At 43.4% G+C, this 144,179-nt stretch overlaps 1 protein-coding gene and 1 long non-coding RNA gene across 2 annotated transcripts; one reads left to right on the top strand and one right to left on the bottom strand.

The window, feature by feature from the left end:
- Window positions 1-77,648: 77,648 nt before the first annotated feature.
- Window positions 77,649-100,888, bottom strand: LOC119808313. The gene is made up of 4 exons (XR_005284418.1): window positions 100,829-100,888; window positions 97,401-97,596; window positions 83,547-83,624; window positions 77,649-81,445 (listed from the first exon to the last, which is right to left on the bottom strand). It is a non-coding gene; the product is annotated as an uncharacterized LOC119808313 (long non-coding RNA).
- LOC119808312 (coiled-coil domain-containing protein 12-like) lies at window positions 94,947-95,471 on the top strand. The gene has a single exon (XM_038320750.1). The coding sequence runs from the start codon at window positions 94,974-94,976 to the stop codon at window positions 95,469-95,471; it is 498 nt and encodes a 165-aa protein (XP_038176678.1). The 5' UTR covers window positions 94,947-94,973.
- Window positions 100,889-144,179: the final 43,291 nt, after the last annotated feature.

The following is a 144,179-nucleotide window of genomic DNA, read 5'->3' as shown; positions in this document are numbered from 1 at the left end:
AGGATATCTTCTAGATTACACTGTGAAAGGGTTGTCCGGTGCCGGGGGTCATGACCCGCAGGTTGAGAACCGCTACTCTAGACTGTTGCTATGATAAAGCTATATTTTGTCACTATAACATTCTTTGGAATAGAAAAGTCAAGTCTCCAGGTTACTTTTTATCTGAGAGATGGATGGGGTGTGTGGAAGAATTGTGAAGTTAGAAAGAAAAAGGACTTGTGTCCACTCCCTTGTGGGGTAACCCCAGGTTTGGCATGGGACTGTCTGAAAGCATCTTGCTGACTTTTGCTAAGGGTTCTTTGTGATTGTGTTGTGATTTGGGGGCCTCTTTCTCTCCTAGCCCTACCAGGTAAGCGCAGAGCTCTGGGGTAAACAGCTGTTGGCTTGTTCGTAGCGATGCTGTGTTCTCAACAAGCATCCTTTTGCACAGAGATGTGAGCACTGACTTTACACATGCCTAGCCCGTCTAAGTTCTTGTTGGTGAATGCAGCCATTGGCATATTCTTCATATTTTGTAGACTTCAGCGTGAAGATGAGAATGGAGGCCAGAGTAGGCATGAGAGTAGAAGCTGATCTTGGAAACCGAGTTGTGGGAATTTTCAGATATTTGTGATCTTGATCCATGTCACACAGGAGGAACGTTTCTCAGAACACCTGTCTACTGAATTATGTAACCCAGAGCACAGGTCAGAGCTAGGAGCCAGGTTTCCCAGGTAAGCCTGAGAGCCCTCCCTTGCTGTTTCTGTCATTAAGAGGTAACAGGGGTGGGGGGAGGTAGCAAGAGAAAGGGGGAAATTGAGCGAGGGAGCAAAGAGATCCTGTAAGAACTGTGTGGCTGGGGAGCGGGTGGGCGTGGCTCCCCTCTTTTGCTGGGGAGTAAGAAGCAAGACTGTGCATCTATTTCTCCCACTCCTGAAACATTTTTTGTTGGGGTCAGAATAGGGCCCTGATGCTGCACAGTTAAATGGTTGGTTATCAGCTACTGCTGGATCTACCCTCCCAGAGCCCAAGACACAGGGGCTCAGGACTCTTTTCTTTGACCTCATTTCTGCACTGGATTGGTTCTCTGAGTTTTTTTCTCCTTCCTGTCATTCCTGAAGAGCTGTGGCTTTTGACTTCCTAGGGCTGGGATCCTTCAACACAGTTCCTCACATTGTGGTGACCCTCCAACTAGAAAACAATTTTCATTGTTACTTCCTGACTGTAATTTTGCTACTGTTATGAATGTAATGCAAATGTCTGACATGCAGGATGTATTTTTATTGTTACAAATTGACCCAAAGGGGTTGTGGTCCACAGGTTGAGAACCAGTACTGTATGGTTTTTCCTCATCTCTCTGAACATTAGATGATGAGACCTTAGGCTCAGTCCTTGGACCCTTCCTTGTTTCTGCCAGCACTCCTTCCCTAGGTAGTCTCAGTGAGTAATAAAAAATAGTCATGTGTACACAGGCATTTCCCAGTTTTTCTCCCACCTAATGGTGTCTTTGTCATCCCCACCTTGTGGGTCACCTCAAAATGACAGTGAGCAAAGCCGGATGCTTAGTTTTCTGCTACTGTCATTGCTTTCTCCATCTCAGAAGACAACAGTGCCATCCTCTGCAATTGCCAGGTTAATCAACTGGTAGTGAACCCCCTCTACCCCACGTGTAGGGCTCCTCCTCCTTGTATATCCTGTGCCCAGTCTTGCTGTCCTTATTCCCATCATACCGAAGATCCTGAGCCCTGGCCAAATTGCTTTTCTATTTTATCTAACTGATAGTTTCACACCTGTCCTTGTGTTTTTTTTATCCATCCTTAACCATGTTGCCATGGTGATCAATAAGTTACATCATATGAATACCCTGTCTAGCCCTGGTGAGAGTTTTCTTCAGTGTTGCCCATCCCAGAACCCTTTTGGAGCCCTAGGTGCTACCTGCCTCCCACCTTTCTGTCCCTTCTCCCATCCCCTCTGCCTGGCTCCTCTGTCTCCCTTGACTTTTCTTGCTACTCCTTCGATATCCTGAGCAGCCACTGTCATTTCCAGAAGCCTTTCCTCCCACACTTGGATGAGTGCTACCCAAAGGTAGCCTTTCTTGGATCTTTCCCCTGACCTATGTGTCCCAAGGTGCTTCCCACTGCCAAGGCAAGTAGCTGGTGGAGCTAGAATATCTAGTGTCTCTCTGTCTACCCGTCTGTCTCTCCTCAGAAAAGAAGAAAGCAACACTGAAGAAAACTCTCACCAGGGCTAGACAGGGTATTCATATGATGTAACTTATTACTATGAATCCCTAACTATTATCAAGACTGGATACTTTCAGGATGGTTTGGTAATAGACTGGATTCCTAAACATAATAGGATGCCTGAAGAGGAGGTGTTGGTCCCCTTCATATACCTTTTCTGAGTGCTTGAGGCTTTGAGATGTGGAACTTCCATTTTCACAGGGGTGTCTTAGCTGGTGTCCCAGGCTGTAGATTCTGGGGCAATCAAGGGCTAACTGGGTCAATGCCTAGCTTTGGAGTTTTCTTTTGATTCCCAGGAGACACTTAACTTCCAAGGCAGGTCTCCAAGTCCTTGGAATCGTGACCTCATGTTACCTTTCTAGGTCAAACTGGTTTTGTTTGGAAGAAACTTCTGGCTGTTCTTTTTCTGTTCAACCATATCAATTGTGCAGTGAAGTCACATTAGCCCCAGATGTCCATGGGTATTTGGTATTTTATCCTGGCAACAAAGCTGGGTAAAGTGCTAAGGGTTCTCTCTCTCTCTCTCTCTCTCTCTCTCTCTCTCTCTCTCTCTCTCTCTCTGAATGTGATTGTGAGAGTGTCCAAGTGTGCAAGGGGTACGAGCGAGTGTGTTGGAATCTCTAAATGCAGTTCCTGCAGCATCTCAGAGGTGCTGTATCTCGGCTTGCGCTGGGGAAGGTCATCCAACAGAGGCTGTCATTCTGGAGATCTATGCAGCAATAGAACAAGCACACATTCTCTTCAGTGTATTGCAAACAGAGTCCAAATCATGGCTCCAGATGTTTCCTTGCCTTGGAACATTCCTACAAAGAAAAGAGTATTGAAATCTTGTGTAGGGAAACTGGTTTTCTATGGGAGATTGCTTCTCTCATGGGATGAAGGTATCTAGGAAGTCAATGACTTGGAGGAGGGTTAGTGGCTTTTAAGTAGCCTCTGGTTGGGAGGCCCCATCTGAAAAACTTAGTATGTATTAATTATGCACTGACTTTTCTACACAAGCATATAGTCCTCTTTAATCACATTTGCCTCCGCTGTTTTTTCTTGCCTCTCTCCCTCTTCCTTCATCTTCTTAATTCACTCCCCCACCTTTATGCCTTTATACGAGCCAGCGATCTTGATTAGGGCTGATGACAGGATCATGGATGAGGAGTTCCTTGCAGAAGCATGTGACTCTTACCTGTGGCTACACCACTGAAGAAAATGTTTCTCTCCCTCTCTCTCCCCCAGCAATCATGAGCTGCCTGTAGGTCCTCAGGAAGTGGGCAGGACTTTACGATGCCCTCCCAAAGATCTCTAAAAAAATTAGAAGAAACAAAATCAAGCCCCAAGCTTTTTTTTCAGGAACATCTGAAACTTTGATTTGTGAGGCAGAAAGGACTCTTAGATATCCCACCAAGCCCAGGGACCATATTTGAGACATCTATTATCATATAATTGGCACTATAAATTATTTTAAGGTACAAACTGTCTGGGAGAGCAAATGCAGGCCTGGGTTCCAGGGCCGGGCACAGATGACTGTAGACAGGTGTAACATGTGTATTAGCATGTCCAACACGATTTAAGATGAGTGCGCTCTTTTAGCCCATGGTGCAAAGCACATGGGCTCTGAGGAGACCCTAGGGCAGAGGAGCAACCCCCGCCCAAAAAATGTCAGTCTCCTTCATGAACTAAGGTTACAAGGAAGGTGCCCTCATAAAACCTCTGCATACTTTGCAGGAGGTGGGAGTGATCATTTTAATCTTTCTTTCTGTAGAGGATGTATGGCTTCTTTAGGGAACACAACCTGAGAGTATCTGAACTCTATAGATGAGTTTTCTGATGAGCTGTATTTGGCTCATGCAGTGTGCATTCTGTGTCTGTATGTGATGGATGGCCAAACCCAGGGATAGGTCAGGTCCTTGGAGCAGTTCAGAACGGATTATAGCAGTTCAGATCGGTTCAAACCAGTTCAGAGCAGTTGAAACCGGATAAGACTGGTTCATACCAGTTCAGACCGGATTAGACTGGTTCAGACCGGTTCAAACTGGTTCAGACCCGTTCAGACAGGATTAGACCGGTTCAGACAGGATTAGACCGGTCCAGACCGGTTCAAACCGGTTCAAACCAGTGCAGAACAGTTCAAACCGGATCAGACCAGTTCAGACCGGGTTAAACCAGTTCAAACCAGATTAGACCGGTTCAGACCAGTTCAAACCGATTCAGAATGGTTCAAACTAGCTCAAACCGGCTCAGACTGGTTCAGACTGGTTCAAACCGGATTAGACGGTTCAGACCGGTTGAAACCGGTTCAGACCGGGTTAGACCGGTTCATACCGGCTCAACCGGTTCAGACTGGTTCAGACCGGTTCAAACCAGTTCAGAATGGTTCAGACCAGTTCAGACCGGATTAGACCGTTTCATACCGGTTCAAACCGGCTCAGACCAGTTCAGACCGGATTAGACCGGTTCAGACCGGTTCACACCGGTTCAGACCGGCCCAAAACGGTTCAGATCGGTTCAAACCGGATCAAACCGGTTGAGACCGGCTCACACCGGTTCAGACCAGTTCAGACCGGTTCAAACCGGCTCAGACCGGTTCAGACCGGCTCAAACCGGTTCAGACCGGTTTAAACCTGATCAAACCGGTTGAGACCGGTTCAAACCGGTTCAGACCGGATTAGTCCGGTTCATATCGGTTCAGACTGGTTCAAACCAGTTCAGACCGGATCAGACCAGTTCAGACCGGTTCAGACCGGTTCAGAAGGGTTCAGACCGGCTCAGACCGGCTCACACCGGTTTAGACCGGTCCAGACCGGATTAGACCAGTTCAGACCAGTTCAGACCGGATTAGACTAGTTCATACCGGTTCAGACCGACTCAAACCAGATCAAACCGGTTGAGACCAGTTCAAACCGTTTCAAACCGGTTCAAACTGGTTGAGACCAGCTCAAACCAGTTCAGACCGGTTCAAACCGGTTCAAACCGGTTCAAACCGGCTCAGACCGGATTAGACCGGTTCAGACCGGTCCAAACCGGTTCAGACCGGTTCCGACCGGTCCAGACCGGATCAGACCGGTCCAAACCAGATCAGACCGGTTCATACCGGTTCAGACCGGTCAAAACCGGTTCAGACCAGTCAAAACCGGTTCAGACCGGTTCAAACCGGTTCAGACCGGTTCAAACCGGTTCAGACCGGTTCAGACCGGTTCAGACCGGTCCAAACCAGTTCAGACCGGTTCAGACCGGATTAGACCAGTTCAAACAGGTTCAAACCGGTTCAAACTGGTTGAGACCAGCTCAAACCAGTTCAGAACGGTTCAAACCGGTTCAGACTGGTTCAAACCGGTTCAGTCCAGTTCAGACCAGTTAAAACCGGTTCAAACCGGTTCAAACCGGTTCAGATCGGTTCGAACCGGTTCAGACCGGATTAGACCGGTTCAAACCGGTTCACACCGGATCAGACCGGTTCAGAACGGTTCAGACCGGTTCAGACCGGTTCAAACCAGTTCAGGCCGGTTCAGACCGTTTCAAACTGGTTCAGACCGGCTCAAACCAGTTCAAACCGGATGAGACCAGTTCAAACCGGTTCAAACTGGCTGAGACCAGCTCAAACCAGTTCAGACCGGTTAAAACCAGTTCAGACCGGTTCAAACCGGTTCAGACCGGTTCAAACCGGTTCAGACCGGTTCAAACCGGTTCAGACCGGTTAAAACCGGTTCAGACCGGTTGAGACCGGTTCAGACCGGTCCAAACCGGTTCAGACCTGTTGATACAGGTTCAAACCAGCTCAGACCAGTTCAAACCAGTTCAGACCAGTCCAGACCGGTTCAGACCGGTCCAAACCGGATCAGACCGGTTCAGACCGGTTCAAACCGGTTCAGACCGGTTGAGACCGGTCCAAACCGGATCAGACCGGTTCAGACCAGCTCAAACCGGTTCAGACCGGCTCAGACCGGCTCAAACCGGTTCAGACCTGCTCAAACCGGTTCAGACCGGATCAGACCAAATTAGACCAGTTCAAAGTGGTTCAAACCGGTTCAAACTGGTTGAGACCAGCTCAAACCAGTTCAGTCCGGTTAAAACCGGAACAGACCGGTTCAAACCGGTTCAAACTGGTTGAGACCGGTTCAAACCGGTTCAGACGGGTTCAGACTGGTTCAAACCGGTTCAGACGGGCTCAGACCGGTTCAAACCGGTTCAGACCGGACTAGACTGGTTCAAACTGGTTCACACCGGTTGAGACCGGTTCACACTGGTACAGACCGGTTCAGACCAGTTCAGACCGGCTCAAACCAGTTCAGACAGGCTCAAACCGTTTCAGACCGGTTCCGACCGGTCCAGACCGATTCCGACCGGTCCAAACCGGTTCAAACCGGCTCAGACCGGATTAGACCGGTTCAGACCGGTCCAAACCGGATCAGAACGGTTGAGACCAGTTCAAACCGGTTCAAACTGGTTGAGACCAGCTCAAACCAGTTCAGACCGGTTAAAACCGGTTCAGACCGGTTCAAACTGGTTCAAACTGGTTGAGACCGGTTCAAACCAGTTCAGACCGGTTCAGACAGGTTGAGACCGGTTCACACCAGTTCAAACCGGTTCAGACCGGTCCAAACCAGATCAGACCGGCTCAGACCGGTTCAAACCGGTTCCGACCAATTCAGAGCGGTCCAAACCGGATCAGACCTGCCCAAACCGGATCAGACCGGTTCAGACCGGTTCAAACCAGTTCAGGCCCGTTCAGACTGGTTCAAACCGGTTCAGACCGGATTAGACCGGTTCAGACCGGTTCAAACCGGTTCAGACCGGTTGAGACCGGTTCAGACCGGTCCAAACCGGTTCAGACCGGTTGATACCGGTTCAAACCAGCTCTGACCAATTCAAACCAGTTCAAACCAGTCCAGACCGGTTCAGACCGGCACAAACCAGATCAGACCGGTTCAGACCGGTTCAAACCAGTTCAGGGCGGTTCAGACCGGTTCAATCCGGTTCAGACCGGATTAGACCGGTTCAGATCGGTTCAAACCGGTTCAGACCGGCTCAAACCGGTTCAAACTGGCTGAGAACAGCTCAAACCAGTTCAGACCGGTTAAAACCAGTTCAAACCGGTTCAGACCGGTTCAGACCGGTTCAGACGGGTTCAGACCGGTTCAAACCGGTTCAAACCGGCTCAAACCGGTTCAGACCAGTTCAGACGGGTTCAGACTGGTTCAAACCGGTTCAGACCGGCTCAGACCGGTTCAGACCGCCTCAGACCGGCTCAGACCGGTTCAAACCGGTTCAGACCGGTCGAAACCGGTTCAGACGGGTTCATACCGGTTCAAACTGGTTCAAACCGGTTCAGACCGGTCAAAACCGGTTCAAACCGGTTCAGACCGGTTCAGACGGGTTCAGACTGGTTCAAACCGGTTCAGACCGGCTCAGACCGGTTCAATCCGGTTCAGACCAGCTCAAACCGGTTCAAACCGGATGAGACCAGTTCAAACCGGCTCAAACCGGTTCAGACCGGCTCAAACAGGTTCAAAGCGGATGAGACCAGTTCAAACCGGTTCAAACTGGCTGAGACCAGCTCAAACCAGTTCAGACCGGTTAAAACCGGTTCAAACCGGTTCAGACCGGTTCAGAAGGGTTCAGACCGGTTCAAACCGGTTCAAACCGGCTCAAACCGGTTCAGACCGGCTCAAACCGGTTCAAACCGGATGAGACCAGTTCAAACCGGTTCAAACTGGCTGAGACCAGCTCAAACCAGTTCAGACCGGTTAAAAACGGTTCAAACCGGTTCAGACCGGTTCAGACGGGTTCAGACCGGTTCAAACCAGCTCAGACCAGCTCAGACCGGTTCAGACCGGCTCAGACCGGCTCAGACCGGTTCAAACCGGTTCAGACCGGTAGAAACCGGTTCAGACGGGTTCATACCGGTTCAAACCGGTTCAGACCGGTCAAAACCAGTTCAAACCGGTTCAGACCGGTCAAAACCGGTTCAAACCGGTTCAGACCGGTTCAGACGGGTTCAGACTGGTTCAAACCGGTTCAGACCGGCTCAGACCGGTTCAATCCGGTTGAGACCGGCTCAAACCGGTTCAAACCGAATGAGACCAGTTCAAACCGGTTCAAACTGGCTGAGACCAGCTCAAACCAGTTCAGACCAGTTAAAACCGGTTCAAACCGGTTCAGACCGGTTCAGACCGGTTCAGACCGGCTCAGACCGGTTCAAACCGGTTCAGACCGGTCAAAACCGGTTCAGACGGGTTCATACCGGTTCAAACCGGTTCAGACCGGTCAAAACCGGTTCAAACCGGTTCAGACCGGTCAAAACCGGTTCAAACCGGTTCAGACCGGTCAAAACCGGTTCAAACCGGTTCAGACCGGTTCAGACGGGTTCAGACCGGTTCAAACCGGTTCAGACCGGCTCAAACCGGTTCAAACCGGATGAGACCAGTTCAAACCGGTTCAAACTGGCTGAGACCAGCTCAAACCAGTTCAGACCGGTTAAAACCGGCTCAAACCGATTCAGACCGGTTCAGACCGGTTCAGACGGGTTCAGACCGGTTCAAACCGGTTCAAACCGGCTCAAACCGGTTCAGACCGGTTCAGACGGGTTCAGACTGGTTCAAACCGGTTCAGACCGGCTCAGACCGGTTCAAACCGGTTCAAACCGGCTCAAACCGGTTCAGACCGGTTCAGACGGGTTCAGACTGGTTCAAACCGGTTCAGACCGGCTCAGACCGGTTCAATCCGGTTCAGACCGGCTCAAACCGGTTCAAACCGGATGAGACCAGTTCAAACCGGCTCAAACCGGTTCAGACCGGCTCAAACCGGTTCAAACCGGATGAGACCAGTTCAAACCGGTTCAAACTGGCTGAGACCAGCTCAAACCAGTTCAGACTGGTTAAAACCGGTTCAAACCGGTTCAGACCGGTTCAGACCGGTTCAGACGGGTTCAGACCGGTTCAAACCGGTTCAAACCGGCTCAAACCGGTTCAGACCAGCTCAAACCGGTTCAAACCTGATAAGACCAGTTCAAACCGGTTCAAACTGGCTGAGACCAGCTCAAACCAGTTCAGACCGGTTAAAACCGGTTAAAACCGGTTCAAACCGGTTCAGACCGGTTCAGACCGGTTCAGACTGGCTCAGACCGGCTCAGACCGGTTCAAACCGGTTCAGACCGGTCAAAACCGGTTCAAACCGGTTCAGACCGGTTCAGACGGGTTCAGACTGGTTCAAACCGGTTCAGACCGGCTCAAACCGGTTCAAACCGTATGAGACCAGTTCAAACCAGTTCAAACTGGCTGAAACCGGCTCAAACCAGTTCAGACCGGTTCAAACCGGTTCAAACCGGTTCAGACCGGTTCAGACCGGTTCAGACGGGTTCAGACCGGTTCAAACCGGTTCAAACCGGCTCAAACCGGTTCAACCGGCTCAAACCGGTTCAAACCGGATGAGACCAGTTCAAACCGGTTCAAACTGGCTGAGACCAGCTCAAACCAGTTCAGACCGGTTAAAACCGGTTCAAACCGGTTCAGACCGGTTCAGACCGGTTCAGACCGGCTCAGACCGGTTCAGACCGGCTCAGACCGGTTCAGACCGGCTCAGACCGGTCAAAAACGGTTCAAACCGGTTCAGACCGGTCAAAACCGGTTCAAACCGGTTCAGACCGGTTCAGACGGGTTCAGACTGGTTCAAACCGGTTCAGACGGGCTCAGACCGGTTCAATCCGGTTCAGACCGGCTCAAACCGGTTCAAACCGGATGAGACCAGTTCAAACCGGTTCAAACTGGCTGAGACCAGCTCAAACCAGTTCAGACCAGTTAAAACCGGTTCAAACCGGTTCAGACCGGTTCAGACGGGTTCAGACCGGTTCAAACCGGTTCAAACCGGCTCAAACCGGTTCAGACCGGTTCAGACGGGTCCAGACTGGTTCAAACCGGTTCAGACCGGCTCAGACCGGTTCAATCTGGTTCAGACCGGCTCAAACCGGTTCAAACCGGATGAGACCAGTTCAAATCGGCTCAAACCGGTTCAGACCGGCTCAAAACGGTTCAAACCGGATGAGACCAGTTCAAACCGGTTCAAACTGGCTGAGACCAGCTTAAACCAGTTCAGACCGGTTAAAACCGGTTCAAACCGGTTCAGACCGGTTCAGACCGGTTCAGACGGGTTCAGACCGGCTCAAACCGGTTCAGACCGGATGAGACCAGTTCAAACTGGTTCAAACTGGCTGAGACCAGCTCAAACCAGTTCAGACCGGTTAAAACCGGTTCAAACCGGTTCAGACCGGTTCAGACCGGTTCAGACCGGCTCAGACCGGCTCAGACCGGTTCAAACCGGTTCAGACCGGCTCAGACCGGTTCAAACCGGTTCAGACCGGTCAAAACCGGTTCAGACGGGTTCATACCGGTTCAAACCGGTTCAGACCGGTCAAAACCGGTTCAAACCCGTTCAGACCGGTCAAAACCGGTTCAAACCGGTTCAGACCGGTTCAGACGGGTTCAGACCGGTTCAAACCGGTTCAGACCGGCTCAAACCGGTTCAAACCGGATGAGACCAGTTCAAACCGGTTCAAACTGGCTGAGACCAGCTCAAACCAGTTCAGACCGGTTAAAACCGGCTCAAACCGATTCAGACCGGTTCAGACCGGTTCAGACGGATTCAGACCGGTTCAAACCGGTTCAAACCGGCTCAAACCGGTTCAGACCGGTTCAGACGGGTTCAGACTGGTTCAAACCGGTTCAGACCGGCTCAGACCGGTTCAATCCGGTTCAGACCGGCTCAAACCGGTTCAAACCGGATGAGACCAGTTCAAACCGGCTCAAACCGGTTCAGACCGGCTCAAACCGGTTCAAACCGGATGAGACCAGTTCAAACCGGTTCAAAGTGGCTGAGACCAGCTCAAACCAGTTCAGACTGGTTAAAACCGGTTCAAACCGGTTCAGACCGGTTCAGACCGGTTCAGACGGGTTCAGACCGGTTCAAACCGGTTCAAACCGGCTCAAACCGGTTCAACCGGCTCAAACCGGTTCAAACCGGATGAGACCAGTTCAAACCGGTTCAAACTGGCTGAGACCAGCTCAAACCAGTTCAGACCGGTTAAAACCGGTTCAAACCGGTTCAGACCGGTTCAGACCGGTTCAGACCGGCTCAGACCGGTTCAGACCGGCTCAGACCGGTTCAGACCGGCTCAGACCGGTCAAAAACGGTTCAAACCGGTTCAGACCGGTCAAAACCGGTTCAAACCGGTTCAGACCGGTTCAGACGGGTTCAGACTGGTTCAAACCGGTTCAGACGGGCTCAGACCGGTTCAATCCGGTTCAGACCGGCTCAAACCGGTTCAAACCGGATGAGACCAGTTCAAACCGGCTCAAACCGGTTCAGACCGGCTCAAACCGGTTCAAACCGGATGAGACCAGTTCAAACCGGTTCAAACTGGCTGAGACCAGCTCAAACCAGTTCAGACCAGTTAAAACCGGTTCAAACCGGTTCAGACCGGTTCAGACGGGTTCAGACCGGTTCAAACCGGTTCAAACCGGCTCAAACCGGTTCAGACCGGTTCAGACGGGTTCAGACTGGTTCAAACCGGTTCAGACCGGCTCAGACCGGTTCAATCTGGTTCAGACCGGCTCAAACCGGTTCAAACCGGATGAGACCAGTTCAAATCGGCTCAAACCGGTTCAGACCGGCTCAAACCGGTTCAAACCGGATGAGACCAGTTCAAACCGGTTCAAACTGGCTGAGACCAGCTTAAACCAGTTCAGACCGGTTAAAACCGGTTCAAACCGGTTCAGACCGGTTCAGACCGGTTCAGACGGGTTCAGACCGGCTCAAACCGGTTCAGACCGGATGAGACCAGTTCAAACTGGTTCAAACTGGCTGAGACCAGCTCAAACCAGTTCAGACCGGTTAAAACCGGTTCAAACCGGTTCAGACCGGTTCAGACCGGTTCAGACCGGCTCAGACCGGCTCAGACCGGTTCAAACCGGTTCAGACCGGCTCAGACCGGTTCAAACCGGTTCAGACCGGTCAAAACCGGTTCAGACGGGTTCATACCGGTTCAAACCGGTTCAGACCGGTCAAAACCGGTTCAAACCCATTCAGACCGGTCAAAACCGGTTCAAACCGGTTCAGACCGGTTCAGACGGGTTCAGACCGGTTCAAACCGGTTCAGACCGGCTCAAACCGGTTCAAACCGGATGAGACCAGTTCAAACCGGTTCAAACTGGCTGAGACCAGCTCAAACCAGTTCAGACCGGTTAAAACCGGCTCAAACCGATTCAGACCGGTTCAGACCGGTTCAGACGGATTCAGACCGGTTCAAACCGGTTCAAACCGGCTCAAACCGGTTCAGACCGGTTCAGACGGGTTCAGAATGGTTCAAACCGGTTCAGACCGGCTCAGACCGGTTCAATCCGGTTCAGACCGGCTCAAACCGGTTCAAACCGGATGAGACCAGTTCAAACCGGCTCAAACCGGTTCAGACCGGCTCAAACCGGTTCAAACCGGATGAGACCAGTTCAAACCGGTTCAAAGTGGCTGAGACCAGCTCAAACCAGTTCAGACTGGTTAAAACCGGTTCAAACCGGTTCAGACCGGTTCAGACCGGTTCAGACGGGTTCAGACCGGTTCAAACCGGTTCAAACCGGCTCAAACCGGTTCAGACCAGCTCAAACCGGTTCAAACCTGATGAGACCAGTTCAAACCAGTTCAAATTGGCTGAGACCAGCTCAAACCAGTTCAGACCGGTTAAAACCGGTTAAAACCGGTTCAAACCGGTTCAGACCGGTTCAGACCGGTTCAGACTGGCTCAGACCGGCTCAGACCGGTTCAAACCGGTTCAGACCGGTCAAAACCGGTTCAAACCGGTTCAGACCGGTTCAGACGGGTTCAGACTGGTTCAAACCGGTTCAGACCGGCTCAAACCGGTTCAAACCGTATGAGACCAGTTCAAACCAGTTCAAACTGGCTGAAACCGGCTCAAACCAGTTCAGACCGGTTCAAACCGGTTCAAACCGGTTCAGACCGGTTCAGACCGGTTCAGACGGGTTCAGACCGGTTCAAACCGGTTCAAACCGGCTCAAACCGGTTCAACCGGCTCAAACCGGTTCAAACCGGATGAGACCAGTTCAAACCGGTTCAAACTGGCTGAGACCAGCTCAAACCAGTTCAGACCGGTTAAAACCGGTTCAAACCGGTTCAGACCGGTTCAGACCGGTTCAGACGGGTTCAGACCGGTTCAAACCGGTTCAAACCGGCTCAAACCGGTTCAGACCGGCTCAAACCGGTTCAAACCAGATGAGACCGGTTCAAACCGGTTCAAACTGGCTGAGACCAGCTCAAACCAGTTCAGACCCGTTAAAACCGGTTCAAACCGGTTCAGACGGGTTCAGACCGGTTCAAACCAGTTCAGACCGGCTCAGACCGGTTCAGACCGGCTCAGACCGGCTCAGACCGGTTTAAACCGGTTCAGACCGGTCGAAACCGGTTCAGACGGGTTCATACCGGTTCAAACCGGTTCATACCGGTCAAAACCGGTTCAAACCGGTTCTGACCGGTCAAAACCGGTTCAAACCGGTTCAGACCGGTTCAGACGGGTTCAGACTGGTTCAAACCGGTTCAGACCGGCTCAGACCGGTTCAATCCGGTTCAGACCGGCTCAAACCGGTTCAAACCGGATGAGACCAGTTCAAACCGGTTCAAACTGGCTGAGACCAGCTCAAACCAGTTCAGACCGGTTCAGACCGGTTCAAACCGGTTCAGACCGGTTCAGACCGGTTCAGACGGGTTCAGACCGGTTCAAACCGGTTCAGACCGGCTCAGACCGGTTCAGACCGGCTCAGACCGGTTCAGACCGGCTCAAACCGGTTCAAACCGGATGAGACCAGTTTAAACCGGTTCAAACTGGCTGAGACCAGCTCAAAAAAGTTCAGACCAGTTAAAACCGGTTCAGAGCGGTTCAAACTGGTTCAGACAGGTTGAGACCGGTTCAGACCGGTCCAAACTGATTCAGACCGGTTGATACAGGTTCAAACCAGCTCAAACCAGTTCAAACAAGTTCAGACCAGTCCAGACCGGTTCAGACCAGTCCAGACCGGAACAGACCGGATCAGACCGGTTCAGACTGGTTTAAACCGGTTCAGACCGGCTCAGACCGGTTCAAACCGGTTCAGACTGGATTAGACCGGTTCCAACTGGTTCACACCGATTGAGACCGGTTCACACCGGTTCAGACCGGTTGAGACCAATTCAGACCGGCTCAAACCGGTTCAGACCGGCTCAAACCGGTTCAGACCGTATTAGACCGGCTTAAACAGGTTCAGACCGGTTGAGACCGGTTCAGACCGGTCCAAACCTGTTCAGACCGGTTGATAGCAGTTCAAACCAGCTCAGACCAGTTCAAACCAGTTCAGACCAGTCCAGACCAGTTCAGACCGGTCCAAACCGGCTCAGACCAGTCGAAACCAGTTCAGACGGGTTCATACCGGTTCAAACCGGTTCAGACCGGTCGAAACCAGTTCATACGGGTTCATACCGGTTCCGACCGGTTCAGACCGGTCAAAACCGGTTCAGACGGGTTCAGACTGGTTCAATCCGGTTCAGACCGGCTCAAACCGGTTCAAACCGGATGAGACCAGTTCAAACCGGCTCAAACCGGTTCAGATCGGCTCAAACCGGTTCAAACCGGATGAGACCAGTTCAAACCGGTTCAAACTGGTTGAGACCAGCTCAAACCAGTTCAGACCGGTTAAAACCGGTTCAAACCAGTTCAGACCGAATTAGACCGGTTCAGACCGGTTCAGACCGGTTCAGACCGATTCAGACCGGTCAAAACCGTTTCAGACCGGTTCAAACCGGTTCAAACTGGTTGAGACCGGTTCAAACCGGCTCAGACCGGATTAGACCGGTTTATACCGGTTCAATCCGGTTCAGACCGGTTGAGACCTGTTCTGACCGGTTCAGACTGGATTAGACCGTTTCAGACCGGTTCAAACCAGTTCAGACCGGTTCAGACCGGTTTAAACCTGATCAAACCGGTTGAGACCGGTTCAAACCAGATCATATTGGTTCAGACCGGTTCTGACCAGTTCAGACCTGCTCAAACCGGTTTAGACCGGTCCAAACTGGATCAGACCGGTTAAGACCTGATTAGACCGGTTCAGACCGGTTCACACCGGTTCAGACCCGGTTCAAACTGGATCAGACCGGTTCAGATCAGTTCAGACCAGTTAATACCGGATTAGCCTGGTTCAGACCGGATTAGATCGGTTCAGTTAGACTGGATTAGACCGGTTTAGACCAGTTCATACCGGTTCAGACTGGTTCATATCGGTTCAGACCGGCTCAAACCGGTTCAGACCGGCTTAAACCGGTTCAGACCGGTTGAGACCGGTTCAGACCGGTCCAAACCTATTCAGACCGGTTGATAGCAGTTCAAACCAGCTCAGACCAGTTCAAACCAGTTCAGACCAGTCCAGATCAGTTCAGACCGGTCCAAACCGGCTCAGACCGGCTCAGACCGGTTCAAACCGGTTCAGACCGGTCGAAACCAGTTCAGACGGGTTCATACCGGTTCAAACCGGTTCAGACCGGTCGAAACCAGTTCAGACGGGTTCATACCGGTTCCGACCGGTTCAGACCGGTCAAAACCGGTTCAGACGGGTTCAGACTGGTTCAATCCGGTTCAGACCGGCTCAAACCGGTTCAAACCGGATGAGACCAGTTCAAACCGGCTCAAACCGGTTCAGATCGGCTCAAACCGGTTCAAACCGGATGAGACCAGTTCAAACCGGTTCAAACTGGTTGAGACCAGCTCAAACCAGTTCAGACCGGTTAAAACCGGTTCAAACCAGTTCAGACCGAATTAGACCAGTTCAGACCGGTTCAGACCGGTTCAGACCGATTCAGACCGGTCAAAACCGTTTCAGACCGGTTCAAACCGGTTCAAACTGGTTGAGACCGGTTCAAACCGGCTCAGACCGGATTAGACCGGTTTATACCGGTTCAATCCGGTTCAGACCGGTTGAGACCTGTTCTGACCGGTTCAGACTGGATTAGACCGTTTCAGACCGGTTCAAACCAGTTCAGACCGGTTCAGACCGGTTTAAACCTGATCAAACCGGTTGAGACCGGTTCAAACCAGATCATATTGGTTCAGACCGGTTCTGACCAGTTCAGACCTGCTCAAACCGGTTTAGACCGGTCCAAACTGGATCAGACCGGTTAAGACCTGATTAGACCGGTTCAGACCGGTTCACACCGGTTCAGACCCGGTTCAAACTGGATCAGACCGGTTCAGATCAGTTCAGACCAGTTAATACCGGATTAGCCTGGTTCAGACCGGATTAGATCGGTTCAGTTAGACTGGATTAGACCGGTTTAGACCAGTTCATACCGGTTCAGACTGGTTCATATCGGTTCAGATCGGTTCAAACCGGTTCAGACCGGTTCAGACCGGTTCAGACCGGTTAATACCGATTCAGACCTTTTCAAACCGTTTCAGACTGGATTAGACCGGTTCAGACCAGTTCAAACTGGTTCAGACTGGTTCAAACTAGTTCAAACCGGATTAGACCGGTTCAGACCTGTTCAAACCAGTTCAGACTGGTTCATACCGGTTCATACCGGTTCAGACCAGATTAGACCGGTTCAGACCGGTTAAGACCGCATTAGAATGGTTAATACCGGATTAGACCGGTTAATACCGGATTAGGCCGGGTCAAACCGGATTAGACCAGTTCAAACTGGTTCAAACCGGATTAAACTGGTTCAGAGTGGTTCAAACCGGTTCAGACTGGTTCAGACCGGTTCAGAACGGATTAGACCGGTCCAGACCGGTTCAGACTGGTTCAAACCAGTTTAGACCTGTTCAGACCGGATTAGACCGGTTCAGACCGGTTCAAACCGGCTTAAACCAGTTCAAACCAGATTAGAACGGTTCAGACCAGTTCAAACCGGTTCAAATCGGATTAGACCGGTTCAGACCATTTCAAACCAGTTCAGACTGGTTCAAACCGGTTCGAACCAGTCCGGTTCAGACTGGTTCAGACCGGATTAGCGAGTTCAGACTGGTTCAGACTGGTTCATTCTGATTCAGACCGGTTCAAACCGGATTAGACTGGTTCAGACCGGTCCAAACCAGTTCAGATGGGTTCAAACCAGTTCAGACCAGTGCAAACCGAATTAGACCGGTTCAGACTTGTTCTAACCAGATTAAACTCGTTCAGACCAGCTCAAACCGGTTTAGATTGGTTCAAACCTGGCTTGCAATTTTTGCCTATATATGTCAAGCCCAATTGAGGAACAGCAGCTCTCCCTACTGTGCTGGGTCACATTGGGGGCTGATCCTAGCTAACTGGACTGTATGTACACAAAAATAAACCTTGCTTTTGCATTCTGGACTTGACTGGATTCTTATGGTCTCTCTGGGGATCTAAACTTGGGCACAAAAATGTCAACTTGACACAAGCTAAAGACATTTGGGAAGAGAGAAATTGGATATTTTCTTCATTAATGACTGATGTCGAAACCCATTCCATTGTGGGGCATGCCACTGCTGTTGGGGGATAGTCTTGAGTTTTATAGTAAAACAGGCTGAAATAACCACGAGGAGCAAACCAGAAAGGACCATTCCTCCAAGGCTTCTTCCATTTCTGTTTCCAGGTTCTTCCTTGCTTACATTCCTTCCATTACTTCCCTCAACAATGAACTGTAGGAAGGAAGTGTAAGGTGGAATGAACACTTTCCTCTCCAAGTTGCTGTGGAGATGTTGTTTTATCACAGTAATAGAAAAACACCAAAGATACCTAGGAATATCTCTTCACATCTCACCTATAACTTACTCTTTTCAAGTATAACCACTAACATTTCTAAAGAGAAACATGAATAAACCAGAAACATAAAATTAGTACTTTTCAGATAATTAGTGTTCTAATTTGAAGTCATTTTATAAAACTGCTGTTAATGGCATTACTATACTAATGTAGTTATCAAGTGATATAAACTATCTTCGTCATCTTGAGGATTTCAGAAAAGAATCCTTAATAGTGTTGTTGATTATTTCACATCAAAGTTTATTTAACTCTCTGAAGACTGTAAAGCTCCCTTAGAATGTAGGTGACTATTCACTATTTTAAATCATTTTGAAATGACACACAGGCTCATAATTTCACACAGGGTTTCTTGTGTGTCCTTCTTCTCATCTAGGAAACTGTTTTGAGCACTAAGTTTAGGTATGAAAGTGTTTGGCTAAAACATTTCTTGTGATTTCTATTTTATGCTCTCTGTACTTTTATCTCCTCTTTCCCACACTTAAATGTTTTCTTGATCTTGACATTAATCTCAATCCACACAAATACCTCTCCTTTTAGGAAACCATATTACTCTTGACAGCTTTCTATACTAAGAATCAAAGCACAAAAATCTTCAAGTTCATTTGTTCTCTTAATTTTTGCTAAAATATATTTAAAAAACTAACAGTTTTATGTGATATACATACTGACTAAAAACAAATGCAGTCATCACGTGTAGATGTACAATCTTCTAAATGATTGAAAACAAACATAGTCTAAAGTAAATTAAGAATATAACATATATATGGGTCAAAAGAAACTTTAACATAAATAAAACTATGATATAAAGGGATGACATTCTTCTAACCCTCAGGAAATATTTGAGACAATGTGGATTTCTGGTTTTTTTTCAGTCTTTCAAAATGGTTATAAATCTTTTAAAGGAAAAGTAAGGTACACAGAGACTTTCAGACCTTTTCAGACCAGGAATCTTTTCTTAAAAATTAGACAAGATCTCCTTAGTAATTTGGCAACATGAGTCAGAGGGAAAAGGGAAGAAGGAGGATAACATGTGGGATTAAGAAGGCTGAGTTGGATAAAGAACAGAGAGGGAGAGCAAGGAAGAGAAACTTTGAAAGAGGGACATTGTATGGTTAATAAGAAACCAGACATTAGGAAAACTCCCAGGAAACCAAAAGAATGAATCCTGCTAAGAATCTAAGCAGTAGTAGAGAGGATACCTAAACTTTGCTTTCCCTCTAATCAGATTGATGACTACCCTGATTGTTAACACAGAACCTTAAACCAGTAACTGATGGAAGCAGATCTAGAGATCCAATACTAAGCACTCGCCAAACTCCTGAAGTCCAGTCATAGAGAGGGAGGAGCAATATTTTGAGCAAAGGGATGGTGGAGACACCCACAAAAACAGCTTACTCAAGCTAGTGGGAGCTCACTGACATGGGGCTAACAGCTGGGGAAACACAATAAGCCCAAACTAGGCCCTCTGAATGATAGTGACAGTTGTGTGTCATGAGCAGTTGGTGGAATCACTAACAGTGGAACCAGTATTTATCCTTTGTGCAGAAACTGGCTCTTTGGAACCCATTCCCGAAGGAGGGTTGCCTTGCTCAGCTTAGATGCAGCTGCGAGGTGTCAAGTGATATGACAGACTTTATTGAGGTCTCATCCTCTCTGAGGACTGGATAGGGGGCAGGTCAGGAGAAGGTGCAAGAAATAGGAGAATGGAAGGGAGAGGGAACTGAGATTGATAAGAATAATCAAATCGTTTTAAAAATAAAAAATGAATAAAAATGAAAATAAGAAAGAAAAGAAATAATAATCTGGAACCATTTATTTGAAATGTGATTTAATAAAAATGCCATTTATGTGACATGTACGATTTTTGTTGTTTTTGTTGTTGTTTCTTTTTTTAAGAGAATAGCTGCTTGGGGTTAGGTGATTCATTGTTCCAATGTAGAAAATGGCTCTACTTATAAGACTAAGTTTAAGTTTCTTTTGAATAAAGCTATTTGAAACAATGGTCATCTCAATAACTAAGTCTGCTGTGGAAATATTAAAATAACAATGACTATCATTAAAATACCTTACTTTGAGTTTAATTATTAATCATAAAATCATATGGGCTTATCTAAAATGGAAGTACCCTTCCATATTCACTCTTTAATGGACAACTTGCAATGCACATCACATTCTAGATAAATATTCATTTAATAATGATATTGTTCCACATATCATATACTGTGTGTAGGAATTTTCCACTTTCTTGCATGTCAGATATTTCATTTTAGATTGTACTTTACCTTTAGTTTTTAGGGGCATTTAATTTGTTTTAGTCAGCTTTCATTTACACTGACAATTTCTCAACTTAAAAGTCTTACAAGAATATTTATTAGGCTTTATGCTTGAAAGCTTTTAAACTATGGTAATGAGGCTTCATTGTTTCACAGAGTGTAAAGAGACAGAGAAGCATGACAGGCTTGGAAGTTACACTTGCTCACCTATTGGAACCAAGTAGAAGGTAATTGAGACAAAATATTCTTTACCAGGGCTTAACAGTACCTCCTTCCTCCCTCAGGATCCCATTTTCTAAAGTCTAATACCTATTGTCAGTAGCATTGGTAATATCAGAGTCCTCATGATCAACATTTTTGGAAAGTCCATTTTCCAAGAGACCTATATCTGAATACTCTAGCATTGGGAGAACCAATCTTTCCATACTTGATCCTTTGGGACAGAATCCAGATCCAATCCATAATAATTTAGTACAGATTTTTTTTTGCAACTTTTGAGACATGATCGCTCTTATGAATATAGCTTAGGATATATGTAATAGAAAAAACATACCTGTTTTCAAACTAATTGTGTGCTTCTTTATATATGCTTAGGCTTACCTCATATAACTTTTGTAAATTAAGAGATATCATAGGCTCAAGGTATTAAAATCCTTAAGATTATTTTCTTATACTAAATTCATAGTGGTTTGTTACTTAGGGTAGAGTAGGGATTTCAGAAGTAGTATGTCTTCTAAATGAAGAGGGGATGTTTAACTCTCTCACTGTGGACAATATATAAGACGACCAGAAACATCACTAAAAGTCTGCTTTTGCACTTTTTACCAGTAACGAACACAGCTCAGTTGTGAATGCAGTATTAAGGATATTGAATTTTGTTGATAGGTTGCTGTTCCAGTCTTCTTATAGAGGGGTTTTTGATAGAAAGCCCAAGTGATCTAAAGTGACTCTCTAGTCATTTTAACATATAATAAATGATACAATATTGATGAATATTTTTTCTTTACTTTTAGTTTTTAGTTTATTTTTGAGTAAGAAGACATCAAGAAAAGATTTAAGATTATCAGATAAATGAGAAGGATTCTAATACAAAAAACAAAAGAAACATACCAAGCTAAGCAGTGTAATATTAGGAACTTGAACATGATATTACCCATGCAGGAAAAATACTTTGTTTAACTTGGAATAGAATGCAATAAGATGATCTGAAACTTGAGAAGAATCATTAAAGCTTTTATGAAAATGTATATTCATCAAATAAAAACATAGTATCTAACCAGTTGCATATATGTTCCTGCAACTGTGGTTTTACCGAACTCATAATTGAAAATGTTCTTAAATTTGTATTTTTCAATAATTTTCCTAATATGGCAGAAATCACACATTATTTAATAGTATTTATTTAACAAATCCAGATGAACTGAACTGACAATTTTTCACTGAAAAGGAATGACACATTTGGAGTGTCAAATACACCTAACTTATTCAAAACTCTATGTAATGTGTACCTAAACAAAATATTCTATGTTTATAAGTATAAAAGAAGTTTCATTAATAATAAAATTTAAAATAAAATTGCATCTGTGCTAATTCTTTATGTATTTTTTATTATTCCTGGAGTCACAGAATATAACAACTATGAATATAGTCATTTATCACATTAGATATTATAAATGTTTTAGATATATTTATATAGAAGGATGTCTAACAGTTGTGTGCAAATGCTACAAATTTTACACAAGGGCCTTGAATATTTTTCTTTATATTCATGGATCCAATCATTCAAAGATACATTTCTGTTATTCTACAGCGGAATCAGTCCCTAAGAACACAATCCATAAAATTTGGGTTCTCTGAATTGCAAAGTGTTGTTTGTAGTATTGAATTATTTTAGTAAATTTTCCATCTAATGTTAGCTTACAATATGTATTAAATAACATTAAACTCATGGACATTATTGGTAAGTAAGATTAGTGATTCTACATAAACCCTTTTTGATAAAGTATAAAAATAATGGAAAAGTCTCTCTCTGAATCTTGTCATTTAATTCCATTTATTTTCAAATTTATACTTCATTAATACACTTTTATAAAATTTAATTTTTCATTTGAATATTGTGTAGTCTACCATTTTTCTCAGTGTTCTTTTTTTAAGTTTTTTTTTTTTTTTTTTGGTCTTTCGAGACAGGGCTCCCTCAGTGTTCTTGTAGTTTTTAAATCATGTAAGAATTTTTCTCCTACGCACTTCTAGAAATGTTTTTTTGTGTACATTTGTATGTGAAATCTGCTTTAATATTTTCTTTTAACAAATGTTTGCTTCTGCCTATGACCTGTTTTTTTCTTATTTGTTTTTGGTTTTGTTTTATTGTTTTTGTTTTGTTCATCTTCATTTGAATTCTTTGTTGTTTTTTTTTTTAAATTTGGTTAGTTGAGTTCCTTGTTTTCACCCTATTATTGCTGAGTTTGGAGTCTTCATGCATTGAGGGTATTAACCCCTCATTGAGTATATAATGTATTTTGCAAATAAAACTATTTATTAGAGAAGTATTAAATAAGTTGTTTCCCTCCTCTGTGGATTGCCTCATTGTCTTTTTTCATTTTAATTCCATTTGTTATTTTTTTATTTCTTGTGGATTTTCTTTCTAAAAATTGTCTATCCAGTATTCTAAAGCACTTCCATGCTTACTTTTGGGTATTTCATAGCTAAAATTTTTGTGTGTAACTCTTTATCATTAATGTAGTGTGTGGGAGTTGAGATCTGCCTACTACTGTTGAAAAAAATGTTCCCACAGCATGTTCTTAGCAGTTTCATTGAACATCATTTTCTTGTAGATGTGTTTACACATAGGCTCACTCTCATTCATCATTGATCCCTGTCTGTACTTACACTAATCTCCTGTTGTTCAATTCCTTGTAGTTTAAGAGTAAATATTGAAATCAGAGAGTATAGCATGCCCTATTTCACATGTAGTCAATATTGCATTAGCTACTCAGTTTTTTGTTCCACACAAATTTTGGGATTTTTTTTAGTTATTTGATATTTTCATAGAAATTGTTTTTATCTCTAGATTACTTTAGGAATCTTGAACATCCTCAATAGTTATTCTTATAATGAGTTAAAACAGATATCATCTCATAATTTTGTTTCCTCTTTATTTCATCACTGTTTTATATTTTTATTTTAGAAACAGGCATCACTTTTGGTTATAGAATTTTCAACTGTTAAACATTGCATTCCCTTTTTCATTTTTATTTCAGATGCTACCATTACTATTTATCTGTGCTAATAACTTATATGTTAATTTTGTATTTTGCATCTTAGATGAGCTAATTTAGTAATTATCAAAGTTTTACTTCTATTTGTTCTAAAGTTTAGACAAGCAAAGACATAGAAAATTAAAAACAGAAACTAATATACTGATTTATTAATTTATTTAACCTTCATATTTATCCTTGAATACATAGCTCAAGCATCTTTAATTCCGTTCCTCTCTATTTTGTTGGTTATTCTTTGTGTTTGACAGGTGGGCAATGACCACATCACAAAGTAAGTGGATGATAAAAACTGATCAGTAGTGTCCTTTATATATTCGACATCTGTGCCTGCCTCTGGCTCTCTTCTTAATGGGAAGGTAGCAGGGGTGAGGATGGGAGGATGTGGAGTAGGGGGGGCAAGGGTTGGGACTGGAGGATGCCACCTGACTCCCTCAGATTTCCTCAATATTTTAACATTTTGAGGACTGTCACCTTCCCACTTGCTTGTGTGGCATCTCCAAGACTAAGCTCTGGGAAAGGAGCCAATATCTTATGTGCATCTTTTCATGAACCAAAGTCAAAGAGAAATATGTGCTTACACTTTTACATTCAAATATGTTCCTTTTTTCCTTTTCACTGTTGAAAGGGGGAAGTAAGAAAAAAAACAAAGTAAAAACAAAAAACAGATCTTGTTTGTTAGATATGTTTGCACAGGTCTGTATCTGTTCTACTTGAAATAATGAGGTAGGAATATCAAACAAAGAAATATGATTGTAGTACAATTACAATGAAAAATAAACTTTAAAACAAGAATGAATAAAATAATTTCCAGGCTTTGAGTGATTTGACAAATATTATTAAACATAAAATTGTATTCTATATTTCCTATACCTTATAAATTCAAAACTGGTCCTCTTTAATGTACATATTAAACTCTCTTTTCAGTGGCATTTTCCCCCTAGAGATATTTTTCAATTTCTCTTTTGTTTAGTTTCAATTATAGCAAAGTCACTCCTTCAATGAGACTGTAAATATTCTGTGTAGAATAATTCATGGTGCCTCATCTAATTTAGATATAAAATAGAATTATGAACTCCAAAATAGAAAGTGTTTGTTTTAAGTTTTCCACATGTTGTCTTTATCTCTCCGGTTTTCTCTGTATTTGTTAACTAGCATTTGAAGTTTATTGGCCAGCATAAATAAAGTTAAATAGAATGTATTCTCTAATAACCTGACACAATTTGGGGAACCAAGTTGAAATCAAAATTATATCAACCAGTCATTTCTGCCTTCAAGTTTCCCAATAAAGGTACTTCTACCTAGACACATAAATAAGTATAGGTTTCCCACATGATAGTTAGGAATACAAGACCTGTTAAAACACTGAATAAAATGGATTTTCTATCTAACTCTCTGTAAGAAGTGCTATACATTTAAGAATATAAACACATGAATATATGTTTTGTATATATCTGAAATTAGAATATATATGAAATGAATTGAAATACTCTCAGACAATTATAGTTTTTCCTGCCTAAGTCACATATTAACACATAACCAAACCTACTGTGATTCGAGTCAATGAAAAACACTGCAATGATAAATAATTAATATCTTGTGTCATATCTCCTGAGAAAATATTCTATAATCATAAAGAACTTTGGCTCCATCTTCAACAGCGTATACATAGCCTTTCTTTTTTATCTCAGCCTACTGTTTCACTATAGCTGGTACCTCACCTGGCATTGGCATTTCTAAAACCGTTAAGGTCCATCCTTGCAACTGCATATTCTTTGGTACACTAGTCCATCCATACATTTGTAAGCCTCAGCTGTTTTCTATAATCCCTTTATGTATTTATAACCAATGTCACGTAGGTGACTCTTAACAAAGTTGAGCTGACAGAGAAAGCTACATTTTTTTGAGTGTAAAAACATTGAGGTGCACCTTTTCAATAAAAAATATCAAAATAGTTTTAACATTATCTACATCAAAAAGACATCCAATTTTTCTCGAACTACCTTGCCTTAATCTGTGCTTGAAACATTTCTTTCTGGGACAGCCTATTAGGATTAAATTTAGAGTCCTGATATCTAGATCTAAGTTCCGACTTCTTTGCATCAACATTATCATCCCATATGTTTTAATTCTGCCATCTTTACAAGTACTCTCTTAATGCCAAAAGCAAAATCATCATTAAAGGCATGTAAGCGGAGGGAGCAGTTCTAAGCAAACATTGCAGCGTGACTACACAGTTCAGCATTGCTTCTCTAATTTTGCCATATCTATTTTTACCTCTTCAAGCTGGTTACATACTTTTCTATAAACAGAGAACAGTATCCATCCTCTTCAGTCCAGGCCCTGTAACTCATTCCCTTTCTCAACAGGCACAGTCTTTAATACCTCATTCACCTGAGGAGGCTGAGCGTTTCAAAATTTGCCATCCCAGTTTTCACTCAAACCAGACTGTATGCCCATTCTCACCTGAGAGAAGAAAACTTGGAATTTTCCCATCCAGGATTATCACAAGTCATACCAACAATTTTAGTTTTCTTTTTAAAGAAAGGCATTGTTTTGTTCTCTCATGGAACTTGCCAATTATGCCAACTGTAGTGATGTGGGAGGGTCTTCTGTTTGAGTTGATTTCATTGGTTAATGAAGAAACTGCCTGGCCTATTCCATTGGCCAGCCCTTAGGTGGGCAGAGTAGACAGAACAGAATGCTGGGAAGGCAAGTTAATAAATCACCATGCCTCTGCTCTCTGAGCCAGACTGCCATGCCTCTCCTCAGGGAGAGAGATGTGATGAAGCCAGCCACCAGGTCAGACGTGCTGAATCTTTCCCGGTAAGACACCACTCGTGGTGTTACATACATTATTAAATATGGGTTAATCAAGATGTGAGTAAGAGGCTGAAACTAATGGGCCAGACAGTGTTTAAAAGAATACAATTTGTGTGTTGTTATTTTGGGGCATAAGCTAGCCAGGCAGCTGAGAGCTGGGCGGGACAAAAAGCAGGCCTGCCTGCAGCCCCAATCACTACACTGTAAGGGTAAATAATTTTAGTCACTTTGCTGTGCACAGACTTCTATTTTTGATTTGATCCATAAGGTAAAAAAAGCTTCCATGAGTCATAAAATTAGTTAATAAAAAGAGGGACTTATTCTACAAAGAAGCTTAATTGAAACAAAGGAATAGAGTGGGAAGCTCCCAAGAGAGGGGGCTTCAACCAGGAATTTACCACCTGCCATTCTGTATACAGTGCTGGAAAAACATGGGAATACGCACCCCAGTAAACATCACAGGAACAACACGGGAACAATGTATCACCCAACATCATGGGCACAGGCTTACATTCGTCTGATTTCATGTCTGTCCCAGGTTGAAACAGCAGCAACTAGAAGCGGTCCAAGGCTAGTTTTTAAGCCTCAGGAACAAGGTGTGGGGGGGGGGCTCATTGCCCAGTCATCAGCAATCATACAAACCCCTGGCCCAGTATGCACGTACACTCCCAGACATTGACAAGATGTCAAGGATATGAAGCACATCAACAGGTATCTATCTTAATTAAAACAAAAACATTCTCCGTTCTTCATCCTGAGAACTGGTCACATTCTCAAAACAGAGAAGAGGGGTCATCTACAGTTCATGCCTTAGACTGTGTAAGAGAAAGCCTCTGTAATAATGACCGAAAAGGTTACTGATCTTTGAATATAGTAGTTTATCATTAGGAAGCATTTTACTGATTTTTTTTTCTTAGAAGAATCATGTGTTGCTTTACCATAGGGCTACATGATCTCTTGTTCTTGGCTACTCAAGCAGTGTCTAGCATTCAGGCATGGTTTTCCTCTTCTGGAGTAGGCCTTGTGTAAAATAAGACAATGATCGACTAATCCCAAAAGCTCTGTGCCACCATTGTCCTAGAATACTTTCAGGCAGGACATGTTGTAGATTAAAGGTTTTGTAACTGGGTTGGTGTTCATAATTCTCTTTTAATAGCCTTCAAAGAGATTTCCTTCACCTAAGAGACTAGAACATAGTAGTGACAGAACCATGTAAGCCTCAGTTCAACTTCTCCCTAGTCAATAGTTTGGTGGGTGTTGTCTTCGCTCTGCTGTAGGTTTGCAGAGAGTAACCTTCTGTTTTAGCAACAGCAAGGGTTGTTATAGAATTTTCATGGAACCTTCTTGGCAGGCAACTCAACTGAACCTCAATCCCGTCCCACCACTGGAAGCTTCACCTAGCAAGAAGAGATGTCCAGTTGAGACTGTATTCCCCATTACTAAGAGTCCTCATTAGTACTGTCTTTGTGAATCTTAGAAGTTTCTACCTCACTTGGTTTATACACTATCCCTCAAATGCCCCCCCCAATTCCAACTGTTTCTCCCTATACTCTCTTCCTCCACTACATCTTCCTCTATGTTGATACCCCAGCTCCAGTTCCCACCTTCCCATTGTTGCCCATAAAATCTATTCTATTTCCCACTTTCAGGGAGATCCATTCGTGATGCATATGAGTGGTAGGACCCAATACCCAAAACCTTTGGGAGTTCATCTTTTACCTTTTTACCAGTTCTTTGCCACATCACCCATTTTTCTGAAATAAATCTACTTTATACATAGAAAATTTGTATCAGGATATCTCTTTCATTGCTCTTCCAACTCAACCATCCTGTTTCCTCATGTTTTCATTCCCCATCTGTTTTGCTCTACTGTCCCCCACTCATGGCCCCTAGTTCAGAAACGGTAAGGCCTTCCATGGGAAGTCAACAAAACCTACCACATTAAGTTGAGGCAGGGCCAAGTCCCTACCTCCCTGCATACTGAACAAATTATCCACCATTGGGAATGGGCTCCAAAATGCCAGCTCATGTACTAGGGATAGATCCTGATGCCATTCCCATGGGGCTCCTCAAACAGACCAAACTTCACAACTCTCCTACATGCAGAGGATCTAATTTGGTCCATGCTGCCTCTCCAGCTGTTCTCTAGAGTTTGTGATCTCCCACCAGCTCAGGTCAGCTGTCTCTATGGATCTCCCCATAATATAATTTTGTTCATATAATCCCTCCTCCCTCTCTTTGATTGCACTCCTGGAGCTCATTCTAGTGCTTGACTGTGGATCTCTTTATCTCCTTCCATCTGTTATTGGATGAAGGTTCTATGATGACAATTAGGATACTCACCAGTCTGATTACAGGGGAAGGCCAGTTCAGGCACCCTCTCCACTATTGCTAGGAGTCATACCTGGGTCATTCTTGTGATTTCTGGGAATTTTCCTAGCACTAGGTTTCTCCCTAATCCCAGGTAGGTTGTGTGGAAAAGAGCAGGATAGTAGAGTGAGGGAAAATTGTGGTTGGTATATAAAATGAATAAAACATCTAAAATAAAGAGGAAAATTTGCAAATGTTATTTATGCAGCCCAAAATGTGACCTATTACATCAAACTATAACTTTGTATAAATGATTTTATGAAATCAATTTAATATGTAGACAAACAAAAGACAGAAAAGCAACTAGATTGTTTTATATTTAAGAGAAATAGCATTATTTCCAATCAGTAATCATTAGGCAAAAGTAGAAGAATTAAATATTGACATAGCCTGAGGATCATATTCAGCTCATGGGTATTGAATAAAAGAATGCATAAAGTGACTTTAATTAATGGTAAATAAAAAGCCAATAAAGTTACATGTAATTAAGGCAAAATTATATATTTTAGGTATGTCTTAATAGTTCTATATTACACAAGAAAATGTACACAAGGTAGTATAAAATGTTGCAGATAATACACTGTAATTTAGGAAATTTATAAAATGCAGTTTTGCTTCTATGGGATTAAATGTCTCATTGCTACTGAGAATAAATATTTTATTAGATAAAATATAAAATTTACAGAAGTCTAGGTACAATATGAAGCTTAATAATAGGCAAAGAAAAAATGTGAAAGCATTGCAGTTGAAATTACTTTCTGTCTCAAGAATCTTGACTTATCTAACTTACATTACCATTAATTTTCAAAATGTGATTTTTTAACTTCCTGAATCAAACTTACTTTTTCTTCTTCAAAATGAACTATTGACAGAGTACAGAAGTATAGAGCACACAACAATTATATGACAGTAGCACCTGTTTTTAATTATGACCTTGACACATTTGACCATTTGTCTATGATCTTATAGATGTCAGACAATGACTGCAGGAGAAATTCTAGATACTCATCATTACCATGTTGAGTTGAGAAAGGAAATTTAAACATGCCCTTTCACTACCATAGAACTTGACATAGCATATAGGTATAAGCAATAAACTACAAATGTCAAAGAAAGACCCCATTCAAGTGGCTCTATGCTAATTCTCCATCTTTATATGACCTGGAATAAATGTATTTCTTTTTTTTTTTGGTTTTTTTTCGAGATAGGGTTTCCCTGTAGTTTCTAGAGCCTGTCCTGGAACTAGCTCTTGTAGACCAGGCTGGCCTCGAACTCAGAGATCCGCCTGCCTCTGCCTCCCGAGTGCTGGGATTAAAGGCGTGCACCACCACCGCCCGGCGGAATAAATGTATTTCAAATTAAAATAGTTTATATAACCTTACAATTAGCAAAACAAGTTTAGTAGCACTGTTTTTTATTTGTGAAATATTTCCAGAACTTGGGAGAAAGATTAAGCAATACCTACTCAAACTGAACCATTTAATGTGTGAAAACATACTTTCTAAAAACGCTAAGTCACAAATGACATTTTCTGTCTTCGTACAACTGGGTCAAAACTCGCTGCTTAACTGTCAGTGTGTCTCTTCAGTTACAATCTGCCCTGTGTTCTTCAAGCTACATGACAATCATTTAGACTTTAATATCATGCTTAGTATTGATAATTTTAGTATTTTGGCCTATAAAAAGAAGGTAATTGAATTACTTACTGTGAATTCACAAGAAGCCTTGAGTACTGTGGAACAATGGTATGTACCCTGTCACTTGTATTTTAAATAAATGCTGATTGGCCAGAAGCCAGGCAGGAAGTATAAGCAGGGTAAGGAGAACAGGAGAATCCTGGGAACAGGAAAGAGTCAGTCTGCAGTCATCAACCACTTGCAAAGGATGCAAGATATAAATGCCTCACCAAAAAAAGTACTAAACCACAAGGCTAACACAGACAAGAATAATGGGTTAATATAAGATGTAAAAATTAATTAATAAGAAGCCTGAGCTACTAGGCCAACCAGATGATAAATGTAGACCTCTGTGTGTTTATTTGGGACTAAAGGGCTGTGGGACATGGTAGGACAGAAAACTCTGTCAATAGATTGGCACTCAGTCAACACTTGAGATTGTTTCTATCCTGTTTCAAACTGATATTATCCTTGAAAACAAATAACAATTAATAAATTAGTATTGTTCTCCTTCAGGCATATATATATATATATATATATATATGTGTGTGTGTGTGTGTGTGTGTGTGTGTGTATACACATACATACATATATATATACACATACATACATACATACATACATACATATATATATATATGTTTTTACTTTCATTTTAAAATATTTATCATTTTACATTAAGTGAATGTGCATGAGAATCTGTGTCCAGGTATTTGCATTGGTGTGCTGTGTTGACTGCGACTATCTAGTCTTCAACCCTATTGAAGACCTGAAAAGGGAGATAATATTACTTGACCAGGCAGGAAGTACAATCAAGCAGCTTCCGAAGTGAGCAATATATGACATAGACAATTAGCTACCTGAACAATTACCCAACATTGAAGCAACCAACTTTGGCTATGGCCTAGCATAATTGACAGACCATTTTCAGAGGCAGGAAAATTTTCAAAACCACCTTATCCTGTCTTGGCAAGATTTGACAGTCCTGCTTATCCATTTCCAGATACCATGTAATTTGGCAGTGGTTGAGGCATTGTCAGGTCCTTGACCAAAGGCCAATTTTGCCAAGAAGAAAACAAGCTCCAAGTGGAGTGTCTTTGGTGTTCAACATTCTCTCGGGAATAGATTGGTGCTGTCAGAAGCAGTCATGTCTCATGTCAACAGAATGCTAAGTTATATAAATGCCATATTCCACAGATCCTTGAAGTTGTTGAAGATTACCTATCTACACAGAATAAAATCTCTATGTATCTAAAGAACCTAATTGAATTGCCTGTGTATACAACAAACATGAACAACTATTGACCTATAATAATTAATACCTGTATAACTTAGAGGGTAAAACTTCATGTCAGAATACTAAATAATCTGTAAACAAATGTGCAACAAATGAGGACAATGACCTCAAAATGTAAGCAATCTATAAGTATCTTGATCAGAGGTAGGAGTAATATATAGTGCAATATGAAAATGTATTCTAAATGTTGTATCAATATACAAAATGTCCTAAACAGATATAAGGACATACTTATATACAATCTGACAGAATAACTTTGCATATGTGTAAAAATAATGTAAACAAAGCTAACAAATATAATTTGAACTTATAAAAAAGTGGTCTTAAAGTAGTGCTGTCTGCATCATGATGTTGTCTCAACTAGGTGGAGTGGTTGCTGTGGGGTCCCATCTTCTTCCTGGAAACTTCAAAGATTACTGCAGGAAATGGATCTCTAGAAAAATCTATGGTTCATCGTGGAAAACTTGAACATCATTCATATAAACATACATTCAATGAAGAATATTACATAAACAAAAAAGGCATGGAGAAAGTAAAATTTTTTCTAAAGTCTTTCTTCTGTCCCATACCAGATGGCTCCTGATATGAAACAGAAACTCTGAATGTTCTTCTAACAACACGCTTGGATTTAGAGAATTACAGAGCCATAGTCTAACTCCAAAGCCAGCTGAATATATTAATATATGTGTGTGTATGTTTGTGTAAATATAAGTGTAACCCATACCTAGATTCATAAACCACATTCTTTTTTCTAGATGCTTCTTAGTTGATAGTTATTATTTCTTCTGTCAGCATTCAATTTCTAGGGTCTTTTGAATTTTTAATGATGATATGTATTTTCCTGCAAAGATAAGAGAGGAACCCTGCCCAACCCTATATGGCTTTCCTTACCACCTTTATGGTTGTCACCATTGTGGATGAGCTGTCATTTCTATGTTTCAATAGATTCTCCTTTTCAAAGTGAATCATTATTAATTTTGATGGTATCCATAATTTTTCTTCTCCTGTGGAAACAAGAGCGAAACCTGTTCCCCAATGTAGTACATCTCCTGGTTTCCATTGTGAGGTCAACACATCCTTGAAATGTACTGGCTGATTCAATTCAGAAGTTTTTTCCCCATTATCCAATGCCTCTCTGCTGCTGTTGTTTCTTTCTCATTAGTGTTGAGAAAATTTAATGTTAATGAAGCACTATGTAATTTATTTCTGGGTTTTTTCCATCTCTTTCTGTTTGTTCAGCATACCCTTTATAGTATGATTTGACCTTTCTACAACTGGCTGACCTGTAGGATATATGGTATACCTGTAATGTGCTTTATATTATACTAAGCAAAAAAAGCTTCATTTTCTTGTATACAAATGCTGGACCATTGTCTGTCTTTATTTGTGCAGGTATACCCATGATGGCTGTAATTTCTAATAAATGTGTAATTACTGAATCAGCCTTTTCTGAACTCAAGGCAGTTGCCCATTGAAAACCTGAATATGAGTCTATGGTATGGTGTACATATTTTAATTTAACAAATTCTGTAAAGTGGAACACATCCATCTGCCAGATTTCATTCCTTTGAGTACCCAAAGGGTTACTCCCTGCAGGCAATTGTGTTTGATTATAGAAAGAGCAAGTAGAGCAACTCTATATACTCTCCTTAGGTTGTTACCATGAAAACCCTTTCTTTAAACCTTTGCTATTGATGTGATTTTTTATGAAATTCAGAGGCCTGCAACACACTTCCAATCAATAATTGATCAATTTCTGCATTACTGTGTGCTAGAGGACCTGGCACACCCGTATTGGATCAGATGTGTGTTATGTATATAGTACAAAGTCTATTCCTGATTATGTCTTGCACCTGGATAAATAATGAATTCAGTTATATATCATCTGGCATAAATTCAGCAGTTTCAATAGGCAAGACAACTCTTTCTGTATATTGTGAATCAGAAACTATATTGAGAGGTTCTTTAAAATTCCCTTAGTAACATAAGAATTATATGTACGAGAAGGGCAAAATTATAAGGGCTTTGTTTCACCTTACTTAATTCTTCTGATTTGTAACCTGCCTTTCCCTGATTTATATGCATCAGTATAAGATGTACAGGCTCCAGTTATTGGTGCATCATGTACAATTCTGGAAAGAATCTAAAAAGTTCTCTTTATAAGGTTAAGTCCATCACTTTTGTGATAATTGCTACAAATTTCGTCCATAAAATTATCACAAGCCCTTTGCCAGGGTTCATTTTCTTCTCACAAGTTTTTTTTTAATTCTTCAGCATTAAAAGGCACTATAATCTCTCCTGGGACTATATCTGCTAATTGACAAAGTCTCAATTTACTTTTTATAATTAATTCAGAGAATTTTTCCACATAAGTCATTAATTTTTTACTTGGTTTATGTGGTAAAAAGATTTATTCTAAGATAATATTATCCCTCTGCATTAAAATTCCTGTAAGAGGAATTCTCGAAGGAAATATGACTAGAATATCATTAAGATTTGGATTCACCCTATGCACATGTGCCTCCTCAACAATTGTCAATTTCTTTCCCACTTCAGCTGTTAATTCTCTGGGACTATTCAAGTCTTTATCACCATCTAAGGTTTTGTTTAAATGAATTATTAGATCAGGTGTTATCGAAACATATGGTCATAGACCAGAAATGTCTCCTAATAATCTTTGAAAGTCATTAAGAATCCACCACCAGTCTCTCCTAATTTGTGCCTTTTGTGTTCTAATTTTCTGTAAATATATTCTGTAATGTAGGTAATTAACAGAATCTCCTCTTTGAATCTATTCAGGAGCAATTTGTAATCCCATTTAGGCAAGACTTATTTTACTTCTTCAAACATCCTTTCTAAAGTATCTACATTTGAATCAGAAAGGAAAATGTCATCCATGTAATGATAGATTATATGTTCCGGGAGCTCCTTCCACTCCTTCAGCCAATAGCTGCTGAGATACCAGTCCATTGGGGCGTGGTCTCTCTGTTTAAAAATGTGGCCACTTCCCTCCACTCGCTCTCTGGCTTCCAGCTCCACTTCCAGTGACGAGGCTCCCTTCCTGATTACCCAGAAGGCTGTCTGGGATGGTGATCTGTAAGTTTTTCCCCTTCAAATAAATAACCATTATATTAGTCATAATTCCACAATGGTGTGGGATTGTTTGTGATTTATGCCTTCATCTGGTGCCCGAACATTGGTTTTAGGACCCCTCCTTCAGACCGGTTCAGACCGGTTCAGACCAGATTAAACTGGTTTGGACGGGTTCAGACTGGTACAAACTGGCTCAAACTGGATTAAACCGGTTCAGACTGGTACAGAGTGGATTAAACCGGTTCAGACAGGTTCAAACCGGTTCAGACCAGGTCAGTCAAGTTCAAACGGGTTCAAACCAGATCAAACCGGTTCAGACCGCTTCAAACCAGATAAAACCAGTTCATACCGGTTCGAACTGGCTCAGACCTGTTTAAACCAGTTCAGGCTGTATCAGACCGGTTCAAACCGGTTCAGACCGGAACAAACCGTTTCAGACCAGTTCAAACCGCATTAGACCAGTTCAGACCGGTCCAAACAGGTTCAGGCTAGCTCAGACTGTTTCAACCAGTTCAAACTGGTTCAGACCGGAATAAACCGGTTCAAACCAGTTCAGACCGCTTCAAACCGGATTAGACCGGTTCAAACTGGATTAGGCTGGTTCAGACCGGTTTAAACCAGTTCAGACCGGTTCAAACCAGTTCAGACCGGAACAAATGGTTCAAACCAGTTCAGACAGTTCAAACCGGATTAAACCGGTTCAGACCGGAATAAACCGGTTCAAAACGAATTAGACCAGTTCAGACCGTTTCAAATAGGTTCAGACTGGTTCTAACCAGATTAAACCGGTTCAGACCTGTTCAAACCAGATAAAACCGGTTCATACTCTTTAGAACTGGCTCAGACTGGTTCAAACCAGTTCAGGGTGGATCAGACTGGTTCAGACCATTTCAGACCGTTTCAGACCGGTTCAGACCAGTTCAAACCGGTTCAGACCAGTTCAAAATGTATTAGACCAGTTCAGACCGGTTCAAACAGGTTCAGGCCAGTTCAGACCGGTTCAAACCAGATAAAACTGGTTCAGACTGGTTCGAAATGGCTCAGACCAGTTCAAACCAATACAGGCTGGATCAGACCGGTTCAGACCGGTTCAAACTGGATTAAGCCGGTTCAGACGGGTTCAAACCAGTTCGGACCAGTTCAAAATGGTTCAGAGGGTTTCAGACCGGAATAAACTGGTTCAAACCAGTTCAGACCGGTTCAAACCGGATTAGACCAGTTCAAACCGGCTCAAACTGGATTAAGCCAGCTCAGACAGGTTCAAACCAGATTAGACTGGTTCGGACTGGTTCATGCCAGTTCAGACCGGTTCAAACCAGATTAAACCGGTTCAGACTGATTCACACTGGATTAAACCGTTTCAGACCAGTTCAAACTGGATTAGACTAGTTCAGACCGGTTCAAACAGGTTCAGACCGGTTCTAACCAGATTAAACAGATTCAGACCAGTTCAGACCGGCTCAAACCAGTTCAGACTGGTCCAGCCTGGTTCAAACCAGATTAAACCGGTTCAGACCAGCTCAGACTGGTTCAAACCGGTTCAAACCAGATAAAACCGGTTCATACTCGTTAGAACTGGCTCAGACCAGTTCACACCGGTTCAGGCCGGATCAGACCAGTTCAGACTGGTTCTGACCGGTTCTAACTGGTTCAGACCACTTCAAACCAGTTCAGACTGGGTCAGACTGGTTCAGACCGGAATAAACCGGTTCAAACCATTTTAGACTGGTTCAAACCGGTTCAGACCGACTAAAACCGGTTCAGACCAGCTCAAACTGGATTAAACCATTTCAGACATGTTCAAACCGGATTAGACCAGTTCGGGCCATTTCAGACCATTTCAGACCAGTTCAAACCAGATCAAACTCATTTATTTCTTTTTATCTCTAATGTAAAAAGTATAGAAATACTGTAACTTTTATAGAAAAACTCCCACAACTGCACAAAATTATAATAATTGTCTCAGTTTGTCTTTATTTAACCAGCTGGGAAGAAGGTTTGGAAGAACACAGCAATTTTCCACTTTCAGAGATAGCTAATTCATGAAACCAGCTGTCTTCCAATCAAATCTCAGGGCTTCTCTGCTTCACTGGAGAGAGTGGACTAAATAGGAGGAGGCTGTAGAGCAGCCGGGTGGGACAGCAGAATGCCACTGAAGTGCCAGCTTCCCACTGTTCCCTGAGAGTGACTAGAGACATCTTAGTCCCTTGGAGTCATCTCAACTCTAGTCTAGGAAATTTACAAACATCATAAATGCATCTCGTAGCTCTGGAGCTGAGTCCTAAGGTCAATACGACAGAGGATCTGCTGTCCAGTGAGGCCTGATCGTCAGAGACAGTGCCTTCTTTGTTCTCACAGCAGAAGGACCAAGGGCTGAAAGGTGGTCAGGCCTCAATAGAAAGGAGTCAGTTTGTTTGTGAGGGCTACACCCTGGAGATGTAATTATCTTCCAGAAGTTCTACCTTTTAATACGATTAAATGGAAGGTTAGGATGTATGTGTGCACACGTGTGTGTTTGGAAAGTGTTTTTGGTTATTGAAATCAGTAGTTAATAGTAATGGCCATTGATTCCTGCAGCACTGCTAAGGCATTTTCTTAGAAATAACAAACTATGACCAGACTGTAACTATGGGTGATTTGCTGCCATTGTCTCAGAACTAAAGTTTCTGTGGCCCAGAAAACCTCCTCAGAGCTTGAGCAGGCTCCTCTGGTCTTGTGAGAAATCTATATTCCATTAAGGATGGCATTGCTTTTTTTTTAATTTGTATATTTTATTTTATGTGTGTGAGTCTTCATCAGCATTAATGTTTGTGTACCATGTGTGTTGGTGCTCTTGGGATCTTGGGGGAGGCTGTTTCAACTTTCCTGAACCTGGAGTTAGATAGTTATGAGTCCCTACCTGGATGCTGGCCTCCTAACACTGGGTGTCTGCAAGGGTAGCAACAGCTCTTAACAATTCAGCCGGCTTTCCAGAGTTCATCTATGTATAATACACATATGTGAATATATGTAGATTTTGTGCTTTGTTTGTTTTTGAAATAGGGTCTCATTATGTACCTCTGGATGTCCTGGAGCTCCCTATGTAGATCAGGTTAGCCTTGAACTCAGAGATCTGCCTGCCTCTGCCTCTGAATGCTGAGATAAAATTCGTGTGCTAGTCATTCACTCCACTCTCTTCCAGTGTGCTGTTAAACATGGAATTAAACATGAGAACTAACAGACCGGAAAAGGATACCATAGTGGGAAACCTGGAACAGGGATAACTGAGTTTTCCAGACTTGAAAAAGTTCAACGTTAAAAAACATCCAAACAAACAAACAAACAAACAAACAAAACCAAAAAACAGGGAAAGGTGAAGACCAAATGAATAGTTTGCATTTGAAAGTTTGAAGAATCAGGGAGGCCTGATGTTGCTCAATCTGGGGTAGAGACAGAACGGAGAGCAGACAGGCTAGAGGCATCTATGAATAGAATTCAGACTTGCTGATCCTCAAGGAGTGCGACTCCCTTCCCTCCTGTGGCAGAACTCTGCAAAGTGTGAGTCAGGAGCAATTTCTCCTTCACAGCTTCTCTCAGGATTCGTCTTCTCCTTGCATAAAAATATTAATAAGTTCTTAATTCTATCAGGTAAGGGTAGTTTTAGGTTCAGGGCAAAATAAAGGGGGAAATCTAATTTCTATCAATCCCTTGTGTCTACACAGTGTTCCTCACTAACAGCAGTGTATCCCATGGTGCATTTGTTACTTTGGATGGATTTACACGAACACATTTTATCCCTGGGAGTCCATAGTTGACATTAGGCTCACTCTGCATTGAAAGAGCTTGGGGAAATGTCTCTTGGCATTAATGTTCCTTTCCTCATCTCTGTGATCAAATATCTGACCATAGGCTACTTGGGAGGTTTGTCTTGACTCATAGTCTTCAGGGGTACAGTCTACTGTTTTAGGAACAGAGTGACAAGCAGGTGTCTCCATGGAATAGGAAGTAGAAAAGGGGCAGGAAACACGGTGAGGGGATCGATCTCAAGGCATGAGACAGGGAAGAACACCTTCATCCACACACACACACATTTGTCTACTTGACAAATCCACCACTGGCCCACAGCCCCTCTGTACCTCAAGCTACCCTAAACTTCATCTTCAGGGTTTTCTTCCTGTCCGTGTTCTCTTCAGCAGCTCATCTGATGCCCTGCTGCCTCCTCTGCGGTGCAAGTCTTCAGGTCATTGTATCTTTGTCTCTCTTGCTCCTCATGTTTTCTTCTCTCATTAGCTGCCATTTCCTTCCTGTTATTTCTGATCTATCCTGTGGGTTATACCAAAAACACAAGGAAACGCTGGGGAAGTGTGTTGTGTTTCTGTGGTGCTGAGACAAGGACAACTGTAGTCACTGAGTGAAATTCTTCTCACGCCGGGTCTGTGCAGTTCCACTGGGACAAAAGGATGTAACTGACTTTGGGGAAGAGAGCAACCTGCTAAAGTTGTCATGGAAAGAGTTAGGGAATAGTATCTTGATGCAGTACCAAACACTTTTGGGTGAAGAAGCCAGCAGAGGAGGCACTGAGAGTCCATCTGTGAACAGATGTGAGTGGGCTCACTCAGGAACAAGGGAACCATTCGACCTTTGAGTGAAGGCTGCAGGAGACCCGATCCCAGCAGAGCTGGGATCAAATGTGGATGATAGGGTAGATGTCTTGAATTTATCCTACTGGTGGGGAGAGCCTGTAAGAAGAGAACAGGGCAGTGACCTTTTTTCTTTAATGATCATTCTGGTGCCAATAAACAGACTGACTAGGATGAATGAGTCTAGCGACAGATTTTGAAGCAATAACAGAAAGCGCACTGATTTGGGGCACACATTGTGAACCCTGTGGCCTCGGTGGGAGAAGGTGGCCATAGTAGGTATGATGTACAGCTATGAGCTGCACATGGTCGCTTTTGTTTATATTCTTTCCTCTAAGGCACTGAAGTACAGACTCTGCAGTATGGTACTGTACAGGCAGAGCATTAACCCTAAAGGAAGAAAGGCTTTTTCATGTCTGAGAAGCAACCCAATTGCCATAAAGATCTCTACAAGTCAGCTTCAGCTCACACCATAGCCTTTTGCCCATGCTTTGCACGTGGAAAGCTGGTCATCTATATCCCTGTAGATAAATTCTCCACTTGCCCTCACGACAGCATCCATGTCCGGAAGCGACTGTCCTCCAGAAAATGGAACCACCTGCTGACAGGCCAGCCAAGCAAGGCTGAAGTTCCACATGGCTGTAAGCACAGAATCCATGTTGGAGGAACCATTGTCGGTCATAATGGAAACTCAGGTCTAAGGTAGCTGTCTGTGCATACGGTCCTCATCTAGGACTTGTCAAAGCAGAGAAAAGCTCTGCTGTTGCTAGGGAGCAAAAGGAGCCTGAGCTGAAAACACCACCACATTTTCTTCTTGTATGTTTGGTCAAATCCATTTATTCTGACTGGTAAATTTTATAATAGCAAATTACCATACACTGAACTTCCTGCCTAAAAATGCCACTGAGAGCATTATTAGACTGTGAAATTGGCAGCGTGTGTGGATAGTTTGAGGATCCGCTCAGCGGGAACCTGGTAGCAGAAAGGTATATGCCGAGGGGCACCTTCGTGATGTGAAAATTACAGGTTGCCAAAGGAGCTGGTGTCACTTAGGAAATCGAGCTGACAGGGTTCGGAGGAACCTAGACAGGGATTCTCCTCAGACTGCTTCAGACCTCGCAGGAAGGGCAGAAATGAGGGGGCGGGATCTAATGTCTCAGTTATACACAGGGCTAGAGACACAAAGGGCGTGGACCTCAGAGATATGAAGGTGAGCATCAGAGGCCAGATGAGCTCATGCGAAGCCTGGCATCTGTGATAAAGAGCAGACGTGGCATGCCACTTCCGATTTTCATCGCATTTCCTTGGCAATCTTCTGGGTGACTGGAATTGGAACACAATTGCACTAGCTCAGTGGTCCTCCTTCCTAACGCTGCGGCTCTTTAATACATTCCTCATGCTGTGGTGACCCCCAACCATCAAAGTTTTCCATTGCTACTCCTAACTGTAATATTGCTACTGTTATGAACCATAATGTGAATATTTTTTGAGACAGAGATTTTGTCAAACTGTCATGACCCACTGGTTGAGAACCACTGCTCTGGTATGCCCTGCAAGCTGGACACTGATCTGAAAGGAAGACCATGTTCTTGCCTAGACAAACACTCAGCTCACGGCTCTCAAGCAGGAGTTCTTTCTCTGTCCCTTTTACAAGAGTTCCATATCTATCTATCATCTATCTATCTATCTATCTATCTATCTATCTATCTATCTATCATCTATCTATCATCTATCTATCTATCTATCTATCTATCTATCTATCTATCTATCTATCTATCATCTCTCTATCTCTATCTATCCCCTCCACCCCCTCTCTCTTGGTTTTTTGAGTCAGGGTTTCTCCGTAGCTTTGGAGCCTGTCCTGGAGCTTTTGTAGACCAGGCTGGCCTCGAACTCAGAGGCAGGTGGATCTCTGCGAAGGCTTTTATTTTTTTAACAGCTTTGGTCGTCATTCACTTTTCATAGAGGTCACCTATTTTAAGCACGCACATCAGTGAGTTTTAGGAAATTTATAGAGTCACGCATCATATGGAGGCTCACCTGCAATGCCAGTACTGGGGAAGTAGAGGCAGGAAGATCTTGGTCTACAGGTTAGCCTCTCTCCTCTACCACACAGTGATGTGGGGGTCAGCCTGCACTACATTTGCTTCAGCAGACATTGGTATTTTGTTCTTTTTGCTGTTGTGGTTGCTGAGGCTTCTGATGGATGACTATAATATATTTTTTCACCCACTCCTTCTGTGCTGCCCAATTGGGTTGTTTACAGTCTGGGCTGTTATGAGCAATGACAGACCATATGCTTATGTGCAGTTTCTATTGTCACAGTATATCCTCATTACTCTTGGGGATGTTTCTAGAAATAGCGCCGCTGGTTTTCATAAGCACATTAGCACTTCAAGAAGCGTGTGCAGTGCTTTCTCAAGTGGCTTCTCCATCTTACGCCCTCATGGTTCATGGGGAAGAGGTCATGGTCACTCTGCATCCCTTCTATACTTCATATCGCCTACTGCTTTTATGATGGTCATTCTAGAGGTTCTGGAACCTCTCAATTATTAATACTAAGTCCATGGTTATTGGACATTTGTATGTTTTTTCCTTGGTGAATGATGTTTTCACATCCTCTCCCCATGTTTTATTGGGTGTACCAGACATTTTATTATGGAGTCATCGAGGTGTAATAGAATCTCAGTGTATATCCCTCACCTGGCACCTGATTCATTATCATTTCCTCCCATTGTGTTGCTTCATGTTTTTTTCAAGGTTTATGTATTTTTATATGTATGAATTTTACTTGTGTGTATGTAAGTATACTGCTTGGGTGTGTACCAGTAGAAGCCAGAAGAGGGCACTGGCTTCCCTGGAACTGGAGTTATGGACTGTTGTAAGCCACCATGTAGGTGCTGGGAACTGGATCTGAGTTCTTTCTTAACCAAGGAGCCATCTCTTCAGGCTGTGCTTTTTTTTTCTTAATGTGCTTTGAAGTACAGATTTTCTTAGTGTTCTGGTGGAACCCAACTGATTTGATTCTACTTTTTAAAGTATAATTTTATTTATTTATTTGTATGTATGTGTCTGCGTGTCTGTGTGTAGCGTGCATATGTGTAGGTACCTGTGGTGGCTGGAAAAGGGTATTAGTTCCTGAGGGACTTGAGGTACAGATGATGGTGAGCTGCCTGACATGGCTACTAGGAATGTAACCAGGTCCTCTGCAAGAGCGGCGTGCAGTCTTAGCTGTTAAGCCACCCCATCTCTCCAGCTCCCCTTTTATTCTGTTGTTTTCACGTTGTGGTTTATTCATTTTGTATTGTTCCTCAACATTCTGTCTAACCTCGTGTCTCAATGATTTTTTTCCCATTTGTTCTAGAATCTTCTCATTTAAATGGCCATTTCTAACATGGGAACCATCCACAATTAGTTTTTGTAGGATAGAGGGAGAAAGACACCCATTTAAACATTGTTTTTAAGCATATTCATCTCCCTCTTTCACAGCACCATTTGTTGTTGAAAATGACACCCTGCTGAGTATCTTGGCATCTCTTTTTGGAATCCACTGATCACAGCAAGTGAAGGACAGTCTGCTGGTCACCCGTGTCTATTTCACTGAATACCACAGACACACCCATCTTCCCATACTGTCACAATATAGGATAAGAGTTAAGTTTTGCAATCGAGAGAGATTCTCCAAATTTGTTTTTCATTTTCACAATTGGTTCTTTTTATTGCCATGGAAATGTAATTTGGCTTGTCAATTCTATTAAAAATTCTGCTAGAATATTGATAGGGATTGTGCAGAAACTATATTTAGATCAGTTTGGGAAGATGTAACATCTCTCCAATATTGTGTGTGGAGATCAAGCTATGCTCGATTGTGTTATGGCTTTTAGGCTGTCTTGCCATAGGTGATTCCATTTTACAAAAGAGTTGGTTCCATTTGAAGAGCTCTTGCTGAGGCAGCATGATGAGATCTTGTTAGTGCATACAAACTCATTTTTTTAAAAAAATGTATTATTTTGTTTAATCCCTGACTACTAAGAATTTTCTCAGTTATTTTTTTTCTTGCAAAAATCTCTGTTTTAATTTAATTATAAAATAAACTTGGGTCTGTTTTGTGTTCTGCCAAGTGGTCCATACCAGAGAGGTCTATGTGTTTGGGAGCTTGGAAAGAGTGTGCTTTCAAAGCCTGAACTATTTGCACATCTGGAACATGGTCTTCTCTGAAGATCTGGAAGGTGGTCTTTTTTGAGGATTTGGAATGTGATCTTCTTTGAAGGTCTAGAATGTGGTCTCCTCTGAGAATCTGGAATCTGGAATGTGGCCTTCTCTCAGAATCTGGAAGGTGGTCACCTCTGAGGATCTGGAATGTGGTCTTCTCTCATTTCTCCTGGTTTTGCAAATGGCTCATGATCAGCCAGATACATGGGGGTGTGTCAAAGTCCACCAGGATGTTGTCACCCCTCCAAAACCTCAGAAAGTACCTGGCTAATCTACCAGTTCATTCCTTCCAAAACCTTTCATCTCTTGTGTGTCCTCAAAGGACATTGGCCTCAAGACAGCAAGACCACCTGCTGTTCTTTCTGCCTTTGCTCTTGAAGGAATAATACTCCAAATCCAGCACGATCCCTGGGAGTGGTGAAGTTTTTTGGTTTCCATGTTCCTTCCATTCCAGTGAACTGTTGACAGACTAGGGTTGGGCCAGGAGTTGCAGGAGGACTGGAAACCTGGAGCTCTTGTGCTTCTCCAAAGTCTCAGGAGGCCTAAAACACCTGCTTCTCAGTTTGTTCTGTGGCTTTGGTTGGTTTTCAGAGAACTGATGGCTAGCCATGTGGGGTAGGTTTGTAGATGGTTTAGTGTTACTTTATGGGGAGGTTATTGTGTCATAATGGTTGTCAGACTCAAGCGGATTATGTTGTTTTTGTCTTTTAACTTGGCTGTGAATAGTTCTGGTTGATCACGTTCAATCTGTGGGATGCTGGCACTTGGTACCCTAAATAGATCCATTTAGAGCCCTTGGCCCTTGAGGACAAAGGGTGGTCCCAGGACATCCTCACAGCCATGTTCTTCCTCCATTGGGGACACTGTGATGGAGTTTGGAAACTCCCTGATCTCATTCTTCCAAGCGTTTTCTTAAGTTTGGACATCTGAACGTCCATACAGGCAGGAATTAAGTAGCTCAAGTTCAGCTACAGAGCGGATGGGACATTAGGATGTGGCTGATGGCGGAGGGGATGCTCACCTTCCTGAGCTATAGGGAAGCACAGCTGATGTTGGGAGAGCATGCTGCTCCAGCGATGTCGCTTTGCTCCTGGGAGGTGGGGCTCTCTGTAGTAGACACCTGGGGGATACTCAGCTCTGGGTGATAGGAGTCTTGAGAGCCTTTGGCCTACTTTCGTACTTTCTTCCCAACTCTTCCACCAATGAAAGGAAGACAATGTGCATATTGCCTCTGTGGGGGATCATATTTTGTATCTGGGTGGTTATATTTGGTACATAGGTGAGCGTATTAGAGATCTCACATGTGTCAGATGAAGCAGGACAAAATGCTAGGCCCATTTTATGAAATCCTTTGGTGTGCCAGATACCAAGTTCAATGTTCAATATTTGTTTTTTTATTTGCTTTTTAGACTGACTTCTGTAGTCTGTGTATGAAATTAATAAAGTTGAGGCTAAATACGCCTGCCTGACAGATCCATATATATATATATATATATATATATATATATATATATATATATATATATGGCTAAATCTGGAATTTGATCTTGTGTCTTTGAGTCTCCAATATCTGCGACTTCTTCAGCTACCGCATTATGCATTTTCAGAAATAAGGGTCTCTGTAGAACAGAGAGGCCTCTACCCAAGCTTAAAGTTAGGGAACCAACTGGATCCCCATTATATTTACATACACAGGGACAAGGCTACATATCATAAGCACACATACCTGCCACACACACACATGCCTCACACCATAAACACACATAGCATACCACCGTTCACATAAACTACATTCACAACATATATGCAATGTGCATTATCCACATACCCAACATTCATAAACTCAACACATATACCACAAAACATAGTATGCCACATACCCTACACATATAGTCCACAAATAAACCTCTCTCTCTCTCTCTCTCTCTCTCTCTCTCTCTCTCTCTCACACACACACACACACACACCACACACGCATGCATGCACTCTCTCTTTACACACACATACACACACTATGGCATATTAAACCTACACATATTACATACATACCATACCTATTGACATAGTTTATATACATATATCATATACAAAGCATGAGCACATACATAGACATATACACATTGCATCTTGCCTCCCATACAGCTGTAGCTCCTGTAAAAACAAAGGAAGCCAGCAAGGAGTTTTTCAACTAAGATACAATCAGACAAAGTTCTCAAAGGCATGATGCAGCAAGGTGCACTTCAAGAGTCCCTGGGGGGTGGTACAATTCTCTTTTCAGACAGAACCCCAATTCTTCACAGCTTCTTTGCCTTGGGAAGAGAGAACAGGTTGTTGGGGGAGTTAAACAGATTTATTGACGTGAACACAGCTCCGGAGACAGAAGGCAAGCTGTCACAGCCTGACATGCAGGAAACTGGGATAAACATTTCTGTTGACTTCCCATGGATCTGTTATCCTCATGTGCCCCCACACAGGGTCTGAGAGAGCTTGGTGAAGGTGTGTTCTTCCTCCCAGGCACGAATGGGGGTGGTAAGAGAGCTGGGTGAGAAGGAAGGAGGGGGAATCCACAGAAACCATGGGAGGGCAAATAAGGTGGAAGGAATCGTAATATTCATATCTTCACATCTCCTGAAACTCACGTTTGAAGAGCAAAGGTGACAGGTTACATTAGAAAGAATAACTATTAGCTGACATTTATGCCCTAGACATAGTGCTGGGCACTCACTGTGCCTCTCTTTGGCGATGCCACAGTACTTGTATTGCATGCCATGTGCCCATGGGAGACTGGGAATAGTGACCACATCTATCATGGGAATTATGTTATGGGGGAAGAAAGAATCCCAGACAGCTTGACTGGGAAAACACGACTTTTGTACCCCAAGTTGATAAAGGCTGATATCCTCTATGATGAAGCCCCTAAGGGTCATGTGTGTGTGTGGGGGGGAGAGCCACAGCCAAGAACTCTCCACCTGCTTCCCTTGCAGCTTTCATTACCTCTCACTGCCACTATGGGATGGTCAGCAAACCTTCCATTGCCCATAAGCATGAGGGCCTGTTTTCAAATTTTGTTTATGTAGAAAAGTTTTTTTCTTATGTAGCTCCAGCTGTTCCTGGAAATTGCTGTGTAGGCTAGGTTAGCTTGAACTCATGGTGATCCTCCTGCCCTGACTCTCGAATACTGGGATGACCAGTTTATATGGCCCCACCTCACTTACTCAGGCTCTTGAGTAGATACTTGATTTTCCTGCACAAGGCTTCCTCCCCCATCACCTTTCCTCTATTAAATGCCATTTCCACTGAACTGCCTACCTTAACATGGGCCAGCCACTCCTACAGATTCCCAATCTCCCTTCACTGTCTCTGTGGCCGGAAGTACTCCTGCCTCTTAGAACATGTTTCCTTTTGTATGCCAGCCTTCCTCCATCTGTGAGAGTTAAAGCAAGAACAATCCTGTTGCTGACAGATCTCGGGGAGGGAAACAAGTCCTTCCCAGTTCACCTCACATGTGACATTCTTCTCTAGCAGACAGCTGGGTGGCAGGAAGTCAGACCGAAGACTGAGACAAGAAGCATATTTGTTTCACTTCAATTCTATTTTATCTAATGTGACCCATTCCTCCCTCAGACCCTTGTTCTCAGTAGTGCATCCCCTTCAAGGCATGGACCCGACTATTGCTCTTTTCTTTCTCCCAGATTCTAGCCTGTTGGCTCACAAACTGTGCTGTCCTATGTCACCTGAGGCCTGAGGCATGCTGGTCCACCTGTGCTTGGCTTGTTCTCCTAGTTTGGGTATTCCTTAAGTTGACAGCTGAAACTCTCACACTGGCATGTCTAATGACAGGGCATACCGACAGCAGCTTTGTAAGACAGAGGGAACGTTTCATGCCCGGATGGCCTAGGCTTCAGTCACTTTGGGACTATCTATGTTAGTCAGGAAAAGAGGGAACCTGGAAGTCCTGGGGCTCTGGGATGTGCTGCAGCCTGTGGTTTATTCATCTGGTTCTTCTATATGATTTTCGTTTGAGAATCTGAGCACTCCGTCTGCAGCACAGGAGGTGAACGGTAACTATTTATAGAACCAGCTGCTGTGTGGAAAATCTGAAATCTAGGCTGTAGGCTCCATGAACCTCAGGTTCAGGCTTTTGCTCAGTTTGCAGCATCTCGTTTCACTTATCCTGCATAGAAGCAGGAACATTAATTGCCTAGAGGTTTTCATATAAGGGTGGGATCTCGGGAGATTCCCCCACCCGTGCCGCAGTATTAGCTATCTGGTCACCATCCACTTGAAGTTCACCAGGTTTGGGCTGTCACTGAGAAGGTGCCCAGGATACACCCTTTTCCAGGAAGGGGTAACTGGTGCTGGGCAGAGCCATGCATTATAGCTGTCAGAGGAAACTCTAGTACCAAAGCAGGTACATGGTGGATATTGCCAGCCCTTCTGGGTTGCTGGGGGAAAGGGTTGGGAAAGAGATGGTTGTCAAGTTTGTCCTTGAGATAGACACAGGAGATAGGGTCCGAGGTCTGGATGTCCAGGGTGTGCTGATTTTCTGGTATCATGTTACGTCTCTGATTTGTGTTCACTGCAGTATGAGGGGGCACGGACCTGGACTGGGCCATTCTTCCTCTCTTAACAGACATTATTTTCCCATAGATTTTCATCTAAGGTATGGGTTCCTATGAGATTACTCCCATTCTTGTTGCCATATCAGCTGGTGTCACTGTGAAAGTCTTGTTTAGGTGGCCATACTGTTGAGTACAGCTCCCTGTCATATAGAGGAGACTCTGTCTCATAGCAGACATTCTGGTCTTCTGGCTCTAACAATCCTTCCGCTCACTCTTCTGTGATATTCCCTAAGTATTCGTGGTTGTGTTGTAGATATTTCACTGGGGGCTGTGTGCCTGTATTAGGGTTTCTGTTGCTGTGAAGAGACAGTCTTGATGTAGGTGTGTCTTCTATCTATCTGATGATTTCATTGGTTAATTAATAAAGAAACTGCTTGGCCTAATAGGTTAGAACATAGGTGGGTGGAGTAGACAGAACAGGAAGAAGGAAGTGAGGTAGATGGCTCAGACAATTGCCCCACCTCTCCTCTCTGAGACAGTCTCCATGAAGCCAGCTACCAGGTCATACATGCTGAATCTTTTCTGGTAAGACACCACTTTGTGGTGCTACACAGATTATTAGATATGGGTTAATCAAGATGTGACTAAGAGGCTGAAACTAATAGGCCAGGCAGTGTTTAAATGAATACAGTTTGTGTGTTGTTATTTTGGGTGTAAAGCTAACCATGCGGGAGCTGGGCAGGATAAAAAGCAGGCCCGCAGCTCCGCACTACACACTCTGACTAAGGCAACTCTTATAAAGGAAAACATTTAATTGGGGGACTGGCTTACAGAGATTTAGTCCATTGTTGTCATGGTGGGAAGCATGGTGGCAAGCAGGCAGACATGGTGCTGGAGAAAAAGCTGAGAGTTCTACATCAGATCTGAAGGAAGCAGGAAGAAGAATGATCCTGGGCCTGACTTGAGCATCTGAAACATCTAAGTGCAACCCCAGTGACACCCTTCCTCCAATAAGGCCGCACTTACTACAATAAGTCCACACCTCCTAATAGTGAGCCTATATGCCTATGGGGACCATTTTCCTTCAAACCACTGCTGTATTCCTTGATCAACTGTTCTGTATTTTGAGCAGTGGTGAATTTCTGCGATGATCTCCTTTGGCTGAGAAGTTGAAGCTTTTTGATACTCTACTGAATGACTATCAACCACAGTGGTCTCTGCAAAATAACCTCTACCTATTACACCCCTGGAGTTTCTGCTTTCTCTGACTTCTCAGGTCACCCCAGAACCTAACTACACACCAGCCTTTCAACCACTGGATAGGACTGTCACTTCTCAGTTGCTCATAGTGACTGGTCCTGATGTTCAATGTTGATAATTTTTCAGTTCATAAAATGACAAAAAAATCAGTCTCTCTCAGACTGTTCCTTGTGGAAAACTCAGCTGGGGTATAAACTCAATGACTGTTCTTTTCCCTATGCTCAGTGTACTCACTACAAGGAAGGGAAAGGCTACCTGTCCCTCTGTGTTCCTCCGCCATGGTCCTGGATGAATTCATTTATCTATGAATTAATTGACTTGTCTGTGTAAAACGGACATCAGATTGAGTGGCAAAGGCTAAAAATAGTTCCCTTGATTCTAGGGTCCCAACTCCTCCCTTCCCTGTTGAATATCGGTGCAGGAAGGGATGCTTCAAATGACAGGGTGATCTAGGTGTCCGTTAGTGCTTGATTTACATCAAGAAATTGGATTCCCTTTCTAGACTTTGCACCGTTGGCTGGGAAATTTGGGGGCAAATAGTTAATCCTTCTGTGTTTTGCTTTTTTCACTCAAAAATATTCTGTAAACAACTGGTGTTTTCAGAACACACAGAATGAAAAACAATAAGCACTTGCCTCCAGGACTCGCATTCTCTTCTGGGTCTATATTTTCTGCTCTTGGGGATTGAAACCAGGGCCCTGAACATGATGGTCAGGAACTCTTTCCCTGAGTTCATTTATAGTCCTTTCTCCTGAATCTGACACATCAAAACAGGGATGAACTTCTGCATTGTGTGGAGGAGAGGCAAAGTACCATGGAAACAAAGAGCTGGAGTTGTTGGGAAGAACACTGTTTTAGCTTCTTCTTGATAGAATAAAATACCTGGATGAAAGCTCATTAAGGGAGAAAGAGCTCTTTCCAGCTTATGATGCAAGGGTGTAGTCTGACACGAGAGGGAAGTCTGTGTGGCAGAAGCTCAAAGCAGCTGACTTTGCATCCACAATCAGGAGTCAGAAAGTCATGGATGCCTGCATCTATCTTACTTTACGCCAGCCCAGGGAATGGTACCACCCATAGTGGGCAGCTCTTCCAACACTAGTTAGCTTAAGATAATCCTCTTTGCACATGCCCAGGATATTCTTCCCAGATTATTCAACATCTCCTTAAGTTGAAACATTAAGATGAAGCTTCATAAGTGTGCTATCTTTAGCCAGAGAAATGGGGCCGGAACCTTGGTTCTGTGCTCATGGAAGGAAGCATTTGTGGTGAGCACATAGCCCTGCCCTTTAATGCCCTCATCCGTTACACAGAGAGAGGCATTCCTTTCCCCGTGAAACATGACAGGACAGATCCTGTGATAATGTCTGTGGAGGCATTTTGTTAATAAGAAAACAGTCTGTGGCTGTCAGTCATTTCTTAGCTGTTAGTCATTTAAAATGAAATGTAGGGCAATCTCTTGCCTGTGAAATTGAAATATATCTGAAATCAATAGTCACTTGGAGGACAGCAGTGTTGGTAATGGAACAGGCATGCTAGAAAATAAAATGGAACTCACTGGTCACGAGGACTGGGTGTTCAGCAAGACAGACTTCTTGCAGAGCCAGAAGCAGCTGTCACTTTCTTAGTGATTGCCATCCCTGGACGACACTAGCTGCTGGGCTCCCTGTGTCCTTGAGGAGCATATTACAAAACAGCGAGGCGAGGGGAGCATGTATCCAGTGCCATGCCTACACGGACTATAGGATGCGGCCCATGAACAGAGCAGGAGAGCAGACTCCAGCTTCCCAGGGTGCAGCTCAGACACTGCTGATGGAGAAACCCTGGCATCGGCTAGGCTGGACAGACCAGCCTCTGTGTCAGCGTACTTCCCCTCTGCTCTCACTCCTGCTGGCCTGAATGGTGACAGAGATGGGCTGACTGCCACTTCTGCCTGTCTGCATCCATGGGAGTCTATGTGAAGATAGACTTAAAGGGAATAAGAATGCAGGTGGTACCAGGGAAGGCAGGGGCTATACTGGCTCTGGAGTTGAACAGACTTGTCATTAGAACCTGATGGCCGCTAGCATGTTGGAGGAGGTGCTGCTTGTTTTTCTCTGCTACCCGGCTAGCTTAGGCCCGAAATAATCACACAGAAACTGTATTGATTAAATCACTGCTTAGCCCATTAGCTCTAGCTTCTTATAGGCTAACTCTTACATATTAATTTAACCCATTTCTATTAATCTGTATATCACCATGAGGTCGTGGCCTACCAGCAAAGTTTCAGCACATCTATCTCTGGTGGTGGTTCCATGGCATCTCTCTATCTCTGCCTTCCTCCTCCCATGCAATAGGTCAAGCCAGTTCTTTATTCATTAACCAACAAAAGCAACACATAGACGGAAGGACCTCCCACACCACTAACGTTTGGAAAATCTCCCTAAGTTTCACACTTCTGTCTTTTCATCTCTACAACATGGAGATGATAAAACTGACAGCCAGACTGGACGTCAGTACTAGAGGAAGAAATAAGAATGTAGTCAGTGGGTCAAGTATCTTTGGGGCATGCATGAAGACCTGAATTGGGATCATCAGGTAAAAAACCAGGCATAGCAATGTGTGCCTGTAGCCTGTGCACTAGGATATGAGTGTGTAACAGGCAGGGTCATGCAGGTTCCTGAAGCTGCTTGCTCAGTCTAGCTGGACTAAAGAGCTTCCGGTTTTCCAGATTCCCAGTCTCTGAAGGAAAAGGTGAAAGGTAAATGAGAATACGTCTAAGGTCAACCTCTAACCTCAACACATAGGCAAACAGCGTGCACCAATGTGCACTCACAGAGTAACAAGTATAAGCAACACACACACACACAAACTCACATACACTCACAATACACTCCCACACACACTCCCCTACACTCACAACACACACACACCCTTATGCTCACATACACACTCACACTCATATACACTTTGCCCCTTTCTTTCATACATACAAAGACATAAGCACACTCATGTATACAAGAAACAGAGAAAGAAAAGCCACCAACATCATACCCCCTCCATGGCAGGTGCTGGAAATAATCTAATTTTTTTTCATCTCTGAGATAGTGAGAATGAGACAATCGTATAAAAAAAATTAGATTTCCCATACCTCCCAAACACTCAAGTTCTCCAAAAATGGAATGTGAGTATTTTTAATCAGCTGACTGGCATCCAAAGGATGACCTCATCATCTCAGGAACCTCACTGAGATCCAGCTTTCACCGCCGCAAGCTAGAGAACCACAGTGGCAGTGAACTTTCAGTGACCCCTGCAGAAATGACCACTTCATCAGCTCTGTCTGGGGAGGAGTTGTGGGGCTCAAAACAAAGTCAAGGAATGGACATGTGTCTGGCTTGTTTTCTTCTGGAGTTGATGTTCAGTTAGCATCTTTGTAGTTCACTAGTAAATTCTTCATCCCCGAGTGGTGGGAGGACTCTCATACTCCTCCAAGGGCTTGGCCTCTCTGCTTCATGTGCCTCTTTTATTTTATTGTCTGAACTTGCATTTTTCTGTAAGATCGCTTACTCCTGAGCACAGGAGCCATGGCAGCCTGTCCACCTCCAATGGATGCTCTAGGGCATGTTTGTGATGGAGTGTTATGTGAATCCAGCAGTGCCCACGTGTATCAAATGTCCCCATGCTGAATAGAGATCCACGTCTGTTGAACAGGGAGCCCCTCCTGGCAGCAAAGTCTTAAGTCGAAGCTGGAGATGGAAGCCAGGCTGGTGAGTTTACTAGCAAGCTGGAAGCCACGCTGGTGAGTTTACTAGCGAGCTTCTCAGTTGTGGCTCTGCAGGAGGACAGAGCAACTGGGGGTTTGTTGTTGTACATCTGGGATGCCCTTGATTACTGGGACCTTGTGGACGAAGGCAGAGCTGGAGGCATTTGCATGGCATATCTGAACTGCAAGGGAGCCTTGCAGGGGCAGTTGTTAGCTAGGTGGACTGACTATTTCACTACACCTGGGGGGTGGGGACAGCAGGTGACAGCATGGGCTTAAGAAATAATGACTCAAGGTTCTAGAACCTTCTGTCTAGAAAAATGGGATGTATGAGTAATAGGCTCCTTCATGTTTTTGATGCTGGGAAGGATGAGTCTGGTAATAGGCAGGCTTACTGATGTTATGCATTCTCTGGAGAGGGAAGGCTTTCGACTTTAAAGCAAAGCCCTTCTCCCTCTGTACCATGCTTGAAACTGACCTTTGGTTTTCATTTTAACTGTTTCTTTGGTTCTTTCGTGATCTGACATTGCAGGGAAAACACATGTTCCTTGGAGGATTTATCTAATCAGGTTTCAATAGCTGATGACCAGCTTCCCAGCTTCCGTGTGCTGAGACCTGCTGATAGCAGCCTGTAAATCCCTCTGATGCCCAGCTCAGGGACTCGGGCAAAAAATAGCAAGTGAGGTCAGTCCTCAGAGGACGGCCAGAGTGCTTACCATCTAAATGAGAGGAATCAAACCGCCTTTTAAATGTAAGGCTAAGAAATGCCTTATTTATTCATCCTTGGCTCTTTTTGTGGGAAAGCACTTGATCTTTTCTTTGTCCCTAAGCAAGTTCTGACTGTCCATGGGAGACAGATGCCAAGGAAAAATGAGATGCAACCGTGGCCAGAACAGAATTGCTGTAAAAGTCATGACTCAGGCTTCAGTGTCCTTTTCAGGTCCCATGTTTTGGAAATACTTATATGTAAAGTGTCATCCATATTTATTTTATGTCATATTTATGTACTTTGCGTGTGTGTGTGTTTGTGTGTGCGTATATACATGTCATAGGGTGCTTGTGGAGGTCAGAGGACAAGTTAGAGGAGTCAGTTAGGGACAGAACTCAGAGGGTCATCAACTCAGGTCAGCGTTAGCATCAAGTGCCTTAACCCACTGAACCACCTTGCTGGTCCCCACCCACATATTATAAGCTTGAGTTCCTATAAAACCTGAATCTGTCCTCCAGTCCTTTAATCTTATAGGAGCCATGTTCATGCTCATGGAACCAAATGGATTCCCAAGCACATCTAGCATTATATAGTAGACTGGATGCTACTAGGGTACTGAGGGAGGCAGAGTCAAGGAAACCTTCCCTGTACCTAGAGCTGAGAGTCGGTTCTGTCCTGTGTCTACCCTACTTGGGTAGACTGACTCAACATCGCTCCAAGACCTTAGCATCACACTGGACCTTAAAAGACACAGACCTCTGCCAAACTATCCTTGACCTTTCCAGGATCACCCTCGACTTCGCAAGACTTTTCCTAATCTCCGTGAGACTCCCTGTGATTTCCCCAGAACGGCCTTGCTTTCTACAAGACTTCCTTGGACTTTTGTGGCTGCTCAGAGTCCAATAGCAGCTGTGCTCCAATGTTTCCAGGTCTCTTCCATGCTAGCCCATCACCTTCTCATGCTCCACTGCCAGGCCGCTTCCATGCTAACTGTCACCTTCTCATGTTTCACCGCCAGGCCTCCTCCATGCTAACCATCACCCTCTCAGGTTCCATTACCAGGCTTCTTCTAAACTATCCGTCATCCTTCTAGGCTTCACAATTACTTAGAAAAACTCACAAAACTCAGCATGACACTTTAACAAATACTTATAATGTAATGATGGGTACCTGAAGGGCATAGTCCACGTGGTCCTTGTGTAATGGTGAAATCTCCACCACCAGCACACACTGGCCAGCAGGAAGGTCTCATTTCCCCTTCAGTTCCTCCCCAAAGTGTGAGTCTATGAATTCAGTAGAGGGAAGAGCTTGGCTTCTTGAATTGGGGTTTTGGTCTCTGAATGACACTCCCAAACTCCTTGTATCTACTGGTTATGATACCTCCCTGTTCAAATCTTAGAGCCTATTTTAAAAATAATAGAAGATGGCTTAAAAACTGAATCTTCAGGATAGACCCCACTGGGCCCTAAACTGAACTGTTCTGTGTGGGTGATGTTCCAGAACTCTCAAAGGTCCTTTCCCAGTGCTGTCGTTTTCATTGCTTTTCTCTAACACCAGGTCGGGAGACGGGAAAGCAGATCATCCCCACCTTAGGTGCCGTGTTCTCTCTCTCTGTCTCCTTACCATTCAGGGCTCAAGAAGGGTTAGCTCTCATTCCCCGCCTCTTGTTCTCTTTTTCTCAAGAAGTGTCTAGACCTCTACAGTCTGAGGGGGATAGCAGGGTGGTCTGTGATTGATAGGCTTCCTCCTCACCCACCAGACTCGGCCACCCTGATACTGCCTGACTGTATTCCTCATAGGTGAGACATCTCTTCTAATCGTTCCCACTTTTTAAATTAAATTTGAAATTCAGAGAGATTTGTTGATTCATAAGAGATAATACCATGATCTCAGGGTGTAGCCTTTACCATTTCCTTCAACAGTAACATCTTAGGAACCTTAGTGATGATATCACAACTAGGGTGTTGACATTAATACAGTCCAATATAGAAGAGTTCCATTACCACAAGCACCTCTTACTGTCTGATTCTGTCTCCTGCTGCTATGGCAATACCTGTCACTTTGTCACTACAGTGTTCTAAGAACAGAAACTCATTTGCTTCAGTGGTTCTCAACCTTCCTAATGCTGCGACCCTTTAATACGGTTGGTTCCTCATGTTGTGGTGACCCCAACCATTAAATTATTAGGTTGCTACTTCATAACTGTAGTTTTGTTACTGTAATGAGTTGTAAGTATCTGATATGCAGGATAGCTGATATGTGACCCCATGGGGGTTGTGACCCACAGGTTGAGAACCACTGATTTTGTCTATGGTTCTAGAGGCTGGAAGGCCAAAAATATGTATCTGCCCTACCTTTCGAGGGCTTCTTTGCTGTCTCATCACATCCCAGAAGGTATGGTGAAGCAAGGCTAGTGTGTGCATTCAATTTTATAAAGCCATAAATGTCACTAGGGGTTCCACTCTGAGTCCCTCAATCCCAATTACTCCTGGGGTCTTAAGCTCCAAATGTCATTGAACATATAAATTTGGGTAGTAAATCTCTAACACATGAAAATTCAGGGACTAAACATCCTTCCCGTTGCTTGGACCCTGATAATTCTCAATTCTGCTCTACCTCTCTGGTGAGAAAGTCTCTTTAAACATTGGAACCGTTTTGTGTGAACATGTCTTTATTGCTGTGGAATGAAGAAAGCATGACCTCTGTATGAGCTTCTAATGTCTCCTCTGGATGGTGGAAGCCTTAGTCGAGCATGACCAATGTTACGTCCTCAGAAAAACCCAAGTGTGGGAGTCATTCAGAACACTGCTCAGTAAGACATTTCGGAATGTGAATTCATGGTGCCTTTATTTGCAAACATTAGAAAACATGAGGAAAGTAATTTCCAACTGCACAATAAAAATACTCTGTAGGGGTGGGCCAGGGTGGTGCGTCCCTTTAATCTCAGCACTTGGGAGGCAAAGGCATTTGGATCTCTGCAAGTTCAAGATCAGCCTGGCTTACAGAGTAAGTTTCAGGACAGCCTCCTAAATTGCAGAGAGAAACCCTGCCTCAAAAAACAATACAAACAAATACTATGTAGTAATAATTACAGAAAAGTAATTTTGCAACTGCTGATAAATTTTAAGCACACAGAGGCAGGAATGGGTCCGACATCTCTGGAGAAAGTGAGTCTGGGAAACTGGAAAGGTTATCATTTGCTGAAGGGAGAGTGGTGCCTACTGCATTATCTGGGTAGCATTCAGAGTTCAGGGAGGGGGGCACAAAGAGCTTTACAGTTTTAGAGCTCTGACTGCGAATGAGTATCTGTCTGTCTTTCTGTCCATTCATCCATCTATCCATTTATCCATCCACCAGATACCTGACATCCATTTATCTATCTTCTATCTATCTATCATCTATCTCTATCTATCTATCATCTATCTATCTATCTATCTATCTATCTATCTATCTATCTATCTATCTGTCTGTCTGTCTGTCTGTCTGTCTGTCTGTCTGTCTGTCTGTCTGTCTGTCTATCTATCTATCTATCTATCTATCTATCTATCTATCATCTATCTCTATCTATCATCTATCTATCTATCTATCTATCTATCTATCTATCATCTATCTATCTATCTATCTATCTAGCTATCTATCATCTATCTGTCTATCTATCTATCTATCTATCATCTATCTCTATCTATCATCTATCTATCTATCTATCTATCTATCTATCATCTATCTATCTATCATCTATCTATCTATCATCTATCTATCTTATATCTACATTACCCCACCTTCCCTTCTTTCATTGCTTCTTTTTCTTCTTTGTTGTTGCTACCTCTCTTCCTCTTTGCCCCTTCACCTTAAATCATTTTTATCTCTATTTTTCCCCAAGTTGAAGAGACTGAAGACACAGAGAAGGAGTTGGTTTCAGTCACTGTGTACCTACTAACTACTGGGACAAGGTCTGTGCTGTGGAACAGACAGAGCATCTCCCAAATAAAAGTGATGTCCTCGGGAAATGTCCCTTTCTGTGTCTCTGATAGCCTTCTACCCCCCCTTTTCTTCTCTCTCTTCTCTCTCTCTCTATCTCTCTCTCTGCCTCTCTCCTTCTTTCCCTCTCTCCCTCTCTCCCTCTCTCCCTCTCTCTCTCTAATTGAAAATAATATTTTTCCTCCAGTATATTCTGATCATGGTTTCCCACTTTGTTTCCTTCCAGATCTTTCTCACCTCCTTGCCCATCTAATCCTGCACCTTCTTTCTCTCTCTTTGAAAATAAACAGACCAATAAAAAACAAGAGGAAACCAAAGCAAAGAGTAATCAAGAGTGTGTGCTGCTCTTGCAGGGGACCCAAATTCTGTTCTAAGCACACACATTGAGCAGGTCACAATCTACTGTAACAACAGCTCCAGGGATCCAATGACCTCTTCTGGCCTTTGTTGGCACTCATAAACATGTAAAACACACACACACACACACATACACACACACTGACCTCTTCTGGCCTTTGTTGGCACTCATAAACATGTAAAACACACACACACACATACACACACACTGACCTCTTCTGGCCTTTGTTGGCACTCATAAACATGTAAAACACACACACACACATACACACACACACACACACACGCCTGTGCACACACAATTTTATTTTTTTATTTTTTTATTTTTTTTACATATTACACAGATTTATTTGATATAAAATAGGAAGAATGCAAACATGGCAATAACCACGTCAAGCTCAGATAATCAAGCTCAGAATCACGTTCATGGGGTAAACATTTAAAACTTGCTGTAATGTGATGTATATGCATTGACAGCACACCAATGAGTTCATGTAATCCTCTAATAATCTCCACATTTTTTCTGCTGATAGCTCAGATATATACTTCGTAATATTTGCAAAGAAATCTTCTAAAATACAGATGACATGATGCTGTTCAAACTTGAAAACTTACAGTTCAATCACTGCAAGAAAACAACTTCTACCCTCTATGCATGGACCACACAGCATCCATTCTTTTCCTCATGGTCACCTCACTTTTGACATTTCTCAGCCCAACAACAGTTGTATATACAACTAGAAAGCCTGTAAGAAATCATCTTGTCTCTTTTTCACAATGATTTGATCAGTAGCCTTTCTCCTACGTAAATGAATCATTCAGTACACCCGGTGAATTTTTGTTTTGTCTTTCAAAAGCAGTGTGAGGTTTCATTGCATTCTCAATGGAGTTACAAAATAGATTCAAGATTTTCTCATGGGTATAATCAGTATTGTACTAGTGAGTTTAAGCAAACATCTTTCAAGATTTACAGAAAAGCACTAATTTATAATATTTGTGACTGTAAACAATGCCAAATTTGTTGATTTCATGACAGCAAATTGGTATCATTGAAGAGAAAACCTGAAAAGGGCACTTCGATAACACTCCTTAACCATATAGGCTAATTTTTGCCAAGGAGTGGTTATCATCTAACAAATTATTCTGATTTATAGATGACAGAACATTGTGATTAAGGTAACAAAGGTGGTCATTGCAGTTGCAAAATGCTAAATGCAGTTCTAGATTGTTGTTCTAGTTCTTGTCTTGCTGCTGTAGAGTTTGATAATTGTCTATATTTTTGCACGATATCATCTCTGTGAAATAACCCTACTAGAATTAGAGTACACTCTACCACTTTTAAATTTTTTGTGCACCTTCATTCCATTTGGTAGAACTGATTAATCATTTGTCTTGAAAAAAAATAAGCTTCATAGTTGAATATATCATAAGATATAAGTTCATTCTACATAAAAGTTTCATCACTAACTATAAATTGGAAATTTCTAAAAATGTAATCTTAAGCATTTCTCAGCATATTGGGTTTCTCCTATTGAGAATTCTTTTTTTATATCTGTGCTCTATTTTTAATTGAGTTATTTGTAGATTTAAAATCCCATTTCTTGATTTTTATATATTTTGTATATTAGTCTATCAGATATGAACTTGATAAAAAACCTTTCCCATTCTGTATGCTGCCATTTTGTCCTATTGGCAGTGTCTTTTGCCTTACAAAAACTTTTTGGTTTCATGAGGTCCCATTTATTAATTATTGATCTTCGTGTTGGTGCTAACAGTGGTCTGTATAGAAAGACTTCCGTGGCACACACAATTTTAAAAACTCTTCAAACATAAAAGGCAATGGTTAGGTGATCACTGTAAGATCCTATATCACATGGTGCTATGTTCAGGTTCTTGGCTCTATGGGGCTCGAGCTTGGAAGAGGATAGGTCTGGATGGATGGTCAAAAGGACACTCATTTGTAGTGGTATTTCTGCCTCTGGGTTGTTATTAATCGTGGTACACTCATTAGTAGAGAAATGGGGATCATGTACATGGCAAAGGAGGTACCCAAAATCTATGCCATCACCAGATTGTAAGAGACAGAAAGCATAACCTGGAATAAAGTTCTGGAAGGGTTGGTCAGCATTCCAGGAGGGGAAGATAAGACGCTAGTTCTTTGAAGTAGGCTGATTCTCAAATGTTACTGTCTAGTACATTATGAGGGTGAGCTGCTCTGGACAGCTGGCTCTCCTGGTGCAAAGGCCACATGCTTCTGTCAGCAGGAGGCCAATTTTGTCTTTTATTATCAGTATGATTCTCTGGCTGGTGTAGCTGCCACCATGACAGCTGTGCACAGATACAGCTGGGACACCGGGTGTTTCTAAGCTGAACACTATTCAGCTGGGCTTCATGTAGAAGCCATGGCCCCTTATGAGTTCCCAGGACCTGTGGGTGCTTCTTGGACAGCAGCCAGCATTTCAGAACGACTCAAAAGCAAATGAAATGAAAGCATTCCACCTGCGTTTTGTTAGACAGTCTAAAAATTATCCCTAATTAGCAGCAATCACTCTTATCTTTTGAGACTATGCATTCCTAGTTTAGCAGAGCTGGTTTCTCCTGTGAGACAGGGAGCTATTGACGGGCCAGCAGTGTGTTAGATATCGGCGCCTCCTACTCTGAAAGGGACCTCTCAGTTCCTGGGTGACCCTGTGCTAATGAGGCTCTGGGTGGTGAGTCATCTTCCAGCCCAGCAAAAGATGTTATCAGTTTCACTTGGGTCCCTCCAGTCACCTCAGCCTGGCCTTAAGCTCCACAGGAAGGCCATTAGGTGAACGACATAGACAGACACTCTTGCCAGCCCACCCCTCTTGAACCATCTCTCATTTAGTATTTGCAAACATGCCAGGCATTTCCTACAGAAATGTACTCTTCTGCATGCAAACACCCTTCAATCAGTTTCGCAGGAAACCAAAGCCTCGTGTGCTTGCCTGCTTGAGTGGAGCAGCCACCGGAATAGATGTCTCTGCAATGTGACTGTTTTAGAATGAGCCCAACCGAGTGCCTTTTTCTGCAGAGAAAGAATAGCCACCGTTTTTAATGGTCCCTTCCAGCTTGGAAGTCTGCTAGGAGGGACTGCGCTTCCTCACAGCCAGACTGTTGGCTGCAGGACTGCAGCCCCAGGCAGGCTGTAGGTTGCTTGTTTGGATATGTTCTTACTGATGGGGCTGCGCCTGTGTCTTTGCCCAGCTGGCAGCCTGAACAGTGTGGACACATGTGGAGAGAAGCGTGCGTCTCCCTTGCCAATCACTGAGATGAGACTCAGCTTTCTGTTGGACCACACAGATCCCAGCATTACAGCATCTAAGGTCCAAGGCAGAATTCTTCAGCTGTTGGAAGAAATAGTAGCTCCCTCTCTGGCTCCCTGGAGCTCGCTGCTGCGGAGGTTAGGAGTGATGGCCTACCCTGCATTGACTAGCTCACTCTTTACTGGTCTCTCTAGGGTGCAAAGTTGTGGGAGGATCACAAATTAGCTCTGCAGGCATGCAGGAGGCATAAAGCTGGAGATGTGAGTTATTTAAGGAGCTAAGCTCATTGGTTTAAAGAGGGACTCTGTGTTTCCCAGAATGTTTTTTCTTGCCCTCATGTTTATCATTGACTTGTCTCAGGCTGAATGGCATGATGGGACAATGGCTCAAGTGATTTCCTTTGCAGTGTTGGCATGCCAACAGTGGTTTGTTTATGAAGAAGGTTTTTTTTTGTTTTGTTTTGATTTTGTTTTTCGAGACAGGGTTTCTCTGTAGATTTAGAGCCTGTCCTGGAACTAGCTCTTGTATACCAGTCTGGCCTTGAACTCAGAGATCCGCCTGCCTCTGCCTCCCAAGTTCTGGGACTAAAAGTGTGCACCGCCACAACCGCCCTACTCTGGAGAATGTTTTTTACTTTAGCCTTCTTTTTCTCCAGCAAGGGTAAGAGTCCTGTCTAAGCCCTTACCTGGTGGTGTGGCATTCCGTACAGTGCAAATGGCACATGAAGAATCTGGATTCTGAAATTGCATAGATGTGGCTTTGCCTCTTACTAGTTATACAGGGATTTAAGCCTGTCACTTGAGTTCATCCAGCATAGGCATTCATCTACAAAATAGAGAAAACCAGTGTCTACCTTGAGAGATGAGATGTCCAAGGGACTACCCTTGCTTCCTGGAAGCATTATCAGAGGTCTTGAGTAGAGCAAAAGATGAATCCCAATGCCCACTGGGTATTGGGATCTGTGGCCTTTCAGGGATAGCTGGTCAGCAGAGCCTGGTTCTCATTAAACATGGAAGCTAGAATGAAATTCTTGTCAAATTTAGGAGTTAAAAGGGAAATTGTGTAAATCTTACTCAGATTACATTTGACTCTCTCCTTCCATCTTTCACTGGATCCTTGCGTCTGAATTTCATCATTAACCGAGTTATGATGGCTCTAGGACAAATGTATGTGTATGACTCTGTGTGTGTATGAATGTGTGTGTGTGTGCATGTGTGTTTGGGTATGTTCATGCATAGGTGTGTGCCTTTGTGTGTATATGAATGAGTGCCTATGTGAATGTATGAGCATGTATATGTGTACGAGAGAGTAAATGTGTGTATGTGTGTGTGCATAGGCATGCTTGCACTAGTGTGTGGTTTAAAGAGGGGCCACAGGTTCACTGTTGCTCTTCCTACGTGCAGTGTAGCTTTGACTTTGGAGTCTACCTGACCCTGGCCTGGGGCTTTCTGAAATCTGTTTTTTCTACACTTTTGATCCTGTTTGCATTTAGTTTCCAGAGGCTTCACCTGCTTAATCAACAATGTGCAGGAAGGAAGGGGTGTATTTAACAGAGCAAAAAGGTGTGTCTTAGCCTTTAGCAGAGAGGAAGGGGTTTATCTTCTTCAGCAGAGTGGAAATGGGCGGGTCTCATTCTTCAGTAGAGTGCAAAGGGCACGTCCTTTAGCAGAGAGAAAAGGAGCATGTCTTAACCTTCAGCAGGAGGAAAGGGGTGTGTCTTAATCTTCAGCAAAAAGGAAAGGGGAGTGTCTTACCTTAAAGTAAAACCTTAAGCACTGGGCAGATGTGGTTGAGGAGAGCCATGTTTTGAACATGTAATGTCCCTTATAAGAGGTGGCACTGCTGGGAAGATTGTGGAAACTTCAGGGGATGGAGCTTCACGGGAGGAAGAGTTTACAAAAGGGCGGGTCTTAAACTTTATTAACTTGGCCCCACAGCCTGTCTCTTTGCTTGTTGTTCCACCAAAATTTGAGGTGGGAGCCCCGCATGCATACTCCTGCCTCATGTCGTCATGCTCTTTCCCTCCACGATGGACTGTGTGCTCTCAAACTGTGAGACAAAAATAACAACAGCAGCAGCAAAAGTAACCTTAAAAACAAGCCCCAACAAACAAAACAAAATCCACCAACCAACCAAACAACAATCAAAACCCTTCCTCTCTTAAGATGCTCGTTCCAGATATTTGTTTAGAGCAAGAAAAAAGTAACAAAGGAATTAGAACAGGAATAAGACAGCAGCATTGAAGCATCAAAGGTCAATGTACTACAAGCATGAACAACTAGAAAGTGAAGAGATTCCCATAACGAAGTCTCAAGGAGCCACCATGCATGCAGACTCAGTGGAATCAGGTCAAATATAAGTCTGGTCCTCCTCTTTGGTATCAGTGTCTCACTCCCCTTGGTTCCTCTGCAGACAAGGATGGATTAACTAGAGTTGTATGTTCAAGAATAAGTAACCAGGAGGACCCTGGGGGAGATTAGGAGGAAACTCGTACTATGACTTCCATTGGAACTGGCACTCCAATGAGGGTAAATAGAACTATGTTCTACCTGCATGAGAAGCATATGGCTCAGATACCACCAATTACCTGGTTGGAGCTAAAATGGCAGTTGGTGTTTGGGGGATTCTATGATCCTCTTCTGACTCTACCCCTTCTGTTTTCTTGGCACTGTTAGGTGTATGTTGCTCTACACAATGTTTTTCTCTCTTGCTGGTGTCACTCGGCTGCACTGTCTTCGTGTATTTTTCTCCTGGTTCTTCACTTTCTCGTTGGTTACCATCCTTCTCTCCATGGCTACCCAAGCCAGGTCCTCAGCTGTCCCCTTTTGTTAGCACTGTACTTTCAAAGTGTGGCCTCTAGGTGGCCTATGATAATACTGAGCAATTGAAATGTTTTGGGGCGGCTTTGTTTAGATTCTCTGAATGTGTGGAGATGAGGGGAGCCACCTATTAAGAAGAGGAAAACAGCAGAGTCTCCCTTTTTTCCTTGGGATCCATCAACACCAGCAGAGGAGCTGTCTTGTTAATCCTACAGTGTTATAGGGTGGACTCTCATGGGTCTGGAACCCCTTTACAGCCTTGCTTCCTATGGACTGTTGGTTGCTGCTTTTGGTGAATTGCTCCAGAGACCCACAGACCTCTCTACATGGAAATGACAAAGAGCAAATACCGACAAAGAAAGATAACATATCAATATGAGGATTCTGCATAATTGTCAAGGCCTTATAAAAATTGAACACACAGAAATGTTGATAATATAAAACATTAAAATGTTGTTAGCTGTTTCCTAGAATTTTCAGTGCAAGCCCCACCATGATTCTGTTGGAAGAAAGTCTTGAGGAGATCTTGGCACAGATGCTGGAAGCTCTGGCACGAGAAGGCACAGCTTGGCACATTTTCCTATATTAACTTGGGAACGTCGCCCTTATCTGTTTCCTTATCTGAGAAACGGAGGGTCTGTGTTTTGTGGTTGATATGAGCATTAAGAGAAGTAAATACAAATATTAAGGTTGTCTTTAATGGCTTCATATTTACTGGGGACATGTCCATCAAACTCTCCCTCATCCTCAGTTGCTCGGTGGATAAAACAGGAAAATTGATGATTTATCCCTCCTGAATTATCTTCCAGAATATAATTCATTTGGCTTTCATTTTCCTTCTTGTGTAAATAGTTTGGAGTAGTCTTCAGTGTGCTCTGGATTTGACTGACACTAGGAATTCCGTATGAGCCACTCTCCAGGTTGTCAAAGGTCATAACAAACTGCTCTTATTTTCCAGAATAAGTTAAAAATCACTGTAATTTTGTAATTATCCCATTCATTCCATCTTTTATTAACAGATATTTCTGGTGCCCACTGTGTGTCGGGTACTGTTTTAGCAGTTGGAATTTATTGATGAAAGAAAAGAAAGGATTTTTTTCCCTTCAGAACTCTGAGTAATATACTCAGTTGAGTTATAGGTTGGATGTATCATATCAGGAAGAAAATGTAGACCTAGGTGAGGCAAAGCAGGAATGGGATATGGGTGGTGGAAGAAAGAGGCAGGGAGCTATGGAAATTGAATGTCATGCTTGGATAGTGTGGGAGATCTACTTTAAAAGGTCTTGAGGGAAGCAAAGGAATCAGCCTGTGAACTCTTGAGAAAACACTTCTCATAGAAGAATGGCAAAGCAAAGACTTGGGACAGGTGCATGTCTGTCCTGGTTGGGTGACAGCAAGAACAGTCATGCAGCTGCAGCGAGGTAACAGAAGGCAGATATCTCACTCTGCAGCATACTCTCTTCTCCCCTGAGGGTTTCCTGAGTCCTGGGCCCCAGGAAGTCCAGCAAACACTAAACACTAAACGGTAGAGTGCCATTGTCAGACATGTTTCCCAGGACCTCCCCACCCTCCGACACACGTTTATAAACTTTGTCTAAAATTGTTCACACAGAGTTGCTGGCCCATGAGACACCAAGGTCTGTTGCACTTCATTTCCTATTTAAGGAAGATAATTTTTGAGCGTCTAATGCCTGCTTGCACTTTCAAGTAGATTCTGAGTCAGAATTCCAGAGAGAATATGGGCTTTCTTTCTTTCTTTCTTTCTTTCTTTCTTTCTTTCTTCTTTCTTCTTTTTTTTTATTTTCTGTCTTTCTTTCTTCTATATCTTATCTTGTTCTTTTCTTTCTTCTTCTTCTTCTTCCTTCCTTCCTTCCTTCTTCCCTTCCTCCCTTCTCTCTCTCTCTCTTTCTCTCTCCCTCCCTTCCTTTCTTCTTCTTCTTCTTCTTCTTCTTCTTCTTCTTCTTCTTCTTCTTCTTCTTCTTCTTCTTCTTCTTCTTCTTCTTCTTCTTCTTCTTCTTCTTCTTCTTCTTCTTCTTCTTCTTCTTTTAAGTTATGAGGGATCTACACCATTTGGTGGCCAGCTTTCTGTACTAGCCCATTTTCCTACTTTATATTGCAGTAACTAAATACTTAAGACTTGTTACTTTATAAAAAAAAAAAAACAGTTTATTCGTCTCACATTTTTGGAAGCCAGGAGTCGAAGACCAGACATTCCCCCATCTGTTCGGCTGCTGGAATGGGGTCTTCTGGTTACGTCAGAACATGGTATATGACATTATGGCAGAAGTGAGCATGAAAGAGAAATCACATGGTAAGGCAGGAAGCCAGAGCCCTGGGAGGGGCCCGCCTTGCTCTTTTTATAACAACCTGCTCTTGGTAGAACTAACCAGATTCCCATGAGAGCCCCGTGAGTCACTGGTGAGGGCCGGGTGCCCAGTGACTTAACTGCCGTTCACCAGATCCCGTCTCTTAAGATTTCCATCTCATCTCAACACTGTCGTTCTGGGACAGAGCTCCAAACCAAGGAGCTCCTGGGATACTAACCACACCCCGAAAATAGAACTTTCCTTTGTTTCACCTCGAAAAATAGCGAGTGGCTCTTGTACCCCTACTTCTCTGAGAAACTTTATAGCCTCATTGAACTAATTTATAGCCACTATTATTCTCCATGGGTCTGTCTTGTCTTTTCTCTTCTCTTCTTTTTATTCAGGAAGAATATTATAGTAAAAATACTCGTCAAAGGATTCAAAATGTCAGTTCCTAATAGTAAGTTTGGGCAGTCTATTGTAGGACTCAGTGTCTGCAGTTCAAAACAATGCATTGTTACTAAGTAACCTCAAGAATGACTGAAACAGTGGACCTCAGATGTTCTCCCCATAAGAAAACTATGTGTGGTCATCATGCCACAATTAGCTTGATTTAGCCATTTGTCCACGTGACTGGCTTTCAAAACATTGTTGTACACAGTACATGCATATGATTCTTTTATTTGTTTGCTAAAGATATGTTTAAATAAATGTACCAACGATGGATTTGCCTGTGTCTCCAGTGGGTGTCCATTCTTCCCTCGAGATCAGGCAAACCTCCATGATTTCATTCTCTGCACCCGTTCATGACCACTGGCCAATTCATGGTCAGAATTGTATGAGAGTTGCCTTCCTTCGTGTCTAGTAATGGCTCTCCTCACCTTATAAGGTCCAAATCCATCTCTTCTACTAAATGAAATAATTAAGGGAAATACATACGGAAAGATAATTTGCCACTGGGCAAAGTCACAGATCTGAAAAGGCCATTTCTTCAATCACTCTAAGAATGAGGAATTTGAGACAGCCGGCTCTCCCTGTTGTCTGGGAACCAAACTGAAATCAAAGTCCTAGCCTCCTGCCACCCAGTCCAGCACTGGATCCAAGGTGCTCTGACTGGAGGCTCACATGTCCCCCACCCCCAGGATTTTACTTTCCCTCCTGTATGCTTTTCTCTTCCAGTTTTCCTCTCAATCAGGGTATCTAGCTTCTTCTACTTTCAGAATAAGAAACATTATCTACTCCCTGAGGGTCACTATATACAAGCTTGGGGAAAGTCTCCATTCTTGGGAGGGGAAAAAAGAGCTGAACATAAATATTAACACAGTGCAGTACGCTAAGGATGACGCTAGGGGCGCTGTAAAACAGTTCAGGTCCAGGGTGGGGATGTTTGCTAAAAGGGAAGGGCCAGGGGCAAGTGAGCTACTTGCAGCCCAAGCCAGGTCTCCCATCTATCTACCATTTCCATCCGTGAAGAAAGGGGTCTATTTGCAAACTCACTTTGCCAGTGAGAATTCTCAGGACTCTGGGCTGCCACGCCGGTGGAAAATGCTCTGTCTGTTGCGAGAATGGAGTGTGGGTATTTTAAGCTGACAGCTCGAAGAAAGCCTCTCTGTTTTCCACGCAATCAGCATTTTGCGGTCTGAGCCAGAGACCCACATTACTGTTAAGGTGCTCTTTCTCCTTGAAGTCACTCTTCATAAATTTTCCCAGAGTCCACGGCCACCTCTTTTGAATATATGAGGTGTCTGCCTGGCTGGCAGAACACCACCACTTGTGTGTGTGTAAGGCAGGATAGAACAAATGAGAGAATTTATCCGATCGAGCATTTACACCACACATAAAACATAATACTATAACATACATGCCCCTGGATTGAACATTAAGTAACATGTTCCTAGGCTAAATTGAATATTATTTCCTCTGAGTGCCCATAGTGTCTATGACTACCTCTAGGATTCAGTAATAACTCACCCAGACTCACGTTGGTGTAAGTACAGGTGCCGGTCCTGAGGATACACAGGTTTAATTAGAAATTGACCTGGCCTTTTTATTAGCATTACATATTATTGTAATTTTAATTGTAACTTACTATAGAAAATATAATCCCCACAAATGTAAATAATTAAAATGGAAGTTTATTTCTTGCACACATTATGCCTAAAACATGTCTCTAATTAGCAGAAGACTCTCCTCCAAGCAGCAATTCAGAGATCCAGCGACAAGGATCTCCATCAATATTTATAATAACGCCTGGCTTGATCCAGGATGCCAGGGAGCAGTTCGTTAACAGGGGAATGATAGGAGGGTGTATCTATGTTGGAATTACTTTGGCTTGGGGGTATTAACCGGTCTCTGCTCACATACTTTATTTGGAGCTACAAACAACTAGGGAAAATCTGCTCCTTGGCTGGGCAGGCATGATCAGCAGCAGGTCTGCCCTCTGCAAAGGTAAAACCAGGGGCTTCATCATCAGCTTCCTCCCCGGGTTGCTGTCTTGAATTTCTTGTGTGGCTGGGCATAGCTACATGACTAAATTCTGGCCATAGAGATGAAGGAGGATGTGTTGTTTGGCCACCGCCAAGAAACGCTTTCTGGTCAGCTGTGGCCCACTCTTACCTTTCTTCTTCCTCTCTTCTCTGCTGGAAGTGACAACTTGTGCCCCAGCCACCATCTTAAACTCAGAAGAATAAGGGTTATATGCAAGACCGAAGAGGAAATACTAAGGATCCTTCATACCCTGAAAGAAATGATTGTCCCCCTCAGGTTTTTTACGGGGACAAAATGGTTTTAGCCTTCCTACAACTTAAGTTGATAAAGGATTTGTCTTTGTAACTGAATACTATCTGCAGCAGTTAAAGGCAGTGTTGACTGAAAAATGCTTGGAGTAGCGTCGAGTTTAAAATTGGAATTCCGACAGTGTCTATTTTCCCTGCTGTCTTTATAAACATCTAACAGTGCCGGGGGGTGGGGAGATACAGTCACTCTTGACCTCTGTACCTGGTGGCTAGGCTGGGGTCCCACCCTCTGTCTGAGCTTGACTAGCTGATCTTGGAGGAAAATCCCCAACTGACCTCTGCTCACAGACTTCAGGCCTAACTTCAAGCAGGAGATCTCAGAGACCTAAAGCGAAGGATCAAGCCACACTGCTCATAAAAGGAATATCTGACATTTTCAGCATTAGGGTGCTGAGCCTTTTGGCCTTTCTCTACTAATGAAACTAACCCTGAGGAGTTCTCTGTTTGTCTGTCTGTTTGTATGTCTCTCTGTCTGTCTCTCATTCTTAATTCCTCTCTCTCCCCTCTCTTTCCCTCCCTCCCTCCCTCCCTCCCCGTTCGCCCCCATAGGATAGTTGGATTGAGGTGTTTTTGACTTTATGAGACATAAAATAGAAACGATGCCCTGAATTTTGAATACTAACCCCCAACCCAGGCTGAGATAAGTGACATCACACTTTCATGGTGCTGGACCATGTTACCCTCTCAACAGCATGATCGGGGTAGAAGCAAGTTGTGCTGCAAAATGCACTGAGCTTTCAAGCCATTGTGCCTTGCATTTCCAATGCAGAATATTCTCAGTTTATAATAGGTTCCTCAGGATGTAAATCTGTCAGCAGTTACGTTTTAACATTAATATATAAATTGTTAAATAAATTAACCCATGAATTTTGTTCGAACTAGTGAAAATCGTTTTAACAAAATGTTTATCAAATGCTTGACTTATATCAGATGATACAATGTGATTTGAGTTCATTCCAAATATGGAGAATATGGCATATGTTTTTGTGGTCCATGGGTCCCTTTGTAAGCACAGTAGGGTAATGTATGGATGTTGGAAATGTGTGAACTGGTAGATCTCGAGGTCACAGGGTGTTGCCATGGAGTCAGTATATGACAGTATGTAAGAAAGCACGGGGCTTGGGTAGCTTAGTGGTAGAGTGCTTACCTATCAGGTGTGAAACTCTAGGTTTAATTTCTAATGCCACAAAAATAAAGGAAGGAAGCAAATGATAAAGAAAAATAACTTAAAAAAAAGATTATTAGCTTTGTCAACTTGACAAGCCTACAATCACTTGAGAAGAATCTCAGGGAAAGTTGTGTGCACTGGGTTGGCCTGTGGGCTTATCTATGGAGGATTGTCTTAGCTGATGTGGGAAAGCCCAGTCCACCGTGGGCAGCACCCCATAGGCAAGGAGTCTTTGTACTATGTAAGAGTGGAAACAAGCTGAGCCCCAGCAAGAAGCACACAGGCAGTCTGTTCTCTCTCCCCTTGACTGTGGATGGGATGGGAGCAGCTGTCTCAAGGTCCTGCCACTGTGATTTCCTTACTTGGATGGACTGTAACTGGAATTTGTGAGCTGGAGGAAACTCTCTTCTAAGTTGCTTGTTGCCAGTGTACTTTAACATAGCAGTGGAAATGAAACTAGGCAGACAGAAAAATTCCAAAGGAAGGAAAAGACATGTTGGCGTTTTAAATAAAGGGATATGTGCCTTATGTTTAAGAGAATCAGATCACTGGGGGGTGGGTGGCACGTGCCTTTAATCCCAGCATTTGGGAGGCAGAGGCAGGCATATCTCTGTGAATTCGAGGCCAGTCTGGTCTGTAAGAGCTAGTTCCAGGACAGGCTCCAAAGCTACAGAGAAACCCTGTCTCAAAAAACAAACAAACAAACAAACACCCAAAACAAACAAACAACTCCCCCAAGATAATCAAATCACTGATTTGCAATGGGGAACTACCCAGATAAGAAACAATAATGTAAAGATTTCAAACGTTTAAATTGGATTTAAACACATAAAAAAAGGAAAGTTTCTACAGTGGATCTAGAAGGCTTCCTAGATGGGTTATTAAGAAACACTCAAGAAACTGGCCACATTTGTTTTTCTGTGGATGCTTCATATACACAGTATTATTAAATAGCTGTGCGAACCCAGAATTCAGGAAACACTCAGACATAGAGAGAAATTGTTAGGTAGAAAAAAAAATCTGTCCTTTTGACTGATACCCTCCATCTTGTGTAATTAATTCTAAGCCTCCATCAAACCCCCCCATATAGGTCATTGAAATCCACACCTCTCAGAAACCTGGGAAGGCCTTAGTGTTGAAAACTGTTAACTATGCTTTATCACTAATTGTTAGGCTTCCTTTTTTAAAAATAAATCCCCCTTCTAAGCTTTTATTGGTAAAATTCCCCCAAAGCTATAATTATGCTGAACAATGACAGAACTTATTTAATGAAGCAAAGGACAGAAACTTTTGGAGACTGCAAAATTTGCAACCAATTAAATATTAATGGAAAATAGTCTGTCTGAGTCTCAGTATTCTTGTTTGCACATTCTTTTCATCTCAGACTTGCATTTAATCTGCAGAAAGTTCAATCATCACTTCCAGTAGAATTAGTGAAATAAAAATTAATGGATAATTTCATAATTTTCCCAAGGGCAGTTTGTCTGTACAAATTAAGAATATTAATGACAAAGAGACAAATCACTGTGAAGAACTTATTTCCAAGTTATCAAATTTATTATCAGTCATCTCAATAAAGTAGGAGTTGTCCTCTTAGGCTTTTCTGGTTGCTGATTTCTCTGAGGAACGTTTTGACATATCCAGTCAGTTTAGATCCTGTACCGGAGGAACAACTCAATCCATGTGATGGTTCATAAGCCACCCAGTTATTTTATTACATGAACTGTGTTAGACTGCAGATTTACTTTATGAGTTTTGTTTGTGCTAAGGAGTGAACTTGGGGCTTTGTGTACTTGATAGTTTAATGTTCTCCAACCTCATGATGTGTGTGTGTGTGTGTGTGTGTGTGTGTGTTAGCACACATGCAAGTCCTCGCAGAGGCTAGAAGATGTTAGATTTACAGATGTGAAGTTATAGACAGTTGTGAGCTGCCTACACTGAGTGTTGGGAACCAAACTGGGGCCCTTGGCAAGAGCTGAATCTGCTCTTAATCACTGAGCCGTCTCTCTTGGTGCTTGGCTTGATACAGCGTAGAGTTGCCTGTGAAGGGAGCTTGGTGGAGAATCGTCTAGATTATGTTGCCAGTGAGCCTGACTGTGGAGGACCGCACAATGAGGTGGAAAGAGCTTTGTGCTGTGATAGGGACATTCTCTCTTGCTACGATTGTGCACAAACAGGAGGAAGTGAGCTGAGCTCAAGCAGGCAAGCAGAAACTCATCACCGCGCTCTTGAAGTGGGAGTCCCAGGACTCCTACCACCTTAATTTCCCCTGTAGTAGGAGACGATAATCTGGAGCCAAGTCAACCATTTCTCCTTGAAGCTGATTTGTCGGAGGATTTTATTACAGCAAAGGAAATGAGGTTAAGACACCAACCCTTCTCATTCCCTTTATCTCTACAAATTTCGCACATAAAAGCATGATAAGGAATATTTAAAATGACAGGCAGAGCAATAAATACCAAGTGAAAAGACTTTTCAGAGTATATAGGAAATGTACTAAAAGGGACTACAGGACATAGGGGTTGCAGGTTGATGGGCACTCAATTCTATCAGTCTTGTTTACCTGAGACCATAGAAGAGCCCTGGTTATGAAACATAAACAGGATGAAACTCCCAGATGGCTTAACTAGACCAGCTCCTCAGGTTTGACTTGGGGGCTCATTTATTTATTTATTCCTGCTGTGTAGAAGGTGCCCAGTGCAATGCTACTAACTCTGAGTGTAACCCACAATAAGATGTATCTGTTTTACATAACAGAATCTTTACACCCATTTCCCCCAGTCTCTGGAAACAACCCTCCCCTTTCTCTCTCTGTGTGAGTTTGACTATTTTAGGGCTCTATTTAAGGGGCCTTATTCTGATTCGTCCCCATTGTCTGTCTTGTTCCACCAAGCATGGTGTCTTGCAGGTTCACCCTGTTCTCTTACTGAGGACGAATGGTAATGCTTTAATCACACTGTCAGGTGTGATGCAGATCATTTATGTCGGCTAGAATGGCTATTATCAGGAAACACAGCATAAACCATTAGTACAGTTGGGAGTCTGAATGTCCCTCAAAGCCCCATGCATTAAAGGTTTACTTTCTATTGGGAGATGGAAGAACCCTAAAGAAGTAAGGTCAGAAGCCGGGCGGTGGTGGTGCACGCCTTTAATCCCAGCACTCGGGAGGCAGAGGCAGGCGGATCTCTGTGAGTTCAAGACCAGCCTGGTCTACAAGAGCTAGCTCCAGGACAGGCTCTAAAGCTGCAGAGAAACCCTGTCTCGAAAAACAAAAACAAAAAAAAAGAAGTAAGGTCAGGATCTCTGTGAGTTCGTGGCCAGCTTGGTCTATCTACAAGAGCTAGTTCCAGGACAGCACCAAAGCTACAGAGAAACCTTGTCTCGGAAACAACAACAACAACAAAAACCCAAAAAACAAAACAAAACCAATGAGAAGTGAGGTCAATTGTGAGACCCTGAGCTCACTGGACTCTGGGGTGGGGGAAGCAGGGCTCTCCCCATGCAATTTGCCTTTACTTCCCTGCTGATAAGGTGAGCAGTTTTGTTCTGCCATGTATTCCCTTCATGTACTTCCAAGGATCAAAGCATTGGGGACACTTTATCATATGCTGGAACCTCAAGACCACGAGTCAGAGAATGCCATTTTTCCTTAAATGAATTGCATCAGGAATTTCATTATAATGTTGGGATACTGTTTACAATGATATGGAAAAGTTGGTAAACTGGAGCCCTGTTGGTGGGAATGTAAAATAGTGAATCGCCTATGTAAAAGACTACGGAGAGCTTCCAGTACCGAGAAACTCCATTTCAGGATATATGTCCAGGAAAAATGACATAAAGGTCTTGAAGAGATATTTGCATTGGGTCTGCATTGTTCATGTTCATTGCGCTGTTATTCGTAACAGCGGAGCTAATGACGGTCTTTAATGCTAAACACTCGGTCTTTCTTCTTACCATCTGAAATATTTCAAATGTAATCACGAGGGCCTGCAGCCGCCTTGTAGAACAGAGTGCTCTAACCTGTCTATACAGCCTTGCAGATTTTTCTCTCTCTGTTATGACTTCTTTAGCGAGAAATGTTATAGTCACAGACGGAGGCTCATTGTTATTCTCTTCAACCTCACAGGCTGTTGCCATCACTCCTACCTGAGGTGCATGGTGCTACTCAGCTAGGGTCAGATGTCCAGGGGTATGTGTGACCTTTTCTTCTTTATAAGTGCAATCCTGTCACTGTCACTTGTGGCTTTGAGGTGTCTTTATGTGTGGGGTGGGGTGGGACAAAACAACTTTTATTCAGAACAGATTTTGGCTCTATTGGCTTAACTAAAGGGACATTCCCAGTCGGAATGTAATAGTGTCACTTTAAAGAGGAGAGCTTCCAAAGCGTGATAACTGGACTTGCAGGCATCAAAGACTAGATCATTGTCCTTTTACACTTGAGAACATTGACAGATTGAATTCTTGTCCATCTATCCTCTGCACTCTGTGACCCCCAAGAGCCAAGGAACAGGAATTGCAGTGTTAAGTTATACTGTGTGGAGTATGTCCCTGAATATTCCATCTAATTATGCAAGTTGCCTGTACTGTGTGCGTCAGCGGGTGGGGGGCATGCCGAACTTTTGTTTTCATATTATACAGTGAAAATCATATATCATATATAGTGATAATCCTATCAGACAAAAACAGTAGAAACTTTTAAGTTTTCCTTGAGTCTTGCTATTAGATTATTTCACTAAAATGTAATGAACTTGGGGGCTGGAGAAAGAGCTCAGTGATTAAGTGTACTGGCTGCTCTTCCGGAAGATCTGGGCATCACCGTTGTTGACTGAGGTTTTTGTCCTGCCTATACCTGCAGCCATTCCATCCCAAAGAAACACAGAGACCTACACTAATTATAAACTGGTTGGCCTAGTAGCTCAGGCTTCTTATTAACTCTTTCTTACATTTTAAATTAGCCCATTATTCTTGTCTGTTAGCCACGTGGCTTGGTACCTTTTTTAGCAAGTCATTCTCATCTTGTTTCCTCTGTGTCTGGGTGATGACTGTAGACTGCTTCTTTCCTCTTCCCAGAAGTCTCCTGTTCTCATCACCCTGCCTCTACTTCCTGCCTGGCTACTGGCCAATCAGCGTTTTATTAAAAAATAATATAAGTGACAGGATAAAAAGCATACTGTATCTATGTAATTCACAGATGTACATGCAAACAAAATACCCATACTTATAAAACAATAAAAACATTAAAATGGTAATGAACTACTCGGCATAAAGACATTATAGGAGTGCCGAGCACTACTAATAGTCTTAACATAGCTGTTATTGTTGTGGGGCAGGGTATCATGTTACCCTTGCTGGCCCTGAACTCGCTGAATAGTCTAGAATGACCTTAAACTTTTGATTCTAGTTCCTGAGTGCTGGGGGTGGAGGTGTGAGTTCAGAAGGTGCTGGGGATCAAACCCAGAGCTTTGTACATGGTAGGCAAGCACTCTGCCAACTGAGCTACATCTCTAGATCCAAACATTCTTATGATTGATTTTTGCCTCCTGAGGGTTCCACATACCCTGAAACCTAGTAGCTGCAAGTTTCTCGTTATTAACTTTGTCTGTGGTACATTTGAGGAGCAAGACCTCTGCATCTCCAAGGCCTTTACCATCAGAATTCAATTACTCTGGAGAGCCAAAGGAGGGGTATGCTCTTTTTAAAAAAATACTCCTGGTTGGGAAGATGACTTAGTATGTCAAGTGCTTGCTAGACAAGCATGAGGACTTGAATTTATTCCAAACACCCATGTAAAAGCCAGGTGTACTCTGATGTGCCAGCAATCTCAGTGCTGGAGAGCTGAAACGGGTGGGGCCAGGAGACTTGTTAGCCAGCCAATCTAGGCAAAATGGTGAGGGTCAGAGGGATAACCAGAGTCTGGAATGAAGTGAAGAAGGGACTGATGAAGCTGTTCCAAGCTCAAGAACTGGCTTCCATATGCATCCATGCCAGCATGTGGATTCAAAGGACACATGCATAACACACTTACACACAACATATATATATATATATATATATATATATATATATATATATATAAGCACACATGCATGACACACACATAAACACACATACATATAAGCACACATGCATAACACACAAACACAAACAACATACAAATATGCATGGCACACACACACACACACACAAGTAATATTTTCTACTACTGATATTGAATTCTCTGAGTTAAAGGCTGAGAAGGCAAACTGAACCAAGAAATCATGTGTCCCTTTAGGCCCCATCTGACCATAATCTTCCTTCTAAAGCATCCTTCACCTTTAGACTCTGCTATAGATCTATGAGATAGCCAGAAGTCTTGAGCCAACCTGCCTGGCTTGTGTGCATCACACAAATCCTGGCACCAGGATGCAGGTCTGTTTTGAACACTGATCATATGGGACAGAGATATGGCATTCTGAACTCCTGTGGAAGGCTCTGTATGCAAACTGGGATTAGAAGGTGTTACTTTTCTGTAGGGATCAAGGTCTTGGTGACTTCCCCGACAAGGCTCGTGTGCCTGTCAGTCAGGAACATGGAGGTTGCCTGGGGCCATTTTCAGGCAGGCAAGGAAGCAGCTGTGCAAATACAGCTACCCTAGCCCGGCAGTCACTTTGCCTTTTCTTCCCCTCATCTTCTGGACCCCAGGCATGCATCTCCCAGACAAAGTCTAATATTTTACTTTCCAGTTATGTCAGACTGCTACAGACAGACTGAGAAATCAGCTATGCAGGCTGTTCTGTTCACATCCCGACTTTCCTGTATTGTTGGAGTGGAGCTGAATTCCAAAACCAAGATACAATGCCTTAAGCCCAGTGGGGAGGATCATTTCAGGAATGACAGGCTCACAAGACTCAGGGGTGGTATTCTGCGGCTGTGAAATTAGGGCGAATGCTTTCTGTGTCATCATCAAGATGATTAGCTTCAAGTGCTACTGAATAAATGAATGAATAAATAAATAAATAAAACAGACTCATAAAGCATGGGTTGATGGTACATTTGGGAGAAGAAGAAGCCTGCTTATATACAGGGACACACCATAGGCAAAAGAGATGCCCAAGTAACCCAGAAGAAGACATCAGATCCCCTGTAGCTGGAGTGACAGATGGTATTTAGCAACCCAATCTTAGTTGAGTCCTCTGGAAGAGCAACAAGTGTTCTTAGCCACCCAGACATTTTTCTCCCTGCCTCCAAAACTCGTCTCTCCTATTGCCCTATCAAGATCTACAGAGTTTAGCTCCAGGGATGAATAATCTTTTGTTTGGGAAATATTCTTTAATTAAAAGATGTGAATTAATGAACAGTGTCCTGGGCAAATGAGAGCAGTGTGGTTTCTGCACCATGGGGTTTAGAAAAGAGCAACATCACCTGTATCACATATAGACAGATGCACGGGTTGTCCTCTGTCTGATGGGGTGCTGGAAACAGAACTTGGTTCATCTGCAAGGGCAATATATGCTCATAACCAGGGAACCACCTCTCCAGCCCCACAGTGAAAACTTTCCAAGGGGAGGTCCTAGCCTTGCTTGGTTTGCAATTTGGGTCTAGAATGTCTTTCAAAGGTTATGTGTTTAATATTCCACTGCCAGCTTGTGGCGCTATTGGGCAGTGGTAGAACCCTTAAGGACTTAGACTTAATGGAAGCCTCATCATCATCAGACCCAAACCCCTTCTTATTTTCCTCTTTGATTCTCAGCAGCCTTGAAGTGCATGCGGGGAACTTCATATCACCCTGTGCTCCCTGCTATGATGCCCAAACTTATCCCAGATCCCCCTCAATGGAACCAAACAACCATGAACTCAAGTTGTGAGCCAAAATAGCCATTTTCTTCCCAGTCAGTTCTCAACTCCAGGTGTTGATGACAGAAATAGAAAGTTGACTGGCCGCTGGACATACCGGTGGACAGCTATCAAAAGGTAACCTAGCAGCCCTTGAAGAATAGGACGTTGCTAGGTTTGGGGTGTGTGTGCTGGGATGGAGAGGTGTGTATCAGGGAGAACAGCACTCAGGAAGGCCTTACAATTAGGAATTACCCAGCTTCTTCACCATCTTCAAGGGTGGAAAGAAACCCAAGTACTTGAAGTCTGGGAGCAGCTAGGCAGCAGGAGGAATCTGGGAATATCCCAAACCCAACAGTGCTCAGTCTTACTGGGGTTGGGGATGTGTTCTGAGCACAGAATCATGTCACTTCCACAAAGGTGAAAGAGTATGCCATTTCTCCTTGGAAGAATAAAGTCATGGTGACCTTGAACCTATTGTTAGGCAGCTAGTTATTTAGTAACAGGCCTGAGGGACATAGGGATGGGCTGTTTTCAGCAGTATCTATAGCTTGTAGACCGAAGACTAGAACTACAGGGCTTTAGTTACTGATTGGAAGAATGGAGCCTTGTAGTGGCATTTCATTGTATTTTAATAAGTTAAACCTTCCTGAAGATCAGGAAAGTAAAGCAGCCACACTGGCCAGCCTTACAGACCAGGCAGCAACGACACACACCTTTAATCCCAGTAGCCACAATGACACACACCTTTAATCCCAATAACTGCACTAGCTTGCCATAGAAACCAGGCAGTTGTGGTGAACGCCCTTAATCTCAGAACTAGAGGGGATTATGAGATGGAAGGAGACATCTCTCGATCTCCGTTTTATTCTGAGGTTTCCTGGAGGTGGGATCGCTATTTTCTGACTGAGGTTGAGGTCAGAGCCAGTAGCTGGATGTTCTTTGTTTTTCTGGTCTTCAGGTTGAACCCCAGTATCTATCCCTGAGTTTTTATTAACTGTGCTACAGAACATGAGTCATGTCTCTGTCCCTTGGAGGAGACACGACATCCTGAGCTGCCTGGAAGATCTGCCGCCGATGTTTATCTAAACTGGCTCCAGGAGCCCTAAGCCTCACAAGACCAAGACGATTGTCTGCTAGAAACTCCCTGATTAAAAAAAAAAGGGATATGTCATTGCCCCCACCTGTAAGAGCTAATTCCCACAGGGCTGTCAATCACCTGGATAAAAAAAAAATGTTCCCCCAGGAAAAGCTGCCTGCTGTAGAGACACTAGAAATGATAACAATGCTATCTAAGACAGAGGAGGAGACTATATAGTCCCTATGGCTACCATCCGTGCACACCCCAAGAGAGAGTGTTTTGCTTTTCTCCATAGTTACTCCACCTATCAACCCCCTATGCTATGTTCTTTGTGTCTCATCTGAACTCTCTGTGGAGGTGACAAGGACATGAGAGAGGGATCCTGGTGACCACATAGAAGATAACATTTTCCAAAGCCCGTGGCAAAGGGTGAAAGCACACGGCTCTTTAAAAAGACAAATAATTTGCAAGTGGAAGAAGCCAGCTCCTAGGCATGAGCACTGGGATCCAGGTTGGTTAAGGGTTGCCCTTGCAGAAAGCAAGCCTCTGCATTCTGTGCTCATGTGACTTCTCATTGAGATGTCTGGTCACAGTGCTTCAGGGCCAAAGGTCCAGCATGCATGGCTGCTTCCTACTAATTCTAGCTGGGAACTCCAGAAATGGTTCAGATTAGCCTTTCTTCTGCCCTACTCTGAGGAAATGGCAAACTCAGAGTGTACTCATCAGACATAGCTTTCACTTTCTTTTTTTGGAGGGGAAGTTATTTAGGACCACAGTCTTCTGGATGACAATCAGGCAATCTCAGAGACATGGACATCCTCACTATAAATTATGGTAAAATGAAGCTAATTTGGGGATAAGAGTTTAGGGTGGGGGAATCTGGCGTTGGAGCTGAGAAGGGTGAGTTCTTTGCTCTGAGTCTGAAGGGTGGGTGCTGAGAGTTCCCATGGAAGGTGAAGTAACATGCCTGCTGTTGTAGAGAGGCAAGCTAGGGCTTCAGAGAGTGGGGCGGGCAGGCCAGGATCCTGGAAAGGCTCCTTATTCCTGAACGACATGGTAGATCCGAGTCTATAAATGCTGGAAGCTGTCTTTGAGAGCCCCGAACGTGTTGTCTGATGTTCCTTTGTTCTTGTGCCTTCCTCAGATACTGCTCCTGTAGGGATGGAGCTTGGTGGCTGGAAGCACAGCCCCAAAGGGAAAGCGCACAGTACTGGAGCAGTAGCAGGGGCCAGGCGAGCCCTTATTTTATAGTGTGGCCTTTCACTGTTGCCCCAGGTTGAAGAGAGCTGACCAAAGCAGTAGAAGGGTGCAGACCAAAAGGCTGTTGAAAGGTCATGGTGTTAAGATCCCAGAGCGGGTTGAGAATGACAACCAGGCTGTTATTGCTCATGGTTTTGTCGGAAGTAGCTTGGGACATGAGCTTGAGATGTAAATAGGCCACATCTCAGAGTCTCGTGCCACGTGGAGAAGTTTGCCTGTGGAACAATGCTCTCATTTCAAGAAGAGGAACAACGCGCTCAGATTTGGGTTTTCCACAGGTTGCCCTAGTTTCAGAGAGAATAGAGCAGACGTGTAGTTTGTGGCAACTGTACAGAAGCAGATTCTAGGTCAGCAGTAGTAGAACGGAGAAGGGAGAGATGGGTGCTTCCTCTGTAGGGTGTAGAGACCCAGAAACAGGGTAGACTTGGCTGACGGAGGAGGAGGTGTCCAGCTCCGACGTTTGTCTGCAGTCATTTGAAACAGCAGGCATCATCTTGCTAAAATGGGCGAATGCATGCTTTTGATCAAATCGCAGAATTTCCTGTTTAGTGTAAGTTTATATATAGGTTGCTCAAACATTCCTCAAACCATGCTTACAATTTGGGAAGTGGACTTCATCTCTCGTGTCCAAGCAGAATGTGTTGAAATGGAAGCATACCTGCAGAACATGAACAGGAGTGTACACGAAGGGAGACACACAAAGTGCACACATGGGGTTTCCCAGAAAACTTTGAAAGGGGGTTGGATTGGGTAAATGGTCCAGGAGCTGAGAGACTTGAGATGTTAAGTGGAGCGTTAGGCTCAGTCAGTTCTGTTCAGAGGTTTGTATCACAAGATCACTGAGAACACCAGTTTCAAGTATGCCCTGTATTCTTCGGGGAGGACCCTGCTCAGCTAGGCTTCTGGGGGGCGGTGAATGAGGAGTGACTGCTGTCATTACCAGAGGCAGTGTTTTTGGTTAGTAAGCAGGAGGAAGGATCCAGTCCTGAATTCCCATTAAATACTCAAGAGGTTACCAGGAGAGGATAACTACTGGCTTTCCTGGATGCTTCAAGAAGTGTTGCATCTTGTGGAGGAGATAAGAACTGTAACTTCAGAATTCCATTTGGCTTGGAAATGCTTCCATTCCTTCTGATGTGAGGACCCTCATGATTCACTAAGCTATGAGGCTGGAACTGTAGTACCCAGCTATGACAAGCTCAACAGAGGCCAGAGGTTCAGTAGTTTACCCTAAGGCAATACCTGGTTCTGATAAGACCACAAACTGAGACTACCCAGGCACCACCTGGGAACAGACCATCCAAAGGAAATTCCTAATGTTCCAACCATTGTAGATAGGGTCACCTGCCAGCACACACCCATCACTCTTCACCAGGACACCCCTAGACAATTGTCAGCCAACCAAGGGTCCTGAACCTTAGAAATCCCTCACCCCAATCTTTCCTATTATAAAAACCCAACCCCAAATGAGCTGGGGGGTTCTCTGATCACACCAATGCCAATCTGTTAGACACACTGAGAGTCCGAGTTTGAACTTGAGTAAGAATAAAGGCCCTTTGCTTTTACATATAAGATTCAGTCTTCTAGTTGGTTTTCTGGGCATAGCAGGAGCATTTCTGTGTGGAGAACAGCTTTTATGAGCTATGTCATTCTCCAGGATGTCTTGTAAGACAGCTCTTGAAACAGTCTCCTACTCTTTGGTGATAATTGGGCTTTTTGACCCCCAAAGCATTAATGGTGCAAAGAAGCTGTATGAAATTATATTTTGATCTTACTGGTGTCTAAATTATGGTCAGCTGAAATAAAGTAGACATAGACGTTGTTTGTGATGTCTTATAGGAATCGCGAGACTTTGGTGAAGCTACAAGACATGTCTGCCAACGTCATCAGCAACCTGCTTTCTAGCAAGTTTTAATATATTCAAAACAACTCTATAAATTCAACGCCCATCTCTCTGTTGCCATCGAGGGTGTGTCTACATTCTGTATGTTTCTACGATGCTATCTCTACTTGTGCTTTCCCTTTGCATTGTTGTCCTAAATACAGTACTCATCCCATGACCTTGGGAAGAGGCTCCTGGGTCTTTCTCTCTAGGAGATTCTGACTTCAAAGGTACTACAGACTATTGCTGATCCTTTCAACATTATTACTTTCCTTATTTATCTTGTACAAATTAGTATTTAAACATCACGATGTTACAAATATAAACATCATTTCTTCCAAAATATGGATGATCAATAATGAACAGCAGTATTTGATGTGGGGTTCCCTTCTGTATGCTGTGAATACCATTGGTTAATAAAGGAACTGTCTTGGGCCTGCGCAGGGCAGACTATAGGTAGGTGGGGAAAACTAAACTGAATGCTGGGAGAAGGCAGAATCAGAGAGATGCCACGTAGCCTGGCGAGAGATAGACGCTGGACAGAACCTTGCCAGTAGGCCACGAGCTTCATGGTAAAATATAAAATGATAGAAATGGGTTAATTTAATATATAAGAGCTTGCCAGGACCATGCTATAGTTATTGGTGAAGCAATGATTTAATTAATAGTTTCTGTGTGGTTATTTTGGGAACCTGGGCAGCCAGGAAATGAACAAGCAGTCTCCTACAACAAATATCGAGTCATTGAATCTATTGAGGCCACAGTCAGACAGCTTTACAAGGAAGTGCCCCAAACTCAGATGCTATGATGGATTTGAACCTGGTATGCAGAGTGAAAAACAGGAAGCGTGCTGGTGGCTCCATTTAGGAAGACATACCTTCCGCAAACCAATTTTCAATAGTTGATGACGCAACATCATGGTAGAACATTGTCCTGTGGTGTGGAGATCCAAGCACTGGGAAGGAAGAAAGGCAAACGCTTGAGCATGTGGGCTACTGTTTTGCAGCTAGATGACACAGAGGATGCTGGCTCCCTGGGAGCAGCCTTCCTGTTTGTGCAGTTCTCTGCTGTGTCCTGGGCACTTAGGACTGCATTAACCCACAACACACAGTAAGTGCTTCTTGCTCCTTGCATGAATTATTGAAATAGTCAGATAAAACACTTTCATGAGTTTAATTCATCTTTTTGAAGTGTGAGCCATTTACAGCCTGTATTTTAGAAAACAATATTTAATTCCCCTTACCCCTAACTTGAACTTGCTTCTTTTACTGGCCGTTCCTAATTCCATTAAAATCATGGAACTGCTTCATTCTGGCCAGTATGGCTTCTTTCTATTGGCCTTGCTCTATATGTTCTGATGCTGCCTTCTTTCTATTAAAGTGATCAGCCAACTAAAATAACCTAAACAACCAAAAAGCAGAACACACCTCACCTACAGGCTCTCTACGTGGATTGACTCTGGAGCTATGCTGGCATCTTTGGAACTCTGAACCTTTTGCTTTGTAGTGGGACTTTGAAATACTGATGATTTCAGTGGCCAGTGAGTGAGATGGCTCAGGAGGGGAAGGTGATCCCGGCCAGTTGTCCTCTGACCTCCACGGGCTTGCTGTGGTACGTGCGAGTCATCATACACACAAGCACACACCAAACAAACAAATGTAATAAAAAAAATTTAAAAAGATATTCTGTAGATTCTACCACTTGACATATGATCAATTAGATAAATTACCTGGATTTGGAGGGGTGGTGTAGATCTGGCTTCAATGTGTTGGCATATTATTTATTGTTATATTTATATCAGACTTATATTCAAGGTATCCTTAAATTGTCCGAAGAGAATCTGGACAATAATACATCACTGATAGCACCAAGGGATTCACTTAGATTTGGTGGTCTTATAGTTATGGCTTTCTAAATCTCATGCATTAGATACACAGACTATTAGAGTTAGGCGTTATGCCTTTGGTTTCCTTTTGTTGAAACAAGAAGGGATGGGTGTTAAGTTTAGGCTTCTACTAGTACATGTGTTTAAATTTTTCTGTTTCCCAAAAGTTAGTGTAAATACTGAGAGTATCATATTTAAACACAGCACTGGTGGTGATGTCATCAACTGTACCTGTAGTCTAACCTAGCTGCTGTTTCCTAGGAGAGATCCTACTGACAGGACAAGAATATACAGATATTCACCTCCTGCCTTTGTAGGGGAATGATATCTGAAACTTAGCATTTGTCCCAGTTTATGTCAGCTTCTAGGGGTCCATGAGCACAGACAAGGAAGCATACACAGGCCCTGGCTTGGTGAACCAAATTGACATAGTTGGATTTGAATGGAGAAGCTAAGGAGGACCAGGGCATCTCAAGAGAGGGAAGGAGATGATGGAAATGTCCCCGGGAGAGATGATCTAATAATGCAGAGCAGCATCAGCAGAAGAATTCTGCCTCTGGCTTTCCAATTCTTCAGATCTGAGTCATGCTGACTCTGATACTGGAGGAGGCTGTGAATGTTTAGCTAGGAAGAACCCGGAAGATGGCATGGAGGCATTACAAGTAAGCTGTGTGGCCTGGGAGTTTCGTAAACCAGAAAGGAGAAGATGGTAGGGATGTGGTTCAAGTAACTTTGACTTCCACAGAAGGAAGATGGCAGAATTGTCCCTAATGTTGGCCAGATGAGACAGGCAGCTGAGGCAAAGGAAAACAAATAAACAAAAAACCCAAAGCCAACCTCACACTAACAAAAAAATGTAATAATACCAGGTCTGTGTGCACATTACTGAACTTGTACTTGCTTAGAAGTAAAGAGACGCTACTTATCAACAATGCAAGATGAAATTTCACATGTACATATGCTGGCTGAGCCACAGCTGTGTTTTGCAGCTTCAGACCAGAGCACAGCAGGCATTTTTCCATACCATTTGAATTCTGAAGGAAAAAAAACCAAAACCAAAACCAAACCAAAACACAGAGACAAAGCAGGAAGGGTGGACAATAAGTCGGATGTTAGAATTGACTTTGCATGAAGCTAGTTTATAAAGAGCCAAAAAAAATAAAAAATAAAAAGTAGACCAAGCCCTGGCTGCATCCTCCCATTGCTCTTGCCCTGACTGCTTATAAAAGTATTCAGAATTATGTTGCTCGGCATTCAAGGCTTCAAAAATGGTCCATCTGTATTTTCATGTATGATTTTGTAACCAGAGAATAACTTTGGGTTCTGTATTAGTCCGGGCTCTCTAGAGTCACAGAACTTATAGAATGAATCTTACACACACACACACACACACACACACACACACACACACACACACACACATGAAATTATTGAAATGATTTACAAGCTATAGTCCAACAATGACTAGTTGTGATGGAAAGTCCAAGAATTTAGTGGCTTCTCAGTCCCTTGAGACTGGATGTCCCAGTCTTCAGTATATGCTGGAATTCCAAAGATGTAGGCTCCCATGCCAGTGAAGAAATGGATGTGTTGACAGGCGAGGGCAAACAAGGGAAGAACAAACCCTTCCTTCTTCCACTGGCCCAATATAGGTTTCCAGCAGAAGGTGTGGTCCAGGTTAAAGGTGTATCCTCCAGCCTCCATTTTGGAGTTAAAGGGGTGTTCCAGTGTGTCTTCCCTCCTCAAGGTCTTGATTAAAGGCATATTGTCTTCTTGCCTCAAGATCCGGATGGTAAGTGGGTCCTCCATTTCTGGGTTATAGGTCATTCCTGAGATAGTCAAGCTGACAATCAAGAATAGTCATCACAGGGTTCATGAGGGTAGACTGAATTCTAAGGCAGGAATGAATTATTCCAAGCTTTTATTTCCTTACTGTCCTGGGGGACAGTACCAACCTCTTCGAAGACAGTGCAAATACAGCAGTCCCTGCCTTAGATGCCAAGTTGTTGGGTGGTTATAGCTCTGGAGCTCAAGAAAGCTTGCTTCTGGATGATAAATATAGATTCATTGGGTCTACATAACACTACAGGCTTGGGAGCTCATGCCAGGCTCAGTGCCTCCTACAGGATGGCCATCCAGTAAGTGCTAAGTGAAGTATCTTGGTTAGAAGGAGAAATTATGTGTGTACTTGGTCAGCAATTGATGAACTCAGTTGCTCCATTTTCGTCATCTAAACCTTGAGAACCCCCCCTCTCTCTTCCCTCCCCCACCCATTCCTTTCCTGACCACAAGAAGAGGCTAATATCAACTTCTAGAAAGACATCTAGACACCAGGCTAAATATTTTCCCCATGTGATGAGATGATGTGATTAGAAGTAACTTTTCCTTTCAAATGAAACTAGAAGGTGGATTTGTTTCCCGCTTTTCCTAAACAGAAATCGCCTCCTCTCCAAATTCCATGTGTAGCTAGCAACCCCAGTGGGGCCAACTTGTGAAGCCACAAGGCAGAGGGAGGGGACCACCAGCAGGCGGCTATGTTCTACTGGTGTCAGAAAGACTCTACGTCATGAATATTATGTGCAGCAGACAGAATGGCTCCCCAAGGAGGCACCCATGCTGAGGTTGTGGAACTATAAACATGTTTCATCACACAGAAGGGGGAAAGGTGACAGATGGAAGAAGTTTATGGACCTGGAGATAGAGGGATTGTGCGGGATGACTGGGGTGGGCCTTCTTCCATCCCATAGACAGCTTAACGTTTCTCATCATGCGAGATAAGACAGGGAGATGCCAGACCTGAGCAGACACGGGCAGGGCTCCATCTGCTGCCATTGGTTTGAAGATGGAGGTGGCTGGGGCAGGGATCACCTCCTGGAGCCAAGAGAGCCTCCCTACTGAGAGCCAGGAAGAGACTGGGAGCTCAACCCTGCAACACAAAGATTGGAGTCTTGCAACATCTGACCATCCAGGGGCTCTTCTCCTCAGGAGGCTCCAGATAAGAGCCTAGCCAGTGGGACCTTGGGTACAATCTTGGTAAGAAGATCAGCATCCATTATCTGGAATTTTGACCCATAGAATTGGGCCTGCACACTGATATTGTCTCTAAGTATGTGATAATTTGTTAAAGGACCAGTAAAATAGAAAAAGAAATGCAGTATGCAATCCCGGGGGGAAAGAAAGGGGACCAGGAGGGTCCTTACTGAAACAAGAGAACTAGGAGACAGAGAGTGCTCTAAACATTTTGGAAATAGTTGTAGAGAATGGAAGTTGTGAGGGTGGTGATGGTGGTGTTGTTATATGTGTGAATGTGTGCATAAAAATGTGTCTGAAGCAAAGATCAGAAACTAGAGCGTCAGGAGCTGCCAAGATGGCTTGGAGAATAAAGCTACTTGTCTTCAAGGCTGAAGACCCAAGTTTGATTCCCGTGGAACCTACATGGTAAAAGGAGAGAACTGACCTCCACAAGATGGCCTCTGATTTCCGTGTGCGTGCATGTGCACAACACACACACACACACACACACACACACCCACACACAGACATATACACAAATGAAATATCAAACTAATAGGCAAATACATAAATAAGAAAAAAGATATTTGGTTCACTTATGAGTCACCCCTTCTTAGCTGTATCAAATTTAATTTTAGCCTTTGTCAGGTTGTATCTGATGATTCCTCTAATCTAGAATATAGTCTTGAGGTTTGTTTTTTTAAGATTTATTTTTATTTTAGTTGTATGAGTGTTTTGCCTCCATGGATGCCTGTGTACCATGTGCACGCATGCTACTGCCAGCAGAGGCTGGAAACGGAGCACCAGATTTCTTAGATCTGGAGTTACAGGTGGTTGTAAGCGGTCATGTGGTGCTGGGAATTGAACTTGGGTCCTATGCAAGAGCAGAAAGTGCCCCTAACCTTTAAGCACCTCTCCAGCCCCTGGTCTTGACTTTTGAGATGAGAATTCCCTGTGGTTCATCTGAATGCCAGGTTGTTAAAAAGATCACTTACTTACATGTTGTCAGGAACTTCAACTGCTCACAATAAGACTTGGGTCCCTTCTCAGAGAGTCATCGGGACACACCTGAGTGGATCTCACCCATTCTATTGGCAGTGTAGATTTTTCAGGGAAGCTTGTGACAGATGGAGGCAGCCTCTCTCTTGTCGATTTGCCATCTCCCCAGCACTGGTCCAGCAGTTTTTCCCCACTGTCAGTGGCTTTCCACTTCTATCTCTGACTCCCCAAGGTTACCGGAACTGAGATGTATACACCCCTTCTGCTGCCTGTGGACAGGAAAGAGCTGTTCCTCACAAGGGTGGGTGGGGGTGGGGAGGGCATGGGGGCTGGGGGCTGAGGGGAGGAATGGGAGGGGGGAGTTCAGTTGCCTTCATGGATACCTGCTCTCGCGCAGACCAGTCACCCTCCTTGACCAATGTCTGAACTCCCCTTAGAAGCACTCTGCCTCCTCCATGCTGAGGGGGTCTAGTCTGGTACCAGTTAATCTGTCAGGTTAGAAGCTGAGGCCAAATGTTTCTGCGCAGGATGATGGCATGATGACATTTACTTTTGAAGAAATAAGTAGCAATTGCCACACCAAGGAAAGAGAGTAGAGTGTTCACTGGGAAGATGTCCTGGGAGCAGAATCCCCTGTCTTTCCTGATGGGTGGAATCAAGGATGAGAGACTGGCAGGCTTGGGTACATTTGTTCCGTGAAGGGGAGGATAAGGCCAGAGGAAACTCTAGCTACTGCAGACTGGCTCTCTCTCTTTGCCTTCCCTCTTCACTCAGGGTTCATTGTAGTGTATGTGATTGAACACCTAGGATGTTTCAAAGGTAAACATTTTGACTAAAACTATCCAACTCTACAACAAAATCATTTAATTTTCATTAAAATGGCATATTCCAGAACAAATTCCATTAAGTCATTTTAATTCTTAATCTGTGTTCTCTGCACGTCATTCAACCCGTTCCCAATATTTTCCATCTTAATTTTTGTTAGAATCCATTCTTCTTCTTGTAAGTTTTTGCAATAAATATTTTATTTATTGATTGCTTTGGTTTCTAAAATGTCCTGATAGGTCACAGCTTTTGCGGCATGCATTTTTGTGTGTGGGCTGATATTTCTATTAAGCTCAGAATTTCTGGTAACAAAGACTGAATTCTGCCAATGGTTTATTAGTAGAAATGACTCATGGATTTTATTGTTTTGATTATTTTTCAGTCCATTTTCACTGTTATTTACTTTTTTGCTGCTAATGTTGTTATATATTGAATAGAAAACTGATAATTTATATTCCCGTCACAGCTACTCTACGAAAAAAATAGAGAGTAGTTTGGGATCGCAGTATTGTCAAAGCTCTCTGTCGGCGTCAGGATGCCTTCTCTGTCTCCCAGACAGCTTGCTCGCCCTGGCATTGCTCTCTCCTAGGTTGTACTGCTCACCATCCGGGAAAGGCTCCGGATTTCACTAATTGATTTCCAGGTTGTACGAGATCCCGCTTTAGGTGCCGTTTGCATGAATAACCTGCAGCTTTGACAAGCTTTTCATTCAATTACTCTTGGTTGATCTTTCACGCAGGGACTAGGTCCAAGATTCCGTGGGAGTTATAAATAGGTGCATTTGGAACAACAGCAGATTAGTCAAGGCCATCTGGCGTGCTGACTGCTGGCTCCCGCAAGCACAGCAGGTCAGAATGTATTCAGAGCTGAAACTGGTGGAGCCAAAACATCCTGCTCACTCAGAAACCATGGCTGGATTCTAAGAAGCAGTTAAGAAAGCGCAATACAGGTGTCGCTGTCACTTGCACGGTAGCCATGCTGGGCTAGCATTCCAAAGGCGTCATATCACACTAGCAAATTCTGCAGCGCCGTCATGCCTTCAGCCCGACAAGTAACTAAGAGGGTGAATGATTACCAGACTTTTGGACGCAGATTTGCAGGTTTCCTCAATGTCTATTTTGTTCATTGTGTGGTTATTTTCTAAGAACTTACTGTTAATCATCACCGGTGTGCCATTTGGAATCTTCATCGTCTGCCAGCAAAGGCCTTCTGGACTTGAGGTTACCTCTTTGAATGTGTTCTTTACTTCCTGACATGTTTTTTTAAAAACAGATTAACTTTTTCTGCATGGCATAAAGCTCAGGGAAGGACCAGAAATGGCACCTGTCAGAAGGTCACAGCTGTCTGGTCAAAGCCTTTGCTGTGATCGAGGCAAAACAATCAGTGAAATGTGGGCCAGGTGGGGCTGTGAGGAGCCCACGCTGTGTTTATCAAATACATGCTATATTATTCTGTGTTTCCAAACTAAATAGCAGTGTGCGGCTGGTTGTGCAGGTCTAGGAAAACACGGCTGTGCCTTTTGCCTTTTAATCTTCTTAACTAGGCTATTTGTATTGTATTCAGAGCACAGAAGATGACCCCTTCCTCCCTGAATGGCCAATCTCCATATGAACTGGAGTTCATGAGCTCCCCACTGACAGACCTCACCAGCAGCAGGTGTGCACTCTCTGGGGAAACCAAACCCCAGCGTCCATATTGGACCCAGATAGACATGTTCTTAGTCACTGCTCATCAAATGTCACAATGTAAGCACTGCTGGCATTTGCATCGTACTGGGGCCACTGACACTGTGGGCATGCTTTAAGGTTTACTGGAGGCTGTGTGTAGGCCCTATGCAAATACTATGCATTTTAGGTAAGAGTCCTGGCCATCTGCGGAGTTTGCCTTCGAGATACAGAAGACATGGAAAACCTTATTCTTTAAACCTTGTTCTAAGGTCATGACCTCATTTAACCAAATCTACAAAAGCTGTTGGCGAGCTATTGGGAGTTCTGCTTAACTGATGACATGCGACAAAATGGCTTGTAGCAAGTTGCATGGCCAGCATTAGCTTTGCTCAGCAACTTGCTTTTTAGTGGCTTTGCAGTCAGTCCTATCTGGCTTGTGATCTCTGCCCCTGATCTAACATTATTGTGACTCTGAATCTTTATCTGATGATGTTACTGCTTGTTTAGATATTAACTTCTCTAAACTTAATGTGGGCATCTCCCACCCTGACATGGGTGGGCTCTAATATGATATTATTTGGAGGTAAGGTGTTTGGGATGTCATAGGTAATAAAAGTGAAGACATCATGTATGAAGTGAGCACCTGCCTTCTTATGGACAGGAGGGGTTAATAAACTATGGTCAATTCTCCCAATAAAACTCCAGGTCTCTGCACACATACGATCATGAAGTCCCACTTTGAGGCAGTCATGTGCTCATTAGTATCAACCGAAGTCACAGCATGCCACCTTTGGCTTAGAAATCATGTTCAGTTGGTTCTAGCCCTTAAGAAGGCTTTCCTGTTAGGAAAAATTAAAACCTCTGTTGGTTTCAGCTCGGAATGAACTAATGAATTAAAACATTAAAAAACAATTCTCTTTGCTTTCTCCTTTACAATAACTCTGTCCCTGAAACTGTGAGGGAAAATGCCTCCTTTCTGCCCACGTCGTCAAGTGATCCATGCCAACTGCTGGCACAGGAGGAAAGTCAGATATTCAGTTGGTCCAGAGACAGCAGTTCCTGAGGCATTCGTCACAGCAGACTAACTGCTGTAAGAAAAAAAATAATAATCTCGCTGCCTAACAGCTTAGTGCTGTCCAAGTTTCTGTGTCTCCCTTGCCACGCTGGCAGAGGGCAAAAGGCGCTGGGACATGGATCTTAAACTGACCAGTGGAGAGAACGAGGGAAGGGGGGGTGGGGTAGGTGGGAATGTGGGAGCCCAAGAGAGGTATTTCGTGAGCCCACGATATATGCCATACCTACTTATACTCCATGACTATATGGTGTTCAAACTGTCACAGAGGAAGACTGGAAGACCTTATCCTTAAATCATCGTGAAATAACAAATAAGATTCTGAGAAAGGAAAAGACCTCCCAATAAAACCATAGCTTCCCAAATCCTTCAACTCATTTTACTCCATAAAAAGAGGCTGTTTGGGCTGGAGAGATGGCTCAGTTGTTAAAGGCTAGGCTCGTGACCAAAAAAGGGCTGTTTGACAGTGTTATGGTGCTCCTTTGATTCTAGTGTGGTTTTCTGTAACTGCTTGGTAGGTTCCAGATCATATATGGGGTGCATTGAGCCACAGAAATCTTCTAGCATGGAGAAATACCTTCTCAGAAGTGCCACCATGCAGGCTTAGCCAGTGAGGTCAGTGTGACTCCACTAAGTCTGATCCACTAAGTGAGATCGTGCTGCAGTAATTTTCCTGGCTTGTCAAGAAGTCCTGTGGTTAATATGGGAGAGCTGATCAAGGGTGGACGTGTAACTACTCACCTGGGAGAAGTAGACAGAGACTTGCGACACTCCGCACCCCTCCCTAGTAGACTAGTTGGTTTTAAGTTCCAAGCACAATGGGGTATTTTTAGCATCAGATCTGTAAAGCACATTGTACCCAAGATGTGATTTGAGTGAACTCCAACACAGAAAAGTCATTTTACAATCTGGAGCCGTGTCACATGGGGAAATGTGTTAAATAATACTTTCCTTTCCAAAAGGATTGTATCTTGTATAATGAGTTTCTTACCTCAATTTTTTTTTTCATTTTTGTATAAAAAATAACTTTTGCTACAGCTGCCATATCTTAACCATGGCTAGCCTAACTGAAATCTCATGCTCATGGCGGATTCCTTTGTCTATTGATCTTTGCTAATAGGACTCCATAACCAGGACCCTTTGGATTCTGCCATTGTGTCCATATCAAAGCCACATTCACCAAAATTTACTTCTGTGAAACGGCCCAGTACAGCACAGACTGACCTGAACGGTCACTCTTTGTTCGCTGTTGTCTGCCTCGCAAGTGCTCTGTCGAAAGGCCGGGGGAACCTAATAGGTCTGCTTGAATATTGAGTTCAAATAGTCTGTCTAAGAAGAAGGTCGTAGAACATCATAGCAAGCCAACTGGGGGAAACAATTCTGTAGTCAGATCCTGCACATTCAAGCAAAGCACAGCTTGCCTTGGTTTCATGTTTCGTCCTTCTGTAATTGCCAGTGACATCAGCCCAGATGAACAGTTTAAGGATGAATGAATCTGTTTTTAGTGTTATGTCTTTCCCTAAATAAATCTTTATTGGCTTACAGGAGCTTAGGCTCCTGTCTTCAGTATGCAGCTTTTCAGTTGAAGGACACTAAAGGTAAATATAAAATCCAAAGGGAAAAGGGCCATCAGTGTATTCTGGAAACTAAAGCCATTCCAAGTTAAAGGCCCGTGGTACTGCAGATCTGGTGACTCCAGGTTATCCATCCACAGCCGTGAACAGGCAGTTCGGTAGTGTGGAGTATTCAAATGGAATCGCTACAACAAGAAACAATGTAGAAGAGACACCTCCTCATCCTGTTTTCAAATCCCTAGACGTAAGGACAATGTATTTAGTGATGCTTTTTCTGTAGGTCGCAGAAAGGGAAATTGAAAGTTTATTGTCTAGAGGTAGCCTGGGACTGGGTCACAGTCTGGCTTGATAACTCACTTGCTTTGTCTTCACTGGACAATGGTCCCTTCTTGCCTTTGTAAATCTTGGATTCTGAGTGCAATCATGCGTTCTGTATGCCTGGGAGACCGGTGATATGACCTCACCTTGGAAGCAATTTACAGATACAATACAAATCCAGGACTGTGTACAGAAATGAGGTTTCTCTCACTATTGTAAACTAGTTGAATCTGTAAGAGGCCATTTAAAGACAAGCATGTGTTTGTCCCGTCAGTCACATTTGCTTCTGATAAAAGCGATGGTCCAGCTTGTGGGGGCAACTGTGAGGGTGACTATAACTCTGTGGGGGAGGGGGGATTCAGTGTTTTTGAATCAGGCCTTTCCTGGCTGGGCGTGGACTTCCTCAGGTTTCAGAAGTCAGCAGACCAGAGAGACTTGCTGGATTCCACAGCCATGTGGGACATAGACCTGTGTTGCTCCTTTGAGCTTGCTCCTCTGAGTCAGATCCATGGGTAATCTCTGCGCCGTTGGCGATGCCACTTCTGCGCCTTGTGGGAGTCAAGAAGTTTCTATTCACTCAGATGCTTGTTCATAATTAGGGAAAAAAAATCTCTTCATCTGTCTATGCCTCTTGCTGGGCAGCTGTAACAAAACTGTTTTCAGTAGAGCAGTTGCACGCATGAGTGCCCAGCAGTTGTGACAGCATACACAAGACCTTTGCAGACTTGGAACAGACAGAACCCCAGCATGGAGAGAGGAGGAGGTTCTGAAGTCCCACTCCTACCTAATAGTAGGTGATGGCTAATGGAAAGGGGAGGGTTGGTTTTCTCTAAGGGTGCGGTCCTTGGTGGGTAAGAACATACACACAAGAGTATATCATCAGGATATATATACTATACCTGATGGGCTTAAAAATTAAAAAGAAGGGAGAAAAGGCAGGGCCCCGGCTAAGATGGCCGCTGCTGCCGCTGGTGTGGGCCGCCTCGAAGAGGAGGCGCTACTGTGGAAAGAATGGCTGAAGGCCCTCTGGGAGAAAACCGGGCGCAAAGACAGGGAAGGTGGGGAGCCACAGACCAAGCAGCTCCGAGAAGAGGAAGAAGATGGGAAGCACAGGGGTCTCAGGCTTTGCAACTATGTCCTGGAGGATGAGGACCTGAAGAGGAGGAGGGTCCCCCAGGCCAAACCAGTTGCAGTGGAAGAGAAGGTGAAGGAGCAGCTAGAGGCTGCCAAGCCAGAGCCTGTCATTGAGGAAGTGGATCTGGCCAACCTGGCACCCCGGAAACCTGATTGGGATCTCAAGAGAGATGTGACCAAGAAGCTGGAAAGGCTAGAAAAGCAGACCCAGAGAGCCATTGCAGAGCTGATCCATGAAAGGCTCAAAGGCCAAGAAGACAGCCTGGCTTCTGCAGTGGACGCTACCTCCGGACAAGAGGCCTGTGACTCTGACTGAGGTGTTCTCCATGTCCCATCTGCCCAGCACCCATGTCCTGCAGGAAGATGGTCTTATCCAGGGGTGGGCTTAGGCTGGCCAGCACTTCCAGGTCTCAAGAACTAAGCTAGCCCGGTCAAGTCTCAACCTCTGTGAGATGAGGCCAGCTTGTCCCCAGGGTGTCCACCACCATGAGTGTGTCAGAGCTGAGGTCTGTACATATGTGTGTACATTGAGCTTTTTTTTTTAACTTCTGGAAATAGAGACAAGTAAACTTCCCCCCCCCCAAAAAAAAAGAGGACAAAAAGTTGGGTGGGTAGGGAAGGAGAGGCATGGATGTACAAGGAGTCGGGATAAGGAGTGAATGTGATCAGAAAGTATTGTGTAGAATTGTCAGAGAACTTAACACAGACTAAAGGAATGGGGTCTAGAGAGAGGCTCCGAGTGCACAGGGCTCTTGCAGAGCTCTTGAGTTTGGCTCCCAGCACCAAAGTCAGATAGCTCACAACAGCCTGTAAGTCCATCTCCAAGGGATTTGATGCCCCCTCTGGCTTTCAAGGGCACCTGCACTCATATGCACAGCCCACACATACGCTTACCATGTTAAAAACAATAAAAATAAGTCTGTAGAAAGGGGCAAAATTTGTATGAATTTGGTGAAAAACCTCAAGAAGCCAAAAGTGAATGACAGGGTCAGTACTTAAGAGAGATGAAAAAGCCGTTCATAAACAGAGATTCTGTAAGCAGACTTGGAGGGAGACGGAGAGGAAATAGAAAAATGATTTAAAAACATTGAAGAGAACAAAGAAGACAGTGAACAAAGGCAGGGGCATTCAGTCTTTCTAGGAGATGCTACAAATTCAAGAAACAATGTAGAGTTCTTCAACCTCCACACCAACAAAGGAATTTCAAAGGATCCGTGTACAGGGCCAGGCAGAAGCCGTGTACAGGGCCAGGTAGAGTCACATCAGTGCGAATGCACACTACCCCAGCTCTTCAAAACTCAGTGCGACCTACTAACGTTAGCAACAGAAAACAGTATCGGTAACCCTAGGCTGAGAGTTGAATGGCTGTTGAATGGAGAAATGAGGATGGCGGAGAAGGAAAAGCCGACCACAAAGTTGATACATTTCTGCATGCCTGTTTTGAGACTCAGCAACTGCTACTCGTGTGACTTCAATGTCCATGTTTCTATGGGTGTGGGCATCTGATCAGAACGGGCATGCCGGAGGATGTGTGCCATTTGAGTCTCAGGGCAAACGAGCCTGCCCTGGAGAGTTTACGATAGGTTAAGGCTGTGCTCTCCGACCCTGTGGACAGATGGCTCACATTCCTTGCACGTTGGAGAAAGATATAGATAATCAGATATTCACAAGCTGAACAGTTTTCATAAAGGGAATGGAGGGATGAAATATGGAAGCCATACTAGGAGGCAAATGTATACGACCCCAGAACCCGCATTAGCCACCTCCTTTCTTCTCTTCCACCCCCAAAAGCACAGGTCCTATTGCTCCTCGTCTGACTTTGAGCTGTGGATGGTACTGATCAGCCTTCATTCCCTTTTCATTGGCATCACTTTGTTTTGTATGTAAGTTCTCGTGTGTGTGTGTGTGTGTGTGTGTGTGTGTGTGTGTGTGTGGTGTGTGTGTGCGCGCGCGCGCGAGCTAAAAAGAGTTCATATCTTGCTTTTTTTCCATCCCCAATTTTATGTATCAAATAAATGCTCCTTTTAGTTTCATTTTTCCCCCTGGGGCTGCCTCCAGATTTTTCACTTCTTCAGTTATCAGCCTACGCCACTGAATTGGTCCTAGAAGAGTTGGGAGTGTCAATTACCGTATACTGTCTCTGGTTCCCTTCACATCCCATGCCTAGTAAGTCTCCAGATACCATCCCAAAGAACCGAGGACTGTCATTTTGAATTTAGACTTAGAGAATGGGTGCTTGTCTTACCTTCTCCCTCAACTACATTGTGGCACGTGACCAACAGCCCTCAAGCATCAAAGCCCTGTGCTGGCTTCTAGGAACGTGTCTCCAAGCTTCTCAAGGGGCACCTTCTCTTCCTTTCCCTGCTGTCCAGGAGGCAGATTAGATACAGTCACGGCAATAGCTGTTACAAACAATGAAGTTAACATGTGAAGAACAGCTCCTGGGGAAGGAAAATAAAATAAAACAAATCTAGGTGAGTATAAACTGCATGTCAAATGTGTCTGCTCTTCTCTGGACTGCTTTCTAGCACAGATAAGCCATGGCTATCTAGGGCCCCCCCGCTGTGTGCAGAGAGGTCTAATTTTAACTACTCTATGGGATAACCTTAGTAACTTAAACTTCTGCTGTTTGTCCTTGCCTATTTAGGTTCCTCTAAAGAGTTTTTTTTTTGAGTTCTTATAGAAGCATCTTAGCTTTTATTTAATATAAACGTTATAAGACTATATAACGTTATATATAAGACTATATATAAGACTTCACTTAGAAAGTCACCATCTGTTGTGATGGAATGGTTAATGAAAAAAATTGTAGATGTAATTGGTATTTGTGACATAAGAAAGACATTTATCTTTTCTATTTTAGTTTTAATTGTGTGTGTGTGTGTCCATGCTCACACCTGAGGGCCTTGTAAGTGATGCTGCACACATAGGCTAGCAGTGTCAAACTCTTTGGAGTTACAGGCAGTTCTGCACTACGTGCAGTGGTGGCTGGGAAACAAGCTCAGGGCCATGGACGAGAAATCTGTATTCTTAAGGGCTATGCCATCTCTTCAGCCCAGAGATAGGTCTAGGCTTTCTGTTGAAAAGTAGCCGCTCCAGTTCTCATCACTTCTCCTGCCAACTGTACTGAAAGCTCGGCATTAGATCCTACGCTATAAAACCATTGAAATCCCAGTTTTGTCTTAAAGGCTTAAAATTAGTAAACAACATGTATGCACTTTTTGACATTTCAGTAGTCTGCACTGCAAACCGTGATGATGCTAAGCTTTCACGTCTATCTCTGTGGGTCTGATTTAGAACCTGTGTGACTATAAAGCAAATATTCCCATGATCCAAGGGAAGGCGTTCCTCATGCCACGCACGGATGACTTTGAGCCATGCCAGGTTTTTGCTTACTTCCTATCTGGGCTATGACTCTGCTGTATTTCTGTTGTTACAGTAGATGCCTTGTTTTCCCTATACTGTTTGATTGGCTCGCCTTTCTCTCTGTGGGAGGAGAAATATGTGCTTTCTCTCTGTGAGGCCCGATCAGTGATCTCATCCAGGCTCTTAGTCACTCTATTTATGCCTTGGATTCTATTTCGCTCCATCTTGAAGACATTCTCCTTGGAGATTGCTGGCTTCCTGTTCTTCCTTTGGTGGCCATCCAAGCTTACAGTGCACCCAACTTCCTGGTGTTTGGTTCAGTGGAATCCCTGAGTTATCACACTGTTTCTCCTCTTCTGCGGTTCCCTTTGCTCTGGTTTCACCTTGGCTCTGATGGTCTGTGAACCAGGTGGTCCTCTCAGCAAAGTCTGGGGACATAGACTGTCTTGGAGTTACCTGTCTGAAGGTAGCCCTCCTTTTCACACTGCTTTGGGGATCACAGTTGGACTTAGCCTGTGGCCTTGGAAAGTCATGGGAACTTTAGAGGCTATTTCCTCTTTGGGGACAGACCTTTGTGAGGATTTGAACATCATGCCATCGTCTGGGTAAACTCTAGTCTGCACGCAGTGCGAGGTAACTTGTACCAATTCCATCTCTCTGCTCTTCCACTCATCCTGATTCATGCTTCACAGTGATGGGCTCCACTCACTAAAAGGTGTAAGGTGCCTAAGTACCTTCAAGGAACTATTTGAAATCTAGAATTACTTTGGTGTCTTTGGTAGTCTAGCACATAGCTGACAAAATCAAATATGCCTTGACCTGAGAAGAAAATTCTTAGTCATGAGAATCATCCATATTATCCAATCCTCATGACCCCGCAACCCCTGAAGTGTGCTGTGTATTGGATTACCATTGTCTTAGATGATAGACACCATGAATATTATGCTCCTTTATATTATCAGTCATGTGTATGTGTGTTCATGTGTGTTTGCATGTGTGTGTATGTGTGTGTGTGTGTGTGTGTGTGTGTGTGTGTGTGTGGTGTGTGTGTTGACTTTCACTGAGCCTGGAGTCTACCCATTCAGCAAGAATACCCGGACAAGAAGGCCTAAGAATTCTTCCTGGCACAAGCTTTTGTCTACTAAGATTATAGGTAGCCAATACCATGCTTAGCCTTTCTTATGTGGGTGCCGGGGTTCAAAGTCAAGTCCCTATGCTGATGGGATCAGAGTTCTAGCTATTGAACCATTTTTCCAGCTCAAATTATATATATTAGGCAGAATGCAAAGTAACTATGACATTTTAAAAGTACATTTCACAACATGCCTTCTTACTCTATCAGGTCTTGTTACACAGTAGCTATTGGCCCCTGATATTTCATTTTAATTTTCCAACCACTGACCTTCACTCAGTTCCTTGACTATAAACCTCAGTCACGCTCATCTTATTGCAGTTCAGGTTCACTTTCTTCCTCTCTGCAAGATCCTGCTGCAATGCTACCTCCATCAGTCTTAGCAGGCTTCCCCTTAAAAGCTTTCCTGACCATCCGTAAAAGGCCTTGAGTACTTTGGTTCCTTTGTAAAGATAATGCACTCCCTCTCCATGAAAGGAAGCTTCTAGAAAGGGGTAGGTGATGATGATTATACCTATCATAGTCTCTGGGCCTCAGTTCACAATGTGACTAAATTTAGAACATTTTACAAAAACAGCAATGTAACTTTGTGATCTGCTCAAATACAGGAAGCACGAGAGAAAACCCCTTCTGTCTTCCTGCATACATGAGCTTACACTAGAAGCCCTGGTGTAAGAAGAGACTCAGGGTTCAGTGTCTCACCCACCCCCAAATCTATTCAACCACCGCGTTATTAAGCAGTAAAAGGGAATGTCATGGATCAATCAGAAATGGTTAAGAAATTGTTTTAAGCTGTAGTAAGATAAACTGAAGAATAAGGTCTCTAGCTCAGTATGATCAAATAGAAAATAAAATAAAACAAAAAAAAATAAAGGTACTGGTTTACAGTTTAGTATATAATGGTCATTGTTTCTAATGCATTTTTAAGGAAAAAATGTCTTAAACTTGCTTTCCAAAGTTAACCTTCACATTTTCACTTGTTCAAAGCTACAATTTTTAGTAGCAGAGGGCCACTTGTTTGTTCCTGGCTGTTCAGCCCTGAAATAATCACACAGAAACTGTATTAATTAAATCACTGCTTGGCCCATTAGCTTTATCTTCTTATTGGCTATCTCTTACATATTAATTTAACCCATCTCCATTAATCTGTGTATCTCCACGTGGCTGTGGCTTACCCAGTAAAGTTCTGTCTGGCTCCAACGGGGCTGCATGGCTTCTCTCTGACTCTGCCTTCCTTCTACCTTGTTATAGGTCACACCAGTTTCTTTATTCATTAACCAATAAAAACAACACACACACAGAGGACCTCCCACACCAACTATAGCTTACAAATTAAAATTTGGATTAACTTAAAATGTCTGTGTGGTCTTTCTTCATTAATTTCAGGAAATATAGAGTTAATTTAAAACTTTTTGCCTATGGATTAACTTTCCAACTCAGAAACTAATATTAATGTTGCTTTTTAATGCTTAAGAACTTGTAAGAAAACAAAATTTGCTTCATGCTATATGAGAGTTCAAATTATAATGTATTTTAAGATAGGTTAAAATTAGCAATAATTACCAAGTATTCAGTTTATGTCTCTTATACAGAAATGATTAAATGAGATTTTTAAAAGAAGATATAGAAGATATATTTAGTTTTTTTAAGTCTTTTGTTCACTATAAGGGCAGGGCATACATGCAAGGCTCTGTGGCAGTGAGTGCTGTTCCCAGACATTTGAAGGTGACAGTGTAAGGTAAAAGAGAGACAGACTATATTCAAGCACCTCTTAGTGCTATTGTCAAGCCAAGCACTCTTTCTCTGCCTCATTCATGTTGCCCACAAGTTTGGAATCAGCAAAGGCCATCTTACTTGCCTGTGGTGACTAACTGGTCTAGACATCGTTGAGGCACTGTTCACCTGGGTGTGGTGATGTTGGCAGTGTTACAAACAATGGGGTACTGACTGCTACTAACAATGGTGGAGTCTTTTTCCTCACAGACATGGATGTTGAGAGCCTCGAGTTAATTTCCCAAATTGAGCACTTTCGCTCCTTGGGCCTCTCAGTCGGGGTGACCATACAGCAATTGAGGTGACTGTATGACCTCAATTCTCTATGTCCTTCATCCTGACAACTGAGTCATCCCCAAAGATAACTTAGGGTGCTTGTTCTTACATCCTAAAATAGCCTGGCGCAGACACGCTGTGGAATATAGCAGACACCTGCTCTATTTTTCTTGTGTGAACTTTTGAGCCACATTTGACATCTACATTTTGAAAAAACAACCACAAAACAACATTGATTTTCTTGGCAGGCAACTTTGCATAGGATAGTGCTGTTCTCTGTGCTTATGCTGTTCTTCAAAGGCCTCGTCACAGCACCGTGGTACACGGATAGCATCTACATCAAGATTCTTAGGCTTCAGAGCTCTGAATAAGACCCTCACAACCTACCTGTTTGCCTGACTGCTCCAGTCTTACACATGCTGGTAGATACTCATCATTTTCCCCCCGGATATTCTCCTTGCCTCTTCCTCAGACCAGAGTTTGACATTGGGTTTCCTTCTCCACAAGAGACTTCTGCTGTCTTTCAGCAAATCGTGGCCAATATTTTCCCAAGTTTCCCCAGGTCTCAGATATTCTAATTACCTGCAATATTGAGTGACTCATTTCCAAAGGAAGGGTCTATTTAGTTCAACTATTGAGATAGTCACATTTTTTTAATTTAAGTACAGTGATGATTCCTGTCATGTGAAAATATGTAAATAATATGTTCAGGTATCGGCTCAGGAAATAGCTTAATTAAAATCTCTGTAAGTCATGCTTTGTGACCTTTGATTTCTCAACCTGATCCAACTATAATCGCTTGCCTGGGGTACACCCTGCTCATTTTGGTGAATGTCATTAACTTCTTTGAGCACATATGCCTGGGTATCTTTACCAGTGTTCTTTTTATCTTCACTTCATTCAAAATGCCTCACTTGGCTCCATATTCTGTCCTAGTGAATTGTTCTTAGTCTTCTGGGAGACATCTTTTGTTAGATTTGTTCATATGTTATTGTTAGTTTCTCCTCTGATTTTGAAGAACAGTCTTAGGAGATTTTGATTGCCAGTCTTTCAATAGCGTTTAAGTGTATCAGCGGACTGTTCCCTGACTTCCTGAATTTCTGATGAGACATCAGCTGGGAGTCTTCTCCAGGAGTCTGCTGATGTTATTCGTCAGAATGGTTGCTACTCTCGAACTTCTCTGTTTGTCTTTTCAGGGTTTGACTACAATGTGTGTGGGAGTGACTGCTCGGAATGTCTCCATTTTAACATCACTGAATTTCTTGGGAAATGAAGATTCATGATTTTCTGCGTGAAGTTTGGAAGGTTTCTGCTGGCATGCTGTCAGCAGCTCTGCCCAGGTTGACTCTTGCACTCCATGTATGAGTATACTCAATGGTGAGGCACAGGCATTTTCTTTACTGTATGAACAGAGTAGCTTCTGTTGACCCAGCTATATAGTCTGTTGACTCTTTGGATCTGCTGTTAACTTGCTGTGTCAACTTTCCAATAGTTTCAGCATAAACATTTTTAACTCCAGAATTCTTATTTGATTATTTTCTATTATTTCTCTCTTTTTATTGATGATCTACATTTGGTGAGGCAGTCTCATGCTTTTCTTCAACACTAGGGATGTTGTTCTTTGAACCTACTGAGAAGAGATAATTTAAAGCCTTTGCATACTCAACTCACCATTTCAACTCTCTCAAGGAAAATGTCCATCTGATTTTTATAAAGAAAGTATGCATGGTTTGTGCATTTCTGTTTCTTTGTGTGTACCCCAAATCTTGTTAAAACTGGGATAGCTGAATAGTATAATTAAAAAACAAACAAACAACCCAACCTGAAATCAAATGTCTTCCTCCAGGATTTGTTGCTACTGCTGTTGTGGTTAGTTTTTGGTTTCCCTGGATTGATTCTCCCAAAGCCTGTAGGGTTATGTGAAATCTCTCCTAGGTTAGCTTTGTGATCCCTAACAATTATGCAAAGATTTCTTTAGATGCATTCTACTGATTTATGATGCCAGCTTTTTCAAAGGAGCTGAGCGTGTTGCAGTTTGCCTCCAGCATGTCAGCAGCTATTGTACACATCAGAATTAGATGTTGTTTCTTGCTTGCACAAAACCTTAGTGCCAACCTAATATGAAAAAATAGATCTTTGCATGTCTTTCCTATGTTCACATTCCACCCTGTTATTGTCTCCTACATCACAAGGGATATATAAGAAAGTTTTAAAGTCACATTCTCCAGGTTATCCTTCAAAGGTTTTTCTTCTTTCTGTTAGCTCCCATTGATACTCTTCCGTGGAAAATGGTTTTTGAGAAACACGTGCTATTGATTTTTTAAAAAAATAAAATATGACTGTTTGCAGAACTAAAAGTTGCCAGTCAGGCAGTAAAGGCGAGTCCTAAGAGCAGAGTTTCTCAAACAGGTCAAATAGTAAACATTCTCTGTGAATGATTCACTTAGAAGCCTCCAGACTGACCCCAATCCCTCCAGGGCCTGCCAGGTTGCTGACCTTCCCTGGCCATTGGAGTTTCAGCGCTGTCTGCAAAAGCAGTGAGAGGCAAAGGGGAGCGTCTACACAGGGATTGGGTGGGATGCCACTCCCTGGCAGTTGCTATATACAGGGGTGGATAAGATGTCACTAAGTGATGGTTGCCTGTGGTCATTGCCTTCATTCTTCATGAACATCCTTCCTAGGTGTTTGCAGCCCACTGGTTAATTTTCAGAGTTCTGGAGAAGTTTGGTATTGAACACTGCCAACCCCCAACCCCCAGCCCCCAAACCTTAATTTAAGGTTCTTAATTTAAGTGTTCTTTCAGAAAACTAACAGATGTTTAGACGTCTTTTCTGAAATATTTGAGTATGGTTTCTTCTCTGACATCTTTAGAAATCTAATTGCTTTGCCTTTCATATTTAGGACTGATATGAACTTGAAACAGTTTCTTAGCATGTGTGAAGTGGGAATTCTGCCGTCCTTCCCTATTTTCCTATGTCATTGCCCTTCCTCTTTTCCTGTGTCCGTCCTGAAGGTCACTCAGTTGCCTGTCTTTCCTGGAGTGACTTAGTGCATTGCTGTCAAGCATCCACCATCTCTGATGAACCTCAGCTATCCCCTCACACTGTCAACTTATTGATAGCCTAATATTTTTTTTCTACTTCCTCTTCAGGTAGCCAAGGTATCTCCCTAGTATAGAAAGAATTTTCTTTCCTGCCTGGTCCAGCAGCCATTCACAGAGCCTTATATTAATTATAAACTGCTTGACCTTTTAGCTCAGGCTTATTTTTAACTAGCTCTTACAACTTAAATTAATCCATAATTCTTATCTATGTTTAGCCACATGGCTTGGTCCCTTTTCTCAGTGCAGCATTCTCGTCTTGCTTCCTCTGTGTCTGGGTGGTGACTGCAGACTGAGCCTTTTCTCTTCCCAGAATTCTCCTAGTCTGTTCACCCTGCCTATACTTCCTGCCTGGCTACTGACCAATCAGTGTTTGATTAAACCAATATGAGTGAAGAATCTTTACTGGGTACAAGAACATTCTCCCACAGCACCCCAGTATGACTCTTTTGCTCCCCACGTAGGGTTTACCCAGCAACTACTGCAGTCACTTTGAGTTTACCAGAAATCTTAGCACTGGACTTCTCCCCTCCCTTTTCAATTTTGGTCTTTTGAGAATTTGCTCTCACAAACTTTGCTCCATGTTAAAAAATACAGCTTAAAATTTTTTATTGTTCATTCTTAGTGTTTTTAATGGAGAGGTATTTTTTCTCCCTGTGAAATTATTTTCCCTGCATATTTCCAGGAATGAAGTCTTGTACTCACGTCTGATTCTCTTGACTTCAGTTCCATTTCCTTATCTCTTCATTATGGTATCTTAAGAACAGTGGCTGCCAGGGTGATAATTTATGCAAGCTAATGGTGAGCAGGAGGAGCAATGCAACGCCTGCCTTATAAATGTTGAAATGCCACATCAAGCTTCTAGCACGTTTACCAAGCCTTTCTTGCCTGTCACACACCTTGCCGTGTTCTTTGCGTATGCCACCTTTACCTTTCCCACTTTGCTCTTTCATCACTGAGTGTACAAGGAAGGAGGAGAGAAGTAGGCTTCCTTCCCACACTGGCTGGTCTCTTGGAGCTGGCCCTAGAAATGAATGCAAATCCATCTGACTCTAGCCCATGCTCTTTCCACACGGTATCTGTCTCCAAAAGATCTGCAAAATGCTTTGAGACATCGGGATGCTCTCTTCGTCCAGACACAGCTTCCTGACTTGCATGCCACTGGAGAGCGATCTTGTTGGAGTGCCAGGGAGACAGGCATAGGAATCAAAGTGACCACAAGTTTTGGCGGCAGATAATTACTTCCTGTTTTTGCCTAGAGGTCTTCCATTTAATGCACCAGATTTGACCACCTGCTAATAATTTGTGGGAATCATTTTGGATAATTCAGGGTCATGCATTTTTAATTTTTATATTAGTAGACCCACAGCCCACACATGAGGAAAGAATTGGAAAAAAAGGGAAAGAAATTTTGAAATATACATGTCAGAGATTAACAGTGGTACCAGTTTCAGTGACTTTTATGGTGACAGACATTTTTTTTCCTGGTCATACCTAGGGAAGTGTGAGGTGCTCCTAGAACTTTTCTGAAAAGAAACAACTCTTTATTTATCAAAATAATAATAATAATAATAATAATAATAATAATAATAATATAGTGAAGGAGCAGTGGACTGGTGAGACTTCTCAGTGGGCAAAGCCTGCTTGTTGTCAAACTTGATGACCTGAGTACAATCCCTGGGATGCACGTGGTAGAAAGAGAGAACTGGGTCCTGCAAGTTGACCTCTGACCTCCACATGTACATGGGGCATGTGCATGCTCCTGTGGGTACATTCACACATACAGACATGTGGCATGAAAGTGACTTAATTAGTTTTGACAAGAAAGGTAAATTCTGAGGGTCTCTTGTGTATCATGGGGACTGAAGCTCACATTACCAGAATAATAAAATATCTTACATGTTTTTCACACAGACACCTAAAATAACTATGAAAAGGAATGAATATGCTAATTAGTTTGATTATAGTAATCACTTCATAGTATATACATACATCAAAACATTGTACCATAAATATATGATTTTCAATTATGCTTTAATAAATCCGGGAAAAATAAAACTCAATTTATTCTGCAGTATCCTCTTGTACAAGCTAATTTGTTAAGCCAATGTGGAACCCAAAAATAAGGAAGAGGTAAAAAGGGAGAAATGCTGTTTTTATTAATGGCTGCCTGGAAAGATCAACCAGGGAGATCACATATAGAATGTCTCAGTTGGAATGATTTGATTAGATGCATGGAAACTTTATTGCCACCATTCTATGAAGACATCACTGTCAGATTCAAAATGAAGCTGAATTTTTATACAGTATTAGTGTATAAAGTCCTACAAATTTATGATGTGACAGAAGTGTTTTCTGCTCAAACGTTTATTCTCCTGCACTTGGAAATGCTGTTCTCTGTCCCTTCCTGCAGACTTACCTCTTCTGTCCCCTTGACACTCACCTTCTCTCCTCTTGTGTCCACACTGTTGCTAAAATAAAAGGGTGAATCACCGCTGCGGTGCCAGAATGGAAAACTCATGTGGATTTTCCAAGTATTAAAAAACATGCTAAGTAAATGGTCAGCAAATTGTGGAGCTTAATGGAACGCTTTCTGATGAGTCGGAGGCCTTTCTTAATCATCCCTAATGGAAAGATGAAGGCTCTCTTTCTGCCCCTGCCAACGATTGCATCTGCTGGGGATTTGATGGTACATCGCTTGCCATCTTCAGCTTGCCTTTATTAAACAGGAACAGCAAAACAAAACCCTCACCAACCATCTCTGACATATGCTTGTGCATTACATCTGAGGATCTGCTCTTTGTGGGTCAGGGTAAGGAAGCATGATGCCTTCAGTCTCCATGGAGGCAAAGCCTTCTGCAGATGGTAGCCAGGTCCGGTATCCCTCTTATCTAATGACCTCAATTGTAAGTCATATGATTTCTTGCTATTATTTTTATGAGTGTCTCAGGTTAGGGGAATATGATAATGGTGAGCAGGAGAATGGGACAGGATTTTAATTACCTTAATGGTGGAAATGGGTTAATTAAAGCTCAAGAAACCACAATTCTGGGCTGTACAAGAGCCCTATCGGATGAGAATATATCCTCCGAACAACTCTGAATTTCATTGAACTGATCCATGCTGTGGCAGACAGACCCTGGCAGGTTTTCCCTAGATATTAAATTGTATGTGTAGGTAACAGAAGGGCTGAAAGCACCCTGATCAGAACCGGCTAGTGTAGAGCACAGTAGATGGTATGCCCTGGGAGCCCGTTGTGTGGCAGAAATCTTACCAGTGAGTCTGAGGTCAGCTTGCTCCACGACAGCATCCTGTCTCACAAAGCCAAGACAGAAAGAAAGAGGAAAAAGAGCAGAGTGCCTGGTCATATGTTGTTGGTTGTTTTCTACTCTTTGGGCTCTTTAGTCTTTTGGGGGGGGGACAGAGGCGCTACCCAGCTCCCAAAGAAATCATACACACGGAGGCTTATTATTACTTATAAATGTCTGGTCTTAGCTTGACTTATTTCTAGCCAGATTTTCTTAACTTAAATGATCCCATCTACCTTTTGCCTCTGGGCCTTTATCTTTTCTTGTTTCCGAATATCTTACTTTCACTCTTATTCCTTGGCTGACCGTGTGGCTTGGATGGCTGGGTGGCTGGGTAGCTGGCCCCTAGTGTCTTACTCTCCTTGTTCTATTGTTCCTGCTCATGATCTTCCTTTCTCTCCTGCTATTTATTCTCTCCCTGGCAGTCCCACCTATCCTTTCTCTGTCCAGTTCTTGGGCATTTAGTCCTTTATTAGATCAACCAGATGTTTTAGACACACAAAGTAACACAACTTCACAGAGTTAAAAAATACAACATAAAAGAATGCAACACTTCTTTGCATCATTAAATAAATGTTCCACAGCATAAACAAATGTAACACATCTTAAAATAATATTCCACAACAGTCTTATGTCAACTTGACACAAGCTAGAGTCATTTTGGAAGAGGGAACCTCAATTGAGAAAAATGTCGCTACCAGATTGGTTTATGGGCAAGCTTGAAGGGTATTTTCTTGATTGGTGTGGTAGTTTGAATGTAATTGGCCTCCATAAACTCATAGGGAATGGCACTATCAGGAGGTATGGTAAGGTTGGAGTAGGTATGGCCATGTTGGAAGAAGTATGCCCCTGTGGGGGTGGGCTTTGAGGTCTCATTTATGCCTAAGTCACAGCCAGTCCATTTCCTGTTGCCTTCTGATCAAGATGTATATAGCCAGCACCATGTCTTCCCGCATGCTGACATGCTCCCCACCACCATGCTCCCGCCACGATAATGGACTGAACTTCTGAACTGTAAGCTGCCACATCAGTCAAATGTTTTCCTTTATAAGAGTTGCAGTTGGGCATAGTGTCTCTTCACAGCAACAGAAACCATGACTAAGATAATGTGAGGAGGTCCACCATGGATGAGTAGTCCTGGATGGTATAAGAAAGGCTAAGGAAGACATGAGAACCAAGCCAGGGGGCAGCATGCCTTCATGGCCTCTGCTTCAGTTTTTGCCTGTAATGGGATTGAGAGACAAGGACATTTGGAGACAGGTCATGATGCTACATTCTTGATGTGGGAGGTCCTTCTCTATATGTGTTGCTTTTATTGGCTAATGAATAAAGCTATTTTGGCCAATGGCTTAGCAGAATAAAGCCAGGCAGGAAATCTGAACAGAAATCCAGAAAGAAAGTAGGTGGAGTCAGGAGATACCATATAGCAGCCAAATGAGAAAGACACACAGGAACCTTACCATAGGTAGGCCACAACCTCGTGGTGATACATTGATTAATAGACATGGTTAATTTAAGATATAAGAGTAAGGTAGGAATGCACCTAGGATATTGGCCAAACAGTGTTGTAATTAATATGGTTTCTGTGTGATCACTCAGGTCTGGGCGGCCAGAAAACAAAAGCATAGTCTCTGTTTACACACTCTCTAAATGGGTTAATGTCTATGGTAGTCTGAATGTCATTGACCCCCATATATCACAGGGAGGTGTGGCTTTGTTGGAAGGGGTATGGCCTCATTGGAGGAAGTGTGCCACTGTTGGGGCAGGCTTTGAGGTTTCCTATGTTCAGAATACCACCCAGTGTGTGAGTTGACTTCCTGTTGTCTGCAGGATATAGGACTCTCAGCTGTTCCTCCAGCATTATGTCTGCCTGCATGCTGCCATTTTCCCTGTCATGATGACAATAAACTGAACCTCTGAAACTGGAAGTGAGCCCCCCTCAGTTAAATATGTTTAATTGTAAGAGTTGCTGAGGTCATGGTGTCTCTTCACAGCAATAAAAGTCCTAACTAAGACAGTGCTTTTGATTGCTTTTTGAAGATTTTGGTCCTGCTGCCCTTCTGGCTTGTAAGGACTCAGCAGCACTCTTTGGAAGAAAAAGAAAGCCCTTTCTAGATACCAAGCCCACTGGCAAATGGTCTTGATCTTTGCAGCATCTAGAGCTGTAATCACTTCAGTCTGAGGGGTTTATCTTCTCATGTGGGACAGACTAAGGCAGTCCAGAGCAATCTGGAAAAGGCTGTAAACCAAATGCTCGTTAATTTTACTTGGTTCTTTTGTTATAAACTCATATTTCAGAAGACACACATCTTCAATTTATGTTTAACTGCCACAATGGACTTATTCTTAATTTAAATGTATCTTGAAATAATGTTTCACCAGTGACATCACCAATACCCCAAACTATTTCAGAATATCGTCATTTTTTCCTTTTTTTAATTAATTTTTTTCATACAATATATTTTTTAAGATTTCTTTTTTCTTTTTAATTTTATTGCGCTATACATTTTTCTCTGCTCCCTTCCTTCCTCTCCTCTCCCCTTCTACCCTCTCTCATGACCCCCATGTTCCCAATTTACTCAGGAGATCTTGCCTTTTTTTCCTTCCTATTTAGTTCCATGTATGTCTCTCTGTCTCTCTTAGGGTCCTCTTTGTTGTCTAGGTTCACTGGGGTTGTGGATTGTTGGCTGTTTTTTGTTTGTTACATTTTCTAGAAGCCACTTATGAGTGAATACATATTATATTTGTCTTTCTGGGTCTGGGTTACCTCACTCAGTATGTTTTCTTTTCTAGATCCATCCATTTGCCTTTAAATTTCAAGATGTCATTATTTTTGACAACTGGGTGGTACTCCATTGTGTAAATGTATCACATTTTCTTTATCCATTCTTCAGCTGAGGAGCATCTATGTTGTTTCCAGGTTCTGGCTATGACAAATAATGCTGCTATGAGCATAGCTGAGCACATGTCTTTGTGGTATGAATGAACATCCTTTGTGTATATACCCAACAGCAGTATCGCTGGGTCTTGAGGCAGATTGTTTCCTAATTTTCTGAGAAATCACCATGCTGATTTCCAAAGCAGCCATACCAGTCTGCACTCCCACCAGCAATGGAGGAGTGCCTCCCTCCTTGTTCCACATCCTCTCCAGCATAAGCTGTCATCAGTGTTTTTGATCTTAGCCATTATGAAAAACACCTAAGGAAATGCTCAACATCCTTAGCCATCAGAGAAATGAAAATCAAAACAACTCTCAGAATATCGTCTTACACAGGTCATTCTATCGATTTATCCCTCAGAGGAGTGAAATGTATTGGCTAGTTCCTCGGAGAGGATTCCCTTTGCATTTGTGGTGACAAGGAGCTCACTTGTGCTTTAGTGTTAATTCCCTGGCTGCTCCTTTCTGTCTTGAGCCAATAATAGCATGCTTGCCATTTGCAGGCACTATTATTTCCCAAGTCTTCCATGGAATGTATTGTTAACATGTTTTGCACATCCATCTCCATGGCTTCTTTGTGTTCTGAACTACTTATAATCCTTAAAACAATTCATTTTGGCAAGCTTTCCAAGCTTCACGGGTCATACATCTGTTATTTTTTCCCCTCAATGTTGTTCCTCTGAAGTTCAAATAGAATTGACTGATTATATTATTTGTTGAATTTGGCAAATTAATAGCTTCTAGGACATTAACCATCCTGCCAGCCTCTTTTTTATTTATCCTTCTCATTTGAGACAGATGGACACGGGTTGAAATTTTTCTCTTATCGGCAATAACCTATGTGGTCTTGAAGGAGGTATCGCATCTCCCAGCATCTGCTTTCTCATCAGACATCAAGAAAAATGCCTTTAAAGGTCAAGACAACATCTGTTCACCACAGTGCTCGCATCCTTCCTGCTTGGCCCACACCTTGACTCAGTTCCTTCACTTTTCTTGTGATTAACCAAGACCATGGTTTTCAGAGTTGCTCTGATAAAGTCCCATGACTAACAGCCACCCAGGAAAGAAAGACCTTAGTCTGGGTTAGAGTTCTGGCGGGATCTGAGTGCATTATGTTGCGGAGGCATGACAGTAAGCAGCAGACGTGGCATCCTGAATGGGAATATGGGCAATCATGTTTTCAAACTCAAACACAGGCAGAGAGAATGTAGTGGAGGTCAAGCAAGGCTATGAACTTTCAAAGCCCAACCCCAGGGACATCCTTCATCCAGCAGTGTCATGTACCTCTCCAAAGAGCACCACCACCTGAGGACTGGATGTTTAAGGACCCGAGTCTATGGGGTACGTTCTCATTTAAACCTCCACAGTGGCGTCAGGGTAAAGACCTTAAAGAGACAGTGGTATCTTTTCCACAGTTGTATCTTTCTGCCGCTCAGACTCATGGGACTTGAGCATAGAGGAGGCCTGGACCTTTGAGTAACAATATAAAAGAAATCAAAACAAAACAAGGCATTTAAACACCAAGACACTTTATAGGCTTTCTGTATGTGAGGAAAAACAGTCAACTTTTACTATATTATGACACTTAAATGCTAAAGTGAATCAACCCTAGGTCAAGATAGGAATGAAGGCAAACCCTTCTACTGTTCTTGTACCACCATGGCATCAGCTACTAAGTTTAGACTCATTGGGAATTAGGAATCAGGGAAAGAAAGTAAGTGGTCATAGCAGCAGGTAAAGACCTTTGTGGCTTGCGTTATCACACTGGTCAATAGAAAACTCATTAGAACCTTTTGAAGGAATTGTCTGCATTTTCTTGGCTTTTATAACAACAGCCTACAAACAGGGATGCTTGAGCAACAGATGGGTCACCTCACACTGTTGGGGACTGCCAGCCACTGTAAAGGGGGCGGCAGGTTTTACTCCTGCTGGATGCAGTGAGGAGGGCTTTGTTCAGGTCTTTCCTTCTAAGGATAGCCGGCTGTCTTTATCAGGCCAGATGACAGGCAGCATCACTCCCATGCCACATGTTTGTCACCAAATTTCTCCTTTTTATAAGGACACCTGCCACACTGTGAGAGAGCTTACCTAGTAACCTCTACTTAACTTTATGAAGATCTTGACTCCAAATAAGGTTACATTCTGGTAGATAGAAAGTCAATATGTTAATTTTGAGTGACAGAATTCAATCCATAAAGGGAACTTTTAGGGGGAATTTTATTGTCAAAGAAACATTTATTCCCTGGGTATTTAAGAAGAAGAAGAAGAAAAATGTCCATTTAATATTATAAAACAGCTCTTGGATACTAGTATTCGATAAACAGGAAGTGTACTACTTTGAAAGCCCTCTGGCTCCCAGCACTCCTGTGTCTGTAGATGGGACAGTGTAGAATGGACAGTGGTTCACCTTCCACAAACCGGGGTCACGGAGATAAAAGGAGACAGGAACTATAACTGGGGCACATTGATTCTACTCCCAGGTAACTTCCTCAGTGGTCACACTGAGAGCACCTCACCTGCCCAGGAGGTATCCATCATCAATGTGGACCGGCAGGTGTCCATCATCACTGTGGACCGGCAGGTGTCCATCATCACTGTGGACCAGCAAGTATCTATCATCACTGTGGACCAGCAGGTGCTCATCATCACTGTGGACCAGCAGGTGTTCATCATCACTGTGGACCAGCAGGTGTTCGTCATCACTGTGGACCAGCAGGTGTTCGTCATCACTGTGGACCAGCAGGTGTTCGTCATCACTGTGGACCAGCAGGTGTTCGTCATCACTGTGGACCAGCAGGTGTTCATCATCACTGTGGACCAGCAGGTGCTCATCATCACTGTGGACCAGCAGGTGTCCATCATCACTGTGGACCAGCAGGTGTCCATCATCACTGTGGACCAGCATGTGTTCATCATCACTGTGGACCAGCAGGTGTCTATCATCACTGTGGACCAGCAGGTGTCCGTCATCACTGTGGACCAGCAGGTGTTCATCATCACTGTGGACCAGCAGGTGCTCATCATCACTGTGGACCAGCAGGTGTCCATCATAACTGTGGACCAGCAGGTGTTCATTGTCACTGTGGACCAGCAGGTGTTCATCATCACTGTGGACTAGCAGGTGTCCATCACCACTGTGGACCAACTTGTGTCTTGCATTTCCAGTCCATCCTTTCTAGGTAGGATATGGTTGAGCTTGTACTGGGCCTGCTACACTGGGTCTTAGACGTTTGTTGGCCAGCAGGTGCCTGTTTTTTTTTTTTTTTAAGTTCACAGAGCATCATGAATCCACCCTAGACCCATTGGAGAGGCCACTGTGCCCATCCTCAAGGATCGCAGATTCTACAACAGCAGCAACCCAGTGGTGATTGTGTCTGAAGAGGAAGCAGAATGCATCACAGATATGCTGATTAGGAAGGCATGTAGGAAGAGTGTGTCTGCTGTTCCAGCCTCCTTGTCAATAAAGATAACCAACTAAATACAAGTGGAACACAAAGCCGAAGGTTTAAGAGATGGGAGCACCAACGAAGCTCTTGTTTTCCATAGGCAGAAGTGTGCTGAAAGCAAGTTCCTCCTAGGAAATGTGAAGGTGAAAGAACACTGGATCCTTGACCTGTGAAAGGGATGTTGTATACAAACCACAATATTAGTTATGAAGAGTTTTATTTTTTAAGATTTATTTTTTATTTTGTGTGTATGGGTGTTTTGCCTGCATGTCTGTCTATGCACCATATGTAGCAATACCTGTGAAGGCCAGAAGAGAACATCAGGTTCCCTGGACCTAGAGTTATAGATGGTTGTGAGCTGCCATGCATGAGGGTACTGAGAATTCAGTCTGTAGGATGTATACCTTAGAATAAGCATTGGAGAAACCAGGACTGTCAATCATGCATGCCTAGTTTCTTCAATGGTAGTAAATAAATGATGCCTAGCCACCTGGAATGCCAGAATGCAAAGTGATCAATCATTCTGGTGATTCTTGTTTATTCTCTTTGGAGCCAGTCTCCATGTGATTTCCCCCCCCCCTGCCCCCAGTATTCTGAAAGTGTTCAGGCCCCAGTCCTGCTATGAACAGGACACACCCCTGTGAAAGAGGCTTCATGAACTTTGATTCCTTCACCAATAGAATAGATCTTTACGCTTCTTATCACAGATCCTTCTCCTAGTCCCCAGTCCTGAGTTCTGTTTATCAGGCAATAGAATTCATTTGTATTGTAAAGACCACAGGTCACAAATTATGCTATGTTTAAATGTGTAAGGAATCTAGTGCTTGCAAAGATGTCGCCGTCTCAAGCTCCACTCTTCATTTTTTGTGGATTGTCTCCCGACATACAAGACTTGTTGGGAGCCAGGTGGGATTGGGTGTGGGGGTATGGGGAGTATGTCCACTACTGTGAACAATTGTGATCACAGAACAATAGTCATTCTTTAAATAGTAAAGGGACAAGTGTATAACACACCTGGCTTCTTTGGAAGAACAGCCAGTGCTCTTAACCCCCCAGCCATCTTTTCCTGGTCTCGCTTTGAACTGTAATTTATATTAATTCTTATGCATATTCACCCCTCTCTGCTTTTTAGTATTGAAGAGTGAGTTAGAATCTAGAACATTCCAGGTCAGCACTCTCCCATGAAGTTAAATCCTTAGCTCTTTTGACTTGAAATTTGAAAGAAAAATAAAGGGCTGTTTGGTTGGTGGCTCTAATCTAGAATTTTCTAGATTCAGTAGCTACCATTTTCCTAGTTACTAACTTCATGTGTTGTTAAAGCTTGTTTAATACTGAAGGAGCATGTGGGAGTTCTACAGGCTGAGACACACTTGAAAATAAAAAAAAAAACTGCAGGTCAGTCATTGGTTATGCTGGAAATGCCCTAGCTACTTCACTTATTATATATCCTTTAATATAAAAAAATACAGTGATGCTCAGGGGTCTAATAACTGCTTCTATCTCTGCTGCTATGTTTCCTGGTGTTGAAAATTCACCATGGCCCAAGGAAGCAGAATTATAAGGTGTTCAGAGTGAAAAGATGGCAGACCTTATATCACCATTATAATGGTAGAGGAATGCAAGTCTGCAGAGGCCGAATAAATGTTCTAGCTGCCAAGTATCAGCCAGTGAAATGTACTACACTTTAACACAGCCAACTGTGTCCACAACTATCTGAAACAGCCTAGGAAGCCTCCGATATTCCTCCCTGCCCTTCTGATCTTTGTCAGCTTCATCTTGCAGTCACTGGACAACAGACCCACAGCTAGGCAGCCGTCTTTATTCTGTCTGGTCCTGGGGAAGTCACACAGTGAATAGGAACCTGAGGGACCCTGTTTGTTAGTTTGACATAAAAGTAGGAGGTTAAAAAAATTAGCAGCTGGTAAATAAGTTAGTGAGGGAGGTTCCCATGTGATCATCTACCCTAATTGCAAAAACACATTCTGAAGACTGTTTTTCTGATACACTTGGAAAGGAGGATTCTCTGAGTATTTGACTTTCATTGTAACTGAAAGGCTAATTTCAGAAAATTTTTGTAAATAACTAACTGTGAAAAACTCCACGTCGGAATGGAAGCAGCAGGATTAACGATTTACAAGCAGGAAGGTGAGAAAGGGTATGACTATGGCCCTCCACCAATTCAGCATTTGGCCACAGCAATTTTCAGTTAATAAAACTCAAACTAATTTAAGTAACCTCATCAACACAACGGAATGTAGATTTTCCTTGCCAAGTAGGGTGAGTGATGAGGTCACAAAATCATAGGAACCCTAGTCTACAGTTCACCAAAACTTATTTTTCAAATTCAATGTCTTATTTAGATCTTGGAGAAGCCCATAAAATTGAAATTGATTCTTGTTCTTATTTTACACATGATGACTTTTGGACTCATGGGTTCCAAGTGAGTAGTCTAGAGATATCTATCCACCTAGTGAGTCTCAGAGCTGGGATGGAGCTCAGAATTCATCCCAATAATCCTAAATATTTCTACTAATAATACATTTTCTCCCTACATATATGAGATCAATTTTAAAGGCCTGGAGAGATGACTCATCAGTTAAAAACACTGCAGGCTCTTCCAGAGAACCTAAATTTTGTTCCTAGCACCCACATGCGGCAGCTCCCAACCGCCTGCAACTCCAGTTCCAGGGGATCCAAAGCTTTCTTCTTGCTCCCACAGACATGTATAACCCCAGCCTCCATGCATACCTATAATTAACATTATTTAAATCCTAAAACAATCTGTTTCAATAGATGAGAAAACTCTAAGAAGACAAGAGATCTGAGCAGAAAACAAAGTACTCAACTCAAGGCAGACATCAATTTAGGACCTGGTCCAAGAAGAGAAATGAAGCAAGCTTGCAGATAAAAGAAGTCACCAAAAGAAGGGTTTGCTTATTAGAAAGAGAATTGACCAGGAGTATGTAATTGCTCAATAATCAGTTATGGACCAAGAACATCATGTGTAACTATACTGAATAGACCAAGATTCCAACCAGAACGCTTCTTGCATGGAGAGTTCCCAATATACCACCTGTCTGCAACCTCCATTTTTATTACCATCCCATTTGAATTTTGAACAAAATACTTTTTAAGACAATTTCTCATCCCTCTGATTCTATTCTCCCATGGGTGTCTCATCGCAGAGTCTGCACTTTGGGGAAACCTCTCAGTAAGGGAAACTTTCACCAGAAAAGCTGATTATTCAATCAAAAAGGATGTCTGAGTTTCCTCCTGGATACGATGGTTTTAACTTCATTTTCTTGAGATTTGATTCGCCAAATTTTCCTTAATGAGTAATAAGCTTAAGCCACCAACAATCCTTAACCATGTATATTGCTTACATACTCATTAACATAATGAATTATAAAATATTTGTTATCTTTACCATGTCATAAAGCCTATTTGCATTTTTCTCATCATGACCATGAATCAGATGAGAAGACTGGAACCGAAGGGACTCACAAATGTCGCCATGGTTATTTCAGCTGTCTCCCCACCGGCCCATGTGTTGAATGAAGGCTTCATCTCCGGCAGTGGTGCTGCTGGCATGTGGTGGGACCCTTAGGATGTGGCAGCTTCGGGAAGGCTGTGAAATAATCGAAAGGGATATGGGCCATAGCCCAACTGCTGCACATTTTGCTCTCATGACTGAGGTCCTCCCCTGCTGAATGTCCTCACCTTTGTGTGCTGACTCCCCACTGGCTTACAGCAGTGAGGTGAACTGACCCTGACTGAAACTCACACCGTGGGCCAAAATAAACCTTTCATGGTTTGTAAGGGGTAGGTTTAGGGTCTTCTGTTCCGACTACGGGAAATAGATGCAGCCAAAAGTGCTAAAGCTCTTGAGTTCACACAGCTGGCCCGAGTTCCAGTGAGTTTTGAGGTCTATGTGACTCCAAGGTCAGCAGATTCCAAGGAATTGGGTCAGAGGCTCTGATGGTTTTACCCTGCACACATAGTATATGCCAAGGTCACCCTGGCACCAAATCCTTTCAAGGACGTGTGTATAGGAGTATGATTTGAATTCGCCTATATCCCTTTGCGCCCTGCCTGTTCTCTGCAGTTTCACAGCGCTGTGCATGGCTCAGGCCTTGGCCCTTTCTGGCCTGCTCCTTCTCTCAGGGTCCAGAAGCTGCAGCGCTCAGCATTCCTAAGGATCACACTAAGAGAGCAGGCTGTCAGCCTCCTCAGTCCTGAAGCCATTCATGCCATGCATACAGATCCCTCCCTGTCCCTCTCCCTGCGTTCTGTTTCTCCATCATCTCAGCCTCAGCCCACAGATGTTCCATCTGGAATGAATGCCAATGAAAGGGCCTGGTATGATTTTTGCAGAGGGACTTTCTGGTCTATCCATTTTAGTATCTCCCACTTGGCTAGCATAGATAACCACCAAGGTAAAGTCTCCGAAGCCTGTGCAATTAAATAGTGTCCCAATAGATGCTGAAATAATTATTCCTTTTTACTATTGCAATTGCTCATTATTAAATAAAGAGAACATTTGTATACATTGAAATAACTAAAACAATTCAGTAAGTGTTTCCATAGCAATAAAGATAAGATTGAGTTTCTTGTCTATGTATGGTGTTGTAGTTTGAATGGGAATGGCCCCCATAGGCTCAACTATTTGAAATCTTGGTCATTAGGGAATGGTGCTGTTTGAGAGGGATTAGAAGGTGTGGCCTTGTTGGAGGACATGTGTCACTGAGGGTGGTTTTGGAGTTTCAGAAATCCAAGTCAGGTCCAGTGGCTCTCTCTTTCTTCCTGCTGCCTGAGATCCAAATGGAGAACACTCAGCTCCTTCTCCAGCACCATGTCTGCCTGTGTGCTGCCATGTCCCACCATGATGTTAATGGACTGAACCTCTGAAAGTGTTAGCTAGCCTTAATTAAATGTTTTCTTTATAAGAGTTGCTGTGGTCATGGTGTCTCTTCATAGCCATAGAACACTGAGATACTGTGCAAGGCTAATTGATAATAACTTTTGTCCCTCAGAACAATTCTGCCAACAGCAAGAGATAAAGCAATCAATGGCAGAGAGAAATGAACTTCAAATTTACTACTGTGAACAACTGTGATCACAGAACAACAGTCATTCTCTAAATAGTGGAGGAACAAGTGGATAACCACCTAGAAAAGTAATGATAGTTCACAACATGATGAAAATAAATCCTAGCTGGATCTAATCTTGTACATGGAGATAAAAAATAGAAGACAATAGAATTAAAAATATATATTGGCATAGGAAAGCTTGCCAAATAAAAAAGCGTCTATAAATCACTAATTCCCCTGTATTGAAGGCAAAAAAAATGAGAAAAATTTTCATGTACATCCTTAATATAAAGATTTATACATATTGATAAAAGTCATAAAACATGCAGATTATTGAGAAGCTTAAATGATAGGCTAATTCATAGAATAAAAATATGTATGAATGGTTCTCAAAATCGAAACATGCTCATCTTTCTTGACAAGAAAAATGCAAAAAGATGTTATGTTATGGGACTAGCCTATGACCTAGTCTTGGTAAAGATTAAATATTGTAAAGATAAAAATACAGGATAATGCACGATGTTAATGAGTGTGTACAGCAGCGTACACTCTTCTGGGGTATGAGTGTGTAAGCAGTGTACACTGTTCCTGGGTATGAGTGTGTAAACAGCATACACTGTTCTGGGTTTCTGGTGGAAGTTTGGACTCATTAAAGAAAATTTTGGCAAGTCCAATGCAAAAATCAAAAGAAAATTATAGCATCAAAGTGAAAAGTGGATATATCTTTCAATTTGGTATTAGTTTTTCTTAGAGAATTTTATCTTACTGAGAGACTTCCACAGAGCACAGACTCCTGCACAGCTCTTAATCGCAGCATTGTTATTTTGGTGCTATAAAAGATTAAAAATAAGTTAAATGCCCACCAACAGGGAATCAGTTAATATTATCCACTAGCCAAACATCATTCATATGCAAATGCAATAAATAATGAAGTACTTCACATGACGGCTTTGGAAACATCGTTAAGCTAGATTATGACTAATTTTTGAGAGAAAGAAGCCAGGAAGAAGCTAGCATGGCTCATGCTTTCATCTGTGCAAAACTAAGAGATCTTATAAATTCTTGCTGCATGAGACCCTTTGTCATTGCTATGACGACATAGCTGGCAGATACCATATGGGGTAAGGAAGGTTTATCTTGTTTCACAGTCTGAGCATACAGTCCGTCATGGTGGGGAAGTCTTGGCCACAGAAGTAACTCTAGCTTTGGTAGCAGGAGAGTGAAGAGCCTGGCTAGGTTGTATCTACCCTAAGGAAGTAGTAAGATGAATCAAGGACTCTCACTCATGGCAGGATTCCACTTACATTCAAGGTAGGTCTTCTCTACACAGTTAAACCTTTCTGGGAATATCTGCCTAGACACACCCAAAGGTGAGTCTCCACGGTGAGTCTAAACCCAGTATAATTAAATGTTGACAATTAAGACTAACCATCACATACTTACAGAAGGGGAAAATGATTCAAAAGAAATCCATGCTGAGATCTTCCAGTTAATAGAAAAGGAAGTGAAGGGTCAAAGATGTTCTGAGACCCTGTCAAACTTCACCATTAACAAAGAAAGAATGGTACATCCAAGTTAACTGATGTTAACTTTTTTCTCCCTCCAAGGATGCCAGGCTTCTAAGTGAATGATGGGAATTCGGAGATAAGGTGCAGTTCTCACCCTGGATGAACTCATAGTAGATGAGTGGGGACAGTAAATTACAGGTGTGGAGAAGCAGAATGACAGGTCTAGACTCAGGGTGCTGTGGGATCACCCGTGAGTCAGAATGTGGGAAAGGGGTACAGAGATGGATGCTTCAGTTGCATGGTAGATGAAGGCGGGAATCTGTCACATTACAGAAAGATGGTGAAGAAATGCTTATGAGAGAGAATCAGTGTAACCAGGGGCTCAGAATGAACAAGCATACAGAGGTTGCATTGCCCTCCAAAGTCCATGACTGACGAGGTCTGCAGTCTCATTGTCCTAGAGGGAGAGGATCGAACAGCTTCATGTGAGCAAATGCCATGTTGTTGTAGGGAGAAGTGAGAAACAGGGCTGTGTCAGTGAGTGGAGCTAATGGTCACAGTACAGCTTTATCATCTGGGCTGTGTCTCCTTGAGGAGGGGCTGTTCTTTAAGAGATCTGAATCTGGAAAAACCCATCAGGAAAGACCGAGTGAGAAGGTGTACTCATCACATTTCTTTTATTGTACTACAACATCAACACCAAGGCAACATACAGATGGCAACTTTGGGGCTTATGGCCCCACTGGGTTACAGTCCATGATGGCAGAGTGGAGAGAGCAGGTGGTCAACATTTGGCACAAGTAGAAGCTGAGGGTTCACACTTTGAACTTCAAGCACAACAGAGTTAGTGAACAAGGAATGGTGCATGACCTTTGAAGCCTCAAGATGCAGCCCCCAGTTACATTCTTCCTCCATCAGGGCCACATCTTTTAAGCTTCCCCAAACCAAACCACGACTGGGTACCAAGTATTCAAATGCCCAACTGTATGGGAGTGGGGATCTCACTTAAGCCATCACATTCCATTTGCTGGTCCCCATAGTCCCATGGCTGTATCATAATGCAAAACACATTTAATCTAACTTCAAGTCCCCATGGTCTTTTGCAGTCACAACCTTTTAAAAGTCCATCACTCAAAGTCTCTTCTGAGACTTGATGAAATGTCTTTACTGGAAACACCCATAAAATCAAAAGAGAAAATTAAAAACTTTCAACACCATGTTGGAACATAATATTTATTTCAGTTCCAAAGTGGAGGAATTGAGCATAGCGAAGAAATACTGGGCCAGAGTGGGACTGGGGTCCAGCAAGGCAAACACAGAAACCCTGTAGCTCCCTATCTCGGGTCAAAGGGCTTATATGACTCACCCCTACAGCTTTGCTCCCTGTAACATGCATCTTTCTCTCTGGCTAGTTCTATTCTCTGTGTGCATCTCTATGAGCAGACATCCCAGGGGTCTGGCATCTCAAGCTCTTTGGATCTCTAATACAATTCAGCCTTCTTTTCTATAGCTTCACGTCACGGCCTCTCAGGGGTTCCACACAGGACTCCACCTGTGCCATATACCTTGCCTCAGTGTCTCCCTGAAAGCATAGAGGAAGATTCCATGACTCCTCTACTCAGGTATCCTTCATGACTCTAAACCCAGCACCTTACTGATGGCACTGCCAAGTTCTGCTACCAGCTGGAGCCTGCCCCTTTGAATCATGTTTGTAACATCTTGAGTCTGTTGTTTCTGTCTGGGAGCAGGCAATTTTCTTTCACAAGTTGGAAGCTCTGCAGGATGTGTTCAGGCCCCGAGGGTGCCCCTCCCTCTATTTCAGGATCCGGCCTCCACTTAATCTCCTATTTCCTTCAGAAGCATTGGCTGAAAACATTAAGTTTCTTGGCGTCCTGATTCTCTTTAAACTGCATGTTTTATATTCATTTCTGCCTCGTGTGCCCTTTTTCATTATAAAGTGGTTACTAGTAACTATGTGACAGAGCTGACATTATGCTGTCTTAAAGTCTCCTATACCAAAGAAATGGGTCCATTACTTTTCAATTTAGCCCCAGACATGTTCTTAGGACACAAACAGAAAGCAACCATATTCTTTGCCAAGATATCACAAGGATGGTCTCTAGGCCAGTTGCTAAAGTTGGTCTCTTCTGAAACCTCTTGAGCTGGGCCTCCCCATTCCACATAGCTTTTAGCACTCCTGTCTTCAAAGAGCTTACTAGGAGGGCCATTAAGCTCTGCTTCAATGTTTAATCTCTTTTATAGCCCAAAGTCCCAGAGTCTTCTGGTATGGGGGGTCCTTCAGTATTTGTGTTGCTTTCATTGGTTAATCAATAAAGAAACTGCTTGGCCCGATGGGGCAGAACTTAGATAGGCAGAAAAGACAGAACAGAATTCTGGGAAGAAGAGCAGAGTCAGGCAGACGCCATGATTCTCCTGCCTGAGAAGGATGCTGGTTAGACTCATGCCGGTAAGCCACAGTCAAGTGGCGATACACATTAATGGAAAGGGGTTAAATCAAGATGTGAGAGTTAGCCAATAAGAGGCTAGACATAATGGGCCAAGCAGTAATTTAATTAATACAATTTCTGTATGGTTATTTTGGGGGTTAAGCTCGCCGGGAGGGATGGAACAAAAGGACCCGCCCCTCTTACTACAGTCTACTATTTTCATCACAATAATAGCCTACTAATAGTACCAACATCCGTGTCAGTCACTAAAACATCAAGACCAAGGTAAATGGAGAAAGAAGCGTTTATTTGGGCCATGGTTCTAGAGGGTTAGAATGTATGATGCCAGGGGCAGCAGGGGGCAGGCATGCAACTTAAGTAGATGTTGAAGGTTCCCATTGTGAACCACAAGCATAGAGAGTGAATTGGAAATAATGCATGGCATTTGAAACCTCAAAGTCCCCCCCCATGACACACCTCCTCCTGTAAGGCCACACCTCCTAATCCTTCCCAAGCAGTTCCACCAACTGGGGACCAGTTCCTTAAATGGCAGGATCTATAGGAGCTTCTCACTGGATCCACCACGGCATGTGGCAATAAAGCAGAAAGGGCAAAGGTGGATCTCAATCTGGTTAATTAAAGGATAAGAGCTTATCTTCAAGGAGGGGACAATAGGAAACTAATCTCAGGGGAGATTTTTAAAGTAGTGTTATGGTTTGAGTGATAGTTGTCCCCTCTAGGTTCATATGTTTGAACACTTCTTCACAAGATGGGAGTGCTGTCTGAGAGATTGTGGAACCTTCAGGAAGAGGGTGCCTAGCTGGAGGAAGTGAATTGATAGAGGTGAGCCTTGAGGGTTATATCCTAGTTTTGCTTCCAGCCACCGACTCTTTGCATTCTTGTGAACTGCCGTCATGTAAGCAGCTGCCTCCTGCTCTCATGAACGCAAACTGATTTGTTGGGGCCGCCATACCTTCCATGTTACAGTGGAGCATATGCCAAAAATAATCCTCCCCCCTCAAGACATTTCTGGTATGCATTCTGACTCAGCCAGGAGAAAATTAACAAACTTAGTAGACTGAAGCCAGATCATGCAATAAAATGATTAGGGACTTAAATTTGGTTTCTTTGGTCATGAGAAGCCATTGAAGCAAGCGGAAAGATGGGGTTGGATTCATACTTTTATAGTATCAGTCTTGCAGATGGGTGATAGAACAGGACTTGGCACAGGGAGTACACTGAGGAAACTCTTCAGCAGCGCAAGGGATTGATGGCACTGTATTAGCCAATATAGCAAAGGTGGAGAGGAGGGGAAACTTCTGCATTAGAGTCTGTAGCCCATGGTTGAACCATGGGGAAAGAGAGTCAGAGAGGGACCCTAGGTAACTCCTGGGCTCTTGTTCAGCAACTGACTACTTAGTATCTTCTGCAGTGGGAAGGAGCTGGGAAGTGGTTTGGGACAAAGGCAAGAGGCTGGATCATTATGTTCATCTTCAAATAACTCCATGGGTTTAAAATTTTATCAGGATGGAGAATGAGTAAACAAACAAACAAACAAAATGGGGGAAAGACAGGTTATATAGTTGAGATAATTAGACCCCCCCCAAAAAAAAAAGAAAAAAGAAATTTGGCCTTTCTTTGTAATAATACATAAACATTTTCTTTGGATACTGATTTGTAATTCTTTATTGTGACTCTGAAGTGACACTTATACTTTCATCCTTATAGATAAATGAATGAGGCACAGTGAACTTAATATGACTAAGGTCATAATGAACAAAAATAACAGCAAAACCCAGGGACAATGTTTTAAGCAATATGAGCCCACACCACTCGTGTTCTCTCTCATTCTTTCCTTCTCTTCCTTTTCTTTTCTTTTCTTTTCTTTTCCTTTCTTTTCTTTTCTTTTCTTTTCTTTTTTTTTTTGGTTTTTCGAGACAGGGTTTCTCTGTGGCTTTGGAGCCTGTCCTGGAACTAGCTCTTGTAGACCAGGCTGGCCTCGAACTCAGAGATCCGCCTGCCTCTGACTCCCGAGTGGTGGGATTAAAGGCGTGCGCCACCACCGCCCGACCTTCTCTTCCTTTTCTTTTCCATTTGACATCTGATTTATCTACTTTGTATCCCTATGTTTATAACATAAACCACATATGTAATTAAAAAAAACATTTAAGGAGTGAACAGTACCAGGGAGTGTGTGATACATAAGTGGAATGTCCCAACACTCTGGAGGCTGAGACAGATCAACAATTCAGCCTTGTCTACTTAATGAGATGTAACAGGGCAGGGATGAATTTAAGTGACTTCCCGAATATTTCAAAAATGTTTTCAACATGTAATTGATAGGAAAAAATGTTTCGAAAGTTACACGTTAAATGTTTTATGTTATTCTCATATAAGATCTTCAAACTCTAGGGTGAAGTTGGCACTCACAGTGCCTCTCAGCTCTCCAGCCACATTTTACAAACTCAGTAATGTCATGGGCTTGCACCTGTCATAATGTCCAGCACAGGGGCAGCTCTTGCCCTTCTCTCCAAGGCAGTATCCAATGGGAATGTCTGGAGGCAAGGGCCACTGCCTATAGAAACCTTACAGACAATCCCTGAATGGGAATAGATATTGGAAACGTAACAAAATTAGCAATGGAGACAGGATGGAGAGGGGAAGGAGGTAGACTCAATTGCAAACTATTTCTGGCTCTTTCTCTTCTTACCCCAGGCACTCCATCTCTCTCCTTGCTTCTCTTGCGTTCTCCTGGAGGAAGGACGGAAGTGGAAAACGATAGGTGCCTAACACTCTTCTTAATGCTGTTGCCCCGAGCACCTCAAGCCATTGAACTTCAGGTCTCTCTATGCTTAAACACGTGACATACAACCAGGATGTGGTTAAAGATACACAATGTCTTCTTGCATGATGACAATGGTATAAGAAGTGTAAATGCTAACATCTTCAGAATTTAGGAGCTCTTTTCTAAGTTCCTAATGTCTCCGAGGAGCAAATCCTGCCTCTCCAAATCCATATGAATTAGACAGAAGATCTCTTTTTCTTCGACATGAATAATATTTCTGCTTACATGTAGGTCAGAACCAGACAAATGGCTCTTGTGTCTGCAATCTATTTCAGACTTGGCTGTCATGACAACCGTGGGATTGGGCCCAGGTGTCTTCTATCTCCTGACATACAGACAGCAAGTTTGTAGGCCGGGCTGTGTCTGAGGAGTGGCACTTGGGCGGTGCCCTAGATGACTCAGCCTACGCTTCTCTGCGGGGTGTCTGACCTAACTGACTGCAAAGAGCCTGTTCTTGGTGATCACTTATCCTTTGGATGAGGAAAGGCGTGCAGGAGCTTGGTTGGGGTTGCTTATAGGCCAGGTTTCCTTGGGGCTGCACGGGGATGGGAAGAACGAGTGAGGGGCATCCTCCAAGGAATGTGAGATCCTCAAAAGCAAACTTGACTGATTTTCAGTGTGCTGGACTCTCATTTTTTTTTAAATTATGTTTTCAGTTGAAATAGAATTATATTAGCACAATCTCCCCCCCACACACATACATTTCTTCTTTCCAGAGGCACAGTCCACCATCTCTGGATTCTCTCCCATTCTGGAATCTCTCTTCTGTCCTCCCCAACTTTCAAGTTGATAGCCTCCTTTTCTTCTAATGAGTTTCTGTGTATACACACACACACACACACACACACACACACACATATTTGTTCATATATTTACTATATAAAATTTATGCTATATTCATATATATGCACAAATCTATATAAATACAATCTGCTGAATTGGTTCTTTGGTGTTAGTGCAAATATGTTTTCAAGGCTGACCACTCTACATTTGATAACCGATAATGGGGTGGGGGGGCTCATGCCTGGGAGAGGCTACCTGTCCTTCTGCCAACAGTCATGAGTTGCCTACAGTTCTTTGTCTAGGGGTTGGAACCTTTGAAATAATCCCCTGTCATGTTAACAAATCCACTGATCCTTCTATAGTTTCTGTTGTGAGTTGGTTCTAGGGGAGACAGTTTTAGAGCAGACTTTGTGGGATTCTGATTCTTAAATTCTTGATCCTTCTCTTCTGGGGTGTTCTCTGTGCCATAGATGCAGGAGCTGTGATCCAGATATATCCACTGGGGCTGGGGCCCCCAAGAGCTGTCGGTCTCTATATCATGTCCTGTGTGATTTTCTGTGATGGTTTCCATTTGCTGTAGAGAAAGGCTTCTTTGATGAGTGTTGGGAGCTACACTTGTCTGTGGGCCTAAGGATAAGATTTAGGGTGCACTAAGATGTGCTCATCTAACAAAACAGTGATAGTAGCTTCTTTTCTTAGGTCCATGACCTCACTAGCCCCAAGAAGCTGGCTAGGTTTCCAGTATCAGCCATTCTTATCCAAGGGTACAGGTTCTGAAGTAATGCCCAAAGAGGGCAATGCTGGATCGCCTCCTATGCCACTCTGAGTTGTCTATCTGCAGGTCCACTCAGCTTGAGATTCCACTGGGGCATGGATCACATCTTCCCTCCAGTGTGACCAGAAGGCCACTAGTCTTAGACCTGTGGTTCTCACATTGTATTGCATGACAAAATCATCTAAGGACATTGAAACACCCCAGATCACCTGGTAAAACCTTGTCTTTATCATATAAGTATCTAGCCAAGACCGTGAAGTGAGTGTATTGGTGGTTCTTAAGTTCCCCAGGGGATTTCCATACACAAGCAGTACAGAGGCAGGGACACACAGGATGAGCTGGGGAAGGCCTCTAGTATCCCAGAACTTAGAGAGATCAACTTTCATAAACACACACCATCATGGAATTTATTTAAGAATATAAAGCCAGTGATTAAGAAATTTTTGTTGTTGTTTTTAAATATTACAAAGCATTCATGAATGCTTATACAGTAGCTCACGGGGTGTAGGGGCTTGCCACCAAACTTGAGGACATGATCGTCAATCTCCTTGGAGTAATATTGTGATAGCAGAGAACTCACGCCTGCAAAGTTGCCCTTTGACCTCCACATATAGCCTGTGCCACACAGACCCGTCAGATACACAAGTAAAAGAATAAATGTTTAAAAATATCCCTAGATTACAAATTCTTTTGCTTATATGACCCATAGGTATCAATATCAGCCATGCTACAAGTTAAAGCTGCTATTTATTTCTTATTTATTTTTAACACAGAAATGCACCAAACACGTAGCTTGTAGGGTGACAACACAATGGTGGCGCAGATCGTGAACCCTTTGGAAAAGCTCGTCCTAAATTAAAATATGGGCTGAAGATTCATCCTTTCATCTAAGATTTAATCCTTTCATCATGAGAGTTGTAACTCAGAGACTTGTTCTATGCCATCCCACCCTGACCACGCCTGAGCTTGTCTGATTTGCCGACCCTCTGTGAAGGCCCAGGGACCTTGGCATGCTTGGAGAACTGCCGAGCTACCCGTTTTTCATGTTCTTGAGGAAACTACAGGACTTTTTCCTTGGATGCAAGGAATTCCTCATGGTTCAGACTTTCTGAACTATGGATACACTGGACAAAGGACTTAGCAGAAAACACAGACTAATCAATTTCTCAATCCTAGAACATTATAGAATGGGGGAGCATTTTCCAACATGGCCTTTTCTTCCTCTATGCTTTGTGATTTGCTTTTAGTAGGGGCTTCATATGTTGACCAGGCCAGTCTCCAACTCCTGAGTTCAAGGGATCCTCCTGCCTCAGCAGGCATACATGACCATGTTTGGCTCACTTCTCACTTTTGCATTTTAGCCATCAGTTTGGGGATGTATGAAAATATTAGTTTATTAGGTTCACAAAATGATAACTAACTGCTTATTATGCATTAGGCCTGTGTCACATGACTTCTGTTGACTTTTTGGATTCTTAGGCCTTCTAAGTTGTGAGTTACTAGCTCCCCAGTTCTATCTATAAAGTAAATCCAGTGGATGGTAAAACCTTGCGCAGGTGAGTGTGAGAATTTAACATAGAGGGTAGGTGGTGGTTATGTCGCTCTGGAGCCCTAGATCTGGAATTCCATGCATGGCCTCTGTGAGCAGTCAGCCATCATAGCATTGTGCTGAGTGTACGTGTTGGGCTACTTTTGTTTCCTTGGGTAGTACAGACAAAACTAAAGGGAACACAGATGGACACACATACACACACAGAGAGACACACACAGAGACAGAGACACAGAAGAGAGAAGACACACAGAGATAGAGATAGATAGAGATAGAGATAGATAGATAGATAGATAGATAGGTAGGTAGGTAGATAGATAGAGATTGATTCATGAAATGACCTCCCAAGTCCCTTTGCAGGGTGTCGGCCTTTGCCTCACATGGTGATGGAGGACAGTCTTCTGTTTGTGTTGATTTCATTCATTAATAAAGAAACTGCTTGGCCCAATAGGTCAGAACATAGGTGGGTGGAGTAGACAGAACAGAATTCTGGGAGAGAGAAGGCAGACGCTTCAGGCAGTCACCATAGTCAGTCGCCATGCTTCTCCTCTCTGAGATGGACTCAGGTTAAGATCTCTCCTGGTAAGCGACCACCTCGTGGTGCTACACAGATTAATAAATATGGGTTAAAGAAAGATGTGAGAATTAGATAATAAGAGGCTGAAACTAATGGGCCAGGCAGTGTTTAAATGAATACAGTTTCCGTGTAATTATTTCGGGTGGAAAGCTAGCCGGGTGGCGGGACACAGCCCCGCAGCTCCATCTACAACATGGCCTCCAATACTCTATGGGACTCTGAGAGTCCCCTGAGAGCCCCTCAACCTTGCATACCCAGAACAGACACAGCAAACCAAGGATGGAACAATGGTGCTGTTCACCTGTAAGGTGGGCCTTTCTGCCTTGGTTAAATCTCTCTGGCAATGACTTCAGACACGCTCAGAGGGCTCTTTCCTAGGCAATTCCAGCCCACATAAGGTGTCAATAAAAAGGAACAATCCCATGAGCTATCACTTTTGAAAAATAAAAAAAGCTTAAGTTCTAAGATGCATGGTTAGAAAAACCCCAAACTGGAATGTTTAGCGTAGAAACAATATAAAAATAAAGACTGCCACAAAAGCCTGCCTAAAACCTAGAAAGAGACTATTCACCACGGTCCCCAAATGCTAGAGCAGACTCCTCTTTCTTCCCTCCCAGAGACACACAATTTTGGTTCTCTTTTGCTCTGACTGGTTTCCCTAGCTTCCCAGTCAGTATTAATGTCAGAGTAAGTACTACTTTAAACAACCTTCAAGTCAACATTAAGCTTGTGCTATTTGTCTCTCTTGAAGCAAGCGACAGGATATTAGGTAACCTTTATTGCCCTATCACATTCTGTCGTCAGAATCTGCCACAGTTGCTGATATTCCTTATTATTGATCGATTTAACATTTTTGATAATTGTGATTTCTGACATTGCTCATTCTTGCCGCAAGTGTGTGTCTCTGTGTCTATCTGTAGCTCCCTTTCCATATTCCCCTATCTATGATTTTATTACATTTTTCTGGGCCCAGCTTTTCAAGTGTTTTCACCACTTCCTTGCACTCGCTCCCCTTTGTCTGTCTGTCTGTCTGTCTGTCTGTCTGTCTGTCTGTTATATTTGCGATCTTGTTCTTTCTGCCTCTCTGCTCAGCTTCAGTGTAAACGTCGCTCTGCTCACACCTCCCTCTCTTTGGTCTCCCTGTCGTTGATATGCTGTGAACAGCCTGCATTTGAGAGCAGCTCCTGCCTTCTGCTGTGATCTCCCACTTCGACTCCTGGGTTATTTGCTGTACGTCTGAATCTGTAAATACTCAGGGGATTGTAACCTTAGGTGTTTGCTGTGTCTCGCCTGATATCCTTGTGGCCAGAGACCATCCTATGCTTACTTTCTAACTTCTGAGTTGACTTGGTTTTGCTTTCTGTCTCAGAGTTTCATCAGAGCCATAAATGGACAACATCAGTTACAGGGAATTTAAGGGGTCTGTATGAGAGTCTCAGAATGAGTTAAAAAACACGAACGAAAGCATTTCTTTCCAAAGCTCAGTCCCCCTGCTGCATCTAGCTGCTGCTTATGTGGAGATTTTGTGGGGTGGAAGTCCAGATCCACAACGCCACAAAATGGCCAAATCTACTACAAGTCCAGATCCACAATGCCACAAAAATAGCCAGATCTACTACAAGTCGAGATCCACAGTGCCACAAAATAGCCAGATCTACTACAAGTTCAGGTCCACAATGCCACAAAATAGCCAGATCTACTACAAGTTCAGGTCCACAGTGCCACAAAATAGCCAGATCTACTACATTTTAAAGCAAGTTTCTTCCAGGATACGTGCCCACAAAAATATCCAGTAGAGTCCTGGCACTGGGTACACGTGAGAGACGATGAGATGGGTAGGCTTGATTTACATTTCTCTTTCTGCCCACTGCCTTTAAGCAGTTTGTTTCATTCACCCCCCCCCCCCCCCTTTTTGCAGAGCTTGGTGGGGTGTGAAACTTGGGGAGAGGTTTCTAATCCCCAGAAGGCTCTAGAATGGTGCTCAAGGTCACCTGACAGTCCCCATGTGTGTCTCATCTTGTTGCTTTTACCCCCTATGAAAGGGCGGGACTTCCAGCTGACCATCTCGCTTACCCAATAGAGACAGCCAGCTGTAGAAAAACAGAGCAAGGAGAAAAGTCAGGAAAGAAACTGCCTGGCATTGCTTTATAGCTGAACTCATCAGGCGCCCAATAACGAAATGCTTTCCCTCTTGTCACGGGCTCGGCAGCTTTGATCCGGAAATCCCAGGTGCCCAAGTGAGGGGTAGAGCTATGAAAATTCAAGCAGAATGACATTTTCCAAGGAGAATTGGATTAGTGGAGGGGAGAATGCTGCCAAGATGAAAACCTTTCAGGATGGGGGAACGATAAAGTGCAACGGCAACATCATACCTTCAGCACGACTCCCTTCACAGTGAAGAGATGTGACCTTTGTGTGAAGGAAACCTGGGCTGCCACAGACATTTCGCTAATGCTAATGTTCCCGTACCCAGCTGCAAAATCCATCTGCGCCCTTCAAGTACTTTTCTTCTCCTTCCTGCTCTGGTTATTTTTCCAGGCACGCTTCTTAAACTGCCAGAACTCAGTGTGGTTTTACAACCTGGAGCCAAACTTTGGAAGCTTGAAGAAGAGCTGAGAGGCAGACGCAAGTGTGAGCTGACCTCTCTCTCTCTCTCTCTCTCTCTCTCTCTCTCTCTCTCTCTCTCTCTCTCTCTCTCTCTCTCTCTCTCTCTCTCTCTCACACACACACACACACACACCACACACACACACACACACACACACACACACACACACACGGCTGTCAAGATAAGGGAACCCTGGGCTCTGCTGGTGCTGGGGAAAACCGCTTAGCCTCACCTGAACTCACTTCCTGCTGGATAGGCCTCTTTGGTTGGCTGGGGTGCAGAGACAAACTCTGCCTCTGGAGAACACGGGTTCCAGTTGCCTCTTTCTCCTGAATGCTGGACTTGTAGGAACGCCTCACTGGTTGGTCTTCCTGAGGCAGTTTCTTGCCACTGAGTCCTGAGGGTGAGAAAATCAGAGCACAGGGGATAGTTTTCTACAGAAGAAATTTTTTCAAAACCTTTGGAAACAGAGGAGCTTTTTCTGCGTTTTCCTGTTTTTATAGGGATTCTACAGGGGGCATGCATGCCATTCTCTCATCTACAGATGAGCAAAAGGAGTCCAGAACCTTTACTTACCTAACATCTTAGGGACAGTAATTATGAAAGTAGAATTTGTATTTAGATTTATTTTCATTGCAGGGGCCAAAATACACACACACACACTACTATATATATATATATATATATATATATATAGTATATATGCCTATGTATGAATATATATATATATATTCATACATAGGCATATACACATATACACAATAAAGACTTTATATATTCAGTCCACTTCATTGTTCATACTTTCATTATTGTGCCTGTCCTAACCTAGGAATAGAGGGGTTTTGTTACTTCCTTATGAATGGCAGTTATGGGACTTTTGTTTGTTTTTCTGGTCTTGAATTCACAACATGGCTGAGGATAACCTTGAACTTTTGATCCTCCTGTCTGTACCTCCCCAGTGCTGAAATTACATGCTTGGTTTATATGGTGCTGGGGTAGAACCCAAGGTTTTTGGCATGCTAGCCAAGCATTCTACCCAATGAGCCAAGCCACCAGCCCCACAAGTATGGGACTTTGTGATCAAGAAAAAATAAAATAAAGCAGGCAAGAGTTGAATGTCCTTATTACCCATATACCAAGCTCTGTGAAACCGCATCTCCTCTAACATGTTTGACCTTCAGAGTTGCTTAATAAGAAAGAAATCACAACGATGGAGCCAGAGAATAATTCTAAGCACTCTCTGATCTTAAGCCAATCCTGTTGCCAACAGGAGGTTGCATCGTGGGGTTTGTGACATTTCCCAGTTACAAAAGGATTCACATTCAAGGAGAGGGAAGTTTTCTAATTGTGGCTGTCACTTCTGTCACACCTCCCTGAACTTTGGGAGTGTGTGTGTGTGGGGGGGGGGGGGGGTGAGCACAGGAAAGCGACTGACAACACCAGTGAGGATTCCTGGGGAAACACACGGGGATCTGAAGGTTGAACGCACCACACAGGTGGGTGGCTGACTATCACACAGCAGGCATGGGTTCCAGTCCCTCAGAGATGTCACAGATATTTGTGGTTCATAATCTTCTCCCCCGTGTTCAGGTCTGGAAACCAAAGCCCTGTGAGACCTGGGTCAATGAAGCAGGAGTGAGTCTGACTCTCGATTCTGATCCTTCAGCCTGTGCTCTGTGACAACTGGACCTTTGTTATCCTTCTCATTATTGGGGCCAGATTCCCAATACAACTTCCTTTCCTTTGTGTGCCTTCTGCTTCTTTCTATCCTGTCTGGAGAACGAGGAATGCAGATTCATCAATGGGACGGGGTCTGCCCTTAGCCATTTAAATTATCTGACAATACCATTGCTCATTATGTCATCCTGAGAACAACCCCAGCAGATTCATTGGAAAGCACACCCCACTCTGTCTTCTGTCAGATGAGTCCAAGTGGGTGCTTCAAAACTATGGCTTTCTAGAACTTGTGATTTTTCTCCGTGTGTCCTGGATAAAACCAGCTCCTTAATAAGGAGCCTTTGCAGAATAATTGATTAGACGAGTCCTGGGCAAAAGAAGCCATTAGCATTTTATTTTCAGTAGCTTTATGAAGAGAATCATTCTCAGGCGCCTTCACTGTGTGTCGGCCTTGTCTATATACCTACTTCAGTGCTCCTACAAGGAGAGTAGCATTGGTCCACCATAGAGGGTATGGGAAGCTGAACCACCTGAATAACATTCAAATGGTCTCATGTTAGCAGTTTCATAAGGCTGAATGCAATAAAACACATGGGATTTGGCAGGTACAAAAAATAATAGTTGGCTAGGTGGGACGTGCTTCACTGATTAACATTTTGAAAGGGCGGAACCATCAGCTGGGCGGATAAAGTAACCGACATTTCTCTCCATTTCTGTGCCAAGTTGGCACCTGTATGTGATATAAAAACAAGCCCACTTGCTGCTTGGATTCGTTCACTTGTTCATTCATTGACATTTTAGTAATCATTTACTACATACTGCATGATAGTACTGTGACAGCAGGACAGACAATCCTCTGTGATGAAAGTAACTCACAGAAGGAAGGAGTTCCATCCATCCTGGTGGGGCAGGCACACCAATGAAAGCGAGAGACATCGGGTCACGTTGCGTCCTCAGGCAGGAAGCAGAAAGCCATGGATTCTGGCATCAGTTCCCTGTCTCCCTTTTATCTAGCCTGTGAGAATGTGCTATTTTCATGAGAGGGTGGGTCTTCCCGCCTCAGTTAAGCTTTCCTGGAAACTCACTAAAAGGCAAATGCATCCCCACAGAGATCCTACATCGGGTCAAGACAGGAATCGGGTCAAGACAGGAATGTGACCAATGCTGACAGCACAATGCCTGACTGTGATGTGGCTGACTGGAGAGCAGAGGAGGGGGCATGGAAGGAAAGGCTCTCTCCAGAGATATGCTGGAAGAATAGGAAGTGAGGTCTAAGGTAGGGAGAAAGAACAGTGGCCAGATTCCGGGAAGAGAGCCTGGAGGTGCCATTTCTATGACAGTACTAGGCAAGAAGAGAAGCCAGCTATGAAAATCATTTTATGAAGTTGGTCTGTTATCTAGAGGGAACCAGAGCATCCTGGAAGGTGTCAGAAAGAGGAGGGACTTGCGTGTATTAGAACATGTTATCTGAGAGATAATTCAGTGGTCAGTTACTGAATTGTAAGAAAAAGGCTCAGGATGTTCTAGCACGGAATGAACATTGACAGTTTGGGCCAGCATCATCATTAGTGTCTCAGCGACTCTGCTGAGCTGCTGATGTCTGCCACCACTTTGGGATACCTTTTGTTTTTTAAACATCAGCTTGTCCTGTGTGCAAGAGTTGGTGACTGAGTACAGAAGCCCATTCTCCCGAGGTTTCTCAGGGGGTTTTGTCAAGAGCCTTTGTGGTCTCATTTTCTTTAAAAATGAAGCACAAGGTGGGAATGGTGGCTTGTGATTGTAATGCCAGCTTTGGGGGGGGGGCTGCATGTTGAATTCATAGTCAGCTTGAGCATGTGCAACAACACAAGAGAAACAGTGAACAATGACCTGGCTTGCATATAACCTGCATTGGAAATAAAAGAAAAATCTTTCCTTCCATCCAGCTGGAACCCACGGCCTGACAAAGTTCCACGGCAATTACTTCCTAGTGCATGGCATGTCCCATGTATGTTCCCATGTGCATGGCATGCCCCATGTACATTCCCAGGTGCATGCCAGAGGATACAGAGCAAGGACTGCTGGGCCAGCGTATTCTTCAACAGTCAAAATGTAGGTCACCGAGACTGAAGTTTCATAACCAAAGGGCAAAAAAATTATTATCTCCACTGCACTGTCCTGAGCTCTTATTTTCTTGGTACGGTCATTTAATTTTTTTGTGTGTGTCTCCTGTGACATATTGAAATCACATCTCACGATTATGCCTAGATCTCTGGGCGAAATTAGCATATTCAGTAAGCACCTGCTGGAAAGAGGGATACTGCAGACATCTCAGGTAGGTCACGGGAGAAAGAAGCAAGAAGAGACCGGTACAATTCCCCGACTCCAGCTGGCTCACAATGAAACTTTTGGGCAAGGGTGGAGATGGCTGCTTTAGAAAGAGTTGGCAAGTGGGTAGTCAACCATTGCCTATGGGCAATGGCACGTTCATGTGTATTTATGATTTAATCTTCTCAGTTAAGTACAGATTATATATACCGTATGCAATTTAGCACGTCATTTCCTGGGGAGTTAGAGAAAAACCCAGGTGGGAACTGGTGGCCAGGGACAGAGCTTGCTGTTTAAGCACGAGGCCCTAAGTTTGGTTCCTCAGTACCCGCATACAAGTTGGGGGTGGTGTTGGGCACCTGTAACCCAAGCTGAGTGGTGCAGAAACAGGTGGGTCCCGAAGACTTGTTGGCCAGTCCATCTAACTGAAACTCAAAGGGAAGATTCAAGGAGGAGGCCTAAACTCAAATTTAAAAAAAAAAAATGGAGTGCTATAAAGGAAGTCGTCCTCACTTAAATGTCTCTGGATCCTTTTGATTACTCCCCCATCTTAGGAAAATATAATTGAGTGCCTACCTCCCTATCACCATTATTTTTAAGCATTTTTATTCATTTTATAAATCCACATACGAAAACTGGAATATGTAATTTTCAAATGACTGAGCTGACACATAGTTTCTAAAATGATTTGTTCATATTATGTTGATGATAACAGTAAGATGAAGTGTGTTAATTATGAAAACTTTTAACTGTGCGGTTGGAGATGGGAAGCCTCGTGCTCAATTGGTCTCATGTGTTCAGTTCTTAAAAGGCTGTTTTAGTCTGATGTGTACTCAGTGGTAGAGTATAGCCCTGCCATGTGCAAAGCCCTGGGTTTGATTCCCAGAACTTTACCAACTGTCATTTTAGCTTTAGAAGGGCATGTAAGTTAAAATGTAGGAAATGCATCCTTGGATTTTTTTGTTCGTTTATTTTTTTTTTCTTTATCAAGACAGGGTTTCTCTGTGCAGTCCTGACTGTCCTAGAACTCTCTCTGTAGACCAAGCTGGCCTTGAACTCACAGAGATCTGCCTGCCTCTGTTTCCCCAGTGCTGGGATTAAAGGCGTGCACACTACGACCCTGACACATCCTTGGATTTTATTTGACTATTTGCCAGTGATATTTCAGTCCCAATTACCAACTGTGCAAAGTTTTCTTTTTATTGTTTTTTCTTTTGAAGTTTGCCTTATAAACATCAGCCCATCCAGACACCAATTGTTATTGCAACTTTGGTGTGGTGTGTGTTATGCATGCTAAAAGATGAGACCTGAAGCCAGCAAACATCCTCAGGGAGATTTCTCTGTGTCGGGAGGCAGCAGAGCGTGGAGGGGGCTGTGCAGAGAACATCCAGGGGTGTGCGCATGCTCTGACCTGGAAGCAGAGAACATCCAGGGGTGTGCGCATGATCTGACCTGGAAGCAGAGAACATCCAGGGGTGTGCGCATGCTCTGACCTGGAAGGTTTATGTGGGCCGGGAGAACTGTCAACACAGCATAGTGCAAAATCACTTAGAACACGGGGAGATTTTTAAAACCTGGTTGCAGTTTTCAAGTGTGAACTGTCTGTGTGACAGCGTTGTACGGCAGAGTGGAAAGGTTCCACAGGCCTGGAGGCTGTGTCCTAGTCCTTAGCACCCACAAGTCCCACATAGATGTGGTCTCCTGGAACTATGCCTAATTATTCTGATAGATTTCTTTAAAACTTTTTCTACTAGAACATCATGCCATCTACAAACAGATCTGTTTTTACTTCTTCTGTCCCTGTTTAGATCATTTTTATTTCTTAAACGTATTTTTTAGATAACATACAAAGCAGCAGGTAGGTTTTGTTATGACACCTCCAGAGTGCCCAGCTAATATTTCCTCCCTCTGCACTTCAGTCCCTCCCCCTGACACATGGGACTTCCTGTCTTAAAAAAAAAAAAAAAGTAAAAATAGAATCACTGTATGACTCAGCAATTCTACCATAGCTGTGGCCTAAAATAATCAAAAACTGTTGCTTAGGTAGTTTTTCGTAAGTATTCAAACCAGATTAATAACAGGGTACGAATAACACTGATATCCACCAATGACTAATGAATAAACACAGTTCAGTATAGATGTGCATATAGCTGTTAAAATATTTCTTTACTATTGGTGTGTGGGTAGGAGGTGTTCACACACCAAAGGACCTGTATGAAGGTCAGAGGGCAACTTCTCTGGAGTCCTTCTTTCCTTCCACCATGTGTTCCTGGGCTCAAACATGGGTCGTCAGGCATGTGCAGTTAAGTGCTGGACCATCTTCCCAGTCCACATGCACACAATCAATCAGCTCGAAAAGCAGCGAAGCATCGGTAGATGCATGCTTCAGCTTGGCTGGAGACATTTTCCATGTGAAAGAACCTGGTCCCAAATGATCACATGTTGAGTGTGTGTGCATTTGAGTGTGTGTGTGCACACAAGTGTGAGTGTGCACAAATGTGAGAGTGTGTGTATGAGTGTATGCATTTGAGTGTGAGTGTGAGTGTGTGTGCGAGTGTGTGCATGAATGTGTGTGCAAGTATGTGTGTGTCTGTGTGTGGGGGGGGTGTCTGTGTGTGGGTCTGTGTGTACTAGAAAACAATAAGGCTTTCCCAGTGAACTTCAGGTGAGAGAACTGCTGGTAGGAAAGGCAACGTTGCAACTAATTTTCTTTGTGATTGGAGCTACAGCCATCGGCTACACGGGTAGACGTTCTGTACCTGATACGAGTCCTGAAGTTGCTTTTCTTGTATAACCTCCGTGAGTTGTAAGAAGAACCAGTTTATTTCTAATATTTTTACGTTAAATGCTGATTTCCATAAAATGGATTTTAGGAAGAATTGAATCTTTAAAAAAAATCCTTGTTAGAGCCATCAACTCTAGATGTTTGGTGGCTTGAATTACAATGCCCCCATAGGCTCCTCTGCTTGAATGTTTAGTCACCAGGGGAGTGGCACTACTTGACAGGGATTCGGAGATGCGTCCTTGTTGGAGGAAGTAATGTCAGTGTGTGTGTGTGTGTGTGTGTGTGTGTGTGGTGTGGGGGGGCATAGGCTTTGGGATTTAAAAGCCTTAGCCAATCCCAGCATCTCTCTCTTCCTGCTGCCTGTGAATCCGAATAAAGAACTCTCAGCTCTCTGTCCAGCACCATGTTGACCTACACACTGCCATGCTTTCTGCCATGTTGAGAATGGACTAGACCTCTGAAACTGCATCCAACACAGATTAAATGCTTCTTTGTAAGAGTTTCTGTGGTTGTGGGGCCTCTTCACAGCAATAAAACACTGATTAAGACAACATGTGTAGTTGATTTTTTTAAAAAAAAAAATAAGTTACAATGATCACGCCCTATGACACACTCCTGTTAGCTCTGGCGAGGATTATATCTGCTGAAAAGATCCTTCTGAAAAACGAAACTGGCTAAAACTCATTTGCAGCCTTTGTCAGGAGTGATTGATGTCATTTTCAGTGACGTAGACTGAAAATGAGGTTATCACAGCATAAATGTTGACAGCCTAATAAACAAATTTCCAGAACAATAACGCAGGAAAATATTGCCATCGCAGAAGACATCAACAAAGCATTATTTGTTAAATAAAATTGTGGCATTGAAAAAGTATCTTTCATGATTGTCATTAGTCGTGTATCATGCATGTCCTTCTCGTGGGTCATACTTACTATGAGTTTTTAAAGGAAAATTCTTTGCCATCGTGCCTTTCCCTGCTAGTCTTTCAGATTGCTATTTGGAGTAGAAGTCCCCACCATCACAGTTTTCTCTGGGCTCTACAATTTGTGTACTTGATGCTGGGCCCAATACATAAAACTGACTTCTTCCTCCTGCCGGAGATGCTAGCTTGTCGAGATTTCTTTTTCTAAATCCCACGTAATAATAATTAATGAAAAGAGAGGTCATGAGTTAGAAAGCGAACAGGAGGGATCGATGGGAAGGTCTGGAGGGAAGAAAGGGGAGGAAGACTATTATGATCTCAAAGAGAATCTGTGTTCTCTGGCTCACAGTTTTGCTCTCTGCACGACAGCTTATGCTGCGTTGGGAGCTACACATGGGTTGACAAACTGGAATCTTTAAGGTGCAACTTTTTAAGGGGCGGAATCATATTAATAAGTAATTGCTGGCTGTGTCCTGTACTTCCTGTCCTATTAAAGACAGAGGTCACAGAGGAGACAGGCATTGTTGCAGCCAACACTTTACCTACCAAGCGTTATCTATGCTTTCTCTGTACACTACTTCATTTCCTCTTTACAAGACCCACACCAGAGTCCTGATTTTCATTTAGGAAAATTCATGCCCCAAGGAATCATGGTGTTCTTTGACTTGGCTGCCAGTTCATTCTGATCCTGTTAATGAGCGCTTGCGCACATCACTGAAAGCACTCCCTTGTAGATTGTAGATGGCTTGCTAAGACGGCGAAGAGCACGGTAATACGCCTGCTCTTTGTCTAGAGAATCGGCTTCTTGGAGCTCTGGTGGCTGACATGGGCTTCCAGATCCCAGAATAAAGGAAAGGGTGTTTCCCCATTGTAAAGGTCTGTCTTGAGACACCCCATCTCTGCAGCTCACCTCACTTCCCAGCGTTCCCTTTACTCATCTGTTTGTTCTGGACATCTGCAAATTCAATATTTTTTCCCTGTACTTCCTTTTCTGCCTTATGCTATATATTACTCATTTGTAAACTGCCAAATGTTTGTTCCTGTCATCATTAGGCTTGGCGAACTTTTGTTTGTTTGGTTTTGTTTTTGAGACAGTGTTTCTCCCTGTAACCCTGGCTCTCCCGGAACTTTCTCTGTAGACCAGGCTGGCCTCAAACTCAGAGATCCACCTGTCTCTCTCTCTCTCAGAGCAGAGCAGGGATTAAAAGCATGTGCCACCACTGCCCAGCTGTGCACATGCATGCACAGTACCCAAGGAAGCCAGAAGATCTCATCGGTCCCCTGGAGCTGGAGAGATGATGGCTGTGCACTGCTGGGCATAGATGCTGGGGAGAGAAATGGTTCTGGGAACTGAACCTGGGTCCTCTGCAAGATCAGTAAACACTTTTAACTGCTGAGCCATCTCTCTTGCCAGCTTTTATGAGATTTTGATGCGATTCCTTTTCTGTGTCTTCCTTACAAATAACAGACAGACACAACAAAACAACAGAAAACAGCTCAGCTATCAAAATAAATCTAAGAGATGCCTTTTGGGGTACAGCGTCTAACAAGTCCTGAGTGCCAGCAAGCAACCATGCTCAGTCATCAGGGGCCTTGGGAACCAGGCAAGCTGCTGTCTGTCTAACTGGGAATTTGCCTCTGGGTGGTCACTGACACCTGACCTGATACACAAGGGCCAAAGTCATAAACAGGTCTAGATTAACGGCCTTGAGTTTGGATTTTGCCTTGAGAGAATTGTAAGCTTCCCTGGGTTTTTCACGTCCTTCTCTGTGAGATTCACAGAATGATACTCTGTATGTAGTAGAAGATTGCTGCAAAGACCAAATGAAGAAATGACTAAATAGCGCTTCCTGGGCTTAGGCGTGCCCCTGGTGAATGTTGTTGCTCCTATTTGTTGAACACTTTTTTTCACTCCTAGCAATTTACTATTTGCTTTCAAATCAGCTGACTTAGTCATTCTGTGACGTTAAATTGAAGTTGAGGTGCTGTGGAAGTGAGAACCAAGATTGTCTTGGAGCTCAGTTAGAGTGATCACCTAGGAAAGGAGCCTTCTAGTTGCTTGGAATATGCTCTCCGAGGTTTTCCAGCATGGAGGCTGGATGTGCAGTTTGCAATCCCAGGCGGTGGGAAATGGCATTGCGTGTTTTTAGGCCGGCAGGAGCAGTGCTGTGGTTAAGAGGGCGTTGAGTTGGGGTCTTAGTCCCCAGGCAGTTTGTGGGAAAGGGTCTTTTGTTCACCTCAAGAGAGGTTAAATGGCATTTCACTTTGGCTCAGTCCAAAGGTCAGATGCATCTGGAGGTTGGCTTGTCTGCAGGCCACAGATGAAAGATGCAGTATCTGAGACCAGATTGAACAACACTTTGGCTCCACCTAAGTGCCCCTGTACCAGCGTTTCTCTACGTTGCTTTCTTCTTTGATAGTGTTTTCATTTTTGTAGCCTCCAGGAATGAAGCTTTCTAATGGGAAGGGAGTTCAACAGTCATACAACAGCTTGCTGAAGAGAATGATTCCAGATACGGGTACAGGCAGAGCCAGGGAAAGGGGTCCTTTCTCACATGGTTGTAAATCAGGGTTGTCTGGTACCGTGAAGAAGGTGACCTCATCCCAGCTTCCAAGATCTACATCCCGGTCCTTTCCCATCCCTCATAGCAGCATTACTATGATGCTCTGGGGATTTGTGATCTCCTTTTCCTTCCCATTTCTGTCCTAACTGGGGACTTTAATGTATGGTTAAAGGCATGAGTTCAAAGGGCAGTTTCCCTCTGTGGCTTCCTGCACTTTGATAGATCCTTGGGATATCAGCGTGATGAACTTTCTGCCTGTCTTTCAAGGATGCTTGTACTGGAGCATAGAAGGCTCACCTGAAACCCACCCTTTGTCGGTACACTTGGGCTATCTGCCATGGGATTGACAAATCAAGGCCTTGTCTGAACTCACTTGATCCAGCAGGCATCTTGGTACAGTACTGGGGCAGTTGCCTTGACTTTCAGAATCTGGATTCATATCGCACCTGCCTTCCTTGAGTCTAGAGAACTGGCTACACTTGTGATGTGGGATACCCCTCTGTATGCTGTGAATATGTTTTATTACCAGTGGCTAATGAAGACATTGCTTTGGCCTATGGCCATATGGACTATAGCTTGGCAGGACATCCAAGCAGAGATAGAGAAAGAAGGCAGAGATAAGAGAGGTGTGAGCAGCTGCTGGGGAAGCAAGATGAGGCAGCAAGCCATGAGTCTTGTAGGAAAATATAGAAGAACAGAAATGGGTTAAATTAAGTTGTAAGAGCTAGTTAATAATAAATCTGAGCTAATAGGTCAAGCAATTAGAATTATATTGAGCCTCTGAATGTTAGGGAACTGGTATGCAGGAGACAAACCTCCATTTATACCCTTACTAAGCAACAGTTCCTAAAACAAACAAACAAACAAACATGTTGGGGCAGCTGGCCCAATCCCTGCGTTCAGGGGCGTGGCTGCTCCAGCGGAGCAGAAGGTGAGCGCGGGGGAGAGCAAAGAACGGGGCACCTTCCGGCGCCCCAATCCTATTTAAGGGGAATGCTACCCCGCTGGAGCAGCCACGCCCCTGAACGCAGGGATTGAGCCAGCGCTGGAGCAGCCACGCCCCTGAACGCAGGGATTGGGCCAGCTGCCCCAACACAAACAAACAAACAAAAATGCTCACACTTAGTAGGTTTTCTGAGGTCTTGAGAAGGAAAAATAATTAATGACTTGTTTTGCTCCCAAAGCTCCGGAGTTCAGAAAGTTTACATGTAAAAATGAGCAAGAGTTAAGGAAGAATGAAATTCTCTG

Source organism: Arvicola amphibius, chromosome 2 (assembly GCF_903992535.2).
Source record: "Arvicola amphibius chromosome 2, mArvAmp1.2, whole genome shotgun sequence".
Classification (NCBI taxonomy): Eukaryota; Metazoa; Chordata; class Mammalia; order Rodentia; family Cricetidae; genus Arvicola; species Arvicola amphibius.
Note: the sequence above shows the minus strand (reverse complement) of the source record. Positions and strands in the feature narration are given on the sequence as shown.

Bases quoted from the DNA above. Each gene is read 5' to 3' on its own strand.
- LOC119808312 (XM_038320750.1), top strand. From the start codon at position 94,974: ATGGCCGCTGCTGCCGCTGGTGTGGGCCGCCTCGAAGAGGAGGCGCTA.